Source organism: Somniosus microcephalus, chromosome 17 (genome assembly GCF_052327205.1).
Source record: "Somniosus microcephalus isolate GS21.2 chromosome 17, FLI_Smic_1.0, whole genome shotgun sequence".
NCBI lineage: Eukaryota > Metazoa > Chordata > Chondrichthyes > Squaliformes > Somniosidae > Somniosus > Somniosus microcephalus.
Window position 1 is genome coordinate 5573984 of NC_141003.1, and position 144179 is coordinate 5718162.

The following is a 144179-nucleotide window of genomic DNA, read 5'->3' on the forward strand; positions in this document are numbered from 1 at the left end:
CAGGGAAGAAAGGAAAGCGCGGGAAGCGCCATTTTTTTTCAGGATGCCTAAGGCTGGCAATATTAAAGCTTTCGATAACGATATAGAGGATTGGACCACATATGTGGAAAGAGTGGAGGTATATTGCACAGCAAATGAAATAGAAGATGATAAAACGGCATCAGTACTTCTAAATCTAATGGGCGCAAGGACATACGGGCCGTTACGAAACGTAATCACTCCAGTCAAACCAAAGGACAAGAATTTTAAGGAGATTGTTGATACCCTACAGGAGCACTTAAACCCAACACCGCTGCTGATAGCGGAACGATTCAAATTCTTCAAGAGGAATCAGCACAAGAATGAAAGTAACGCTGATTACCTCACCGAATTAAGGAAGCTATCAAAGCACTGCCAATTCGGGGCAGGACTGGCAGATTCTCTTCGAGACAAATTCGTCTGCGGTCTCTTAAATGAAGGAACACAGAAAAGGCTACTTTCTGAGAAAGATTTGACATTGGACAAGGCTTTCAGTATGGCTGTATCATACGAAGCAGCCGCAAGAGGAGCTGCAGAGATACAGCAAAAGCCACAGGACTTCGGCACCCATGAAATGACACAGGGTTTCGAGAGATGTTATCGCTGCGGCAGATCCACCCATGACCAGAGGGACTGCTGGTTCAAGGACAAAGCACGCAGGCAATGCGGAAAGATTGGACACATTGCACGTGTATGCCGATCTGGACACAAAAAATCCACGGACAGGAAAAAATCAATAAGGAAAAGTACAGAAAGGTACAAATGATGACGGACAGTAGCTCCGAAGACCAGAAGAGCAATAGCAACTCCAGAAACAAGAGACTAAGCTGTCTCAAATTACATAATGTAATTGCCAAAGAAGATTACCAGACCATTTGGGTTACCCTCACGATAGCGGGGTCCCCAGTTAAAATGGAGCTAGACACAGGATCAGCTCTGACCGTCATAAGTCGACGGGATTACGAACGGCTATTTCCGCATATACCTTTGAAAGACACATCCATTATCTTGAAAACATATACGGGGCAGAAAGTATACCCCAAAGGGAAAATAAGGGTGCCTGTTGTATACAACGGCAAGGAAATACAGAAGTTGTATTTATACGTTCTGCAAGATGGTGGTCCACCGCTGTTGGGACGTGAATGGATCAGGAAGATACGTTTAGACTGGCACTCCATTCAAGCACTGACGGTGACCAGTAAGGAAAAAAATGATGACATCATACCTGAACAATTAAAAGACATTTTGGCCAACGCCAAGGAAGTGTTTCAACAGAAACTAGGAACCTTGAAAGGCATCACCGCCTCAATAAAAGTGGAAGATGCAGCAATTCCCAAGTTTTTTAAGGCAAAGCCGGTGCCATACGCAATTCGTCCAGCAGTCGAGGCAGAGCTGGAGAATTTGGAAAAGGCAGGCGTATTATCCAAGATAGATTGGAGCGAGTGGGCAACACCCATTGTCCCGGTCATGAAGAAAACATTGAATAATGATAAATCTGAAGAACAGAGAAAAATTCGCATCTGTGGGGACTTCAAGGTGACTGTAAACCCGGTCCTTCACACGGTACAGTATCCTCTTCCGAGGATAGAAGATATTTTCGTCTCACTATCCGGAGGGAAACGTTTCACCAAAATTGACTTGGCACAGGCATATCTACAGATGGAGGTTGAAGAGGCCTCTAAAAAGTATCTCACGATAAATACACACAAAGGCCTGTACCAGTACAATCGACTGGTTTTCGGAGTAGCATCAGCTCCAGCTATCTGGCAAAGAGCTATGGAGCAAGTCCTCCAAGGGATTCCGGGGACTCAATGCTACCTAGATGACATCCTTATAACAGGAGAAAACGACAACGAGCACCATGCCAATTTGGAGCAGGTGCTCACTAGGCTGAGAGAACGGGGCCTACGAGCAAATCACCCCAAGTGCGAATTTTTCCAGAAACAAATATCATATTGTGGCCACATAATTAACGAGGAAGGGTTGCATAAGTCACCTGAAAAAATTGAAGCGGTCATAAAAGCCCCAGCACCTGAAAATGTCTCACAATTAAGGTCGTTCCTGGGATTGATAAATTACTATCATAAATTTTTACCGAACTTGTCAACTCTTCTGCACCCTCTTAACGAACTGCTACAAACGGGAGTAATTTGGAAATGGAGCGAAGACTGTAAACGTGCCTTCCATAAATGTAAAGGCTTGATCACATCCAAAGAAGTTTTGGCTCATTACAACCCATCATGCCAATCAGACTGGCGTGCGATGCATCCCCTTACGGCGTAGGAGCGGTATTATTGCATAGATTCCCTGATGGCTCGGAGCGGCCGATAGCTTTTGCGTCACGCTCATTGAACTCAGCTGAGCGTAACTATGCCCAGATCGACAGGGAAGCACTCAGCCTGGTATGGGGAGTGAAGAAATTCAACCATTACCTACACGGACAAAAATTTACCTTGTTGACTGACCATCAACCCCTCGTCTCCATATTCAACCCTAAAAAGGGTGTTCCCATTATGACAGCGCAAAGGCTACAGAGGTGGTCCCTTTTCCTAGGGGCACACCAATATGACATAGAATACAAAGGATCAAAACAGCATGGGAATGCTGACGGTTTATCGCGCCTACCGTTGCCAACGGTAGAAGAGGCACCTACAGTAGACCCAGTGGAGATGTTCCACTCAACCATAGTGGAATGTCTACCAGTAACAAATTCTGCCATTGAAAAGGAAACGAGAAATGACCCGACTCTCTCACGAGTCTACGATTTAACGGTGAAGGGATGGCCAGCACATGGCGAACCACTGTTGCCAGCATTCTCGCAAAGAAGAGAACAGCTGTCAGTGTGCCGAGGAACCTTGATCTGTGGATCCAGAGTGGTGATTCCACCCAAACTCCAGGATAAAGTGCTAAAGGAGCTTCACGAGGGGCATCTGGGTGGAGTGAAAATGAAGAACCTAGCCAGAGCGTTTGTGTGGTGGCCAGGTATCGATGGAGACATCGAAGAAATGACCAAGAGCTGCCTAGGATGCCAGAAGGTCCAAAACGCCCCACCACAAGCCCCTCTACATCCATGGGAGTGGCCCTCATCTCCATGGCAAAGGATACACATCGACTTTGCTGGTCCATTTATGGACTCAATGTTCTTAATCGCGGTTGATGCACACTCCAAGTGGCCGGAGCTAATAAAGATGTCCTCCACCACCACGGAAAAAACCATCACAGTATTAAGGACCATATTTGCCAGGAATGGGCTGCCTGAACAGATCTGTTCTGATAATGGACCGCAATTTGTGTCCGAAGAATTCAGGAAGTTCTTAAAAAACAATGGGGTTAAGCACTACATGTCCGCCCCATACCATCCCGCCACCAATGGATTGGCTGAAAGGTTTGTCCAGACCTTCAAGAAGGCCATAAAGGCCATGGGTAATGAAGACATAAAACTTCAGCATAAGGTAGATAACTTCTTGTTTGCATACAGGAATGCAACACATGTGGTTACAAACCAAACTCCCGCCATGATGTTCTTCAATAGAAGCCTAAGGTGCCGGCTGGATTTGATCAAGCCAAACATCAGAACGGACGTGGAAAACCGGCAATTTCAAGGCATGAATGAAAGGCCAACTAGAACCTTCCAGATAGGTCAACAAGTTTTGGCCCGGGACTACCGTACCGAGAAATGGCAGCCTGGAACTATTTGCACACGACTAGGACCGCTGATGTATACCGTGGACATTGGAGAAAGCATAATAAGGCGCCATGCTGACCAGATCATAGAGTCATCTGAAAAGGGACAACGTACACCACAACTCTATACACCTAATGATGAAGTAGAGATACCCATAGTATCTACCTCCGATCCAGTGATACTGGAACCAGATGAACCCGACACTGGCATTCAAGCCGAATCAGCCTTGCCAAAAGAACCTACTACACCACCAGAAACTACTACACCACCGAGGCGTTATCCGGACCAAGTCAGGAAGCCTCCAGAGAGACTGACTTATAATTGAGTAACTACAGCAAATGTGTAGATTATTGTTCTTGTAACATGTTAATTAATGATTACTTAAAATATTATGTACTGGTTGTCTAAAAGGGGAGGAATTGTGGTGTATGTGCCTTTAAGAGCCCCCTGTGTACTGTAATGCCGGTAATGCCCACTCGGGCTATATAAGCCTGTATATTGTCTTGTATCTGTTAGTTCACCTCCAGACTTTGTTCAGTAAACACCTGTGAAACCAACTCCTGCATTCCGTGTCTCCATTAACACACGGATACAACACAATGTTTCAGCTCGAAACCCTTCTTCAGAACTGAGAAAAAAAGGCAGGAAATGAAATAGATGAAAAAGTAAGTTGGGGGCTGGGAAATGGGGGAGGGGATGAACGAACAAAAGGGAAGGTCAGTGAGAGGTAAAGAGACATTAAGAGATATTCAAGGCGAGACGAGATGGTAATAGGACAGATTAAGAAACAAAAGATATAGAAACTATTTCCTTTGGTGGGGGAGTTCAGAACAAGGGGGCATAACCTTAAAATTAGAGCTAGGTTGTTCAGGGATGATGTCACACAAAGGGTAGTGGAAATCTGGAACTCTCTCCCCCAAAAAGCTGTTGAGGCTGGTGATCAACTGAAAATTTCAAAACTGATCGATTCTAAGGAATCTGGAACTAAGGTGGGTAAATGGAGTTAAGATACAGATCAGGCATGGTGTACTGAATGGCAGAACAGGCTCCTGTTCCCCGATGTCCTGATATTGACCTTTGTCATTAACGAATACAGTAGCAAAATACTGCGGATGCTGGAAGTTGTCCTTTGATCCCAATTTGCTATTAGCAGAAAGTATATTGATGCTCTATCTGTAGTGTGCTAAAAACTGGGAGTTTTCCATGTTCAGCTGTTCATTAGTTCTGGAATTTAGTCAGATGGAGGATCTGTAAAGTGTGGTATGTATTAACCATATATTTCAATTCTGACCAACACTGATGTAGAAGTTCATGAAACCTATTGAATTTACCCAATTCACTTTACTGGTTATGGGTCTTTTAAAAAAATATAGGCTTGCATTTTGTTAAGCTATTAAAAGGAGTAATTAATCAATCAGTTTGATAATTTACTTATTAGTATTTCCCCAATTCTCATGTTTCATTTCAATTTAATAAATACAGTAGCTGCTTTGGTTGTACGTAATGTTTGTCCTTTAAAAGAGAGTATATAGTGTAGAGTGAGACTACATTTAGTCCAGTGAACAGATGTTTGTAAGTGGGGAATAAAAACAGAAAATGCTGGAGAAACTCAGCAGGTCCGGCAGCATCTGTGAAGAGAGAAACAGAGTTAACGTTTCAGGTCGATGACCTTTCGTCAGAACTGGAAAAAAGCAGGAAATGGAACAGATTTTTAAGCAAGTGAAGAGGCTGGGGAATGGGGGAGGGGATGAAAGAACAAAAGGGAAGGTCTGTGATAGGCTGGAAGGCGGAAGAGGTTAAGAGACATTAAGATATATTCAAGGCAAAAGGAGATGGTAATGGAACAGGTTAAGGAACAAAGGATGGCTCTAGATGAAGTGTAAATTGCGCTGGCAGAATGAAAGACAGCTGCCCTGTGGGGGAAAAGAAAAAAGACAAAGAGCATGGATAAAAAATATATATATACTAGCTGGAGTGCTCGGCGGTGCCGAGGCTTTTTCGAGGGCATGTTGTTGTTGGAAGAGAGAGAGAGAGCGACTGGGGGGAAGAGAGAGAGCGACCGGGGGGTGAAGAGAGAGTGCGACTGGGGGGGGAAGAGAGAGTGCGACTGGGGGGGGAAGAGAGAGAGCGACTGGGGGGGGAAGAGAGAGAGCGACTGGGGGGGGAAGAGAGAGTGCGACTGGGGGGGGAAGAGAGAGTGCGACTGGGGGGGGAAGAGAGAGAGCGACTGGGGGGGGAAGAGAGAGAGCGACTGGGGGGGGAAGAGAGAGAGCGACTGGGGGGGGAAGAGAGAGAGCGACTGGGGGGGGAAGAGAGAGAGCGACTGGGGGGGGAAGAGAGAGAGCGACTGGGGGGGGAAGAGAGAGAGCGACTGGGGGGGGAAGAGAGAGCGACTGGGGGGGGAAGAGAGAGAGCGACGGGGGGGAAGAGAGAGAGCGACGGGGGGGAAGAGAGAGAGCGACTGGGGGGGAAGAGAGCGACTGGGGGGGAAGAGAGAGAGCGACTGGGGGGGGAAGAGAGAGAGCGATGGGGGGGAAGAGAGAGAGCGACGGGGGGGAAGAGAGAGAGCGACGGGGGGGAAGAGAGAGAGCGACGGGGGGGAAGAGAGAGAGCGACTGGGGGGGGGAAGAGAGCGACTGGGGGGGGAAGAGAGAGAGCGACTGCGGGGGGAAGAGAGAGAGCGACTGGGGGGGGAAGAGAGAGAGCGACTGGGGGGGGAAGAGAGAGAGCGACTGGGGGGGGAAAAGAGAGAGCGACTGGGGGGGAAGAGAGAGAGCGACTGGGGGGGAAGAGAGAGAGCGACTGGGGGGGAGAGAGAGAGCGACTGGGGGGGGAAGAGAGAGAGCGACTGGGGGGGAAGAGAGAGAGCGACTGGGGGGGAAGAGAGAGCGACTGGGGGGGAAGAGAGAGAGCGACTGGGGGGGAAGAGAGAGCGCGACGGGGGGGAAGAGAGAGAGCGACGGGGGGGAAGGTGGCCCGATGGACCCCTGCGAAGGAAGAAGGTAAGCTCTCCCTCCCTGTCCCACCCCCTCACTCTTTCCCTCCCTGTCCCACCCCTTCACTCTTTCCCTCCCTCACCCTCTCTCCCTCCCCCGTCTCTCCCTGCTTTACTCTCCCTCCCCCTCTCCTCACGCTCTCCCTCCCTCACCCTCTCTCTCTCCCTCCCGTCTCTCCCCCCACCCTCTCTCGCTCCCCTCCCCACCCTCTCTCTCCCCTCCCCCCACCCTCTCAATTTCAAATTCAAATTCAAATCGCTTTATTGGCATGATAAGGTACATCTTATGTTGCCAAAGCATCATAACACATTTATGGTTGAACACATAAACGCAGTTCTATTCATACAGTGTATAAACAGGTATATCCCTGAGTGTATAAATATACAATCGCATTATTTATATATACTCTTTTCTTAGTTTACTGGTTGTCCCTCTGTTCATGGCAAGCTGTAACATAGTGTGCCGCCAGTGTTACACAGCTTCTCTCCTCCCCCAGTAGGTATGGGAGTTTTTGGTTGTCATTCAGATTTCTGAATTCAGGGCATATTTGTGAGAATTTTTGGTAGAAATTCTCCCTGATGCCCTGATATTTTCCACAGGCTGTGAGGAAGTGCATCTCTGTCTCCACTACTCCCTGACTGCAGTGAGAGCATATCCTGTCTTCTCTTGGCAGCCTGTGTCTGCCTTTTTTCGATCGCCAGGCTATGTTCGCTAAGTCTGTACCTTGTCAAGGTTCTTCTCAGTTTGTTATCCTTTACCATGGTCAGGTAATCAGCTATGTTGTATTGTCTGTTTAGGGCCAAGTAGCAATTGAGTTTGCTTTGGGTTTTTGTTGTTTCTGCCCAATATGTCAGATATTTTTCCTTTTGCTTAGCGACGATTGTGTTGGGTCGAATTCTTTGTGTTACCCTGTCACTGTCATGGGGCTGGTTATTTATGTATTGTTAGTAGTTACTTCACTGAGTCCCAGGACTAGTTGACTGAGGGTATTCTTCTTTATGGTCAGCTCTTGGCATTTCAGGGCGTCGTAGTGATAGCATTGGGGGTTGCTCATTTGTAGGCGATTCCAAAATTTGGTGGCTCTTTTTTGGATAGTGATTATTAATGGATATTGGCCTAGTTCCGCCCTGCATGCATTGTTTACTGTTTTCCTTTGAGTCCGGAGGATACTTTTACAGAATTCTGCATGTAGGATCTCAGTTGGGTGTTTGTCCCATTTTGCAAATTCTTGTTGTGTTAGCGGTCCCCATACCTCACTGCCATAGAGTGCAATTGGTTCAATTACTGATTTGAAAATTTTGAGCCAAATGCTAATTGGGATTTCTATTTGGATTGATTTTTTGATGGCATAGAAAGCCCTTCTTGCTTTCTCTTTCAGTTCATTCACAGCCCGTTTGAAGTTTCCCGTAGAACTGATTTTTAAGCCCAAGTATGTGTAGTTAGTGGTTTGTTCAATTTTGGTTGTTCCTAGTGTGAAATTTATTTTGGGTCCCTGATGTTTGGATCTTTGCTGGAACACAAGGACTTTGGTTTTTTGTGGATTTATTGTCAGGGCCCAAGTCTGGCAGTACGACTCCAGCAGGTCCAGGTTCTGCTGTAGACCCTCCTTAGTTGGTGACAGCAGAACCAGGTCGTCTGCATAGAGGAGGAATTTAACCTTGGATTCATATAGGGTGAGGCCGGGTGCTGTGGATTGTTCAAGTAGTTTTGCCAATTTATTTATGTAAATATTAAAGAGTGTCGGTGAGATTGGCGAGCCCTGCGTCACCCCCCGCCTCTGTGGGAAGTATTTTGTTTGTTTGTCTCCAATCTTAACTGCACATTTGTTGTTTGTATACATTGATTTAATTACATCATATATTACATCATATGTTTTTCCTCCTACCCCGCTTTCGATAAGTTTCAGGAATAAACCGTCATGCCAGATGGAGTCGAAAGCCTTCTGGAAATCTATAAAGCATGCGTAGATTTTGCTTTTGTTATGGTGAACGTGTTTGTCAATTAGGGTCTGTAGGGTGAAGATATGATCTGATGTTCTATAGTTTGGCAGGAATCCAATTTGGCTTTTACTCAAGACATTGTGCTCCTCAAGGAAGTTTATAAGTCTTTTGTTTATGATGCTACAGAATACCTTCCCCAGATTACTGTTTACACAGATGCCTCGATAGTTGTTTGGGTCGATTTTGTCCCCACTTTTGTATATGGGCGTTATGAGTCCTTTGTTCCAGATATCAGGGAAATAACCGACACTCAGAACCAAGTTGAAGAGTTTTAGGATAGCCAGTTTCATTTTGTCGTCTGTGTGTTTAATCATCTCGTTTAGTATGCCGTCTGTCCCGCAAGCTTTTCCTGGTCGCAGGTCCTTGAGTTTTTCAAAAAGTTCTTTTTCTGTTATTATGGAGTCTAGCGGGTTTTGGTTATCTTTTATGGCCATTTCTAGCTTTTCCAGTTTTTTGCATATTTGGTGTTGCTCTGGCCTTAGTGTGTTTTTCTGGTATAATTTTTCAAAGTGGTTTACCCATGTGTCCCCATTTTGAATGGCCAATGCGTCGTGTTGTTTTTTGTGTAGTGTATTCAAGTTGTCCCAGAAACAATTGGAATCAATGGATTCCTCCATGGAGCTGAGTGTATTCTTAATATATTGCTCTTTTTTGGTTCTGAGTGTGTTTCTGTATTGTGTTAGTGTCTGACAATAAGTAAGGCGTAATTCCTCGTTTTCTGGATGTCTGTGTTTTTGGTTTGATATTTTTCTAAGTTTTTTCCTCATGTTATGGCAATCTGGGTCAAACCATTTTTCATAGTTTTTTGTTTTGGGTTTGTTCTTGCGAGCTTTCAAGTTTGCACTTGTTGCCAAATTATCAAAAATATTGTTTAGGTTAATAACTGCCCGGTTTACTCCTTCTTTATTGTGAGTGTATATGTTATCCAGAAAGGTGTCCAAGAGAGCTTGAGTTGATGCATTGCTAATTGTTTTCTGGTATTTTTCCGTGTCGTTTTTGGCCCATCTGTACGATTTTTTGGTGTTGTACAGTTTACTGGGTTGTGTTTCTATGTTGTTTGTTTCTGTCTTTTTGAGATACATAGTAATTTGACTGTGATCTGACAGTGTTGTTTGTGGTTTGACTGTGAATGCTCTGAAAGAGGATGGGTCCAAATCTGTAATCATGTAGTCTACTGTGCTGCAGCCAAGAGGTGAGCAATAGGTCGATCTTCCTAGGAGGTCTCCTATGAACCTACCATTGACAATGTACAGACCCAGGTTTCGACAGAGCTGTAGTAGCTGTTTTCCGTTGGTATTTGTCTGCTTGTTGCAGTTATGCCTGTATGGAAGGGAAGGGATGTCAAAGTGGTTATTCCCGAATACGTAATTGTTTCCCTGATTATTGGTGAAGTCTGGTTCTTCGCCCGTTCTTGAATTGAGGTCCCCACGGATCAACACGTTCCCCTGGGCCTGGTATTGGATAATTTCCCCCTCTATGTTGGAGAAGGTGTCCTCTTTAAAGTACGGGGAATCAATTGGAGGAATATAAAGTCTCTCTCCCCTCCCCCCACCCTCTCTCTCTCTCCCCCTCCCCCCACCCTCTCTCTCTCTCCCCTCCCCCCACCCTCTCCCCTCCCTCCACCCTCCACCCTCTCTCCCCTCCCCCCACCCTCTCTCCCCTCCCCCCACCCTCTCTCTCTCCCCTCCCCCCACCCTCTCTCTCTCCCCTCCCCCACCCTCTCTCTCTCCCCTTCCCCCACCCTCTCTCTCTCTCCCCTCCCTCTCTCCCCCCACCCTCTCTCTCTCTCCCCCCTCCCCCCACCCTCTCTCCCCTCCCCCCACCCCTCTCTCCCCTCCCCCTCTCTCTCTCCCCTCCCCCACCCTCTCTCTCTCCCCTCCCCTCACCCTCTCCCCCACCCTCTCTCTCTCCCTCCCCCACCCTCTCTCTCCCCTCCCTCTCCCCCCCCCCACCCTCTCTCCCCCACCCTCTTCCCCTCCCCCCACCCCCTCTCTCTCTCTCCCCTCCCCCCACCCCCTCTCTCTCTCTCCCCTCCCCCACCCTCTCTCTCTCCCCTCCCCCCACCCTCTCTCCCCCCACCCTCTCTCTCTCCCCTCCCCCCACCCTCTCTCCCCCCACCCTCTCTCTCTCCCCTCCCCCCACCCTCTCTCCCCCCACCCTCTCTCCCCTCTCTCTCTCCCCTCCCCCCACCCTCTCTCTCTCCCCTCCCCCCACCCTCTCTCTCCCCTCCCCCCACCCTCTCTCTCTCCCCTCCCCCCACCCTCTCTCTCCCCCACCCTCTCTCTCTCCTCCCCCACCTCTCTCTCCCCTCCCCCCACCCTCTCTCTCTCCTCCCCCACCTTCTCTCTCTCCCCTCCCCCCACCCTCTCTCTCTCCCCTCCCCCCACCTTCTCTCTCTCCCCTCCCTCCACCCTCTCTCTCTCCTCCCCCCACCCTCTCTCTCTCCTCCCCCACCTTCTCTCCTCCCCCACCCTCTCTCTCTCTCCCCTCCCCCCACCCTCTCCCCTCCCCCCACCCTCTCTCCCCTCCCTCTCTCTCCCCTCCCCCCACCCTCTCTCTCCCCTCCCCCCACCCTCTCTCTCTCTCCCCCCACCCTCTCTCTCTCTCCCCCCACCCTCTCTCTCTCCCCTCCCCCCACCCTCTCTCCCCTCCCTCTCTCCCCTCCCCCCACCCTCTCTCTCTCCCCTCCCCCCACCCCCTCTCTCCCCTCCCCCACCCTCTCTCCCCTCCCCCACCCTCTCTCTCTCCCCTCACCCTCTCTCTCTCTCCCCCCACCCTCTCTCTCCCCTCCCCCTCTCTCCCCTCCCCTCCCCCTCTCTCCCCTCCCCTCTCTCCCCCCACCCTCTCTCTCTCCCCTCCCCCACCTTCTCTCTCTCCCCTCCCCCTCTCTCTCTCCCCTCCCCCCACCCTCTCTCTCTCCTCCCCCACCTTCTCTCTCTCCCCTCCCCCACCCTCTCTCTCCTCCCCCACCTTCTCTCTCTCTCCTCCCCCCACCCTCTCTCTCCTCCCCCACCTTCTCTCTCTCTCCTCCCCCACCCTCTCTCCTCCCCCACCTCTCTCTGCCCTCCCCCCACCCTCTCTCTCCCCTCCCCCACCCTCCCCTCCTCCCTCTCCCCTCCCCCACCCTCCCCTCCCCCACCCTCCCCTCCTCCCTCACACCACCTCCCTACCCCCCCTCCTCCCTCTCACCACCTCCCTACCCCCTTCCTCCCTCTCCTCCTCCTTACCCCCTTCCTCCCTCTCCTCCTCCCCCCCCCCCCCTGCCCGAGCCCTCATCCCCCGCTCCAATCCCTCATCCCCCGCTCCAATCCCTCTTTGCGCCCCGGGGCCCGGGCCTCGGCACCTGGATGAACGCGTTCCCTCGGCCGTCACCCTGATGCCGTTGGCCGAGGCGAACACCCGCAAAGAAATGGCCCAGCCGAGTCCAGCGCCCCGGTCAGCTCGAGGTCCGCAGCCGCTGTTCGGCCGCAGGCCACAAAGCACCCGAGCCCAGCGCCGGCGATGGCTCCACAGAGCTCCGTGCCACCCCACGCACTGACATGGCCCCGCCCTCCCGAGCTGGCTTGAAGAGCGCCGATTGCAGCTGTGAGAGACGGCCGGCGGGCCCGGTTGCCGGGGTAACCCTTCCCGCTCTCCAAGCCCCGCCCGAGATCAGCACTCCCGAGAGCCCCGCCCGAGCCGAGCGGTGAAGAGAGACGCCGCGTCTCAGTTGCTCCTGCTGCGCGCGCACCCTTTACTAAGGTAGCGGCGCTCGGCTGAGGCCCGCCCCTCCAGCCTTCACAAAGATGGCGACGATCGGGGGCCGCTTGCTGACTGGGGCCGGGAGGTGCCTAGCTGGGAGGTGGGTGCGGAGGAGAGGCAGAGGCTTCGGCTTCGAGGCCTACCTGGAAAAATGGGGAAAGGTAGGAAAATTAATGAGATTAGATAAAAGATTTAGAAAGTAATTAACTTTTTTAAAAAACAATGTGTTTTAAAAGCAACGTTTTTTTGAAAGACGCAGAAAGCGGGAAAAAGAAAGGAAAAGTTTGGAATCAAGATGGCGGCGACTCACCTCGGTTCAGAACGATAAGGCCCACCCACACACGCACCGATTGGTCGACCGTCAGGTCACCAAAGTGTAGGATTGGTCAATCGTCCCGTCACTCGGCCGTAGGAGGGCCCGGCCGCACGCGCCAGGAAGCCGCCGTACGATTGGTCGACTTCGACGTCACTCGATGCTAATGAGCGGATAATGAGCGGAATGTTGAACGTTTTTTGGATATCGCGGGCGCAATTTTTGTCCAGCCGAAACGTAAATACGCTTAGGACGGTTCTGGAATCGTCAGCTTTCTTTCGACGTAACACACGTGTAGGTACGCTCTATAACTTTCAAGTTAATTCAATACAGACAGACGGCATGACAGACAGACAGAAGAACCGCTTTATATATATAGATAGATAGATGATAGGGGCCGAGGTTACGATCTGAAATTGTTGAACTCTATGTTGAGTCCAGAAGGCTGTAAAGTGCCTAATTGAAAGATGAGGTGCTGTTCCTCGAGCTTCCGCGGAACAATGCAAGAGGCCGAGGATGGCGAGGTCTGAGTGGGAGTGGAGCAGTGAATTAAAGTGACAGGCGACCAGAAGCTTGGGGTCCCCCTTACGGACTGAACGGAGGTGCTCCGCAAAGCGGTCACCCAATCTGCGTTTGGTTTCCCTAATGTAGAGGAGACCACATCGTGAGCAGCGAATACACTATACTAAATTGCGAGAAATACAAATAAATCGCTGTTTCACCTGGAAGGGGTGTTTGGGGCCCTGGACAGTGGGAAGGGGGGAGGTATAGGGACAGGTGTTGCATCTCCTGCGCTTGCACGGGAAGGTGCCGGGCGAAGGGGAAGGGGTGTTGGGGGTGAGAGAGGAGTGGACAAGGGTGTCGCGGTGGGAGCGGTCCCTACGGAATGCTGAAAGGAGGTGAGGGGAAGGGATCACACTGGAGGTGGCAGAAATGGCGGAGGATGATCCGTTGAATGTGGAGGCTGGTGGGGTGAAAGGTGAGGACAAGCGGATCTCTGTCATGGTTCCGAGAGGGAGGAGCAGGGGTGAGGGCAGAAGTGCAGGAGACAGAACAGACACGTTTCACTACATTATATGTACACGACTCACATTTTATAGAAAGTAAGTGCTTCCTTCGGTGATGGTTTCTCTCCCCATTCCTGTTTCTCCTGTGCTAATGCACTAACAGTTTCCAATGAGTCGTCCCTATTCCCGCAATTGGACTGAAGCTAGATCTAATGTTGTGGGTGGACATACCACCCCAACTTGCCTGGTGAGATTATGCTGGCTCCTTTTGACCACGTCCTGTCAGTGCACTTCCAGCTGACTATTACACCGCTTGTTTTTCTCCTCTTGTATACACTGCAATCCTCCATCGTCTCCTTTGTGTTGGAGCTGTGTTTTCTACTACCAGTTCCAATTTGTGTACTTCCAGTTGGAAGACGCTTTCATATCTCGTACATACATCAGCTTTGTCTGCACTATTCTCACATTGTATTGCGTTTTTGTTTAGATTGGTTCAAGTTAATAGTTAACGGTCTGCCTAGTCTCCAAGTATATCTCACTGCACTTCCCGCAATTATTACAATTTGGGGTATTTTCTGAACGTGCTCAACTTTTACAGCATTTCCATTAAACAGGTGAAAGTTGTATCTTTACAATAACCTGCCCTTGCAAAGTTGTACAACCCAGAGGGTGAACAATTCCCCACTTACAAACTTCAGTTCACTGGACTAAATGTAGTCTCACTCTACACTATATACTCTCTTTTAAAGGACAACCAAAGCAGCTACTGTATTTATTAAATTGAAATGAAACATGAGAATTGGGGAAATACTAATAAGTAAAATATCAAACTGATTGATTAATTACTCCTTTTAATAGCTTAACAAAATGCAAGCCTATATTTTTTAAAAAGACCCATAACCAGTAAAGTGAATTGGGTAAATTCAATAGGTTTCATGAACTTCTACATCAGTGTTGATCAGAATTGAAATGTGTGGTTAATACATACCACACTTTACAGATCCTCCATCTGACTAAATTCCAGAACTAATGAACAGCTGAACTTGGAAAACGCCCAGTTTTTAAGCACACGATAGAGCATCAATATACTTTCTGCTAATAGCAAATTGGGATCAAAGGACAACTTATTTTTAGCATTTGAACTGGAGTCACCTGAACTAAGCAGATACAATCCTGACAATGTTCCCGCTAAGCTGCACGGCCACGCAGCGGTTTGGAGGTCCCGCGCAGGCCACGCAGCGGTTTGGAGGTCCCGCGCAGGCCACGCAGCGGTTTGGAGGTCCCGCGCAGGCCACGCAGCGGTTTGGAGGTCCCGCGCAGGCCACGCAGCGGTTTGGAGGTCCCGCGCAGGCCACGCAGCGGTTTGGAGGTCCCGCGCAGGCCACGCAGCGGTTTGGAGGTCCCGCGCAGGCCACGCAGCGGTTTGGAGGTCCCGCGCAGGCCACTCAGCGGTTTGGAGGTCCCGCGCAGGCCACGCAGCGGTTTGGAGGTCCCGCGCAGGCCACGCAGCGGTTTGGAGGTCCCGCGCAGGCCACGCAGCGGTTTGGAGGTCCCGCGCAGGCCACGCAGCGGTTTGGAGGTCCCGCGCAGGCCACGCAGCGGTTTGGAGGTCCCGCGCAGGCCACGCAGCGGTTTGGAGGTCCCGCGCAGGCCACTCAGCGGTTTGGAGGTCCCGTGCAGGCCACTCAGCGGTTTGGAGGTCCCGTGCAGGCCACTCAGCGGTTTGGAGGTCCCGCGCAGGCTGCTCAGCGGCTTTTCAATGCAAGAAACCGCACTTGCGTGAAAATAATGTAGCCGGTTAAAGGGACCGCACACCAAAAAAAATTACTGGGAACACTGAATCCTGATATTTATAGTAACTGGATCAACGGTCCTCAACTCATCTTTAAGCCCCATAGGTGCCGGATATGTTCCTCCATTCTGTCTCGTGTCTCTTTCAGTGTTAGGTGATCTCTCAAATTCCCATGCACTTCTCTTAATTCTTTCCCAGTTCGGAACTTTCGAGTCCGTTTTACCTTTGAACCCTTAGTGAGTGAACGCCCCTAAACCAAAATGTAAAAATACTATCAAGTGTTGAAAGTTCATCGACCCAAAACATTAACTTTGTTTCTCTCTCCATAGTTGCTGCCTGACCTGCTGAGTGTTTCCAGCATTTTGTTTCTATATCAAAAATGAAATGTTGCATCTGTTTTTGCAATTTTACCCATGGTGACGGACTCCTTAGTTTGTCTAGTTTTGATGAGTTTAATAATGTGGACTTTATGTAATTCAGATTGCTGTTCACTTTCATATTTGAGATACAGAAAAGGCAAACTTATTCCAGTTTTTGTTACTTATACTTTAACAGCACCTCCCTCCCCTGCGACCTCCACCACCGAGAAGGACAAGAGCAGCAATGTCATGTGAACACCATCACCTCTAACTCACGGACCTTTATCAATGTTCTTTCATTGTTGTTGGATCAATATCATGGAACTCCCTAGCCACCACCACTGTGGGAGCACCGTCAGTTCAAAGCAAAGACCCACCACCACCTTCTCAGGCAACAAATGTAGCTTCAGTAGTGTTGGCAGTATCCCGATAACAAATTAACACACACACACACACACACTTCCTGCTATCCTTTTATTTTTTTTAAAAAAAAAGAAACCTTTGTTGTTCTTTAAATGTTTCCAAATCCTAGTCCAATTCAAGTTCAAGAACAAACAAACTTGCATTTATATAGCGCCTTTCATGACCTCAGGTCGCCCCAAAGCGATTTACAGCCAATGAAGTACTTTGAGGTGTGGTCAGTGTTGTAATCTAGGGAAATGCAGCAGCCAGTGTGTACAGCAAGCTCCCACAAACAGCAATGTGATAATGACCAGATATTAAGTAGTGTTGTTTCCATTTACCATCTGAAGCAGGAGCATCTTGAAGCTGCTCCCTTGCACAGAAAAAGGTCATTTATTTTTTCATGTACCACGATTTCATAAACTATATTACTTGATTTCTGAAGATGATGTGCTAAATACTTTACAGCCCATCTCTACAAGTTCCTCAAATGTTTTTTTTCTTAAATCTCAAATCTCAAAGATCCTACTCTTTAATCAAATCACCCAATTGGTGAAAAGTTTAAAAAGTAATTCCTCGTGACGTGTCACCAATATATTTTAACATTGTGCGCAGTTTCGAATGCAGGGCAGTCACTGTTTCACATTTTATTTAAATTTAATTTAATTTCTAGTTAAGGTTCCAGCTTTCCCCATAATGCAGACCACATCCCTAAGATAGAAGTTGCATTCCCTCTTTCCAGACCTACATCTTGTGCCCCCTCTAACCAGCTCGTAGGAGGTGCAAGTGTGTGGATCAGCAAGGACTTTACATTCATGTTACAAATTGGGAACTCCCCAATAGGAAGGGGTTCAGAAAGGGCCGAGAGCAAAAGCCCATTTGCTCGTCACTCTGAGGTACAGAGAGTTAGAAGACCAACACGCTACAGCCATGTTGATTCTTCTGCATACAAGCACAGATTTCAACAACTTTGTTTCAGAGATCTTCAGTTTGTTATGTAATTACTGAAACGTTAAAATAATAGATCATGTACCTGGCAAGCTCTTCATCGAAGGAGCACAGCTTCGCTGGATAGATTGTGTGTAAACCATACGCAGAACAGAAGTGGCAAGGTACAGCATGAAGATTCTACAAGGAGACAGCTGGGGAACTGATGGAATGACTTAACCACCCCCAGGGCTTCACCCCCTGCAAAAACAACAAACTGGCACAATGACCCAGGTGCTGGTGCTTTAGATAGTGATAGAACAGAAGACAATATGCAGTATATACCTCGTGTGCATGCTCAGCACTCCAGAACCTGAGAGTGTGCAGAGGACGTGAAGTTTAGAAGAGTCTCAAAATAATCCCACCCCGCCTCCTTTGGAAACTTCTCTATTGCAGCGGTTCTCCTGCATCGCCTTCACACCACTAGATATGTGGCTGAATTTTCAGTAGGTCCTCAAACCATTGGACCACTTGTATAATCCATTATTATTTTGAAGTAGAATGTAGTTTAGGAATGAAGACATGAGTACTTGCATTGCTAACCATTTATTCTCCTATATCACAATATAATGCTCATCACTATTTTGTGACAATTGTACGTGTACGAAAACTGGCCAAATTTATTGCAACAAAAAGGTAGGTTCCAATGTAAGAATGTATATCACCGTTAACACATTACAAATAGGTTAAAGTTAAACTATAAAAAGAGACTAACACCGGGTACTGCCAAATAGTTGGTTAAGCCAAAGCACACTGCTCAAAACATGGCGGCACGGTGGCATAGTGGTTAGCACTGTTGCCTCAGCGCCAGAGACCCGGGTTCGAATCCAGCCTCGGGCGACTGTCTGTGTGGAGTTTGCACATTCTCCCCGTGTTTGCGTGGGTTTTCTCCGGGTGCTCCGGTTTCCTCCCACAGTCCAAAGATGTGCGGGTTAGGTTGATTGGCTATGATAAATTGACCCTTAGTGTTAGGGGGATTAAATACGTGGGGTTACAGGGATAGGGTGGGATATGTGTTGGTGTAGGGGTTACGGGGATCGGGTGGGATATGTGTTGGTGTAGGGGTTACGGGGATCGGGTGGGATGTGTGTCGGTGCAGGCTCGATGGGCCGAAATGGCCTCTATCTGCACTGTGGGGTTTCTGTGATTTCTGTGAAAACAGACAGTCGACGGGAATTTCCGCGGGGTTCTCCCGATCTGCCGCCGTAACCTCGGCAGAAACCAGAGTATCCGTATAAACAGGGTTCCGGCGATCAAGCGGGAGAATCCCCAAGGAGTGCATTGGAATGCTGACTGCTGTGGCAGGCGATGCCTTGCTCGTCAATAGTTGGCAGCAAAGAAAAATGCTGTCAGCAAGACGTATACGAGCTCCATAGTCATCACTATTTTAGTCATTTTATTTCAATATGAACATTTAGTATTGCTAATAAATAGATCTTCTAAAAAGACATGGTTCTAGGCAATTAAAATACACCAGCCTACGTTAGGACTGTAAATCCTCCTGTAAATGACTATGATCTAACACTAAACAAGGAAAACATCACAGTAAAGATAGCAATTAACAGTGAAGAGTATTGATGCTACAGGACAGTATAATAGTATGTGCCAAGGCTCATGATGCAATTTGTACTTCTATCCAATTACATTTTTTACTGAAAGATGCAATGTTTTTCAAACAAATCCTGCTGTAGATGTACTTCCTGCTATAAGCAGTAATGCAGAAAACCTTTATTCTATTTTAATCCTCATTTTACCAGACCAACACAATTCAAAGTAACATTATCTGGATCACAGCGTTACTTTTAGAACACTGATCTTGACCCCATGCCTAAAGAATAGTCTAACCATGCCTCAACGGTAGAAAAGATTCAACATTACTACGCACTTCATATACAATCCTTATTGATCACTACACAAACATATCGTAGCATCACACTGTACCTGTGTTACCCTCATTGTGCCAATTGTGGCATGATCCATTTTTAAAAAGGTGAAGAAAGTCTCAATTTAGAAAAATAGTTTACAAAAAAGTTTGAGATTGCAAATTTTAAATGAGTTGATCCTTGTATGGTATGGCACAGAGACCTGATATAGTCCATTCCTAAAGCAGAAGTCAGATGTCCATTTTCCTTTTCTGCCGTATTAAAAAACGGTTCCACATGATCACTTTCCTCCCGCCAACCCCCCACCCCCAGACTCTGTTCCGATGCAAAAACAGAACAGCTTGTTCAGACCTGTACGAGGATGTACCCATGGTTAAGCTTGCTGCACCATCCGGCTCACTGGTGACCGTCAGCTGCCGACTTAGTGGAACCTTCAGGGATCATGGGGAACGGATTCCCTTTGTTTGTTTCCATGGCTTGATAAACCAAGAACAAGAAGAATGCCACGATGAGGAACACCACAATCTGCATCCAGATGGGCACAGAGCGCCGGCTTTTACTCTTCTCTGGTTTGATCTGCGTCACTGGCTGGAATTTGGGAAAAGGCCTCCTTGGAAGGGCATCCTTGAACGTGAACTCAATCGGTCTCCCAGCAGCCCCTCTGATTGGTCTACGGCAAGTGGCACTATGAAGAGTCAGGTAGAATGGAGTGAATAAAGCAACATTAGGATATTTTAAACTAACAACAGATAGAATCATAGAAAGTTACAGCACTGAAGGAGGCCATTTCGGCCCATCGTGTCCGCGCCATCCAACAAAGAGCTATCCAGCCTAATCCCACTTCCCAGCTCTTGGTCCGTAGCCCTGAAGGTTACAGCATCCCAAGTACTTTTTAAATGTGGTTAGGGTTCCTGCCTCTACCACCCTTTCAGGCAGTGAGTTCCAGACCCCCACAATCCTCTGGGTGAAGAAATTTCCCCTCAAATCCCCTCTAAACCTTCCACCAATTACTTTAAATCTGTGCCCCCTGGTTTTTGACCCCTTTGCTAGGGAAATATGTCCTTTCTATCGACTTTATCTCGGCCCCTCAATTTCATACACCTCAAGGTCTCCCCTCAGCCTCCTCTGTTCAAGGAAAACAGACCCAGCCTATCCAGTCTTTCCTCATAGCTAAGATTCTCTACTCCTGGCAACATCCTTGTAAATCTCCTCTGTACCCTGTCTAGTGCAATCACATCTTTCCTGTAATGTGGTGACCAGAACTGCACGCAGTACTCTAGCTGAGGCCTAACTAGTGTTTTATACAGTTGAAGCATAACCCCCCTGCTCTTGTATTCTATGCCACGGCTAATAAAGGCAAGCATTCCGTATGCCTTCTTAACCACCTTATCTACCTGGCCTGCTAGCTTCAGGGATCTGTGGATATGCACTCCAAGGTCCCTTTGTTCCTCTACACGACTCAGTGTCCTACCATTTAATGTGTATTCCCTTTCCTTGTTAGCCCTCCCCAAATGCATTACCTCACACTTCTCCAGATTGAATTCCATTTGCCACTGTTCTGCCCACCTGACCAATTTATTGATAGCTTCCTGCAGTCTACAGCTTCCTTCTTCAGTATCAACCACACAGCCGATTTTAGTATCATCTGCAAACTTCTTAATCATGCCCCCTATATTCAAGTCTAGATCATTGATATATATATAGTCTCCACTTGAAGAGGCAGGGATTAATCAGGGATAGTCAGCATGGCTTTGTCAGGGGAGATCATGTCTGACCAATTTGATTGAATTTTGAGAGGGGGTGACTAGGTGTGTGGATGAGGGTAGTGCAGTTGATGTAGTCTACATGGACTTCAGTAAGGCTTTTGACAAAGTCCCACATGGGAGACTGGTCAAGAACCCATGGGATCCAGGGCAATTTGACACATTGGATCCAAAATTGGCTTAGTGGTAGGAGGCAGAGGGTGATGGTCGAAGGTTGCTTTTGTGACTGGAAGCCTGTGTCCAGTGGTGTACCGCAGGGATCGGTGCTGGGTCCTTTGCTGTTTGTAGTGTACATTAATGATTTAGATATGAATGTAGGAGGTATGATCAGTAAGTTCGCAGATGACACAAAAATTGGTGGAGTGGTAAATAGCGAGGAGGGAAGCCTCAGGCTACAGGATATAGACAGGATGGTTAGATGGACAGAACAGTGTCAAATGGAATTTAACCCCGAAAAGTGTGAGGTGATGCATTTTGGGAAGACTAACAAGGCAAGGGAATACACAATGAATGGCAGGATCCTAGGAAGGACAGAGGATCAGAGGGACCTTGGTGCATATGTACATAGATCCCTGAAGGCAGCAGGACAGGTAGATAAGGTGGTTAAAAAGGCATATGGGATAGTTATATTCTATGCCTCGGCTAATGAAGGCAAGAGCAGGGAGGTTATGATGGAGCTGTACAAAACGCTAGTTAGGCCACAGCTGGAATACTGTGTGCAGTTCTGGTCACCACACTATAGGAGGGATGTGATTGCATTGGAGAGGGTGCAGAGGAGATTCACCAGGATGTTACCTGGGCTGGAGCGTTTCAGCTATGAAGAGAGACTGGACAGGCTGGGGTTGTTATCCTTAGAGCAGAGAAGGCTGAGGGGGGACCTGATTGAGGTGTACAAAATTATGAGGGGCATAGATAGGGTAGATAGAAAGGAACTTTTCCCCTTAGTAGAGGGGTCAATAACCAGGGGGCCTAGTTTCAAGTTAAGGGGCAGGAGGTTTAGAGGGGATTTGAGGAAAAACTTTTTCACCCAGAGGGTGGTTGAAATCTGGAACTCACTGCCTGAAAGGGTGGTAGAGGCAGGAACCCTCACAACATTCAAGCAGCATTTAGATGAGCACTTGAAACGCCATAGCATACAAGGCATAAAATAAATTGACCCTCAGTGTTAGGGGATTAAATACGTGGGGTTACAGGGATAGGGTGGGATATGTGTCGGTGCAGGCTCGATGGGCCGAAATGGCCTCTATCTGCACTGTAGATTCTGTGATTCTGTGAAGGCTACGGACCAAATGCTGGAAAATGGGATTAGAATAGACAGGGCTTGATGGCCGGCGCGGACACGATGGGCCTCTTTCTGTGCTGTATAACTCTATACCACAAAAAGCAAGGGACCTAGTACTGAGCCCTGCAGAACCCCACTGGAAACAGCCTTCCAGTCACAAACACACCCATCAACCATTACCTTCTGCTTCCTGTCTCCGAGCCAATTTTGAATCCAACTTGACACTTTGCCTTGGATCCCATGGGCTTTTAACTTAGTGACCAATCTGCCATGTGGAACTTTATCAAAAGCCTTGCTAAAGTCCATATACAGGAAACTTTGATATCCGGCACTGACGGGACCGAGCTGGTGCCGTACCATCAAAAGTGCCGGACATACCAGCGTTAATGTTGAAATATACGGAACTGAAAAGCTCCGTGTGAATCAACAAACCCTGTTGCTTAGCAACAGCTTCAAAACAGTCGGCTGCAGCTGCAAGCGTCTCTAGCTGAAGCTGTTGCTATAGCTACAGACCTTGCAGTGCCTGACTGGGGAAAAAAAAGCAACGAGAACTAAAAAAACTTATAGAAAACGGCTCCTGATTTTTGCCGTTAGATCGAGTATTCCGGACATATAACCTCCGGATAAACCAGTTTCCTGTAAACTACATCAAATGCACTACCCTCATCTACCCTCTTTGTAACCTCCTCAAAGAATTCAATCAAGTTTGTCAGACATGACCTTCCCTTAACAAATCTGTGCTGACTATCCTTAATTAATCCGTGTCTTTCTAAATGAAGATTTATCCTGTCCTTCAGAATTCTTTCCAATAATTTCCCACCTGACTGGCCTGTAATTACTCAGTCTATCCTTGTCTCCCTTTTTAAACAAGGGTACCACATTAGCAGTCCTCTGGCACCACACCTGAAGCCAGAGGATTGGAAAATGATGGTCAGAGCCTCTGTTATTTCCTCTTTTGCTTCGCTTAACAGCCTGGGATACATTTCGTCCAGGCCTGGGGATTTATCCACTTTTAAAGTGGCTAACCCCCTCAATACTTCCCCTCTCACTATGTTTATTTCATCTACTATTTCACACTCCTGCTCCCTGATAGCAATGTCTGCTTCGCCCCTCTCCTTTGTGAAAACAGACGCAAAGTATTCATTAATAGCTTTCGGTTATCCTTGATTTTACTTGCCAAGAATTTTTCATCCTCTCTCTTTGCTTTCCTAATATCCTTTTTAATTGCACCCCTGCACTTTCTGTACTCCTCTAAAGATTCTGCAGTATTTAGCCCTCGGTATCTGTCATACGCCTCCCTTTTTTTTCTTTATCCTACCCTGTATGTCTCTAGACATCCAGGGGCTCTAGATTTGTTAGTCCCACCTTTTTTCTTTAAGGACACGTTTGGTCTGAACCCTCCAGATCTCCTCCTTGAATGCCTCCCACTGCTCTGACACCAATTTACCTTCAGGTAGCTGTTTCCAGTCCACTATGGCTAAATCCCCTCTGAGCTTAGCAAAATTTGCTTTTCCCCAATTTAGAATTTTTATTCCTGGTCTATCCTTTTCCATAACTACCTTAAATATAACTGAATTATGGTCACTAGCACCAAAATGCTCCCTCACTGATACACCTTCTACCTGCCCAGCTTCATTGCCTGAAACTAAGTCCAGAACCGCCCCCTCCCTTGTTGGGCTTGCTACATACTGTACTGGCTAAAAAAGTTCTCCTGGATGCATTTTAGAAATTCCGCACCTTAACACTTTCAGCTGCACTTTGGGTAGAAGGTTTTTAAGAAGAGCACCGTCCCTCTTTTCTGTGAAAACAGACGCAAAGTATTCATTAAGAACCATACCCATGTCTTCCACTTCCTTAAAGGTAACCTGTGTGTGGACGTGGAAGACATGGGTATGGTTCTTAATGAATACTTTTTGTCTGTTTTCACAAAAGAGAGGGACGATGCAGACATTGCAATCAGGGAGGAAGAGTGTGAAATATTAGATGAAATAAACATAGTGAGAGAGGAAGTATTAAGGGGTTTAGCATCTTTGAAAGTGGATAAATCCCCGCCCAGATGAAATGTATCCCAGACTGTTGAGAAGTAAGAGAGGAAATAGCAGAGGCTCTGACCATCATTTTCCAATCCTCTCTGGCTTCAGGTGTGGTGCCAGAGGACTGGAGGACTGCTAACATGGTACCGTTGTTTAAAAAGGGAGAAAGGGATAGCCCGAGTAATTACTGGCCAGTCAGCCTAACCTCGGTGGTGGGAAAATTATTGGAAAAAATTCTGTGGGACAGGATAAATCTTCATTTAGAAAGACATGGATTAATCAGTGACAGTCAGCATGGATTTGTTAAGGGAATGTCGTCTGACTAACTTGACTAAATTTTTTTGGCGGTAACAAGGAGGGTCGATGAGGGTAGTGCGTTTGATGTAGTCTATATGGATTGTAGCAAGGCTTTTGACAAGGTCCCGCAAGGCAGACTGGTCACGAAAGTAAAAGCCCATGGGATCCAAGGCAGTGTCATGTTGGATCCAAAATTGGCTCCGAGGCAGGAAACAAAGGGTAATGGTCGACGGGTGTTTTTGTGACTGAAGGCTGTTTCCATGTGGGGTTCCGCAGGGCTCAGTACTGGGTCCTTTGCTTTTTATCAATGATTTGGACTTGAATGTAGGAAGTATGATTAAGAAGTTAGCAGATGATACAAAAATTGGCCGTGTGGTTGATAATGAAGAAGAAACCTGCAGACTGTAGGAAGATATCAATGGACTGGTCAGGTGGACAGAACAGTGGCAAATGGAATTCAATCCGGAGCATATGCATTACCTGTGAGGTAATGCATTTGGGGAGGGCTAACAAGGCAAGGGAATACACTATAAATGGTAGGACACCGAGAAGTGCAGAAGATCAGAGGGACCTTGGAGTACATGTCCACAGATCCCTAAAGGTAGCAGGACAGGTAGATAAGGTGGTTAAGGCATACGGGATACTTGCCTTTATTAGCCGAGGTATAGAATACATGAGCAGGGAGATTATGTTTGAACTGTATAAAACACTATTTAGGCCGCAGCTATAATACTGCGTGCAGTTCTGGTCACCACATTACAGGAAGGATGTGATTGCACTAGAGAGGGTGCAGAGGAGATTTACGAGGATGTTGCCTGGGCTGGGGAATTTTAGCTATGAGGGAAGATTGGATCGGCTGGGGTTGTTTTCTTTGGAACAGAGGAGGCTGAGGGGGGCCCTAATTGAGGTGTAAAAAATTATGAGGGGCCCTAGATAGAGTGGATAGGAAGGACCTATTTCCCTTAGCAGAGAGGTCAATAACCAGGGGACATAGATTGAAAGTAATTGGTAGAAGGTTTAGAGGGGATTTGAGGAGAAATTTTTTCACCCAGAGGGTGGTGGGGGTCTGGAACTCACTGCCTGAAAGGGTGGTAGAGGCAGAAACCCTCATCACATTTAAAAAGTACTTGGATATGTACTTGAAGTGCCGTAATCTACAGGGCTACAGACCAAGAGCTGGAGAAAGTAGGATTAAGGTGGAGAGCTCTTTGTCAGCCGGCACGGTCACGATGGGCCGAATGGCCTCCTCCTGTGCTGTAAATTTCTATGATTCTAAAAGGCACATGAACAGAAACCCCTCTATATATTTGCTTGATCCCCGATGGGTCAGTGTTCCCAGTGAGTAGCTGTCTAGCCCAGGATGGCCCCAGGTTCAAGCCCTAGCCTGGGCAAGGGAATCAGTACCAACATTGGCTAGCACACCCCCAGTGCAGCATCGGCAGCGGGTGGAGGCGGAGCAGCGCGATTACAAGAGGCCCCAGGGGCTCAGGTAGGCCTCAGTGCGGCATCGGGTGGAGGCGGAGCAGCGTGACAAGAGGCCCCAGAGGCTCAGGTAGGCCTCAGTGCGGCATCGGCAGCGGGTGGAGGCAGAGCAGCGCGACTACAAGAGGCCCCAGAGGCTCAGGTAGGCCTCAGTGCGGCATCAGCAGCGGGTGGAGGCGGAGCAGCGCGGCAGAGCGACTACAAGAGGCCCCAGAGGCTCAGGTAGGCCTCACCAATCTCCAATCTCAGGCAAGGAGAGGAGGTAAAAAGTATTCAAGGTGTGACGTCACCACAAAACAGGTAGGTGATTGGTTGGAGTATTTCTCTCGTTTTAAAACTTTAAGTCTGTGGTTTATAGTTTTTAAGGTTGCTGTGGTGTACCAAGGCCTTTCTGGTGCAGAGTGACTGTTGGTAAACCATTTAACTGGTGTAACTAGAGGGATTGATTTAATTTAAATCCAATCAATTAAAGGGGGATACTAGCATCTAAAATCGGGCAGAGGGTGTCCATAACTAACAATAAAAATTTTAATTAATTACATAGAATGGAGCAGGTGATGTGTTACTGTTGCGAGATGTGGGAGCCGGTGAACCCCATTGAGGCTCACAGTGATTACGTCTGTGACAAGTGTCTGCTGCTACAGGAACTCCAGCTCCGTGTTGATGAGCTGGAGTCTGAGCTTCAGACACTGCGACACATCAGGGAGGGGGAGAAGTACCTGGACTCTGTATCAGGAGGTGGTCACACCTATGAAGTTAATTAATTCAGATGTAGCCCATGGTCAGGGACAGGACGGTGTGACTACGAGCGAGGCAGGTACGGGGATCCAGGAGGTAGAGCTGGAGGAGCCGCAGCCCTTGCTCTTGACCAACAGGTTCGAGGTTCTTACTCCCTGCGGGGACGGGAGCAGGGAGGATGAGCAACCTGGCCACAGCACCGTGGAACGGGGGGCCATTCAAGAGGGGGGAGTAAATAGAAATGTTGTAGTGGTAGGGGATAGTATTATTAGGGGGATAGATAGAGTTCTCTGCAGCCGAGAGCGAGAGTCCCGAAGGCTGTGTTGCCTACCCGGTGCCAGGGTTAAGGACATCTCCTCTGGGCTGGAAAGAAACTTGCAGTGGGAGGGGGTGGATCCAGTTGTCATGGTCCATGTTGGTACAAACGACGTAGATAGGACTAGGAAGCCAGTTCTGTTAAAGGAGTATGAGCAGCTAGGGGTCAAATTAAAAAACAGAACCTCAAGGGTAATAATCTCTGGATTATTACCTGAGCCACGAGCGAATTTGGCTAGGACAAATAAAATTAGAGTTAAATGCGTGGCTCAAAGACTGGTGTGGGAGAAATGGGTTTTGCTTCCTGGGACACTGGCACCAGTACTGGGGCAGGAGGGAGCTGTTCCATTGGGACAGGCTTCACTTGGCCAGTGCTGGGACTAGAGTCCTGGCGGATCATATAACTAGGGCTGTAGAGAGGGCTTTAAACTAACTAGTGGGGGGGGGGGGGGAGGTTCCTAGAGAGCAAATAATAAGTGACAACAGAGAAGGTCATAGACTTAGGTAGCAGTGGGGAAATTAAAATCCAGAGCGTGTCAGGAAGGGGCAGAAGGTATGGAGTAAAAGGTAAAGTAATAAAAAGGGCAAAAGGAGGAACTAAGTGTCACAAAACATATTTGAAAGTTCTCTATCTGAATGCACGTAGCATTCGTAACAAAATAGACGAGTTAATGGCACAAATAACTACATATGGGTATGATCTTGTGGCCATTACAGAAACATGGCTGCAGGGTGACAATGCCTGGGAATTAAACATACCAGGTTATTTAACGATCAGGAAGGGAGGTGGGGTGGCTATGTTAATAAAGGAAGGAATCACTGATACAGAGAAATGATATTGGGTCAAAAGATCAGGATAATGAAACAGTTTGGGTGGAGGTAAGGAATAATAAGGGGGAAAAAACACTAGTGGGCGTAGTCTATAGGCCTCCGAACAGTTGCAACTCTGTTGGACAGAGTATCAATCAGGAAATAGTTGAGGCTTGTAATAAGGGAACATCTATAATTATGGGGGATTTTAACTATCATATTAATTGGACAAATCAAATTGGGCAGGGCTGCCTTGAGGATGAGTTCATTGAGTGTATTAGGGATGGGTTTCTTGAGCAGTATGTAACTGAACCGACCAGGGGGCAAGCAACCTTAGATCTGGTCCTGTGTAACGAGACAGGATTAATTAAAAATGTACTAGTAAAGGATCCCCTTGGAATGAGTGACCATAACATGGTTGAATTCCATATTCAATTAGAGGGTGAGAAGGTTGGATCTCAAACAAGCATGCTAAGCTTGAATAAAGGAGACTATGAAGGTATGAGAGCAGGATTGAGTAGAGTGGATTGGGGAAATAGATTAAAGGGTAAGACGATACATGATCAGTGGTGTACATTTAAAGGAGTTATTTTACAACTTCCAAAAAATATATATTCCACTGAGAAGGGTGTAAAAGAAAAGACAGCCATCCGTGGCTAAGTAAAGACATTAAGGATAGTATTGGACTAAAAACAAGGGCATATAAGGTAGCCAAATCTAGTGGGAGGATAGAGGATTGGGAAAACTTTAAAAGACAGCAAAAAATAACAAAAAGATTGATTAAGAAAGGGAAGATAGATTATGAAAGTAAATTAGCAAAAAATATAAAAACAGATAGTAAGAGTTTTTATAGTTATACAAAAAGAAAAAGGGTAGCTAAAGTAAATGTTGGTCCCTTAGAGGATGAGACCGGGAAATTAATGGTGGGAAATATGGAGATGGCAAAAACACTGAATGAATATTTTGTATCAGTCTTTACAGTAGAGGACACTAAGAATATCCCAACACTGGACAAGCAGGGGGATATGGGGGGGGGGGGGGAAGGAGATAAACACGATCAAAATCACTAAGGAAGTGGTGTGGTGTATGTGCCTTTAAGAGCCCCAGGTGTGCGTAATGCCGGTAATTGCCATTTGGGCTATATAAGCCTGTGTATTGTGTATATCCTTTAGAACCCCCCCCAGACTTTGCTTAGTAAATACCTATGAACCAACTCCTGTCTTCAGTGTCTTTATCTACACACGGACACTACAGTGGCGACGAAGTGGAAACGGACTTACCTGCAATTCGGCAGCACCTCGATTCCTCGGGCGTCCAGAAGACTCAAGGAAGTGAGAGAAACTGTGGTTTCACCAGCTGGCCAAGCTGGTGGCAGGTACTGCGCTAATCCTTCCTGGGCGTCAGGCTGGGGCTCCAGCGGCTGGCTCTACAGCTGAGACAGGCAGAAATCGGAGGCAAGCAATAACGATGGGCCGAAATGGCCTCTATCTGCACTGTGGGGTTTCTGTGAATAACGGACTGGGAGGGAGCACTCGGGAGACGGCCGGCACAGCAAGCAGGTCAGCGTTCAGACCTCCGGCGGGAACGAGTCTCCAACAGTGAATAAACGGAAACCGCAGTAAAACAGCGTCGTTATCGGCAGCAGCGGCGAGAAAGCGCAGGAAGCGCCATATCTTTGCTACAGAAGGGAAAAAAAAAAGCGCGGGAAGCACCATATCTTTTCTGAAATGCCTAAATCTGGTAATATTGATGCTTTTGATAGCGAAATAGAGGATTGGACCACATACGTGGAAAGAGTAGAGGTATATTGCACTGCAAATGGAATAGAAGATGCAAAAAAAGCTTCAGTACTTCTGAACTTAATGGGCGCAAAGACATGCGGGCTGTTACGAAACTTAATCACTCCAGCCAAACCAAAGGACAAGAATTTTAAAGAAATTGTTGATACCCTGCAGGAGCACTTAAACCCAACACCGCTGCTGATAGCGGAACGATTCAAGTTCTTCAAGAGAAATCAACACAAGAATGAAAGTAACGCTGATTACCTAACCGAATTAAGAAAGCTATCAAAGTACTGCCAATTCGGGGCAGGACTATCAGATTATCTTCGAGACAAATTCATTTGCGGTCTCTTAAGTGAAGGAACACAAAAAAGACTGCTTTCTGAAAAAGATTTAACATTGGACAAAGCTTTCAGTATGGCTGTATCATACGAAGCAGCAGCAAAAGGAGCTGCAGAGATACAACAAAAGACACAGGAATTCAGCACCCATGAAATGACACAGGGGTTCGGAAGATGTTATCGCTGCGGCAGATCCACCCATAACCAGAGGGACTGCTGGTTCAAGGACAAAGCATGCAGGCAATGCGGGAAGATTGGACACATTGCACGGGTATGCCAATCTGGACAAAATAAATCCACTGACAGAAAACAAAAAATCAATAAAGAAAAGTACAGGAAGGTACAAATGATGACGGACAGTAGCTCCGAAGACCAGAAGAGCGATAGCGACTTCAAAAACAAGAGACTAAGCTGTCTCAAATTACATAATGTACTTGCCAAAGAGGATTACCAAACCATTTGGGTTACCCTCACAATAGCAGGGTCCCCAGTTAAAATGGAGCTAGATACAGGATCAGCTCTAACCGTAATAAATCGACGAGATTACGAGAGGCTATTTTCGCATATACCTCTAAAAGACACATCCATTATCTTAAAAACATATATGGGCAGAAAGTATACCCCAAAGGAAAAATAAGGGTGCCTGTTGTATACAACGGCAAAGAAATACAAAAGTTGTATTTATACATTCTACAAGATGGTGGTCCACCATTGTTGGGACATGAATGGATCAGGAAGATATGTTTAGACTGGCACTCCATTCAGGCACTGACGGTGACCAGTAAGGAAAAAAACAATGATGACATCATACCTGAACGATTAAAAGACATCTTGGCCAACGCCAAAGAAGTGTTTCAAGAGAAACTAGGAACCTTGAAAGGCATCACCGCCTCAATAAAAGTGGAAGATGCAGCAATTCCCAAATTTTTTAAGGCAAGACCGGTGCCATACGCAATACATCCAGCAGTCGAGGCAGAGCTGGAGAATTTGGAAAAAGCAGGCGTATTATCCAAAATAGATTGGAGCGAATGGGCAACACCCATCGTTCCAGTCATGAAAAAAGCATTGAAAAATAACTCTGAAGAACAGAGAAAAAGTCGCATCTGTGGTGACTTCAAGGTGACTGTAAACCCGGTCCTTCACACAGTACAGTATCCTCTTCCGAGGATTGAAGATATTTTCGCCTCACTATCCGGGGGGAAACGTTTCACCAAAATTGATTTGGCACAGGCATATCTACAGATGGAGGTTGAGGACGCCTCTAAAAAGTATCTCACAATAAACACACACAAAGGCCTGTACCAGTACAATCGACTGGTTTTTGGAGTAGCATCAGCTTCAGCTATCTGGCAAAGAGCTATGGAGCAAGTCCTGCAAGGGATTCCGGGGACTCAATGCTACCTAGACGACATCCTTATAACAGGAGAAAACGACAACGAGCACCTTGCCAATTTGGAGCAGGTGCTCACTAGGCTGAAAGAACGGGGCCTACGAGCAAATCGCCCCAAGTGTGAATTTTTCAAAAATCATATCATATTGTGGCCACATAATTAATAATGAAGGGTTGCATAAGTCACCTGAAAAAATTGAAGCAGTTATAAAAGCCCCAGCACCTGAAAATGTTTCACAATTAAGGTCATTCCTGGGATTAATAAATTACTATCATAAATTTTTACCGAACTTATCAACTCTTCTACACCCTCTTAATGAACTTCGACAGACAGGAGTGATTTGGAAATGGAACGAAGACTGTAAACGTGCCTTCCATAAATGCAAAGACTTAATCACATCCGAAGAAGTTTTGGCTCATTACAACCCATCACTACCAATCAGACTGGCGTGCGATGCATCCCCTTACGGCATAGGAGCAGTATTATCCCATAAATTCCCTGATGGCTCAGAACGGCCGATAGCTTTTGTGTCACGCTCATTAAACTCAGCTGAGCGTAACTATGCCCAAATAGACAGGGAAGAACTCAGCCTGGTATGGGGAGTGAAGAAATTCAACGATTACCTACACAGACAAAAATTTACCTTGTTGACTGACCATCAACCCCTCATCTCCATATTCAACCCTAAAAAAGGTGTTCCCATTATGACAGCACAAAGGCTACAGAGGTGGTCCCTTTTTCTAGGGGCACACCAATACAACATAGAATACAAAGGGTCAAAACAGCATGGGAATGCTGACGGTTCATCGCGCCTACCGTTGCCAACGATGGAAGAGGCACCTACAGCAGACCCAGTAGAGATATTCCACTCTACCATAGTGGAATGTCTACCAGTGACAAATTCTGCCATTGAAAGGGAGACAAGAAATGACCCGACTCTCTCACGGGTGTACGATTTAACAGTGAAGGGATGGCCAGCACATGGTGAACCACTGTTGCCAACATTCTCGCAAAGAGGAGAACAGCTGTCAGTGTGCCGAGGAACCTTGATGTGTGGATCCAGAGTGGTGATTCCACCCAAACTCCAGGATAAAGTGCTAAAGGAGCTTCACGAGGGGCATCTGGGTGGAGTGAAAATGAAGAACCTAGCTAGGGCGTTTGTATGGTGGCCAGGTATCGATGGAGACATCGAAGACATGACCAAGAGCTGCCTAGGATGCCAGAAGGTCCAAAACGCTCCACCACAGGCCCCTTTACATCCATGGGAGTGGCCCTCATCTCCCTGGCAAAGGGTGCACATCGACTTTGCTGGTCCATTTATGGACTCAATGTTCTTAATCGCGGTTGATGCACACTCCAAGTGGCCGGAGGTAATAAAGATGTCCTCCACCACCACGGAAAAAACCATCACAGTATTAAGGACCATATTTGCCAGGAATGGGCTGCCGGAACAGATATGTTCTGATAATGGACCGCAATTTGTGTCCGAAGAATTCAGAAAGTTCTTAAAAAAACAATGGGGTAAAGCACTACACGTACGCCCCATACCATCCCGCCACCAATGGATTGGCTGAAAGGTTTGTCCAGACCTTCAAGAAGGCCATAAAGGCCATGGGTAATGAAGACATAAAACTTCAGCACAAGGTGGATAACTTCTTAGTCGCATACAGGAATGCAACACATATGGTTACCAACCGAACTCCCGCCATGATGTTCTTCAATAGAAACCTAAGATGCCGGCTGGATTTGGTCAAGCCCAACATCAGAAGGGACGTGGAGAACCGGCAGTTTCAAGGCATGAATGAAAGGCCAACTAGGGCCTTCCAGATAGGCCAACAGGTTTTGGCCCGGAACTACCGTACCGAGAAATGGCAGCCTGGAACCATCTGCACACGACTAGGACCACTGATGTATACCGTGGACATCGGAGAAAGCATAATAAGGCGCCATGCTGACCAAATCATAAAGTCATCCGAAAAGGGACAACCTACACCACCACTCTATACATCTAACGATGAAGTACAGATACCCATATCTACCTCCGATCCAGTGATACTGGAACCCGATGAACCCGACACTGGCATTCAAGCCGAATCAGCCTTGCCAGAAGAACCTACTACACCACCAGAAACTACTACACCCCCGAGGCGTTATCCGGACCAAGTCAGGAAGCCTCCTGAGAGACTAACTTATAATTAATTAATTACAGCAATGTATATTATTTTGCATATAACATGTAATTAATAATTACTTAAAATATGATGTACTGGTTAGCTAAAAGGGGAGGAATTGTGGTGTATGTGCCTTTAAGAGCCCCAGGTGTGCATAATGCCGGTAATTGCCACTTGGGCTATATAAGCCTGTGTATTGTGTATATCCTTCAGAACCCCCCCCCAGACTTTGCTTAGTAAATACCTATGAACCAACTCCTGTCTTCAGTGTCTTTATCTACACACGGACACTACAAGTGGTACTCGGTAAAATAATGGGACTCAAGGCGGATAAATCACCTGGACCTGATGGCTTACATCCTAGGGTCTTGAGGGAAGTGGCAGTAGGGATTGTGGATGCATTGGTAATAATTTTCCAAAACTCCCTGGACTCAGCAAAGGTCCCGGCAGACTGGAAAACTGCTAATGCAACGCCCTTATTTAAAAAGGGCAGTAGACAGAAGGCTGGAAACTATAAACCGGTTAGCCTAACATCTGTGGTAGGTAAAATATTGGAGTCCATTATTAAGGAGACAGTAACAGGACATTTGGATAATCATAATTTAATAGGACAAAGTCAGCATGGTTTTATGAAGGGGAAGTCATGTTTGACAAATTTGCTGGAGTTCTTTGAGGAAGTAACATATAGGGTGGATAAAGGGGAACCAGTGGACGTAGTGTATTTAGACTTCCAAAAGGCATTTGACAAGGTGCCACACAAAAGATTATTGCTTAAGATAAAAAATCACGGGATTGGGGGTAATATTCTGGCATGGATAGAGGATTGGCTATCTAACAGAAGGCAGAGAGTTGGGATAAATGGTTCATTCTCGGACTGGCAATCAGTAACTAGTGGTGTTCCACAGGGGTCAGTGCTGGGTCCCCAACTCTTTACAATCTATATTAACGATTTGGAGGAGGGGACCGAGTGTAACATATCAAAGTTTGCAGATGATACTAAGATGGGAGGGACATAAAAATCCTGCAAGGGGACATAGACAGGCTAAGTAAGTGGGCAGAGATTTGGCAGATGGAATACAATACTGGAAAGTGTGAGGTTATGCACTTTGGCAGGAAAAATCGTAGAGCTAGTTATTATCTTAATGGCAAGAAACTGGAAAGTACTGAAGTACAAAGGGATCTGGGGGTCCTGGTGCACGAAACTCAAAAGGTTAGTATGCAGGTGCAGCAAGTGATTAAGAAGGCCAATGGAATATTGGCTTTCATTGCTAGGGGGATAGAATATAAAAATAGGGAGGTATTGCTTCAGTTGTACAAGGTATTGGTGAGACCGCACCTGGAATACTGCATACAGTTTTGGTGTCCATACTTAAGAAAAGACATACTTGCTCTCGAGTCAGTACAAAGGTTCACTCGGTTAATCCCGGGGATGAGGGGATGGACATATGAGGAGAGGTTGAGTAGATTGGGACTCTACTCATTGGAGTTCAGAAGAATGAGAGGCGATCTTATTGAAACATATAAGATTGTGAAGGGGTTGGATCGGGTGGATGCGGGGAGGATGTTCCCGATGATGGGTGAAACTAGAACTAGGGGGCATAGTCTTAGAATAAGGGGCTGCTCTTTCAAAACTGAGATGAGGAGGAGCTACTTCACTCAGAGGGTGGTAGGTCCATGGAATATGCTGCCCCAAAAAGCTGTAGAAGCTACATCATTACATAAATTTAAAACAGAAATAGACAGTTTCCTAGAAGTAAAGGGAATTAAGGGTTACGGGGAGCAGGCAGGAATTTGGACATGAGTCTAGGTTCGGATCGGTCATGGCCCTGTGGGTAGCGGAGCGGGCCCAGGGGCCGTGTAGCCTGATCCTGCTCCTATTTCGTGTGTCTAATTCTGTTAGGTTCAGGAGATGGTTCTGTGATAGTAGATTGGCGGTTAGGATCAGATCCGCCATGATCTTATTGAATGGCGGAGAAGGCTCGAGGGGCCGATTGGCCTACTCCTGCTCCTATTTCTTATGTTCTGGAGAGGAGCAGTCAAAGCTCCAGTTCTCGATCCCCATCCAATGTCTTCTGCTGCAAATGTGCGAGTGTGGATTTTGGGCAAGGACAGAGTTGGGCTTGGCTAGGATGGCCCCTACGAGAAGTAGTCCACCACTGCCAAGCACCAAGGATAACAGCCAATTCCGCAAGACAGCAGAGGATGACGGGCGCCTGTGGAACTGTAGCCTGGGGGTGGGGGAAGGAAAAATCAGCAGACACTGGTTTTATGCAATTATTTCAATGTTAAAGTTAATTTTATTTTTAAATAGAGAAAGGTTCCAGGAATCTTTTGGAAAATGGAATTGGATAAAAGTTACCATCCTAATCAATGAAGGCGACATGAGGGAACTTTTTTTTTTTTTTTTATAAACACAGCAAGTTGTTGTGATCTGGAATGTGTTGCCTGAAAGGGCGGTGGAAGCAGATTCAATAATAACATTCAAAAGGGAATTAGATAAATACTTGAAGGGAATCAATTTACAGGGCTATGGGGAAGAGCAGGGGGAGTGGGACTAATTGGAGAGCTCCACCAAAGAGCGGGCACAGGCACAGGCACGATGGGCCGAATGTGCTATATTATTCTATGAATGAATGTCATTATTCTGCAGAAAAACACATCCATAATCACAGGAGGGATTTGAAGGTAGTAAATCCACACAATTATCAGTTCTACAGCAAGACATTTAGTTGAATCATAATAAATGAAGAGGAATGGAGGGAGAAGAAGGAAAGGAAAGGGGATGTGGGAGCGAAGAGGGGGGAGGGGGGAATCACAGAAAAGGTGCTGTACAAGTGATAGTCTTTCAAATGAAGTTCTATTGCCACAGGCCGATGCCAGTTGGTCGAGTTGCTTGGGTTTCGTTTGGCAATCAATGTGCAGGCGAGGGGAAAGCAGAAGAGGTGGATCCAGAAGGGAAAGGCAAGAAACCCAATTTGACTTAAATTGTAAAGTTGCAAGAACAGGGCAGGGGCTGAGAGAATGTATGAAAGAAAGACTTGCATTTATATAGCACCTTTCACAACCACCGGACGTCCCAAAGCGCTTTACAGTCAATGAAGTACTTTTTGAAGTGTAGTCACTGTTGTAATGTAGGAAACACAGCAGCCAATTTGCACACAGCAAGCTCCCACAAACAGCAATCTGATAATGATCAGATAATCTGTTTTTGTTATGTTGGTTGAGGGATAAATGTTGTCCAGAACACCGGGGAGAACTCCCCTGCTCTTCAAAATAGGGCCATGGGATCTTTTACGACCACCCGAGAGAGCAGATGGGGCTTCAGTTTAACGTCTCATCTGAAAGACAGCACCTTTGACAGTGCAGCACTCCCTCAGTACTGCACTGGGAGTGTCAGCCTAGATTTGTGCTCAAAGCTCTGGAGTGGGACTTGAACCCACGACCTTCTGACTCCGAGGTGAGTGTGCTACCCACTGAGCCACGGGCAGCATGACAAAACCCAATTAAAATTAACTTGTTAATAAAACCCAAAGTTTGCACTAAAACATGAATGAAAAACTTAACCGTTGGAAAAAAACAAGATGGGGCCCAAGGCTCTGGACTTTTCCAGAGGGACTGTGAATCTATTCACAGCCTGGGCAGAACATCAAGAGGCCAGACTGTGTAATTACAGCATGACAAGTTTACATAGGCAAAAGCCAGAATAAACATGGACACAAAGTGTGACAACAGGAGCTGTGCATAGACATAAGATTTTTAATGTATTAGCAATATAGTTGCAACTAATTTAAAATATATGCAGTTACAAATGTGTGTATCAGCGAACCATGACGTGAGGATGTGGTGCAGTCTGTACTCAAATACATGTTTTAAAAAGTTAAACACTGAACAGTAGGAGCAGGAGTCGGCTATTCGAGCCTGCTCCACCATTCAATAAGATCATGGCTGATCTTCTACCTCATCTCCACTTTCCTGCACTATCCCCATATCCCTTGATTTCCTTAATATTCAAAAACCTATCGATCTCTGACTTGACTCTTAATGACTGAGCCTCCACAGCCCTCTGGGACAGAGAATTCCAAAGATTCACCACCCTCTGAGTGAAGGAATTTCTCATCTCAGTCCTAAATGGCCAACCCCTTATTCTGAGACTGTGACTCCTGGTTCTAGACTCCCCAGCCAGGGGAAACATCCTCCCTGCATCTACCCTGTAAGAATTTTGTATGTTTCAATGAGATCACCTCTTATTCTTCTAAACTCTAGAATATAGGCCTAGTCTACTCAATCTCTCCGGATAGGACAACCACCCCCATCCCAGGAACCAGTCTAGTGAACCTTCGTTGCACTCCCTCTATGGCAAGTATATCCTTCCTTAGGTAAGGAGGCTAAAACTGTACACAATACTCCAGGTGTGGTCTCACCAGGGCCCTATATAATAGCAGTAAGACGTCTTTACTCTTATACCCAAATCCACTTGTAATAAAGGCCAACATACCATTTGCTTTCCTAATGGCTTGCTGTACCTGCATGCTTGGATAGAGAACTGGTTGGCAGACAGAAATCAAAGAGTTGGAATAAACGGGTCTTTTTCCGAGTGGCAGGCAGTGACTAGTGGGGTACCGCAGGGATCGGTCCTTGGATCCCAGCTATTCACAATATATATTAATGATCTAGACAAGGGAACTAGATGTAATATTTCCAAATTTGCAGACGACACAAAGCTGGGTGGGCGTGTGTGCTGTGAGGAGGATGCCGAGAAACTCCAGGATGATTTGGACAGGTTGGGTGATTGGGCAGAAGCATGGCAGATGCAATATAACGTGGATAAATGTGAGGTTATCCACTTTGGTGGCAAAAACAGGAAGGCAGATTATTATCTGAATGGCAATAGATTGGGAGAAGGGGAAGTGCAACGAAACCTGGGCGTCCTTGTGCACCAGTCGTTGAAGGTAAGCATGCAGGTGCAGCAGGCAGTTAAGAAGGCAAATGGTATGTTGGCCTTCGTAGCGAGAGGGTTTGAGTACAGGAACAAGGATGTCTTGCTGCAGTTGTACAGGGCCTTGGTGAGACCACACCTTGAGTATTGTGTGCAGTTTTGGTCGCCTTATCTGAGGAAGGATGTTCTTGCCATGGAAGGAGTTCAGCGAAGATTCACCAGGCTGATACCTGGGATGGCAGGAATGACGTGAGGAGAGATTGGGTCGATTGGGCTTGTACTCGCTGGAGTTTAGAAGAATGAGAGGGGATCTCATTGAAACTTATAAAATTCTGACAGGACTGGACAGGCTAGATGCAGGAAGGATGTTCCTGATGGTCGGGGAGTCCAGAACCAGGGGTCACAGTCTAAGGATAAGGGTAGGCCATTTAGGACAGAAATGAGGAGGAATTTCTTCACCCAGAGAGTGGTGAACCTGTGGAATTCTCTACCACAGAAGGCAGTAGAGGCCAATTCAAGAAGGAGTTGGATATATTTCTTAAGGCTAAAGGGATCAAGGGGTATGGGGAGAAAGCAGGGATCGGATACTGAATTTGGATGATCAGCCATGATCGCATTGAATGGCGGAGCAGGCTCGAGGGGCCGAATGGCCTACTCCTGCTCCTATCTTCTATGTTTCTATGTTAACTTTCAGTGATTCGTATACAGGGACACCCAGGGCCCTCTGAACACCAACATTTCCCAATCTCTCACCACTTAAAAATACTCTGCTTTTCTATTTTTCCCTACCAAAGTGGGTATTTTCACATTACTCCACATTATATTCCATTTGCCATGTTGTTGCCCACTCACTTTGCTTATCTATATCCCCTTGAAGCCTCTTTGCATCCTCCTCACAACTTACATTGTCACTTTGTATCATCAGCAAACTTGGATATATTACATTTGGTCCCCTCATCCAAATCATTGATGTAGATTGTGAATACCTGAGGCCTAAGCACTGATCCTTGTGGTACCCCACTAGGTACAGCCTGCCAACCTGAAAATGACCCGTTTATTCCTATTCTCTGTTTTCTGTCCGTTAACCAATCCATTCTAGTATATTACCCCCAATCCCATGAGTCCTAATTTTGTTTAATAAAACACTCGTGTGGCACCTTATCAAAAGCCTTCTGAAAATCCAAATGCACCACATCCACTGGTTCCCCATTATCTATTCTACTAGTTACAACCTCAAATGTCCAACAGATTCGTCAAACACTATTTCCCTTTCATAAATCCACGTCGACTCTGCCCAATCCTATTATTATTTTCTAAGTGCCCTGTTACCACGTCCTTAATAATTGATTCTAGCATTTTCCCTACGACTGATGTCCATTTGAATCACAGAACGTTACAGCACAGGAGGCCATTCGGCCCGTCGTGTCTGTGCTGGCACTTTGAAAGAGCTGTCGTGCTCAGTCCCACCCCCCGCTTTTTCTCTGCAAACCTACAAGTTGCTCATCCTCAAGTACCTGTCCCACTCCCTTTTAAAATTAGTGATGGAATCAGCTTTTCAGGTTGAGCGTTCCAGATCCCGACAACTCTCCTCTCCGTCTAGATCTTTTCCCAATGATTTTGAACCTATGGCCTTGAGTTATTGACCCACTTGCCAGATGGTGCTAGAACCATCTGGTATATTCTTTCCACTTAGAACTGTAAAATCATCATTAATCAATGCTGCCACCTCCCCCCACCCCCTCCCATCTCTTTTTCCTTCTCGATCATTCCTGAATATGTGGTAACCAGGAATATTAAGAACCCATTCCTGGCCTGGTGAGGCTCCAGTGTCGGGGAGAGGAAGTCATTTAAAGTATTACATTAAACTGTAAGGTTTAATTAAAAATGGTTAACCAATAGTTATGTTGAGGTTAGTGGGTACAGGAAGAATAGAAAATGCTGGAAACACTCAGCAGGCCAGGCAGCATCCGTGGAGAGAGAAACAGAGTTAACGTTCCAGGTCTGGGACCCTTCATCAGAACTGGAAAAAGCTTGAGATGTAACAGATATTAAGCAGGTGCAGAGACAGTGGTGGGGGGGGGGGGGGGGGCGCGTTTAGGAGGGGAGGAAGGAATTGAAAGAACATACTGTGCTTATGTAAGAGGCGGGAAAGATAAAATGTTGCAAATGGGAACAGCAAAAATCATACAGCATGAAAAATGGGGGCAGGGGTTATTATCTGAAATTGTTGAACTCAATGTTGAGTCCGGCAGGCTGTAAAGTGCCTAATCGAAAGATGAGGTGCTGTTCCTCGAGCTTACGTTGAGCTTCATTGGAACAATGTAATAGGCCGAGGACGGTGAGGTCAGAGTGGGAGTGAAGCGGTGAATTAAAGTGACAGGTGACCGGAAGCTCAGGGTTACCCTAATGGACTGAACGGAGGTGTTCCGCAAAGCGGTCGCCCAATCTGCGTTTGGTCTCCCCAATGCAGGAGACCGCATCGTGAGCAGCGAATACAGTATACTAGATTGCAAGTACAGGAAACTCTCGATTTACTGGCACCTAAATCATCGGAAATCTTCATTAACCGGCAAAATTCAGGAGTAGGTTCAGTAAGTTTTACTTCATATTAGTGGCTGTTCCTGGATTTGTGGCTGTGTAACCGGGGTTCCAACGCCTGGATCTGTGGCTCTCGTACCTTTTATTATACCTCTCTGTAACCCGGACTTTTTGATAAACCAGCACCACGCCGGTCCCGGATAAAAAAAAAGTGTTTCCTGTAGTACAAATAAATCACTGTTTCACCTGGAAGGGGTGTTTGGGGCCCTGGACAGTGGGAAGGGGGAGGTATAAGGGCATGTGTTGCATCTCCTGCGCTTGCACAGGAAGGTGCCAGGCGAAGGGGAAGGGCTGATTGAGGAGTGGATCAGGGTGTCACGGAGGGAGCGGTCCCTTCGGAATGTCCAGAGGCCCAAACACCCCTTCCAGGTGAAACAGCGATTTACTTGTACTTCTTGCAATCTAGTATACTGCATTCGCTGCTCACGATGCGGTCTCCTCTACACTGGGGAGACCAAACGCAGATTGGGCGACCGCTTTGCGGAACACCTCCGTTCAGTCCATTAGGGTAACCCTGAGCTTCCGGTCGCCTGTCACTTTAATTCTCCGCTTCACTCCCACTCTGATCTCTCTGTCCTCGGCCCATTACATTGTTCCAATGAAACTCAATGTAAGCTCGAGGAACAGCACCTCATCTTTCGATTAGGCACTTTACAGCCCTCTGGATTCAACATCGAGTTCAACAATTTCAGACCATAACCCCTGCCCCCAGTTTCCATGCTGTATGATTTTGCCATTCCTATTTGCAACATTTTATCTTTCCCGCCTCTACACAAGTACAGGATGTCCCTCCCTCCCACCCCCTCGGCACCGGCTTAATATCCGTTACATCTCCAGCTTTTTCCAGTTCTGTTGAAGGGTCCCAGACCTGAAACGTTAACTCTGTTTCTCTCGCCACGGATGTTGCCTGGCCTGCTGTGGTTTTCCAGTGTTTTCTGTTGTTATTTCAGATTTCCAGCATCCGCAGTATTTTGCTATTGTACATGAAGAATATCTGGTTTGGTTTTTTAAAAAAGGTTTAGTACAGGTACAACCCCGGTAATCCGGCACCCTCGGGACCAGACCACTGAAAATTCCGAACCACTGAAGGTGTCAAAAGTCACCACAAACACCGCCACCACCTGCTCCTCCTCTTCCTGCTGCTGCCCTCCCTGTGACGCCGCCGACCCCACCGCCCACGGGCTGCTCGGGCTCCATCGCTCTGCCGAACCGTCTGTGATGCTGCGCAGTCCAGGCGCTGATCCTGACCCGGTGGCGGTCCCGGGACCCGAGCTGGACCCATCCCAGGGAGGGAATGTGACAGCAGGACCTTCCTCGTGCCGGACCACTGGGTGCCGGATTACCGGTGTTGTATCTGTAGTTGATTTTAAATGTTGAAAACTACAAGTAAAATCCCAGTTAATCACAGACCAGAGGTCCATCCCTCGGTGTGACTGTAATCACTCACATCTACTAAATACTGGAAACGTCACAGCACAGCACAGAGCTTAGTGCAATTCGGAGGCTGGAATGATGGCAATGCCAGTTGACAGCTCCACAATAATATTCGGTAAAGTCCCCGTGGTACTCGCCCACTGAGGCGAGAAAACCCAAACACAAAATTCATTTGCACAACACATTCTTTAATGCACAAAACTGTCTGTGGCAGCAGCCACTTGGCATTTTCTTGCTGTTGTGTCCACCTGTTTGAGACCACAAGCCTGCACTCAATTAGGGTAGTGACAGTATGACCACATTTCCAAGTTCAATGCAAGGTACATTTCGTTGCATAGAATCCAGAAAGTAACCCATTGACCGGCATTTGTACAGTGAATCGCACCTTCCGAGCGAATATTTGGATAGGGAATTCAATTCAATTTTTATTTGCCATATGTAACCGGTACAAGTACAATTACAATGGAATGCTTACTCCCCGTAGGGACACGTCAGCTATACATACAGCGCTGCGTTCAGAGTCAATACAATGGCTTCCCGTGGCAGTGGGAGCACGATGTCCCTCAGCCGCTCCGTCCTCCTCGTCAGCGCGGCCTCCTCCTCACTGTTGCCGGCTCCAAGTGGTGGCCTGCTTTCCCGCTCACGATCCGACCTCTGCCCGCCATGCCCGGCTCCCCTCCTCCCAGTTGGACTGCGAGCTTCCCGCCATGGAGCTGCCGGCCGACGTGCTGCAGCGGGTCGTCGTGGCTGCTGCTGCTGGTTGCGCTGCGCTGCCTCCGCCCGACTCGCCGAACACATCGTCGGGGTGTGAATGCCCCGGTCGCCGTGGCCTCCTCCTCACCGTCGCCGGCTCCACGGTCCGAGGCCTGCTTCTCCCTCTCACGGTTCGGCCTCTGGCCGCCATGCTCGGCTCCCCTCCTCCCAGTCGGAATTCCTTCCCGCCGAGGAGCTGCCGGCCGACGTGCTCCAGCGGGTCAACGTGGCCGCTGCCGCGCTGCCTCTGCCCGACTCGCTGAACACTTCGCTCCGGTTGCGGGAGCGAGCGGCGAGAGCTGGCCGCCCGAAGCAGGGAGAGCGCGCTCAGCACCGGACCGTCTCGGCCGCCATCTTGACTTTGAATTGGTTCGGAGGTAGGAGACAGAGTGTCGGGATAATAGGCATGTACTCCAGTTGGCAGGATGTGAATAGCGGTGCTCCCCAGGGATCTGTATTGGGGCCTCAGTTTTTCACTATATTTATCAATGACTCAGATGAAGCAGGTGTATATCTAAGTTTGCCGACGACACTAAGTTAGGTGGCACAGTAAATAATAGACAGCAGTTGAAAGTTGCAAAGGGACATTGATAGATGAAGTGAGTGGGCAAAACTGTGGCTGATGGAGTTCAATGTGGGAAAGTGCGAGGTCATCCGCTTTGGACCCAAGAAAGATCGATCAAACCTGCAACATCTACCATCTAGAATGACAAGGGCAGCAGGCGCATGGGAACACCAACTCAAAGTTCCCCTCCAAGTCACACACCAGCCTGACTTGGAAATATATCGCCGATCCTTCATCGTCACTGGGTCAAAATCCTAGAACCCCCTCCCTAACAGCACTGCGGGAGTACCTTCACCACACAGACTGCAGCGGTTCAAGAAGACAGCTCGTCACCACCTTCTCAAGGGCATTTAGGGATGGGCAATAAATGCTGGACTTGCCAGTGACGCCCACATCCCATGAATGAATAAAAGAAAGTATTTTCTAAATGGCGAGAATGTAGGAACTATGGATGAGCAGAGAGATCTAGGCCCCCCACCCCCCAAAAAAAGCTGCTGAGGCTGGGGGCCAGTTGAAAATGTTAAAACTGAGATTGATCATTTTTGTTAGGCATGGGTATTAAGGGTTACAGAGCCAAGGTGGGTAAATGGAGTTAAGATACAGATCAGCCATGATCTAATTGAATGGCGAAACAGGCTCGAGGAGCTGAATGGCCTCCTCCTGTTCCTATTCTTACCAGCCAACTGTGCTGCAGAATGGTTTAGTCATTTATAGAATCAAAAAATGGTTACAGCACAGTAGGAGTCCATTTGGCCCATCGAGCCCATGCTGGCTCTCTGCAAGAGCACCTCAGCTAGTCCCACTCCCCCACCCTTTCCCTGTAGCCCTGCAAATATTTTTCCTTCAGGTACTTATTCAATTCCCTTTTGAAAGCCACGATTGAGTCTGTTTCCACCACCCTTTCAGGCAGTGCATTCCAGATCCTAACCACTCGCTGCGTAAAAGTTTTTCCTCATGTCACCTTTGGTTCTTCTGCCAATCACCTTAAATCTGTGTCCTCTGGTTCTCAACCCTTCCGCCAATGGGAACAGTTTCTCTCTGTCTACTCTGTCCAGACCCCTCATGATTTTGAACACTTCCATCAAATCTCCTCTCAATCTTCTCTGCTCCAAGGAGAACAACCCCAGCTTCTCCAGTCTATCCACATAACTGAAGTCCCTCATCCCTGGAACCATTCTTGTAAATCTTTTCTGCACCCTCTCCAAGGCCTTCACATCCTTTCTAAAGTGTGGTGCCCAGAATTGGACACAATACCCCAGTTGAGGCTAAACCAGTGTTTTATAAAGGTTCATCATAACTTCCTTGCTTTTGTATTCAATGCCTCCATTTATGAAGCCCAGTATCCCGTATGCTTTTTTAACTGCTTTCTCAACCTGCCCTGCCACCTTCAACGATTTGTGCACATATACCCCAAGGTGTCTCTGTTCGTGCACCCCCTTTAGAATTGTACCCTTTAGTTTATATTGCCTCTCCTCATTCTTTCTACCAAAATGCATCACGATGCACTTTTCTGCATTACATTTCATCTGCCACGTGTCTGCCCATTCCACCAGCCTGTCTATGTCCTCTTGAAGTGTATCACTCTCCTCCTCACTGTTCACTATACTTCCAAGTTTTGTGTCATCTGAAAACTTTGAAATTGTGCCCTGTATTTCCAAGTCCAAGTCATTAATATATATCATAGTGGTCCTAGAATCAACCCTTGGGGAACACCACCTTCCTCCAGTCTGAAAAACAACCGTTCACGACTACTTTGTTTCCTGTCACTCAGCCAATTTTGTATCCTTGCTGCCACTGTCCCTTTTATTCCAAGGGTTTCAACTTTGCTGGCAAGTCTGAATGTGAACGCTGTGATTATCCACATGACCATTTTTGTGGCCTTGTGCGCATACGTGTTAAATGTCCTGCCTCACTCCCTGCTTTGTTACTCCTGACCCTTCTCCTCCTTGGCACCTGAATAACGCAGGCCATTTTAAAATCAAAAATAAATATAAACAATGTCACAGGCGGTATAAGCAGTACACTTTTGAAAGAAATCTCTCCTCCCCTCTCTTCCTCCTCCTCCCCCCAGCCACCAACGGATCCAGTTCTCCCAGGGAGCTGAAGAAAATGTAGCCACGCTGCAAGGCCGCAACAGTATCCCCCAGCTGCGCACGTGCATTACCCAACAGTTGCGGCCTTGCAGCGTGGCTACATTTTCTTCAGCTCCCTGGGAGAACTGGATCCGTTGGTGGCTGGGGGGAGGAGGAGGAGGAGGGGGGGAGGAGAGATTTCTTTCAAAAGTGTACTGCTTATACCGCCTGTGACATTGTTTATATTTATTTTTGATTTTAAAATGGCCTGCGTTATTCGGGTGCCAAGGAGGAGAAGGGTCAGGAGTAACAAAGCAGGGAGTGAGGCAGGACATTTAACAGCTAGCAATGTCCAGGGACCATGGGTTCTATCTGCTTACATTCATCAACCAGCCTGTCTCTACACGATTACTGATTCATTTACATTACCTTTCGTTTGCTGACAAATTTTAAAGCAAATACTAAATTCCCTGATCGTAACTAAATGCAGATTCAAATAGCCACTGGCACCATTTCAAAGAAAACTAGTTGACAGCAAATGTATCTACATGAAAGCAGTCACGTTTGACCAGGTAATTTATCTAACTGAACTCACTAGCCATATTAAAACAGCCACAGGCATCACATCAAAGAAAACTGGTTGACAGCATGTTTGACAAGGTACGTTATCTGACTGCACCCTCGACACCACACATACAATATGAATGAAGCAGAAAAATACTCAAGACAATCTTTTGCGCTAAAATGAATATTCACACTAGAATACCGTAATGATAATTCAGTACTTGGATATGAAGGATTGCTGTAAAGAACATAACATAAGAAATAGGAGCAGGAGTCGGCCATCCGGTCCCTCGAGCCTGCTCCGCCAATCAATAAGATCATGGCTGATCTTCTGCCTCAGCTCCACCTACCCGCACTATCCCCATATCCCTTGATTCCCTTAATATCCAAAAATATTGATCACTTTCTTGAATATACGTAACAATTCAGCATCCAGAGCCTTCTGGGGTAGAGAATTCCAAAAATTCACAACAGTGAGTGAAGAAATTTCTCATCTAAATCCTAAATGGCCAACTCCTTATCCTGAAACGATGACCCCCTCGTTCTGTACTCTCCAGCCAGGGGAAACAGCCTCTCGGCATCTACCCGGGCAAGCCCTCGAAGAATTTTATACATTTCAATGAAATCACCTCTCATTCTTCTAAACTCCAGAGAGTGTAGGCCCAATCTGCTCGATCTCTCCTCATAGGACAACCCTCTCATCCCAGGAATCAATCTCGTGAACCTTCGTTGCATCTTCTCTAAGGCAAGTATATCTTTCCTTAGGTAAGATCATCAAAACTGTGCTCCGTACTCCAGGTGTGGGCTCACCAAAGCCCGATATAATTGCAGCAAGACTTCCTTACTCTAAGGCAGCAACCCCCTTTCAATAAAGGTCAACACACCATCTGCCTTCCTAATTGCTTGCTGTACCTTTCTGTGATTTGTGTACAAGGACACCCAAATCCTTCTGAATACCAACATTAGTCTCTTACCTAAAAAAAAAAAAAAAAATTCTGCTTTTCCATTCTTTCTACCAAAGTGGATAATTTCACACATTATGCTCCATTTGCCACCTTCTTGTCCAACCACTTAACCGGTTATATCCCATTACAGGCTCTTTGCATCCTCCTCACATCTTATTTTCCCACCTAGCTTTGTATCGTCAACAAACTTGGATATATTATCATTCAAGTCATTGATACAGATTGTAAATAGCTGAGGTCCAAGTACTGATCCTTGCGGCACTTCACCAGTTACACCCTGCCATCCCAAAAAAAAACATTTATTCCTACTCTGTTTTCTGTCCGTTAACCAATCCTCATCCATGCTAATATATTACCCATGAGGCCTAATCTTGTAACAACCTATTGTGTGGCACCTTATCAAATGCCTTCTGAAAATCCATATATACTACATCCACAGATTCCTCCTTATCTACCCTGCTAGTTACATCCTCAATAAACTCTTAACAGATTTGTCATACATGATTTCTCTTTCATAAAACCATGTTGACTCTGCCTAATCATAGTGATTTTCTAAGTGCCCTGTTACCACTTCCTCAACAACAGATTCTAGCATTTTCCCTACTATTGATGTCAGGCCAACTGGCCTTTGGTTCTCGGTTTTCTCTCTCCCTCCTTTCTTGAATAGCTGAGTTACATTTGCTATCTTCCAATCCACGGGGACCGTTCTAGAATCTAGGGAATTCTGGAAGATCAAACCAATGCATCCACCTTGTTTAAAACCCTAGGATGTAGGCCATCAGGTCCAGCCACGGTTGTACCACTTTTCCAGTGCAGTTTTCATTCTTCAAGGGAATGCATATTCATTAAGAATTAGGAATTTAAAAAAAAATGTTGCCATTGCTCATCTACAGTCACATCTTTTAAACTAATTTCTCAATCTTCCTCAGCCATCTCGCCTGTAGTTTGCTTTGTTTAAACTTAAGACCCTAGTTTCAGACTTAACCACATCACTCTCAAACTTAATATAAAATTCTATCATATGATCAGTCTTCCCCAGAGGATCCTTTACTAGATTACTACTACTTAACTTTGTCTCATTACACAATACTAGATCTAAAAATAGCCTGTTCTAGATGTTCCTCAACATATTGTTCTAGAAAACCGTCTTGAATACATTGCATGAACTCGTCCTCCAAGCTACTTTTGCAACTTTGGTTTGCCCAGTCTATATGAAGATTAAAGTTCCCCAGGGTTATTGCATTACCCTTGTTAAATGCTCCTCTAATTTCCTGATTTATATTCTGTCCAACACTATGATTATTACTATGGGGCCGAAAACTACTCCCACCATTGCTTTCTGCCCTTTGTTATTTCTTAGCTCCACCCATACTGATTCTACATCCTGATTTTCTGGTCCAAGATCCTTTCCCACAACTGCATTTATTTCATCATCATCATCAGGTCTACCCCACCAATGTTTCCTCTAAGTTTTTTTGACCCGCGTGGCCCCTTCAGAATTCCGCTCATGCACGTTATTTTTTCCTATTTAAAAGCCGTCTTACCGGCTGCGCAGGACCTGCAGAGTGCGGTACCATCGCGCAGTTTAAAGGGAACGGTGCACCCCACTTCCTTTTCCATTTTGCCTATCTTTTCTAAAAGTCAAGTACCCTGGAATAATTAGTTCCCAACCTTGGTCACCCTACAACCGCATCTCAGTAATGGCTACTAGATCAAACCCATTTACCTCTATTTGCGCCATTAATTCATCTATCTTGTTACGAATGCTTCGTGCATTCATATATAGCAGCTCTAATTTTTACTTTTTACTATTTTTCCTGATGTGGCCTTAGTCGCTAATGTCCTATTACCACTGTTAAACTCTCGGTCCCTTCCTGACACAATTTGCTTGATTTTACCCAAATCACTCTACTCTACGGACTTTTTTCTTCAGACTTAGATTTACCCTTATCTGAACCCTCCCTCCCCCTTATTAGTTTAAAGCTGCATCTACCACCCTAGTTATTCGATTCGCCAGGACACTGGCCCCAGCCCAGTTTAAGTGGAGTCTGTCCCAATGGAACAACCCCCTCTTTCACAAGTACTGGTGCCAATGGCCCACGAATTGAAACTTGTGAAGATATTACATTTTAAGTACAGTTGACTTTGAACTTTTTGTGGTATAACTGAGTGGAGACCACAACAACCAGATCCCAATGGATTACTGAAGAATATAAAAACAGCGGCCCCTGTCCTACCTGATCCCTGTAGGTGTCGGTGCCTCATTGGGGAACATTTCTTCCAGCAAACTGTTCTTTACCACTTCTTTTTGTTCCACCTATAAAATGAAAAATCATCAATATAAAGCTTTCACTCCAAGTTTGGTTGTAGCGAGTGACTTTGAAACAATAGAAACAAAAGACCCACAACTCCAGAGGGAGGTGCAATTAAAGAAAGAGTCCACTCTGTGCGGTACAGGAGGTGGCAACTTCCCTGTTTTTTGCTCGGCATTCTCATTTGCTGGGACGGCTGGTTATGCGGTGTACAGCAGTTCCTCTGCTCTTTGGTTTATCCTGCATAAAACATTTATTCAGATTTGCAGAAGTTACACCCCATACCACTCAAGAATGTTGGTGCAAGGAAGACAACAAAAATCAAACCACGTTACCTCTAACAAGGCGGTGTTCAACAGCTGCCTGTCTACAGAACTAGCATTAGTCATGGCAGCTGCAACTGCGAGAATGATTGGAACTCTTCCATTTTACTGCAGCAAAATATATATACAGACACATTTTAAAAAGCTCTGTGCAGATATGTTACTGAAACTTCGGAACGATACAAGCACTTCACGTAGAACCTTTAGTTAAGTGATCACCAATGGGTTGCTAAAGACCCCACTGCTTTCCCTGAACTCCAACGCACCACACCAGCATTCTACGCTCATAGGGTCTCAGTTTATTTTTCACCTCAGTTCCAGCGTCCTCTATGTAATTAACTTCAATCCCAGCAAAAACTAAACAAATTTATATAAAAGAATGTATTCAAAACAAAAGGCAAACACAAATGCACACATATCCTAGCAAGGTTAGAGAAATTAAAATAAGACAATGGCACAAAAAATAAAACAATCCAAGGTTAAAGGGATGGATGGTGAAAGATAAAGGAAACAATGATTGCATGCAGTTAATTTAACACCCAATTAGAACAAAAAATTCAAGGGGTACTTACTAGCAATGGTTTCAAGGTTACTAAGTGATGCGGAAACTGGAATCATTGACAGGTTTCCCTACTTGCTTTTAAGTGGTTACCTGTCAATCACAGTTAAGCATTTAAGTCCCTAAAAATTGACAGTTTACTGAAAACCCTCGAGCATCACAGCCTCCCATTCAAGTACAGCGAAAATAAAGTGTGGAGCTTTGCAGTGCCGAAACCAGCAACAAATAATAAATGGTACAGGGTGGAAACAAACACCACTACCATCTTACACTTGGCAAAACAAGGAGACAAGAGGGAAGAGAAAGGAAGGAAACAAACCTATAAACAACTTACTCAAATAGTAATGATCTAATTTTCAAAAATATAAACTTGTTACTTGCAGGATTGGTAGATGTAACAATTTAAGTCAGGACTAAATATCAAATTTATACTTGGGAGTTCCAGTGAGACACTGGGAAGAATGGTATTTAAATGATCCAAGTACAGGAAACTTTGGTTTATCCGGAGGTTAACTGTCCGGAATGCTCCAGCCACCGGCAAAATTCAGGAGTCGGTTCAGTAAGTTTTTTTTCTTTTCGTTGCTTTTTTTTCCCACTAGTCAGGCTCTGCAAGGTCTAGCTAAAGCTGTTGCTTAGCTACAGAGACGCTTGCAAGCTACGGCCGACTGTTTAGAAGCTGCAACAGGGTTTGTTGCTAGATACGGAGCTCAAAAGCTTCCGTATGTTTTAACATTAGCGCTGGTTTGTCCGGCAGTTTTGATGGGACGGCAACAGCTCGGTCCCGTCGGTGCCGGATAGCACAAAGTTTCCTGTATCTGGTGCAGTTCAGGGGTAGTTACTCACATGGGTGGGATTCAATCCATCCTCAATCGGATTCACATCTCCCAACCACTATTTGGCATAAGATAAAAGGATTCAGCTTAATTTATACAGAGCAGAGAAAATGATTGGTATCAGTTTCTGAATTTTGCCACTATTTTCAATAGAAACACTGAGAATGAATGCAAAGTTTTCAAACAAACATATACTGATTTTTTTTTTAAATTACAAGAATGAAATGAGGCATAACCGATTTTCAACTCTAATGATCACAAGAAGCCAGGACAAGAATTTGCTTTTTACTGGTCTAATTAGATTGGAAGTGGTTACTACTACACATCAGATACAGTTGGTAATATGGAATCAGAAAGTATTACAGTGCAAAACAGTTTCATGAAAAATGATGTTGCCAAGTAATTTTATTCCCATAACCATTCTATTCTTTTATGCGTTTTAACTTCTATCAAATTTGGCAAGAAATTTGATTGAAATTATAGTCCTGTAGTATGGATAATTTAGAAGCTTGAGCATTAGCACCTCAGGAGATGGTTTTTCTACCGAAACAAAAGCACATTAATTGTCAGTGTTTGGGCCCTAGCACCAAGGAGGTTAAAAAAACTCAAACATCACTGATACAAAAGCAAAATACTGCGGAGACTGGAAATCTGAAATAAAAACAGAAAATGCTGGAAATACTTAGGTCAGGTAGCATCTGTGGTGAGAGAGAGTTAGTTAGTATTTCAGCTTGATGACCTTTGATCAGAACTGAAAAAGTGTTAAATATAACAGGTTTTAAGCAAGTTCAGGGGCAGGAAAAGGGGGGAGGGGTGGAAAGAACAAAAGGGAAGGTCTGTGATCGGGTGGAAGGCGGGAGAGATTAAATGGCAAAAGGGATGATGGTGCGAGGCAAAAGGAGGGCGGTAATGGGACCAGTGGTCAGGCCATCGACCTGAAACGTTAACTGTTTCGCTCTCCACAGATGCTGCCTGACTGGCAGAGGATTCCCAGCACTTTGTTTTTATTTCAAACATCACTGAATTGGTTCGTGGACTATTTTCACACCCAGACAAAAAGGCTTGTTAAAAGAGCTCAACATCTTGATTGACAAGTGCTCAACACAGCCAATACAACACTTAAATCAATAAATCCAGACTCCTGCAATTCATTTAAACAGGGACAGCGATCGTTAGAAAAGGGATTGGAGCATGGATATTTTATTCTATTAAATGTTTTATTCTTTTATCAGTTATTCATTTAAGTGGGCTTGACTGTAGTAAAAAGAAAAAAAATTGTAAATGCTGTAAATGTACAGATTAGTCGACACTTATTAAGAGAAGTTAGTGAGTTTAACCTTTGGAAAAGTATACATCCGAAGCAATAACCGGCCTCCCTGCTTCACAGATGCAGATCGACTTGCTGTGCATTTCGAACATTTTCTGTTTTATTTCAGAGAGTACGAGTAATCTTTTTAACAGGTTACAGACCAAGTAATTGTTCTAGCCAATATTTATCACTCAACCAACACCCTAAAAAACCACAAGGTGATCTGGTCATTTATTTCATTGCTGTATGTGGGAGCTTGCTGTTCCCAAACTGGCTGCCACGTTTGCTACATTACAACAGTGACAACACTTCTAAAGTACTTGATTGGTTGTAAAATGCTTTGGGACATCTGGAGGTTGTAAAAGGCGAGATTTACACACACACTCACTTTACTGGTAGAAATCTGCCCTCTCCTGTTGTTTTGGGGGGGGGGGTCGCCTGTGTAACATGATTACCCTCCTCGTGCAACATACCCACTAGTGGATTACCCTCCTCGTGTAACACACCCACTAGTGGATTACCCTCCTCGTGTAACATCCTCGTGTAACACACCCACTAGTGGATTACCCTCGTGTAACATACCCACTAGTGGATTACCCTCCTCGTGTAACATACCCACTAGTGGATTACCCTCCTCGTGTAACATACCCACTAGTGGATTACCCTCCTCGTGTAACATACCCACTAGTGGATTACCCTCCTCATGCAACATACCCACCAGTGGATTACCCTCCTCGTGTAACATACCCACTAGTGGATTACCCTCCTCGTGTAACACACCCACTAGTGGATTACCCTCCTCGTGTAACATACCCACTAGTGGATTACCCTCCTCGTGTAACATACCCACTAGTGGATTACCCTCCTCGTGTAACATACCCACTAGTGGATTACCCTCCTCGTGTAACATACCCACTAGTGGATTACCCTCCTCATGCAACATACCCACTAGTGGATTACCCTCCTCGTGTAACATACCCACTAGTGGATTACCCTCCTCGTGTAACATACCCACTAGTGGATTACCCTCCTCGTGTAACATACCCACTAGTGGATTACCCTCCTCGTGTAACATACCCACTAGTGGATTACCCTCCTCGTGTAACATACCCACTAGTGGATTACCCTCCTCGTGTAACATACCCACTAGTGGATTACCCTCCTCGTGTAACATACCCACTAGTGGATTACCCTCCTCATGCAACATACCCACTAGTGGATTACCCTCCTCGTGTAACATACCCACTAGTGGATTACCCTCCTCGTGTAACATACCCACCAGTGGATTACCCTCCTCGTGTAACATACCCACTAGTGGATTACCCTCCTCGTGTAACATACCCACTAGTGGATTACCCTCCTCGTGTAACATACCCACTAGTGGATTACCCTCCTCATGCAACATACCCACTAGTGGATTACCCTCCTCGTGTAACATACCCACTAGTGGATTACCCTCCTCATGCAACATACCCACTAGTGGATTACCCTCCTCGTGTAACATACCCACTAGTGGATTACCCTCCTCGTGTAACATACCCACTAGTGGATTACCCTCCTCATGCAACATACCCACTAGTGGATTAGCCTCCACATGTAATTAATCTACCAGTCACTGTGTGATGTGCTGTATATGTTTACAGCATAGCTGCATTTAAGGGGAAGCTAGATAAGTACACGAGGGAAAAAGGAACAGAAGGACACGCTGATAGGGCGAGATCAAGTAGGGTGGGAGGAGGCTCAGGTGGAGCATAAACACTGGCAGAGACCAGATGGGCCGAATGGTCTGTTTCTGTTCAGTACACTCTATGTAAAGTGCCCAGGTTACCAGATGAATGCTCAATTGCACTCTAATGACAGTCCTTGCTGCTATTTTAGCAGAAGCCGATTCAATTAAAACAAGTGGGTGAACACCTGTTAAAATAGAAGACGAATGTCACACAAACGCATTCACTGTTCGTCTGCTAAGATCACCAAGAGTAATTTCTAGGCTCTTAAGCCCTATTACATCAGGAAGTCTTTATAAAATTATACGCTTTAGCAGCCAAATCCCAAGTGTTTAAAAACTGCTCAGTTCTATGAAAGCATCCGGATATAATTTCCGAACTATACCCAAGAGAATCTTCTACTTCTGATTTGCTCCATCAAACAGTTCAATTACAACTGCAAAGAATTTAATGTCACATTAAGACTTCAGTAAAACAATCTGGATTCATTTTAATAGACAACCGCTTTTTTTTTTACAAGATAGTTAAATGAGAGTTTATTTCACACTTTCATTCACGGATAGAACAGGATGTGAAACTTGGGACTGCACAAAATCTTTGAAAATGCCACTATACAAATCTGAATATAATCCTCTCAATTCAAATGATCTGAAAGGTCAATTCTTTCAGCGCTAAATTCCCATTCTGTTATTTATGTTGCTCAATTCAAATTAGATAATCAATTTTTATGCCTATAAACAACAGAATTATCAGGAATAGATAGTATAGAATTTTGTTTAAAATTGTATTTGGATTTTTGACATTGAAAGGATCAAGACTGAAAATGTTATGGAATAATCTATCTAAATCACTTACCCAACTGTACTCGGTTTTTCTTTGCCTGGTTATTACAGGAGTCTTGGTCTTGCTTGTAAGCAGCTCCTTCTTTTCAATTATGATCTCTGAACATTCAAAAGGCAAGTACGAAGGGATGTTACTAAGTTCAAGAGCTGCTCTCCGATCACAAAAACAGTCCAATGTACAGTGCGCTGGGGCTCCAACACACGGTGCCACTAATTCCTAATCCTGACCCCACTCAGACGGAGGGGGAAAACAAGCAGGATCTTAAGAGACCGGTTATACAGCATAGAATCAGAATTACCCGGGACCTGGGTAACTAACAGGGAGAATTAAAAAACATTTAATTGTCTTTTAACACAAAATTGGTAGTGCTAATGTAAACTGGGCAATGGGAAAGCTTGTAGTAATACACTAATACATACAATTAAAACTCCGTTTGTTTTACAGCATCTGCTTACCAAAATTTTTTTTATTAAAAGGCACCATAAAATACAGGTAGTAAAAATGGAAATTACTGAGCATCAGTCCCCCAAAACAACATTTTTAGCTTGATTCTGTGTTATGCAAGCCAAGAGTATTAGTATTTGTGGCAAACCTAGCTACACAGAGCGAGGTGGGTTATTGTGGGTTGTGTCACCCTCTCGCTCTAAATTGGTCCAAGATGTCGTTTTGCCTCTCCCAGGAGATTGAGGCTACTGGCAAGGGGGTGGGGGGGGGGGGGGGGGAAGACGATGTGCAGGGGTTACACCATGCTAGGATGGGACTGGCTCGATGGACCAGCTGGTCTTCTCCTGTCCTTCTTTATTGAATGTTCTTAAGTGGATCTACTTTTAATAAACAAATGTTCCATGGTGTAAACCTGTTAAAATTACATCAAAATAAATCACTCTTCACATCGTTACCCTCTACATACCAGGCTTCAGTCATCACTGAGGGATACCTGCACCTTTGCCTCCCCATTCCAACCCTCTATGGGTCACCTATGCTTGGGTAAGCTCCCAGAGGTCATAATACAGAATAAAACTATACAATCACCTGGACACGGGATAATTAAGAACTGCCAGCATCAACTTATAAAAAGGCAATTCATGTCTGAAAAATTTAAGAGTTATTTGAGGAAATAATAGTGTACGGATAGAGGAAATGCACTGGATGTTGTGTATATGGATTTTCAAAAGGCATTGGATAAGATGTCACACAAGAGGCTGGTTGATAAAATTAAGGCACATGGTATTAAAGGAGATATGGTAGCAGGGATAGCAAGTTGGTTAAAGGACAGAAAAAAAAGTAGTTGTTAATGGATGCTTTCCGTCTATGTATATAAAAAATCTGGACTTGGGTATATGGGGCACAAAAATAGTGGGCATGGTTAACTGTGAAGAGGACTGCAAGCGATTTCAGAACACAGGCAGGTTAGTATATCGGGCAGATAGATATCAGATGACATTTAATGCAGAGAATGCATTTTGCAAAGAATGAGAGGGAATATGCACCAAATGGTGAAAATTTAAAAAAGGAGCAGAGAGCCTTTGAGGGTTCAGACACAGAAGTGGGAGGACAAGTTGCTTCAGCTTTTAAAAACAAAACAACACGTGGTATCCTAGGTTTTATAAATGGGGCATGGAGCACAAAAGCAAAGAGGTAATGCTAAACATGTACAAATCATTGGTTAGGCTGCAGTTAGAATACTGTGCCCAGTTATTGGCACCTTACTTTAGGAAGAATGTCATGGGGAAGGTGCAGGAGAGATTCACCAAGACAATACCAGGGATGAGAGGTTTTAGTTTTAAGAGACTTTGGGAAAATGACACTCTTTTCATCACAGCAGGAAGTGCACGAACCCATCTCTGCCCGCAACACAATCGCTGCATCATTCAATATTGGGGTAGTTAAAGTCTCCCATTATCACTACTCTATATTCATGCACCTCAGTAATTTCCCTGCAAATCTGCTCCTCCATCGCCTGCATAAATTGAAGATCTTCAAAAGAGTCGAATGGTTAGGAGAATGTTTTTATGCAGAGGTTTGTTAACACATGGAACACACCATCAGAAACAGTGGTGGCAGAATAGCAAGGAACAGCTTTTAAAATGGAATTGAATAAACATTTGAGAGTTATATGTAAAAAGGATATGGGGAAAGGGCAGGGAAATAGGACCAAATGGAAGGTTGAGTCAGAGTCAGCACATTACAATGATTCTATGGAGTTCAGATTAATGGGTAATTCACACTTGAACCACCAGTTTAACTGAACAGCAGCTTGCTGTTCCACTGCCAATCCATTAATTGCTGGCTAGCGTCAGCTGAGCGCCATTATAAATAACTTCGTTAAAATTAAACTTCAGAAATATTCTACCAACTTTTGTTTGAACAGAAAGGCAAGATTGCAACAGAAAAGCTCTTGCCCTGCCCATTAGGATCAGCTGTCCCAGTGTGTCATACTACAGCCGAGTGTCAGACTGCACTACAACTGACCTGGGCCCTGCTGGTTTCCTGACAAACTGAAGCTCCAGCTCCCTTTGGTCTGATCCAGATAATTACAAACTCGATTAACAGGAGGACGGAGAATCAGAGAGAAGGGATTGAAGAATATGTTTGTGGGGGGGGGGGGGCAGGTTTTTCGTGGTGGAGATCAATCAGAAGCGGTTGGACCCAATGGCTTTTTTGTTCACCATCTGGAGTTCACATTTCAAATACAGAACGCAAGAACTAAAACTAATGCTAATCGTTTTCATTTTGAATGAAGATCCATCAATCAGACTTAAATTCAGTATTAGTTGTATTGTAACAATGCAATACAGCACCTCTTGTTTTCTTCCTATAAGCTGGAAAGAATCTCCAGTAAGCTGGGCTTACTCACCTTCTTCCGTGTCACTGTACTGATCAGAATCCGTGCTTCCGTTCGGCTGGTTTTCCTCAGTTACTGACCCCTGGTCCATCAGCTGCTCCAGCTTCTTCTCGTAGACCTTCCTGGTGGTGGCTGCACGACGGTGTGGGAGAGAGTTAGGACACATTACTCGTCTCACCTACAACTTATCCTTTAAAGTATTGAGATTGATAAGAAAATGTGAAGAGAGACATGAGAAGGCCTATAACAAAAGGGTATCAACTTGTACACTGATCAGCATATATAGAAGAGTACAACACAAAAGTACAAAGTGACTGGGAAGAGTGACTGCACAGCAATCAGGAATGGGAACACTGCTGATTTTTCTCTTTACTCAGCCCGAGTTAATAGACTCTAGTATCTCCACAAATTAGGTAGGTTTTTTTCACCCAGTGAGCCATTTGTAATTCTCTGTGATTGCTTCTTAAAAAAAAACGTACCCTGGTTTGTCGGCACTAATCCCATATTCAGAGGCTGTTGTTGGCGGGCAGCACATTACTTCATCACGCTGTACATTGGCGCTCCAAAGCAGAGTTCCCAATCTCAACCACACAACACAAGGCGACAGTGACTGGAGACCGGGCATCTCCAACAAAGGGCACAGGCCCTTTCCATCAGGCTGCTCTTAATCAGCTCTTGGCAACTCGCTCGTGGAGATGTGGGCTGGGGTCTTGCTTTGTGGGATAATGAAACAATTCGCTTATACCCTAACAAAAATCCATTTTCAGCTTTCCCGATTACAAATTAAATCCCAGCATTCAAATTCAGCACCATCCCAGGATTGTGATGTGTGTTCCTAACAGCAAGACCACCCCATTGTTACTTGCTCCCTCAGACTGACTATGACACAGTGTGTTGAAGTATTAACATGCAGTGCCACAGAGATGAGATGAGCTGTGCGCTGGGTTCAGCACTTTGCTGTTTCCCCCACCAAACTTTGTAAAAGTCCGGATACCAAACACAAACATCGAACAGCAAAACAGATCTACCGAAGGTACTAGAGGGAAGATTTTCCACCAGATAGGAATCTTTACACCGACTTACTGCCGTCTGGAAAATGGGACTCCAGACTTCAAGTCTCATTTGGATCCAGTTACACAAGTTCACATTTCCCTGGCAGGTTCTGTTCTACTGGTGGATTTTGTTTTGGGGAGGGGAGGGAAGTGGGGAAGAACAGGTCCCCATTGCATTACATAATGCACACATGGAGGTATGAATCACACTGGAGAGTGGGACTGAATTGGGTGCACAGGGAGTTACCAAACAATTGGTTTGCTGCCACAGTGATGACCGCCGTCTGAAAAGGACCAGGACAGAGCGGTGGCATGGACACACAAGGGAAGGAAGAAAAGCAGAAGACCCTGGCTGAGGGAGAAATAATACAGGCATTGCATATCCTAACAGGAGTGGTGCACAGAGATCGAGACTACCCAGGGAGCTACTTCAAGGGCTGTATAATGAATTAAAGTAGATGATTTAAAAGTAACCTCTGACTGAGTGCGGTTTAAACAGAGTGCTGCGAGTTGGGTGAGTCAGGGAGTTGGGTGAGGAGTGGAAGGAGGAGCTCCCTTGCTTCGCCTTTGTTTTTCCTAACTTTTCACCCTGTAGGAATTGGTTCTTACTGTACACCAAGGAAAGAGTCCAAGAGGGGGAGCAGTCAAACAACAACTGCAAAACCGCTAAAGTGACGTCACAACCAGGGAAGGAGCTGATTGGCAAGTAGGACCTGGTGAGTACTTCTACAGTCCAGTCGTTAAAGTCAAAGTAAGGTCTCTAGTTTAGAGTAAGTAGTGTTTAAAGGGAAGTAGGTCCCTAGTGCATTTAATAGTCTTTAATTTAAAGGAAGTAAATTAAGGGTAGGACATGACAGGGCAGCTCGGCAGCGTGGCGTGCTCCTCCTGTGCTATGTGGCAAGTCAGGGACAAATTTCGGTGTCCAGGGTGAACACATGTGCAGGAAGTGTCTCCAGCTGCAGCTACTCGAAATCCAGGTTTCGGAGCTGGAGCTGCAGTCAAGTGGAGCATCTGCGAAGCTGAAATCTTCGTGGGTAGCACGTTTAACGAGGTGGTCACACCGCCGGTAAAGAGTGCACAGGCAGACAGGAAATGGGTGACCGCCAGACAGAGTAAAAGAACTAGAAAGGTAGTGCAGGAGTCCCCTGGGTCCATCTCCCTCTCTGACAGATTTTCCGTTTTGGACACTGCTGGGGGAGATGGTTTCTCAGGGGAATGCAGCAAGAGCCAAGTCCGTAGCACCACGAGTGGCTCAGCTGCACAGGAGGGGAGGAAAAAAAGTGGGAGAGCAATAGTGATAGGGGATTCTATTGTAAGGGGAACAGATAGACATTTCTGTGGCCACAGACGTGACTCCAGGATGGTATGTTGGCTCCCCGGTGCCAGGGTCAAGGATGTCACTGAATGGCTGCAGGGCCTTCTGAAGGGGGAGGGCGAACAGTCAGAGGTCGTGGTTCACATTGGTACCAACGACATGGGTAGAAAAAGAGGTCCTGCAACAAGAATTTAGGGAGCTAGGTAGCAGATTAAAAAGCAGGACCTCAAAGGTTGTAATCTCTGGATTACTCCTGGTGCCACACGCTAGTGAGTATAGGAATAGGAGGGTAGAGCAGATGAATGCGTGGCTAAAGAGTTGGTGCAGGAGGGAGGGCTTTAGTTTCCTGGATCACTGGGTCTGCTTCTAGGGAAGGTGGGACCTGTACAAGTCGGACGGGTTGCACCTGAACCGGAACGGGACCAACATCCTTGTGGGGAGGTTTGCTGGTACTGTTGGGGGGGGGGGGGGGGGGGGGGGGGTTAAAACTAGTTTGGCAGGGGGATGGGATACAGAGTGGAGCTATAGTAGGGGGTGATGCACAGCCAAATATAGAGGAAAAATGTCAGCCTGGAAGGCAGAGCAAATATGTAATGGCACAAGGGAGTATGGCACGGTTGGATGGCATTTACTTTAATGCAAGGAGTCTTGAGTAGAAAAGGAGTATGAGAAGAAAGAAAATGGGGAAGAAAGGGCGAAGTACCAACTCCACCCGTGTGGCGGAGTCCAAATTCTGATTGTAATGATACCCAGGAGAGAGGGAAATAAGTTACACAGCAAAGTAAAGACTGGCCTGGGAAATGATGAGCAAGATATAGATGCCGGATGGGATGCGATCCAACAGTGGTTACAAGTGTTTAGCCCTGCAAAAACGGATTGGGGAAAGATCATAGCCTGTCAACAGAAAGGGACGGAGGAAGTGTTAGAGTACGACGGGAGATTTAAAACTAACTGGTTGGAACACTCGGGGCTGAACACAGGAGAGATAAAGAAGGAAAAAGATCTCATTTGCAGGCTAACCAATCTGAAGATTCAGCAAAGGAAGGAAAAAAAACAGGGATTTGGAAAGCCAAGAAATGCTGAGACGCCGATGGAAAAAGAGGAAAAAAAAGAGAAACTTAAAGTTTTACTGACATGGAAGTTATTAACATCTGTGCTGAGACAAATAAAACACAAAATTTGCTGAGTGAAAGGAACCTTGAAAAATGACTATGAATGTTCAAGAAGTTACAGTATTTCTTTTGTCTGATTAGATGTTCTTTAAAAGATTCTGTTGTTATGTGTGTTTTAGCTCCACCCACTTCTCTGTGTTAAAAGCGTTTAAATCTTTTGTCTTGTCTTGGATTTTGGAAGTTTTAAGAATGTGCGAATAAGATTGTGCCCCAAGAATTGAAAAAAAAAAACCTTTGAAATAATTTAAGTTAAGCTGGTGTGTAAAAACTGAGAAGAGCAACAAAAAGTTTGTTTAACAAAAGATAGATTTTTGTACTTGGTGCAAACTGTACAATGTTACATTAAGTTTCAGTCTAAGATTTAACCTTGGAGTCACGGTTGCTATGGTGAAATCTTCTAAAGCAGTTTGATTTGATTTGTTTAAATGTGAAAAACTAATTTTTCTCCAGTTATGTTTTTACAGTATTTTGGAAAGACATCTGAAGAAAGGACAATAAGAAATATGACGTTATTTACTGTTTTCTGCAAGAATGTGCTATTTTGTTTTGTTTTATCTGTTCTGTTCGTGTTTAGTTAAAGTGTGAAAACACAACTGTCGTTTTAATTTACGTGAAGTGACGCAATTACGTCTGATAATGTTTCGCTCCACCTTCTTAAAAACCTGCAAAGGAGTTAACCCTTTCCACTGACAGCTGTTTAAGTTCACCAAGCAACAACTTTAGTATGAAATTTAAAGATATGGGACATTATTAAATTTAAGTTTCTTACTTTTAAGTTAATATTTCCCCACAGTGCTAGAAGGAAAATTATGATTTGATAAATGGAAGTTATCTTGTAAACTAATTGTATGATAATGTGCAACATGGACTTGTACTGGTAGTGCTAGATTTAACTGATACGGCTTTACCTACATGGTGTTCTAAGAAAACTCAACAATTATACCAACACCTCCTAACTCAAGTGTTAAAACAAGGCGCGACATGGAATGGAGGTGGGCACCGTAAAAAACACAAACAGATATGGAGATGTAAAAGGTCTGTGATAAATGACGCAACAACTGCCTTTAATATGGGTACCTCAGTTGTTAATACTATTGATTTGGCGACACTGGATCAAAAGGTTAGAAACCTAGGGTCTCGCATTAAAGATGTATTACAAAAGATTGAAACTGGAGAATTACACTACTGAATGGGCTCCTAGGGTTGGTATTGGTAATACCGGTAATGGCACCCCAAGCCCAAGGCACTACTGAATGGGCTCCTAGGGCTGGTATTGGTAATACCGTAATGGCACCCCAGGCCCAAGGCACTACTGAATGGGCTCCTAGGGCTGGTATTGGTAATACCGTAATGGCACCCCAAGCCCAAGGCACTACTGAATGGGCTCCTAGGGCTGGTATTGGTAATACCGTAATGGCACCCCAAGCCCAAGGCACTACTGAATGGGCTCCTAGGGCTGGTATTGGTAATACCGTAATGGCACCCCAAGCCCAAGGCACTACTGAATGGGCTCCTAGGGCTGGTATTGGTAATACCGTAATGGCACCCCAAGCCCAAGGCACTACTGAATGGGCTCCTAGGGCTGGTATTGGTAATACCGTAATGGCACCCCAAGCCTAAGGCACTACTGAATGGGCTCCTAGGGCTGGTATTGGTAATACCGTAATGGCACCCCAAGCCCAAGGCACTACTGAATGGGCTCCTAGGGTTGGTATTGGTAATACCGTAATGGCACCCCAAGCCCAAGACACTACTGAATGGGCTCCTAGGGTTGGTATTGGTAATACCGTAATGGCACCCCAAGCCCAAGGCACTACTGAATGGGCTCCTAGGGCTGGTATTGGTAATACCGTAATGGCACCCCAAGCCCAAGGCACTACTGAATGGGCTCCTAGGGCTGGTATTGGTAATACCGTAATGGCACCCCAAGCCCAAGACACTACTGAATGGGCTCCTAGGGTTGGTATTGGTAATACCGTAATGGCACCCCAAGCCCAAGGACGAGAGGTGTACCGAATACAGAACATTGGGGTAGTGAAGGACGGAATGCACATATCCCACATGTAATTAAAGGAAAGTGATTGAGAGTGTAAGATTGAAACAGGAGAATTGCACTACTGAATGAGAACTTGCAAAATGCTCTCAGGCAGTTTAAAAGAGCAGAAACAAAACTGAAAAAAAATCAGTCTGAACTCGATGATCTGAAACAAGAAGAAAATAATTTGAACGACCGCTTACTAAATCTCCAGGTAGATTGCCAGACCAAGGAAGAACTGGTTTCAGACTTGGAGAATAAGTTAATGAAGTCAAAGCAGAATGAAAATTCTCTTGCCTCCCTTCTAGCTGAGAAGGAAGATGCTTTACTTGAAAAAGTTGACAGGTTAAAGCAGTTTTCGGAAAACATTGAGAAAAGTCAGGCAACAATAGAGACCGTGGAAAAAGAAAAGTTGAATCTTGAGAATAACTTAAAGCAACAGATTATGCTTTTAGAGAGCCTAATAGCTGAGAAAACCACATTAGTGAAAGCACAACTACAGGAAAGAGCACTTCAGGAGAAAGAAATGGAAGAGATTAATGTAGAGCTAGTTACTGCTAAAAATCAGCTTGAAATCAAGCAGGCTGAAGTGGCCAGATTACAGGCAGAGGGCCAAGAGCTCAGGTCAAAGCTTAAATAGCAGCAAGCAAGACCTTGAAGAAGTATTCAGCCATTAGACGACTACAATCTTTCGATAAGATACCTGAAAGCCCGAGAAAGGCTTATATCGGACGGCATGGGTGGCATGATAGTGAGATACCGGTATGTGTGTGTAACTGTGACTTGTTACGTATGAAGTAATTACCATCCGGGAATGTATGGTGAATTTACACTGAAGAACGGTCTCAGACATGCTCAGTTACTTGACAACAGCAAGACATGAAATGGTTAATGTGGCTCAGGAGAGCGAGACAACTTTTAAAGTATTGACACATACTCCATCGAGAAACTATCTAATTGATGAAACAATCAGAATAGAGTTAAACACACTGGTTGGTACCTGTTAGAGGGATTGAAATTAAAGTTGAAGTGGAGAGTTACATGGAATCTAGATTGGTACAATTGAGGTCCAAGGAGAAATCATGTTTAGTAAAGAATTATCCACAAGATGGATACAAGTAAAAGAGATCTGGAGGATCTTTTAAATCCATGATTTGTTGATTAGATGTTAAACTGTAATGTATTTGATATGATTGTAAAACTGAATTTAACTGACTGTAATAATTGTGTTTTGTAGGTAACAGAGCGTGGGAAAAACCAGTACGAATCCAGTATGAGGGGATTTTGGTGGTGCCTCCTGTGTCACTACTACTGCAATTACCATGCTTTACGGGTCTAACAGGACCTGTCCCATCAACCAACACGTTTTTAAGTATGAGCTACACAATTATGTGGCACAATTCGGATACGACATTCCCCTGTTGTTTGTGGGTTTCAGTGAGCTCATATCACAGAATCACAGAAACCCCACAGTGCAGATAGAGGCCATTTCGGCCCATCGAGCCTGCACCAACACATATCCCACCCGATCCCCGTAACCCCTACACCAACACATATCCCACCCTATCCCTGTGACCCCACGTATTTAATCCCCCTAACACTAAGGGTCAATTTATCATAGCCAATCAACCTAACCCGCACATCTTTGGACTGTGGGAGGAAACCAGAGCACCCGGAGAAAACCCACGCAAACACGGGGAGAATGTGCAAACTCCACACACACAGTCGCCCGAGGCCGGATTCGAACCCGGGTCTCTGGCGCTGTGAGGCAACAGTGCTAACCACTATGCCACCGTGCTCATGATGCGACTGAACTCCTCCCTAAAGCATTTTTACGTTTTGGAGCAAGACAACTCGAGAATATTGAAATTGACAGCATAGGGGACAACTCACATTGATGGGATATTGGGCTTAATACATCAGCACACCCTTAGGTTCGTATTATTTCACATGCTCTGGTAGCTATCCAACTTGTAATGATAGTGTATTTGATATATGTAACGTGTGTAGTAAGACTTTGATACATAAGCCAATTGGGTACTCATGCCCATGACTGACAAGCAATAACAAATTAATTGAGCACACCGAAAGAGAAGATCCGAAGTAATGTAGAGGGGACCCCAGGCGGGGTAACATCAGGAAAGATAGAAGAAACAGAGGATACCCCAGGTGAGGCAGAATTGGAACACCGGAACAGTGAATTGAATTTGAGTAAGGGGTCAGAGGTTGCTCCTCCCCCTCAAAGGAAAGGAGAAATCTTCAAGACTCCCTACTAACTAACGCCCAAGTTGAGAGAGCAAGAAGAGCTAGCTAGATTAGTCAAGAGCCAATTGTGAGAAGTCAATAAGGATATTTCCTTCTCAAAGAAGGGAATTGTAAGGAATAGCTGTTAGATTCAAAGATGGGTTTTAATTCTTAGACCAGGGACTGACAACAGGCAAGCGGAAAAAGATAGCATAAATGCCAGCAAGGTCGAATATCAAGCATCAAAAGACAAATCGAAATGATATGGGAATGGTAAAATGCAAGGAAACAGGGAGGATAGCACCTGCTAGATAACAAGGAGCCACGAAGCCATAAAATGCCCTTGAAGAATCTTGACAAAACATTCCTCAGAAAGATAAGAGGGAGGCCTTGTATAATAGGATGGGGATCAAATTGTGTGTTTCTGTTGATTAAATGTGCTTGCCACCAGGCGGCTGCTGCCCCGTGGGCAAAACGCCTTGCAGGTCCCAGCAGACCGTTTTTACATCTTAAAAGGGGCATGTTATATTTAGCTGCTAGATTGTTTTGTACCTTTTTCTACTTTTTATAATTTTTCTACTTTTTTTTACTTTTTAATTTTTTACCTGAATGTATTTTTCAAAGTCAAAGCCATAAGCTGAGGGGAGCTCCTCCCACTTTTTTAAGATGCACTAATTAATTTAAGATCATGAAATCAATTAACTTATTAAAACCAGGCTTTTACTGTGGCCACGTAAAATCCTGGTTGATGTAAATTTGTGCAGAGCCACTGATCCGGACAGTGGCAAAACACAGCAGTAATTGATTATATTTTTAATCTCTATTTTTATGATTCAATTTTTGAAAGAATCAAAGGGGGGGCGTGTTAGGGAATATATATATAATATATATTTTAATAACATAGATTTTAATATGATCTAAGCTTAACACTGAAAGTGCCGATTTAGCTTAAACTGTGAACAATGAAAGTGCTGATCTAAGCTTAATACTGAAAGTGCTGATTTAGCTTAAACAGAGAACAAAGGAATGATTGATGTACCAGAGATCCAATCAGTGTGATGTAGTTGAACCAACCATGGCTCTGCATGCATGCTGCTGAGCCAATGGTAATAAAGGGGGCGGGTACATCTGCTGCTGTATAAGAACCAGCCATTTTGAACATGCTGTTAGTCGGATGAAGGAAGCCAAACAGTGTAAATCAAGTGATGCAATAAATCGACTATTTAAAACTTACCACCGGACTCGCAATCTTTTATTTTAGTGTGTTGACCTCAGATTAGTGTGGTCCACTGAAATTAAGTGATCTAACAGACGGGTTGCACCTGAACCGGAACGGGACCAACATCCTTGCGGGGAGGTTTGCTAGTACTGTTGGGGGGGGGGGGGGGGGTTAAACTAACTTGGCAGGGGGGTGGGATACAGAGTGGAGCTATAGTACGGGGTGATGCACAGCCAAATAGAGGAAAAAAGTCAGCCTGGAAGGCAGAGCAAATATGTAATGGCACAAGGGAGTATGGCAAGGTTGGATGGCATTTACTTTAATGCAAGGAGTCTTGCGAGTAAGGCAGATGAATTGAAGGTGTTGACGAACACATGGGAGTATGATATTGTTGCTATCACAGAGACATGGTTGAGGGAGGGGCAGGACTGGCAGCTCAATATTCCAGGGTATAGAATCTTCAGGCGAGACAGAGGGGGTGTCGCAATATTAATCAAGGAGTCAATTACTGCGGTAAGGAGGGATGATATCTTAGCAGGTTCCTCTAATGAGGCCATATGGGTAGAACTTAAAAACAAAAAGGGGGCAAGCACTTTGCTGGGACTGTACTATAGGCCCCCAAACAGTCAGGGGTGATAGAGGAACAGATATGTAGGCAAATCTCAGAGAAGTGTATAAATAATAGGTTAATAATAGTAGGGGATTTTAACTTCCCCAATATTAACTGGGACAGTCAGAGTGTGAAAGGCTTAGAGGGTGCGGAATTCTTAAAGTGCATCCAGGAGAGCTTTTTGAGCCAGCATGTAGAAAGTCCTACAAGAGAGGGGGTGGTACTGGACCTAATTCTAGGGAATGTAGCCGGGCAAGTGGTAGAAGTGTCAGTAGGAGAGCATTTTGGTGACAGTGACCATAATTCGGTGAGATTTAAGGTAGTCGTGGAAAAGGACAAAGATGGACCGGAAATAAAGGTTCTAAATTGGGGGAAGGCCGATTTTAATATGATACGGCAGGATCTGGCCAAAGTGGACTGGGATCAGCTACTTGTAGGAAAATCCACATCAGAGCAGTGGGAGTCTTTCAGAAAGGAAATAGAGAGAGTACAACGCCAACATGTTCCCGTAAAGGTCAAGGGTGGGACCAACAAGCCCAGGGAACCCTGGATGTCAAGAGATATACAAGAATGGATTAGGAAAAAAAGGGAGGCTTTCAGCAGATACAAAGGACCAAAAACAGTGGAAGCCCGAGAGGAGTATAGAAAGTGCAGGGGGGTACTTAAAGAAATTAGGAGAGCGAAGAGGGGGCATGAAAAAACACTGGCAGGCAAAATAAAGGAAAATCCCAAGGTGTTTTATAAGTATATTAAGGGCAAGAGGATAACCAGGGAAAGAGTAGGGCCCATTAGGGACCAAAGTAGCAACCTGTGTGTAGGGCCGGGAGATGTAGGTGAGGTTGTAAATGAATATTTTGCATCTGTGTTCACTATGGAGAAGGACAATGTAGGCATAGAAATCAGGCAGGGGGATTGTGATATACTTGAACAAATTAGTATCGAGAGGGAGGAGGTACTAGCGGTTTTAGCGGGCTTAAAAGTGGATAAATCACCAGGCCCAGAGGAGATGTATCCCAGGCTGCTGTGTGAGGCAAGGGAGGAGATTGCAGGGGCTCGGACACAAATTTTCAGAACCTCTCTGGCCACAGGGGAGGTGCCAGAGGACAGCTAACATAGTACCATTATTCAAGAAGGGTAGTAGGGATAAACCAGGGAATTACAGGCCAGTGAGCCTATCAGTGGTAGGGAAATTATTGAAAAAAATTCTGAGGAACAGAATTATTCTCCACTTGGAGAGGCAAGGATTAATCAAGGATAGTCAGCATGGCTTTGTCAGGGGGAGATCATGTCTGACCAATTTGATTGAATTTTAAGGGTGTGTGGATGAGGGTAGTGCAGTTGATGTAGTCTACATGGACTTCAGTACGGTTTTTGACAAAGTCCCACATGGGAGACTGGTCAAGAACCCATGGGATCCAGGGCAATTTGGTACATTGGATCCAAAATTAGCTTAGTGGCAGGAGGCAGAGGGTGATGGTCGAAGGTTGTTTTTGTGACTGGAAGCCTGTGTCCAGTGGTGTACTGCAGGGTCCTTTGCTGTTTGTAGTGTACATTAATGATTTAGATATGAATGTGGGAGGTATGATCAGTAAGTTCGCAGATGACACAAAAATTGGTGGAGTGGTAAATAGCGAGGAGGGAAGCCCAGGCTACAGGATGATATAAACGGGTTGGTTAGATGGGCAGAACAGTGGCAAATGGAATTTAACCTTGAAAAGTGCGAGGTGATGCATTTTGGGAGGACTAACATGGCAAAGGAATACACAATGAATGGTAGGATCCTAGGAAGGACAGAGGATCAGAGGGACCTTGGTGTGCATGTACATAGATCCCTGAAGGCAGCAGGACAGGTAGATAAGGTGGTTAAAAAGGCATATGGGATACTTGCCTTCATTAGCCAAGGCATAGAATATAAGAGCAGGGAGGTTATGATGAAGCTGTACAAAATGCTAGTTAGGCCACAGCTGGAATACTGTGTGCAGTTCTGGTCACCACACTATAGGAAGGATGTGATTGCATTGGCGAGGGTGCAGAGCAGATTCACCAGGATGTTACCTGGGCTGGAGCGCTTCAGCTATGAAGAGAGACTGGACAGGCTGGGGTTGTTTTCCTTAGAGCAGAGAAGGCTGAGGGGGGACCTGATTGAGGTGTACAAAATTATGAGGGGCATAGATAGGGTAGATAGAAAGGAACTTTTCCCCTTAGTAGAGGGGTCAATAACAAGGGGGCATAGTTTCAAGGTAAGGGGCAGGAGGTTTCGAGGGGATTTGAGGAAAATCCTTTTCACCCAGAGGGTGGTTGGAATCTGGAACTCACTGCCTGAAAGGGTGGTGGAGGCAGGAACCCTCACAACATTCAAGAAGCATTTAGATGAGCACTTGAAACGCCATAGCATACAAGGCTACGGACCAAGTGCTGGAAAATGGGATTAGAATAGACAGGGCTTGGTGGCCGGCGCGGACACGATGGGCCTCTTTCTGTGCTGTATGACTCTGACTATAACTGCTGTACCTGGTGGCATATATGGAAAGTCATATTAAAGGGCCACCTACTGGAATCTCAGGGAAATGTTGACATTTGAACATGCAATTCCCCATAGGAAATGTTTACATAGCATTTTTCAGTGGAACGCACAACTCATGTACGGATTATTGATGTGTTCACCAAGTGGAGAGTAATAGTGTCAGGAGTGTGAGTTAGAAGGAAAGGCTGGGAAACACTGGGCTTTTCATGCTGGAAGGGAGGTGCCCGAGAGGTGATCTTATAGAGGGATACAAGATAGTCAAGGGAGTGGAAAGGAAAATCCGGAGTATTATTTTAAATTAAATTGAGAGAGTAGGACGGAGCGGTCACAGATTCAAACTAGTAAAAGGTAAATTTAGGTCTTAGATCATGAAACAGCTCCTGGATATAGTGGAGGTGAAAGCTCTGGATAATTTAAAATGCAATTGGATAGGATGACTTTCAACGTCTTTCTGGGTGGATGAACTGAGTTTAGTTGAATAGTTTTCCTCACCCATAATTAGTGAATCAAAGGTATTTGCTGCCAACTCTGTGTGTCAAGGTCCTCGACGTTTGGCAGTGAGAAAGTCGGCCTTTTCGTGCCGTGCGTGATTTGGTAGCGATACTCACCCACAATAGGACCCGCAGAAAACCCGTATTTTATAAGCTGCTCTTTTAAATCTTCATCTGTCAACTCAGTCACATCTATGAAATCTTTTTCTTCCACGCGAGTTTTATCCGTCTTCCTTGTGGCTTTCTGTGCAAGAAAGGCAATATTAAAGCCAAGAAGCTGATACAAGTGGGAAATTTAAAGTCATATATTCTTTAAATGACCAACTGTGGTCGAGGCGCACAGCCGTGGTGTATTGCACGACCCCAAGCCGAGATTCATTCCCCACATACCAAGCCTCCATTGCTGGGTTACTTGCTGCTCCCTCCACTTCACCATCTGTGGCCGCTGTTATACCCACTAATCTACAGCTTTCCTGAACACTCTCCCCAAACCCCTCCTCACTCGGTCATCTCCATCCTCACATCAGAGCTGCCCAAAACCCTCCTCGTTGACGATGCTTTTCCTGTTCCATTATCCCCTTTCCCCTCTTGTTTGGTTTCCAATGTTTTTCATCCACCCAAGGGTCTCGTTTGTGAGGAAGGCTATAGAAATTAAACCTGTTGAAGTCAATGGTAGAGATTTAAATTGCACCAGCTGGGGACCCAAGACAGAGGGTAACAGCACCAATCTGCTTACTGGTCAACACGCTCTCCCCATTACACTGGGTATCGGTTTATAGGATTTATACTGGTTCTGACAGTGCGCTCTCCCCATTACACTGGGTATCGCTTTATAGGATTTATGCTGGTTCTGACAGTGCACTCTCCCCATTACACTGGGTATCGCTTTATAGGATTTATACTGGTTCTGACAGTGCGCTCTCCCCGTTACACTGGGTATCGGTTTATAGGATTTATACTGGTTCTGACAGTGCGCTCTCCCCATTACACTGGGTATCGGTTTATAGGATTTATACTGGTTCTGACAGTGCGCTCTCCCCATTACACTGGTTTCTAGGATTTACTGGTTTTCGGACAATGCAATCTTCCTATTTCTGTATTTTTTGGACAAATAAAGATTTAGCTTAACTTCCTTGCTATCGCACTCGATGTCACTATTTATAAAGCCATGGATCTCTTTTTAAAAAAAAAAAACAGCACTCAACTTGCCCTGCCACCTTCAAATATTTGTGTGGTCGCTCTGTTCCCGCGCCCCCGTTAAAATCGTACCATTTTGTTCATATTGCATCTCCACATTTGCTTTGAGGACTGCCAACCTTTTCAATTTCTATCCTATCCAATATCACTACAGCCTCCTCCTTTACTGCTACATTGGCAGCAACCTCTTCTCTAGTGAAGACAGATACAAAGTCCTCATTTAGTTCCTCAACCATGCCCTCTACCTCAATAAGATCACCTTTTTGGTCTCTAATTGGTCCCACCCTTCGACTACCCTTTTATGTATTTATAAAAGATTTTTTGGGCTCCCTTTTATGTTAGCTGCTAATCTATTCTCATACTCTCTTTGCCCCCATCCAGTGTCATCTTGCCTCAGAGTCAGAAGGTTGTGGGTTCAAGGCCCACTCTAGGGACTCTAGCACAAAAATCTAGTCCGACACTCCAGTGCCGTGCTGAGGGAGCGCTGCACTGTCGGAGGTGCCGTCTTTCGGATGAGACGTTAAACCGAGGCCCCGTCTGCTCTCAGGTGGATGTAAAAGATCCCATGACACTATTTCGAAGAGGTGTCCTGGCCAATATTTATCCCTCAATCAACATCACTAAAACAGATTATCTGGTCATTATCACATTGCTGTTTGTGGGAGCTTGCTGTGTGCAAATTGGCTGCTGTGTTTCCTGCATTATAACAGTGACTACACTTCAAAAGTACTTCATTGGCTGTAAAGCGCTTTGGGACGTCCGGTGGTTGTGAAAGGCGCTATAGAAATGCAAGTCTGTCTTTCTTGGTTCCATTTTTAGATCTCTTCTGTACTTTCACTTGTACAAGACTGTCTCCTGCCAGTTTCCCTGTGCAAGTGACAACATAAATGCAACTAGTGTCATATCCACTCCTGGACCATTAAAAACCCACAGCAGCAGTACAGGCACTTCATACAGGAGTCTCAGCATCAAGTGCACAGCCCAGACACCACACCTGTGCAAGCAACAAGTATAAATGGGCAGTTCCCACTCATACAGCTGGCCAATATTGCTAACACAGTACTAGCACCATCAACGCAACGAGGGGTATACAAGAGCTGAACCAGATTCAGTCGAAACTCCAGGTGCTTCCGCTGTGTGGATGGCAATTCAGCTCTTAGCTCGGAAACTCCTCCAAACTATTGCCCACAATCTCACCTTCAGCACACTAACAAAAATAAAACTGATGTTAAAAATGATTCCAATTCTTTATTGCTGGATGATTTGATAGAGAGTCTTCCTCTTTTAAAAGTACAGCCTTTGACAAGAATTTTGCTGCCTATCGTTACTATTTGAGTCAGTCAATCACTCGTCCATTACCTTCCAAGGGTAACTGAATAATAGCTGGATGGGGTAGAGGGAATGCAGGAGATGGTACAAGGGTGGGTAGCTGTTTGGGGCTGAGGACAATCATTTAATAATTTAAAACCCTTCAATGCTTTGCCACCCTTAGGCTAGGACAGTTACAGATGTTTCTTGCTTAACTATCGGGGAAAGAATAGGAAATTACCGTCAAGACATTTGGCAAGGAATCCGCACAATTTCCTGACTACAAACAGCAGAGTTTGCGCGTTGGCTTTCACTGGCAATTTATAATTTTTATTCAAAATAACTTTTAGGCTAAGCCATCCTTGTGATCAATTTGTTAGTCATATTTATCGATGCGGTTTAAAGGATGTGCACATCTGTTAAGCAACAACTGTCAAAATTCCTGCAATAATTTACAGCAAAACTTCAAACTATGAAATGTGAGAAACAGGAGTGTGCACTGATTGGAGTACAAAACCAGCGGCGTTATTACAACATCTGGCCTTGGGCAACATTCCACCACGTGCAGGTTTTACCAGAGACACATTGGAGGACATCCTGCAATAGCCACTCCCCTGGAAAGAGTTGACTCATTGCTTTGCAATCACCACCCCAAATCAGTGTTCACACACGTGTGTACTCCAGGCTGGCTATCAATCAGTGTTCACGCACATGTGTACTCCAGGCTGGCTATCAATCAGTGTTCACACACATGTACGCCAGGCTGGCTATCAATCAGTATTCACACACGTGTGTACTCCAGACTGGCCATCAATCAGTGTTCACACACGTGTGTACTCCAGGCTGGCTATCAATCAGTCTTCTTGCACGTGTGTACGCCAGGCTGGCTATCAATCAGTGTTCACACACGTGTGTACGCCAGGCTGGCTATCAATCAGTGTTCACACACGTGTGTACGCCAGGCTGGCTATCAATCAGTATTCACACACGTGTGTACTCCAGGCTGGCTATCAATCAGTCTTCTTGCATGTGTGTACGCCAGGCTGGCTATCAATCAGTGTTCACACACGTGTGTACTCTAGGCTGGCTATCAATCAGTGTTCACACACATGTACGCCAGGCTGGCTATCAATCAGTAGCCACACACGTGTGTACTCCAGGCTGGCTATCAGTGTTCACACACGTGTGTACGCCAGGCTGGCTATCAATCAGTCTTCTTGCACGTGTGTACGCCAGGCTGGCTATCAATCAGTGTTCACACACGTGTGTACGCCAGGCTGGCTATCAATCAGTGTTCACACACGTGTGTACTCTAGGCTGGCTATCAATCAGTGTTCACACACGTGTGTACCCCAGGCTGGCTATTAGTGTTCACACACGTGTGTACTCCAGACTGGCTATCAGTGTTCATACACATGTACTCCAGGCTGGCTATCAGTGTTCTTGCACGTGTGTACTCCAGACTGGCTATCAGTGTTCACGGACGTGTGTACTCCAGGCTGGCTATCAATCAGTGTTCACGCACGTGTGTACTCCAGGCTGGCTATCAATCAGTGTTCACGCACGTGTGTACGCCAGGCTGGCTATCAATCAGTGTTCACACACGTGTACGCCAGGCTGGCTATCAATCAGTATCCACACACGTGTGTACTCCAGACTGGCTATCAATCAGTGTTCACACACGTGTGTACTCCAGGCTGGCTATCAGTATTCACACACGTGTGTACTCCAGGCTGGCTATCAATCAGTCTTCTTGCACGTGTGTACGCCAGGCTGGCTATCAATCAGTGTTCACACACGTGTGTACGCCAGGCTGGCTATCAATCAGTGTTCACACACGTGTGTACTCCAGACTGGCTATCAGTGTTCACACACGTGTGTACTCCAGACTGGCTATCAGTGTTCACACACGTGTGTACTCCAGACTGGCTATCAGTGTTCACACACGTGTGTACTCCAGACTGGTTATCAGTGTTCACACACGTGTGTACTCCAGGCTGGCTATCAATCAGTCTTCTTGCACGTGTGTACGCCAGGCTGGCTATCAATCAGTGTTCACACATGTGTGTACGCCAGGCTGGCTATCAATCAGTGTTCACACACGTGTGTACTCCAGACTGGCTATCAGTGTTCACACACGTGTGTACTCCAGACTGGCTATCAATCAGTGTTCACACACGTGTGTACTCCAGACTGGTTATCAATCAGTGTTCACACACATGTGCACTCTAGGCTGGCTATCAATCAGTGTTCACACACGTGTGTACCCCAGGCTGGCTATCAGTGTTCATACACGTGTGTACTCCAGACTGGCTATCAGTGTTCATACACATGTACTCCAGGCTGGCTATCAGTGTTCTTGCACGTGTGTACTCCAGACTGGCTATCAGTGTTCACGCACGTGTGTACTCCAGGCTGGCTATCAGTGTTCATACACGTGTGTACTCCAGGCTGGCTATCAATCAGTGTTCACACACGTGTGCACTCCAGGCTGGCTATCAGTGTTCTTGCACGTGTGTACTCCAGGCTGGCTATCCATCAGTGTTCACACACGCGTGTACTCCAGGCTGGCTATCAATCAGTGTTCACACACGTGTACTCTCCAGACTGGCTATCAATCAGGATTAGGAGCCCTGTCTGTCTTTCCCCTTCCTAACTGGGGCACTGAGGCCAATTGTAGTGCCAAGTGGGGCGGAGCTAAGGCCAGAGTTCAGAATTGGGGAAATGGCACAGCACAGTCCCGACAACACCATCCAGCGCTCTGATAGCCACCGTGTCAGACTCAAAACAGCAACACGATCAGGAATTTAAAAGTTAAGTGAGCAAGTGCTGAAAAGCCACCTGAACACACATTAGCAACCCGCCAGCACTGGGTTTGGGGTTCAGTGACACTGCTTTTGGGCTTGGAGTGTCCATATTTCTAAATGTAATCCAGATAATGGAAGTCTCAAAGCTGCAACGTAATATTCATCAGCTTTGTAAGTTGGTACAAGCGACAAAATTTAACGTCAGCTGATCTTTTGGATGAGCCGTTAAACTGAGGCAGTCTGCCCTCTCAGGTGGATGTAAAAGGTCCCATGGCACTAGTCAAGGAGGAACAGGGGAGTTAACCCTGGTGTCCTCACCAATATATTTATCCCACAATCAATATCACTGAAACAGATTAGCTGGTCAGAATCACATTGCTGTTTGTGGGAGCTTGCTGTGCATAAATTGGCTGCCGCATTTCCTACATTACAACAGTTACTACACTTCAAAAGTACCTCATTGGCTGTAAAGCGCTCTGGGATGTCCTGAGGTCGTGAAATGCGCTAATTAAATGCAAGTCTTTCTTTACCATTAAAATATTTTGTAACCCCAGAGTTTTGATCAGTTTTAATATTTTCTGCTTTGGATAAATCTCATGTTCAATTAAAACCAAAACATTATAAACTGGGGGCAGGCATGAGAGATGAACAGCGAACTTGGGATTGCAGATACATCACAACACTGAGCAGGAGTTGGCTTTAAACCAGTGTTGTTCAATAGAAATTAGTGATGACATACAGGTGTGGCTATGGCCACAGTTTTAGCCACAGGCACTAATTTTGGTAGAAAACGTCTTACATACAATACAGTAAATGTACTTCACACATGTGTATTTACTGATAAAATATCCACCACCATTCAGTAACCAAGTAAAGCACTCAAACAAAACACTCGCACACTCTAGTTTGTCCTACCATTTTACCAACAAACACACAAAAAGGTTAAAGTTCACGTACATACACCGTGCCAATAGGAGTATTGAGATCACAGGCCCAACGACTGTATCCATTGCTCATTTTTATTTACTAATCAGAAATGCAAGTAGCCACATCTGGATTCCTAATTAGCCACATGTGGCTAGTGTATTGAACAACACGGATTTAAACTCAGTTACCCATGCACCATTACAATTGCAAAATACTGCAGATGTTGGAAAACTGAAACACCACAAAACTCTGGAAAAACTCAGCAGGCCAGGCAGCATCCGTGGAGAGAGAAACAGTTAACGTTTCAGGTCTGGGACCCTTCATCAGAATTTGGGTCCCAGACCGGAAACGTTAACTCTGTTTCTCTCTCCACGGATGCTGCCTGGCCTGCTGAGTTTTTCCAGCGTTTTCTGTTGTTATTACCCATGCACCATGTTAATTTCCAACAACTTGCGTACATGTGGAAACGGACGCTGTGTTTTCAGATGATGTCACCGAGGGGTAGCATGTAGATGAGAAGTAGGAAGGGGGCCAAGGATAGATCATTGGGGACACCTGAGGTAACGGTGCGGGAAGAGAAGCCATGGCAGGTGATGGCTGTGGCTGGATAGAAAGAGATGGAACCAGGCAAGGACAGTCTCACCCATCTGGACAACGGAGGAAAGGTGTTGGAGGAGGATGGTGTGGTCAACTGTGTCAAAGGCTGCAGACATGTCGAGAAGGATGAGGGTGGATAGTTTACCACAGTCATACAGGGTGTCATTTGTGACTTTGATAAGGGCTGTTTCAGTGCTGTGGGAGGGGCGGAAACCTGATTGGAGGGATTCAAACATGGAGCTGTGGGAAAGATGGGCACGGATTTGGGAGGCGACAACACATTTGAGGATTTGAGGAAAGGGAAGTTGGAATGGAGCGGTAGTTTGCAAAGATTGTGGGATTAAGGGTGGGTTTTTTGAGGAGGGAAGTGATGACGGCAAATTTGAAAGGGAGGGAGACAGTACCCGAGGAGAAAGAACCGTTATTATCAGCCAACATGGGGGCCGGGGCGAATGGAAGTTGGGTGGTCAGCAGTTTGGGGGAATAGGGTCGAGGGAGCAGGTGGTGGGTCTGCTGGACAAGGCCAGCAGATATAGGAACGTTATGTTTCTCTCTCCCCGGATGCTGCCTAGCCTGCTGAGTGTTTCCAGCATTTTGTTTTTGTTCCGGATTCCAGCATCCACATTATTTTGCTATTGTACAGTTCAAATTATAGATCATATACATTATAGATATTGCAGAAAATGTTCAAAAAGTTAACAGAACAGGGCAGATTTTAAATCAAAACTTTTGAGATCGCTAAATGTAAATAGTCAACATCAGGAAAATGTGAGGCGAGATTCAACGCTCAGACAGAAAACGCAAATTAATTTTAGCAATAAAAAGGCTGGAGCTGCTTTTTTAAATGGGCGTCACTTCAAATAATTGACAGCCAGTTATTCGCGGGAGGAACTTTACAAAAATTTTGCACATCGCTAATGGATATATTTCACCGGCGATGCAAAATGCAGAAGCGCCAATGGGACAAGGGGGATTGCAGACCCTGGCAGAGCTGTAGTTAAAGCAGCGGATCAGCAATCCCACAGCGCCCAGCCCGCCTGTACATGGCCGGCACGGCGGAAGCGGCACTTTCAGCGGGAAAGCGGCAAATGTTCCAATGTGGCACCGACCGAATGGAGCCCGGGGGCCCGTCCCAACCCAGAGCCCAGTCCGGGGGCCCGTCCCAGCCCAGAGCCCAGCCCGGGGGCCCCGTCCCAGCCCAGAGCCTAGCCCGGGGGCCCGTCCCAACCAGGCCCGGAGCCCAGTCCCAGCCCGGGGGCCCGTCCCAAACAGGCCCGGGGGCCCGTCCCAACCCAGAGCCCGTCCCAACCAGGCCAGGGGGCCCGTCCCAGCCCAGAGCCCAGCCCGGGGGCCCCGTCCCAGCCCAGAGCCTAGCCCGGGGGCCCGTCCCAACCAGGCCCGGAGCCCAGTCCCAGCCCGGGGGCCCGTCCCAAACAGGCCCGGGGGCCCGTCCCAACCCAGAGCCCGTCCCAACCAGGCCAGGGGGCCCGTCCCAGCCCAGAGCCCGTCCCAACCAGGCCAGGGGGCCCGTCCCAGCCCAGAGCCCAACCCGGGGGCCTGTCCCAGCCCAGAGCCCAACCCGGGGGCCCGTGCCAGCCCGGGAGCCCAGCCAGCCCGCCTCACCTTGCCCGAGCGGCCCCGGCCCGCGCCCTCCTCCTCATCGCTGGAGAACTCGGCGCTGCGGCTGCTGTTGCGGGCCGTCAAGTGCTGGCGGTACAGCTGCACATACACGTCCTTGCGGTGCTCGCCCAGCGGCAGGCTGACGCTGTGGGCCACCAGCTCGCTCTTCAGCCGCTCCTTGGTCAGCACCGACGGGTCCTCCAGGTACTCGGGCATGGCTGTGGCGCTCGGTGTGTCGGCTCGGGGCGGGCAGGGTACGGGAGATCGGCGCCGGGCGGACAGTCAGACACTAGGCCGCAGGGGCTCCCGCTCAAACACTCCGCAGCGCCGCCATTGGCTCCTGCGGCCCAGCAAAACACACCGCCATTGGCGAGTTTATAAAGTGGGCGGCGCCGTTACCAAGGGCGACCAGCGGGCAGTAGGCCCGGCCACTGATGATTAATATATAAAGAGAGGGAAATCTGGAGACACTCAGCAGGTCAGGCAGCATCCTTGGAGCGAGAAACAGAGTTAACGCTTCAGGTCGATGACCTTTCCTCAAAACTGGAAAAGCCTAAAAATAGATGTTTAAGTCGGGCCTGCCGCCTCTGCGGCCTGGAGCAGCCCGGGTTTCAGGTTTATATTGAGTGTGAGAGGCTGCAGCCCCTCTTCCACTGTTTGAAGCGGCTGCTCCTCGATTTCTGGCTGCCCTTCAGTCCCACGCCCCTGATCTTTGGTCACCCGGAGCGAGGGGAGCGGGCAGGCCGGCCGGGGGGTGGGGGTCTGCTCCTGGGCCTGGCCAAAGGGGCAGTAACTGGTCCGAGCAGCGGGCGGACGAGGGGGTCGTTCGACCCGACTGCCCGCCTCTCTTCCGCGGCCACGTTGGCCCTGGAGACGGAGCACGCGGTGTCCGCCAGCACGATCGAGGCCTCCCACCACCAGTGGGCACCACAGCGACTTACATAGAAGATAGGAGCAGGAGTAGGCCATTCGGCCCTTCGAGACTGCTCCACCATTCCATGAGATCATGGCTGATCATCCAAATTCAGTACCCTGTCCCTGCCTTCTCCCCATATCCCTTGATCCCTTTAGCCTTAAGAAATATATCCAACTCCTTGAATATATTTAATGAATTGGCCTCTACTGCCTTCTGTGGTAGAGAATTCCACAGGTTCACCACTCTCTGGGTGAAGAAATTCCTCCTCATTTCTGTCCTAAATGGCCTACCCCTTATCCTTAGACTGTGAGCCCTGGTTCTGGACTCCCCGACCATCGGGAACATCCTTCCTGCATCTAGTCTGTCCAGTCCTGTCAGAATTTTATAAGTTCCAATGAGATCCCCTCTCATTCTTCTATACTCCAGCGAGTATAAGCCCAATCGACCCAATCTCTCCTCATACGTCATTCCTGGCATCCCAGGTATCAGCCTGGTGAATCTTCGCTGAACTCCTTCCATGGCAAGAACATCCTTCCTCAGATAAGGCGACCAAAATTGCACACAATACTCAAGATGTGGTCTCACCAAGGTCCTGTACAACTGCAGCAAGACATCCTTGTTCCTGTACTCAAACCCTCTCGCTACGAAGGCCAACATACCATTTGCCTTCTTAACCGCCTGCTGCACCTGCATGCTTACCTTCAGCGACTGGTGCACAAGGACACCCAGGTCTCGTTGCACTTCCCCTTCTCCCAATCTATTGCCATTCAGATAATAATCTGCCTTTCTGTTTTTGCCACCAAAGTGGATAACCTCACATTTATCCACGTTATATTGCATCTGCCATGCTCTGCCCAATCACCCAACCTGTCCAAATCATCCTGGAGTTTCTCGGCATCCTCCTCACAGCACACACGCCCACCCAGCTTTGTGTTGTCTGCAAATTTGGAGATATTACATCTAGTTCCCTTGTCCAGATCATTAATATATATTGTGAATAGCTGGGGTCCAAGGACTGATCCCTGCGGTACCCCACTAGTCACTGCCTGCCACTCCCCACTAGTCACTGCCTGCCACTCAGAAAAAGACCCATTTATTCCAACTCTTTGCTTTCTGTCTGCCAACCAGTTTTCTATCCAAGTCAATACCTTGCCCCCAATCCCATGTGCCTTAACTTTACATGCTAATCTCTTATGCGGGACCTTATTGAAAGCCTTCTGAAAGTCCAAATACACCACATCCACTGGTTCTCCCTTATCTATTTTACCAGCTACATCCTCAAAAAATTCCAGTAGATTAGTTAAGCACGATTTACCTTTGTAAATCCATGTTGACTTTGTCCGATCCTGTCACTGTTTTCCAAGTGCTCAGCTATTACATCTTTTATAATGGACTAGCATTTTCCCCACTACCGATGTCAGGCTTACCGGTCTGTAATTCCCCGTTTTCTCCCTACCACCTTTTTTGAATAGTGGGGTAACATTAGCTACCCTCCAATCCATGGGTACTGTTCCAGATTCCATCGAATGTTGGAAGATGATCAGCAATGCATCTACTATTTCTAGGGCCACTTCCTTAAGTGCCCTAGGATGTAGATTATCAGGCCCTGGGGATTTATCGGCCTTCAGAATCATCAATTTCCTTAACACCATTTCCTTACAAATACTGATTTCTTTCAGTTCCTCCCTTTCATCAGACCCTATGTTTCCCGACATCTCTGGGAGGTTATTTCTGTCCTCCTTTGTGAAGACAGAACCAAAATATGTATTTAATTGGTCTGCCATTTCTTTGTTCCCCATTATAAATTCCCCTGATTCTGACTGCAAGGGACCTACGCTTGACTTTACCAATCTTTTTCTCTTCACATATCTATAAAAGCTTTTACAGTCAGTTTTTATGTTCCGTGCAAGCTTACTTGTTGTATCCGTGTGTTAGTGAAGACACGGAAAGCAGGAGTTGATTTAACAAGTGTTTGCTGAACAAAGTCTGGAGGTGAACTAACTATACAAGACGCTATACAGGCTTATATACCCGAGTGGTCACTACCGGTACTACAGTACACAGGGGCTTCAAAAAAACATAGTTCCTCTTAAAGGTACATACACCACATTACTCTCATATTCTATTTTCCCCTTCTTAATTAATCCATTTGTCCTCCTTTGTTGAATCCTAAACTGCTCCCAATCCGCGCTTTCCCTTCTTCCCTGCCGAGTCAAGATGGCGCCTCCCGCGCTTTCCCACCGCTGCCGCTGCTGCCAACGCTGTTCTCCGCGGTTTTTATTTATATATATATTTTTAAACAGTTTCTCCGTCACTTGGAGAATCGTTCCCGTCGGACTCTCTGGGACTTTCCCCTCCCTTGCTTTGCAGCGCCGGCTGTGTCCTGAGTGCTCCACCCTCTGTCTCTGTTTGCTTCTGCCTTCAGACTTGCTGCCCGGCCCCGCTGCAGAGCTACCCGATCGAGCCCCAGCCCGCCGCCCAGGAAGGATCAGTGCACTACCTGCCACCAGCCTGTTTAGCTGGTGAAACCACAGTTTTTTGTTTTTTTTTACCTTCGTCTAAGGAATCGAACTCCTTGAGGTGCTGCCGACTTGCAGGTAAGTTCGTTTCCAACTCGTCGCCACTGTTGTATCCGTGTGTTAATGAAGACACGGAAAGCAGGAGTTGATTTAACAAGTGTTTACTGAACAAAGTCTGGAGGTGAACTAACTATACAAGACGCTATACAGGCTTATATACCCGAGTGGTCACTACCGGTACTACAGTACACAGGGGCTTCAAAAAAACATAGTTCCTCTTAAAGGTACATACACCACAATTCCTCCCCTTTTAGATAAATAGTACATAATATTTTAAGTAATCATTAATTAACATTTTTACAAGAACAATAATCTACACATTTGCTGAAGTTAATCAATTACAAATTCAGTCTCTCTGGAGGCTTCCTGACTCGGTCCGGATAACGCCTCGGTGGTGTGGTAGGTTTCGGTGGTATAGTAGGTTCTTTCGGCAAGGTCGATTCGGCTTGAATGCCAGTGTCGGGTTCATCTGGTTCCAGTATCACCGGATCGGAGGTAGATACTATGGGTATCTCTGCTTCATCATTAGGCGTATAGAGTTGTGGTGTAGGTTGTCCCTTTTCGGATGACTCTATGATCTGGTCAGCATGGCGCCTTATTATGCTTTCTCCAATGTCCACGGTATACATCAGCGGTCCTAGTCGTGTGCAAATAGTTCCAGGCTGCCATTTCTCGGTACGGTAGTCCCGGGCCAAAACTTGTTGACCTATCTGGAAGGTTCTAGTTGGCCTTTCATTCATGCCTTGAAATTGCCGGTTCTCTACGTCCCTTCTGATGTTTGGCTTGATCAAATCCAGCCGGCATCTTAGTCTTCTATTGAAAAACATCATGGCGGGGGTTTGGTTTGTAACCATATGTGTTGCATTCCTGTACGCAAACAAGAAGTTATCTACCTTATGTTGTAGATTTATGTCTTCATTTCCCATGGCCTTTATGGCCTTCTTGAAGGTCTGGACAAACCTTTCAGCTAATCCATTGGTGGCGGGATGGTATGGGGCGGAAGTGTAGTGCTTAACCCCATTGTTTTTTAAGAACTTCCTGAATTCTTCGGATACAAATTGCGGTCCATTATCAGAACAGATCTGTTCAGACAGCCCATTCCTGGCGAATATGGTCCTTAATACTGTGATGGTTTTTTCCGCGGTGGTGGAAGACATCTTTATTACCTCCGGCCACTTGGAGTGTGCATCAACCGCGATTAAGAACATTGAGTCCATAAATGGACCAGCAAAGTCGATATGTACCCTTTGCCAGGGAGATGAGGGCCACTCCCATGGATGTAGAGGGGCTTGTGGTGGGGCGTTTTGGACCTTCTGGCATCCTAGACAGCTCTTGGTCATTTCTTCGATGTCTCCATCGATACCTGGCCACCACACAAACGCTCTGGCTAAATTCTTCATTTTCACTCCACCCAGATGCCCCTCGTGAAGCTCCTTTAGCACTTTATCCTGGAGTTTGGGTGGAATCACCACTCTGGATCCACACATCAAGGTTCCTCGGCACACTGACAGCTGTTCTCTTCTTTGCGAGAATGCTGGCAACTGTGGTTCGCCATGTGCTGGCCATCCCTTCACTGTTAAATCGTAGACTCGTGAGAGAGTCGGGTCATTTCTCGTTTCCTTTTCAATGGTAGAATTTGTCACTGGTAGACATTGCACTATGGTCAAGTGGAACATCTCCACTGGGTCCACTGTAGGTGCCTCTTCTACTGTTGGCAATGGTAGGCGCGATAAACCGTCAGCATTCCCATGCTGTTTTGTTCCTTTGTATTCTATGTCATATTGGTGTGCCCCTAGGAAAAGGGACCACCTCTGTAGCCTTTGCGCTGTCATAATGGGAACGCCCATTTTAGGGTTGAATATGGAGACGAGGGGTTGATGGTCAGTCAACAAGGTAAATTTTTGTCCGTGTAGGTAATGGTTGAATTTCTTCACCCCCCACACCAGGCTGAGTGCCTCCCTGTCGACCTGGGCATAGTTACGCTCAGCTGAGTTCAATGAGCGTGACGCAAAAGCTATCGGCCGCTCCGAGCCATCAGGGAACTTATGCGATAATACCGCTCCCACGCCGTAAGGGGATGCATCGCACGCCAGTCTGATTGGCAGTGACGGGTTGTAATGAGCCAACACTTCCTTGGATGTGATCAAGCCTTTGCATTTATGGAAGGCACGTTTACAGTCTTCGCTCCATTTCCAAATTACTCCAGTTTGTAGCAGTGCGTTAAGAGGGTGCAGAACCGTTGACAAGTTCGGTAAAAATTTATGATAGTAATTTATTAATCCCAGGAACGACCTTAATTGTGAGACATTTTCAGGCGCTGGGGCTTTTACGACCGCTTCAATTTTTTCAGGTGATTTATGCAACCCTTCTTCGTTAATGACATGGCCACAATATGATATTTGTTTCTGGAAAAATTCGCACTTGGGGCGATTTGCTCATAGGCCCCGTTCTCTCAGCCTCGTGAGCACCCGCTCCAAATTGGCAAGGTGCTCGTTGTCATTTTCTCCTGTTACAAGGATGTCGTCTAGGTAGCATTGAGTCCCCGGAATCCCTTGCAGTACTTGCTCCACAGCTCTTTGCCAGATAGCTGGAGCTGATGCTACTCCGAAAACTAGCCGATTGTACTGGTACAGGCCTTTGTGTGTGTTTATCGTGAGATACTTTTTAGAGGTCTCCTCAACCTCCATCTGTAGATATGCCTGTGCCAAGTCAATTTTGGTGAAACATTTCCCTCCGGATAGTGAGGCGAAAATATCTTCTATCCTCGGGATACTGTACCGTATGAAGAACCGGGTTTACAGTCACCTTGAAGTCCCCACAGATGCGAATTTTTCTCTGTTCTTCAGATTTATCATTATTCAACGTTTTCTTCATGACCGGGACGATGGGTGTTGCCCACTCGCTCCAATCTACCTTGGATAACACGCCTGCTTTTTCCAAATTCTCCAGCTTTGCCTCGACTGCTGGACGAATTGCGTATGGCACCGGCTTTGCCTTAAAAAACTTGTGAATTGCCGCATCTTCCACTTTTATTGAGGCGGTGGCACCTTTCAGGGTTCCTAGTTCCTGTTGAAACACTTCTTTGGCGTTAGCCAAGATTTCTTTTAATCGTCCAGGTATGACGTCATCATCATTTTTTTTCTTACTGGTCACCGTCAGTGCCTGAATGGAGTGCCAGTCCAAACGTATCTTTCTGATCCATTCACGTCCCAACAATGGTGGACCACCATCTTGCAGAACGTATAAATACAACTTCTGTATTTCCTTGCCGTTGTATACAACAGGCACCCTTATTTTCCCTCTGGGGTATACTTTCTGCCCCGTATATGTCTTCAAGATAATGGATGTGTCTTTCAAAGGTATATGCGGAAATAGCCGCTCGTAATCCCGTCGACTTATGAGGGTCAGAGCTGATCCTGTATCTAGCTCCATTTTAACTGGGGACCCCGCTATTGTGAGGGTAACCCAAATGGTCTGGTAATCTTCTTTGGCAATTACATTATGTAATTTGAGACAGCTTAGTCTCTTGTTTCTGGAGTCGCTATCGCTCTTCTGGTCTTCGGAGCTACTGTCCGTCATCATTTGTACCTTCCTGTACTTTTCCTTATTGACCTTTTTACTGTCAGCGGATTTTTTTCCAGATCGGCATACACGTGCAATGTGTCCCATCTTTCCGCATTGCCTGCATGCTTTGTCCTTGAACCAGCAGTCCCTCTGGTCATGGGTGGATCTGCCGCAGCGATAACATCTCTCGAGACCCCGTGTCATTTCATGGGTGCCGAAGTCCTGTGGCTTTTGCTGTATCTCTGCAGCTCCTCTTGCTGCTGCTTCGTATGATACAGCCACACTGAAAGCCTTGTCCAGTGTCAAATCTTTCTCAGAAAGTAGTCTTTTCTGTGTTCCTTCGCTTAGGAGACCACAGACGAATTTGTCTCGTGGAGAATCTGCCAGTCCTGCCCCGAATTGGCAGTGCTTTGACAGCTTTCGTAATTCGGTGAGGTAATCAGCGTTACTTTCATTCTTGTGCTGATTCCTCTTGAAGAATTTGAATCGTTCCGCTATCAGCAGCGGTGTTGGGTTTAAGTGCTCCTGTAGGGTATCAACAATCTCCTTAAAATTCTTGTCCATCAGTTTGGCTGGAGTGATCAAGTTTCGTAACAGCCCGTATGTCCTTGCGCCCATCAGATTTAGAAGTACCGATGCCTTTTTATCATCCGCTACTTCATTTGCCTTGCAATATACCTCCACTCTTTCCACATATGTGGTCCAATCCTCTATATCACTATCGAAAGCAGTAATATTGCCAATCTTAGGCATCCTGAAAATCAAAAATGGCGCCTCCCGTGCTTTCCCTTCTTCCCTGCCGAGTCAAGATGGCGCCTCCCGCGCTTTCCCACCGCTGCCGCTGCTGCCAACGCTGTTCTCCGCGGTTTTTATTTATATATATATTTTTAAACAGTTTCTCCGTCACTTGGAGAATCGTTCCCGTCGGACTCTCTGGGACTTTCCCCTCCCTTGCTTTGCAGCGCCGGCCGTGTCCTGAGTGCTCCACCCTCTGTCTCTGTTTGCTTCTGCCTTCAGACTTGCTGCCCGGCCCCGCTGCAGAGCTACCCGATTGAGCCCCAGCCCGCCGCCCAGGAAGGATCAGTGCACTACCTGCCACCAGCCTGTTTAGCTGGTGAAACCACAGTTTTTTGTTTTTTTTTACCTTCGTCTAAGGAATCGAACTCCTTGAGGTGCTGCCGACTTGCAGGTAAGTTCGTTTCCAACTCGTCGCCACTGTTGTATCCGTGTGTTAATGAAGACACGGAAAGCAGGAGTTGATTTAACAAGTGTTTACTGAACAAAGTCTGGAGGTGAACTAACTATACAAGACGCTATACAGGCTTATATACCCGAGTGGTCACTACCGGTACTACAGTACACAGGGGCTTCAAAAAAACATAGTTCCTCTTAAAGGCACATACACCACATTATTCTCATATTCTATTTTCCCCTTCTTAATTAATCCATTTGTCCTCCTTTGTTGAATCCTAAACTGCTCCCAATCCTCAGGTTTACTGCTTTTTCTGGCCAATTTATATGTCCTCTCCTTGGATCTTATGCTATCCCTAATTTCCCTTGTTAGCCACGGTTGAGTCACCTTTTTTGTTTTATTTTTATGCCAAACTGGGATGAACAAATTCTGTAGTTCATCCATGCGATCTTTGAATGTTTGCCATTGCCTATCCACCGTCAACCTTTTGAGTGACTTTCCCCAATCAATCCTACCCAACTCGCGCCTCAGACCATCATAGTTTCCTTTATTTAAATTCAGGACCCTAGTCTCTGAGTTATTCTCCATCTTATTGAAGAATTCTATCATATTATGATGCAGTGCTTCATCACCACCGGCAACTTAATTTCTTAAGTTTCATTTGTTGTATTTTTTGTTAAGTTACAGTTTTAGTTGATCGCACCAAAACAGCATCCCAGCTGCGAGGGAACAGATACAGACACTGGCGGGGGGGGGGCGGAAATAGAGGAGATAGCCCACACTGGGGGAAATAGAGGAGACAGCTCACACTGGGGAATAGAGGAGACAGCCTATACTGGGGGGAATAGAGGAGACAGCCCACACTGGGGAATAGAGGAGACAGCCCACACTGGGGAATAGAGGAGACAGCCCACACTGGGGAATAGAGGAGACAGCCCACACTGGGGAATAAAGGAGACAGCCCACACTGGGGGGAATAGAGGGAACAGCCCACACTGGGGAATAGAGGAGACAGCCCACACTGGGGAATAGAGGAGACAGCCCACACTGGGGAATAGAGGAGACAGCCCACACTGAGGAATAGAGGAGACAGCCCACACTGGGGGGAATAGAGAGAACAGCCCACACTGGGGAATAGAGGAGACAGCCCACACTGGGGAATAGAGGGGACAGCCCACACTGGGGAATAGAGGAGACAGCCCACACTGGGGAATAGAGGAGACAGCCCACACTGGGGAATAGAGGAGACAGCCCACACTGGGGAATAGAGGAGACAGCCCACACTGGTGAATAGAGGAGACAGCCCACACTGAGGAATAGAGGAGACAGCCCACACTGGGGGGAATAGAGGAGACAGCCCACACTGGGGAATAGAGGAGACGGCCCACACTGGGGAATAGAGGAGACAGCCCACACTGGGGAATAGAGGAGACAGCCCACACTGGGGAATAGAGGAGACAGCCCACACTGGGGGGAATAGAGGGGACAGCCCACACTGGGTAATAGAGGAGACAGCCCACACTGGGGAACAGAGGAGACAGCCCACACTGGGGGGAATAGAGGGGACAGCCCACACTGGGGAATAGAGGAGACAACCCACACTGGGGAATAGAGGAGACAGCCCACACTGGTGGGAATAGAGGAGACAGCCCACACTGGGGAATAGAGGAGACAGCCCACACTGGGGAATAGAGGAGACAGCCCACACTGGGGAATAGAGGAGACAGCCCACACTGGGGAATAGAGGAGACAGCCCACACTGGGGAATTGAGGAGACAGCCCACACTGGGGGGAATAGAGGGGACAGCCCACACTGGGGAATAGAGGGGACAGCCCACACTGGGGAATAGAGGAGACAGCCCACACTGGGGAATAGAGGAGACAGCTCACACTGGGGAATAGAGGGGACAGCCCACACTGGGGAATAGAGGAGACAGCCCACACTGGGGAATAGAGGAGACAGCCCACACTGGGGAATAGAGGAGACAGCCCACACTGGGGAATAGAGGAGACAGCCCACACTGGGGAATAGAGGAGACAGCCCACACTGGGGAATAGAGGGGACAGCCCACACTGGGGAATAGAGGGGACAGCCCACACTGGGGAATAGAGGAGACAGCCCACACTGGGGGGAATAGAGGAGACAGCCCACACTGGGGAATGGAGGAGACAGCCCACACTGGGGAACGGAGGGGACAGCCCACACTGGGGGAATAGAGGGGACAGCCCACACTGGGGAATAGAGGAGACAGCCCACACTGGGGAATAGAGGAGACAGCCCACACTGGGGAATAGAGGGGACAGCCCACACTGGGGAATAGAGGAGACAGCCCACACTGGGGAATAGAGGAGACAGCCCACACTGGGGAATAGAGGAGACAGCCCACACTGGGGAATAGAGGAGACAGCCCACACTGGGGAATAGAGGAGACAGCCCACACTGGGGGGAATAGAGGGGACAGCCCACACTGGGGGAATAGAGGGGACAGCCCACACTGGGGAATAGAGGGGACAGCCCACACTGGGGAATAGAGGGGACAGCTCACACTGGGGAATAGAGGAGACAGCCCACACTGGGGGGAATAGAGGAGACAGCCCACACTGGGGAATAGAGGGGACAGCCCACACTGGGGAATAGAGGAGACAGCCCACACTGGGGAATAGAGGAGACAGCCCACACTGGGGAATAGAGGGGACAGCCCACACTGGGGAATAGAGGAGACAGCCCCCACTGGGGAATAGAGGAGACAGCCCACACTGGGGAGAATAGAGGGGACAGCCCACACTGGGGAATAGAGGAGACAGCCCACACTGGGGGAATAGAGGGGACAGCCCACACTGGGGAATAGAGGGGACAGCTCACACTGGGGAATAGAGGAGACAGCCCACACTGGGGAACAGAGGGGACAGCCCACACTGGGGGAATAGAGGGGACAGCTCACACTGGGGAATAGAGGAGACAGCCCACACAGGGGGAATAGAGGGGACAGCTCACACTGGGGAATAGAGGAGACAGCCCACACTGGGGAATAGAGGGGACAGCCCACACTGAGGAATAGAGGAGACAGCCCACACTGGGGAATAGAGGAGACAGCCCACACTGGGGAGAATAGAGGGGACAGCCCACACTGGGGGCAATAGAGGAGACAGCCCACACTGGGGGGAATAGAGGAGACAGCCCACACTGGGGGGAATAGAGGAGACAGCCCACACTGGGGGGAATAGAGGAGACAGCCCACACTGGGGAATAGAGGAGACAGCCCACACTGGGGAATAAAGGAGACAGCCCACACTGGGGGGAATAGAGGGGACAGCCCACACTGGGGAATAGAGGAGACAGCCCACACTGGGGAATAGAGGAGACAGCCCACACTGGGGAATAGAGGAGACAGCCCACACTGGGGAATAGAGGGGACAGCCCACACTGGGGAATAGAGGGGACAGCCCACACTGGGGAATAGAGGAGACAGCCCACACTGGGGAATAGAGGGGACAGCCCACACTGGGGAATAGAGGAGACAGCCCACACTGGGGAATAGAGGAGACAGCCCACACTGGGGAATAGAGGGGACAGCCCACACTGGGGAATAGAGGGGACAGCCCACACTGGGGAATAGAGGAGGCAGCCCACACTGGGGAATAGAGGAGACAGCCCACACTGGGGGGAATAGAGGAGACAGCCCACACTGGGGAATAGAGGGGACAGCCCACACTGGGGAATAGAGGGGACAGCCCACACTGGGGAATAGAGGGGACAGCCCACACTGGGGGAATAGAGGGGACAGCCCACACTGGGGAATAGAGGGGACAGCTCACACTGGGGAATAGAGGAGACAGCCCACACTGGGGAACAGAGGAGACAGCCCACACTGGGGAATAGAGGGGACAGCCCACACTGGTTAATAGAGGAGACAGCCCACACTGGGGAACAGAGGAGACAGCCCACACTGGGGGGAATAGAGGGGACAGCCCACACTGGGGAATAGAGGAGACAACCCACATTGGGGAATAGAGGAGACAGCCCACACTGGTGGGAATAGAGGAGACAGCCCACACTGGGGAATAGAGGAGACAGCCCACACTGGGGAATAGAGGAGACAGCCCACACTGGGGAATAGAGGAGACAGCCCACACTGGGGAATAGAGGAGACAGCCCACACTGGGGAATAGAGGGGACAGCCCACACTGGGGAATAGAGGAGACAGCCCACACTGGGGAATAGAGGAGACAGCCCACACTGGGGAATAGAGGAGACAGCCCACACTGGGGAATAGAGGGGACAGCCCACACTGGGGAATAGAGGAGACAGCCCACACTGGGGAATAGAGGAGACAGCCCACACTGGGGAGAATAGAGGGGACAGCCCACACTGGGGGGAATAGAGGAGACAGCCCACACTGGGGGGAATAGAGGAGACAGCCCACACTGGGGGGAATAGAGGAGACAGCCCACACTGGGGGGAATAGAGGGGACAGCCCACACTGGGGAATAGAGGAGACAGCCCACACTGGGGAATAGAGGAGACAGCCCACACTGGGGAATAGAGGAGACAGCCCACACTGGGGAATAGAGGGGACAGCCCACACTGGGGAATAGAGGGGACAGCCCACACTGGGGAATAGAGGGGACAGCCCACACTGGGGAATAGAGGGGACAGCCCACACTGGGGGAATAGAGGGGCAGCCCACACTGGGGAATAGAGGGGACAGCCCACACTGGGGAATAGAGGGGACAGCTCACACTGGGGAATAGAGGAGACAGCCCACACTGGGGGGAATAGAGGAGACAGCCCACACTGGGGAATAGAGGGGACAGCCCACACTGGGGAATAGAGGAGACAGCCCACACTGGGGAATAGAGGAGACAGCCCACACTGGGGAATAGAGGGGACAGCCCACACTGGGGAATAGAGGAGACAGCCCCCACTGGGGAATAGAGGAGACAGCCCACACTGGGGAGAATAGAGGGGACAGCCCACACTGGGGGAATAGAGGGGACAGCCCACACTGGGGAATAGAGGGGACAGCTCACACTGGGGAATAGAGGAGACAGCCCACACTGGGGAACAGAGGGGACAGCCCACACTGGGGGAATAGAGGGGACAGCTCACACTGGGGAATAGAGGAGACAGCCCACACTGGGGGAATAGAGGGGACAGCTCACACTGGGGAATAGAGGAGACAGCCCACACTGGGGAATAGAGGGGACAGCCCACACTGAGGAATAGAGGAGACAGCCCACACTGGGGAATAGAGGAGACAGCCCACACTGGGGAGAATAGAGGGGACAGCCCACACTGGGGGGAATAGAGGAGACAGCCCACACTGGGGGGAATAGAGGAGACAGCCCACACTGGGGGGAATAGAGGAGACAGCCCACACTGGGGGGAATAGAGGAGACAGCCCACACTGGGGAATAGAGGAGACAGCCCACACTGGGGAATAGAGGAGACAGCCCACACTGGGGGGAATAGAGGGGACAGCCCACACTGGGGAATAGAGGAGACAGCCCACACTGGGGAATTGAGGAGACAGCCCACACTGGGGAATAGAGGAGACAGCCCACACTGGGGAATAGAGGGGACAGCCCACACTGGGGAATAGAGGGGACAGCCCACACTGGGGAATAGAGGGGACAGCCCACACTGGGGAATAGAGGAGACAGCCCACACTGGGGGGGATAGAGGAGACAGCCCACACTGGGGAATGGAGGAGACAGCCCACACTGGGGAACGGAGGGGACAGCCCACACTGGGGGAATAGAGGGGACAGCCCACACTGGGGAATAGAGGAGACAGCCCACACTGGGGAATAGAGGAGACAGCCCACACTGGGGAATAGAGGGGACAGCCCACACTGGGGAATAGAGGAGACAGCCCACACTGGGGAATAGAGGAGACAGCCCACACTGGGGAATAGAGGAGACAGCCCACACTGGGGAATAGAGGAGACAGCCCACACTGGGGGGAATAGAGGAGACAGCCCACACTGGGGAATAGAGGGGACAGCCCACACTGGGGAATAGAGGGGACAGCCCACACTGGGGAATAGAGGAGACAGCCCACACTGGGGAATAGAGGAGACAGACCACACTGGGGAATAGAGGGGACAGCCCACACTGGGGAATAGAGGGGACAGCCCACACTGGGGAATAGAGGAGACAGCCCACACTGGGGGGAATAGAGGAGACAGCCCACACTGGGGAATAGAGGAGACAGCCCACACTGGGGAATAGAGGGGACAGCCCACACTGGGGAATAGAGGAGACAGCCCACACTGGGGAATAGAGGGGACAGCCCACACTGGGGAATGGAGGAGACAGCCCACACTGGGGAATAGAGGAGACAGCCCACACTGGGGAATAGAGGGGACAGCCCACACTGGGGAATAGAGGAGACAGCCCACACTGGGGGGAATAGAGGAGACAGCCCACACTGGGGAATAGAGGAGACAGCCCACACTGGGGAATAGAGGGGACAGCCCACACTATGGAATAGAGGAGACAGCCCACACTGGGGAATAGAGGGGACAGCCCACACTGGGGAATAGAGGAGACAGCCCACACTGGGGAATAGAGGGGACAGCCCACACTGGGGAATAGAGGAGACAGCCCACACTGGGGAATAGAGGGGACAGCCCACACTGGGGAATAGAGGGGACAGCCCACACTGGGGAATAGAGGAGACAGCCCACACTGGGGAATAGAGGGGACAGCCCACACTGGGGAATAGAGGAGACAGCCCACACTGGGGAATAGAGGAGACAGCCCACACTGGGGAATAGAGGAGACAGCCCACACTGGGGAATAGAGGGGACTGCCCACACTGGGGAATAGAGGGGACAGCCCACACTGGGGAATAGAGGGGACAGCCCACACTGGGGAATAGAGGAGACAGCCCACACTGGGGAATAGAGGAGACAGCCCACACTGGGGAATAGAGGAGACAGCCCACACTGGGGAATAGAGGGGACAGCCCACACTGGGGAATAGAGGAGACAGCCCACACTGGGGAATAGAGGGGACAGCCCACACTGGGGAATAGAGGAGACAGCCCACACTGGGGAATAGAGGAGACAGCCCACACTGGGGGGAATAGAGGGGACAGCCCACACTGGGGAATAGAGGAGACAGCCCACACTGGGGAATAGAGGGGACAGCCCATACTGGGTATTCTTTCTGCGGGTTTTCACACTCTGGGTAGAATTTAAGTTGGACTCCATGTGGAATAAGTCGGAGCTGGAGACAGTGGCTGAGGAGAGGTGGCTGTGGAAGCGGGTGTGTGATCCGAGCTGGTGAAGCACCTGTCGAGACAGTTGCGGCTCCAAGCCTCTGGTGCGGAGCTCCATGCTCCCTCCTCAGTGCCGCTGCCCGGTCTGCGGACCACTGCCGTTCTCTCATTGTCTAACCCGCACAGCCTCCCAGTTTGCCCGGACCGTGCAGTGGGACAGTGCAGAGTTGTCATCGAGTCATAGCGGCACAGAAGAAGGCCATTCGGCCCATCGAGTCCATGCCATGTGTGTTGGGGCTGTTGCCAGGGCGCAGCCTTTGCCAGGGGGGCCGTGAGCCTGCAGCCTGCCGGCAAAGCAGGACCTGGGCATTGCAATAAGCACATCAAATATCATATAGAGCAAATAATAGCTGTCATTAGTCAAAATGGGGATTTCAATAGTCATAAAATATAAGCAATATATAGTAAATAAAATCTAATATATAATAAATAATATAATGAAAGAGTTTGTAATAATATATGGAACATGAATAGTAATAATAATAAATAAATAAGGCTCAATATTTGCAGCTGTTGTGTAAAAGATGTGACCCCGACGTGATTCGAACACGCAGCCTTCTGATCTGGAGTCAGACGCGCTACCGTTGCGCCACGAGGTCTGGGAGAGAAATCTCGGGAAAAGTGTTTAAAGCTGCGACTCGGGCTTCCACCACTGCCGTCTCAGCCTCTCGCTCTCCTTCATATTTCCGGCGTTACGGCCCGACCCGTGCCCGCTCCCCGGCCTCTCCTCCCGGCCCCCCACTCCAGCCGCTCCCCGGCCTCTCCCCCCACCCCGGCCCCCCACTCCAGCCGCCCCGGGCCCACTCTCTCTCCCTCCCCAGTGCCGGGAACGGAGCAGCGGCGTCACCTGCTGGCGAAGCGCGGGAAATACAGCGCCGCCAGCAGCCGGCAGAGGGCGCGCCAGAGGCAGGGGTGCGGAGCCTGAAAGCCACCAGGGGCTCTGAGTCTGGGCTGGACAGGGTGGAGGGTGTCTACCCCTTCATATCACCTGCAGGCTGTAGACAGCTGGTGCCACCGAGAAAAGCATGGCCACGTTTCTTATACATGATTCCATCATTTTCTCTTTGTTGTCAAGTGACACTGATAAGGCCGGCATTTATTGCCCTCGAGAAGGTGGTGGTGAGCCGCCTTCTTGAACCGCTGCAGTCCGTGTGGTGAAGGTGCTCCCACAGTGCTGTTAGGGAGGGAGTTCCAGGACTTTGACCCAGCGACGATGAAGGATCGGCCGATATATTTCCAAGTCAGGATGGTGTGTGACTTGGAGGTAATGGCGTTCCCGTGATATTGTTGTTCTTCTCAATGGTGGAGGTTGCAGGGCAGGGAGGAGCTGTCAAAGTAACACCCTGTAGATTGCACATACCACAGACATGGTGCGCCGGTGGTGGACGAGTGGATGTTGAGTCCAGTGGAGGGGCACGATCATGTGAACACCTATATCTTGGATGCTGTCGAGATCCGTCAGTGTCGAGTCTGTACCCATCCAGGTGAGTGGTGAGTATTCCGTCACACTCCTGGCCTGAGCCTTGTTGATGGTGGAGAGACTTTGAGGGTCAGGAGCAATGTTCCCTGTAAGCTGGGCGGCCGCACTCAAGTGAACCTGCACAGCCGTCTCTTCAATACAAAAACCGTGCATAGCCCCTTAAAAGGGTCGTGGGCGCCAAAAAAAATAAGAAGGAAGATTGGTCAGGAGGCACCCATGACCCTTTTAAGGGGCTGTGACCACTCCGCCATCACCCCCAACACCCTTCCCCTTCTCCCGGAACCTTCCCATGCAAGCGCAGGAGATGCAACACATGCCCTTTTACCTCCCCCCTTCCCACTGTCCAGGGCCCCAAACACCCCTTCCAGGTGAAACAGCGATTTACTTGTACTTCTTGCAATCTAGTATACTGTATTCGCTGCTCACGATGTGGCCTCCTCTACATTGGGGAGACCAAACGCAGATTGGGTGACCGCTTTGCGGAACACCTCCGTTCAGTCCGTAAGGGCGACCCCGAGCTTCCGGTCACCTGTCACTTTAATTCACCGCTCCATTCCCACTCGGACCTCACCATCCTCGGCCTCTTGCATTGTTCCACGGAAGCTCAGCGTAAGCTCGAGGAACAGCACCTCATCTTTCGATTAGGCACTTTACAGCCCTCTGGACTCAACATAGAGTTCAACAATTTCAGATCATAACCTCGGCCCCTATCATCATATTGATATACCTATCAATTCGTCCAATAAAAAGCGACGAGTTAGGAACGTAACTAAAGGTTTTTATTGACTAAATAACAGAGCCCACCCTCGTGGGTGATCGGGTCCAACAAGGAGGAATACCAGCCAGTCGACTACCTTTATACCTGGGCAGGTAGGTGGAGCCATGGGCGGAGTCGGAGGTGGTCAGCCCAGGTATAACAGCGCGACAAGAGGCGACCTCGTATAGTGATACAACAGTGAGAACGGTGATAACAATACAACAGTGATAACTATAGTGTAACGATAGTGAACGATAAAAGTGGTTTACCACATTCACCCCTTGTTTAGATTTGAGTCCGGCGGGGTGAAGTGTACTACCAGTTCTGGTATGTCAGTCTGTCCGGAGGCCTCGTAAGCCTCTCCGATCGTCGCAGCGGCGGTGCTGCATTATCCGGTGTTAGTGCTGGTGTCTGCGTGGTCGGCGAAGGCTCGTGGGGTTCCGGCATGCCGTCTACCTGGGCTGGAATTGGGGGGGTGGTGGGTGGGGGTAAAGGTGGTGTCTCCGGAGTGCCCGAGGGTGCGAGGTCTCGTAAGGAGACAGTGTCCTCCCGCCCGTCTGGGTAAGCCACGTAGGCGTACTGGGGGTTGGCGTGCAGGAGGTTCACCCTCTCGACCAGGGGGTCTGTTTTATGGGCCCTCACGTGCTTTCGCAGCAAGACGGGCCCCGGAGAGGTCAGCCAGGTTGGTAGAGTGGTTCCCGTAGTCGACTTCCTGGGGAAAACAAACATTCGTTCATGGGGGGTGGCGTTAACGGCAGTGCAAAGTAGTGACCGGACGGAGTGCAGCGCTGTCGGGAGGACTTCCTGCCAGCGGGAGGTTGGGAGGCCCTTAGACTTTAAGGCTAAGAGGACGGCCTTCCATACCGTCGCGTTCTCTCTTTCCACCTGGCCGTTCCCTCGGGGGTTGTAGCTGGTGGTCCTACTTGCTGCAATACCTCTCGCTAGTAGGAACTGACGGAGTTCCTCACTCATGAAGGAGGAGCCCCGGTCACTATGTATATAGTTCGGGAACCCGAACAAGGCGAAGAGGTCGCTCAGGCACTTGATGACCGTGGTACTGGTCATGTCTGGGCAGGGGAAGGCAAAAGGGAAACGGGAGTACTCATCAACGATGTTGAGGAAGTACACATTGCGGTCAGATGACGGTAGAGGCCCCTTAAAGTCGATGCTCAGGCGCTCGAAGGGGCGGGTGGCCTTGATCAGGCTTGCTCTGTCCGGCCTATAGAAGTGCGGTTTGCACTCGGCGCAGGTCTGGCAGTCCCTGGTCATGGTCCTGACCTCCTCGATGGAGTAGGTCAGGTTGCGGGCCTTAATGAAATGGTAAAGTCTGGTGACCCCGGGGTGGCAGAGGTCGTTGTGGAGGGTCTGAAGTCTATCAATATGCGCGCTGGCGCATGTAATTCGTGAAAGAGCATCAGGGGGTTCGTTCAGCTTACCTGGCCGGTACAAGATATCATAATCGTAGGTGGATAGCTTGATTCTCCACCTCAAGATCTTGTCATTCTTGATTTTGCCCCTCAGCTTGTTATTAAACATGAAAGCAACCGAACGTTGGTCGGTGAGGAGGGTAAATCGTTTGCCTGCCAGGTAATGCCTCCAGCGCCGTACCGCCTCCACAATTGCCTGGGCTTCCTTCTCGACCGACGAGTGTCGGATCTCGGGGCCCTGTAGGGTCCTCGAGAAGAAGGCCACCGGCCTCCCCTCCTGGTTAAGGGTAGCGGCTAGGGCGAAGTCGGATGCATCGCTCTCCACTTGGAAGGGGATGGACTCATCCACTGCGTGCATTGTGGCCTTGGCAATGTCTCCCTTAATGAGGGAGAAGGCTGCGCACGCTTCCTCCGTGAGGGGGAAGGATGTGGACTTCATGAGGGGTCTGGCTTTGTCCGCATAATTGGGCACCCATTGGGCATAGTAGGCGAAGAGCCCCAGGGTTCTCTTAAGTGCCTTAGGGCAGTGGGGGAGGGGTAGCTCCATGAGGGGACGCATTCTTTCGGGGTCGGGGCCGATGAGTCCGTTCTCTACTACACAGCCAAGGATGGCAAGGCGCGAGGTGTTAAACACACATTTCTCCTTATTGTAGGTGAGGTTCAGCCGTTGGGCTGTACGGAGGAATTTCTCCAGATTCACGTCGTGGTCGCGACCGCAGATGGTGACGTTATCTAGATAGGGGAATGTGGCCTGCAGTCCGTTCTGGTCAACCATCCGGTCCATCTCCCTTTGGAAGACCGAGACCCCGTTGGTGACACCGAAGGGGACCCTAAGGAAGTGGTATAGGCGCCCATTCGCCTCGAAGGCGGTGTACTGGCGGTCCCGGGGTGGATAGGGAGTTGGTGGTAGGCCGACTTAAGGTCGATGGTCGAGAATACGCGTTATTGTGCAATCTGATTGACCATGTCAGATATGCGGGGAAGGGGGTATGCGTCCAGCTGGGTGTATCTGTTTATGGTCTGGCTGTAGTCGATGACCAGGCGATTTTTATCTCCGGTCTTAACGACCACGACCTGGGCACGCCAGGGGCTGTTGCTCCCCTCGATGATGCCCTCCTTCAGGAGACGCTGCACCTCAGAGCTAATGAAAGCTCTGTCCCCAGCGCTGTACCGCCTGCTCTTGGTAGCGACGGGTTTACAGTCGGGGGTGAGGTTAGCGAACAGGGAAGGTGGCGGCACCTTGAGGGTGGATAGGCTGCAGGTGTTACGCGGTGGGCGGTTTAACATTCGCTGGTTGTCGACTGTGAGAGGGGGGAGGGGTCCACCGTATGCTAGGGTTACACTTTGGAGGTGGGATTGGAAGTCCAGCCCTAGTAGGACGGCAGCGCAGAGCTGGGGGAGGACGAGGAGTTTAAAATTTTTATACTCTGTGCCCTTAACCGACAAGGTCACAGCACAGTAGCCGCTAATGTCCGTGGCGTGGGACCTCGATGCCATCGAGATTCGGTTGCGCGTTGGCAGGACAGGGAGGGAGTAGTGGCTCACCGTGTCTGGGTGGATGAAGCTCTCCGTGCTTCCGCTGTCGAACAGGCAGGTCGTGGCGTGGCCGTTTACTTTGATGTCCATCATCGACTTGGACAGGTGGTGTGGGCGGGCTTGATCCAGAGTGACGGAGGCTAGTGTGTAGGTAAGCGAGTCGTTGTCGTCTGCGGGCGAGGCGGTCGTCAGGTCCGGGGGCTCGGTGGCAGTCGGGCGTGGTGGGTAAAATGGCGTCTCCCACGAGGTAGGACAAAATGGCGGAGAAGATGGCTGCCCCCATAACTCACATGAGGCACTATTGGGGTCGGTTGCCTTGATCAAAGATGGCCACCCCCATGACTCACGAGGATGCTGGCCTCAGTTGCCGTGAAAGAAGATGGCCGCCCCCACAGTTCGCATGAGGCACTGCTGGCCTCTGAAGATCCGCTCCTGCAGGCCTTAGAGAAGTGGCCTTTCTTCCTGCAGGTTGAGCAGGTAGAGTTCCTGGCTGGGCAGCGCGACCTCGGGTGCTTCTCCTGGCCGCAAAAGAAGCATCCGGCGGCCCGATCGCGGGTGCCCGATGTCGGAGCCGGTACCGGGGGTGGCGGGCCCGGTCGGGTCCGGGACGCCGACGCTGAGGTAGGTCCCGGGGGCGGCGCTGCGAAGGGTATTGCGGTAGGGGTCGGGCCCGAGTCCCAGGGTCGCGAGCAGTACCTGGAAAACGCCTCCTGGTCCTGATGGGCCACCTCTAGGGAGAGAGCGAGGGCTTCAGCTTTGTCCAGGTCGAGGTCTTTAGCTTCAAGCAGTCTTTGCCGTGAGTAGTCGGACCGTAGGCCTTTCACAAAGGCATCGCGGATATTATCTTCCGTATTTTCAACAGCCGTCACCGCTTTAAAGTCACAGTTCCTGCCGAGTGCTCTTAGCGCCCGTAAAAATTCAGCTACAGACTCTCCTGGCTGCTGCGGGCGGGATCTTAGGAGGTGCCTGGTGTACATGTAATTTACCGGGCTCCGGTACTGCTGTTTCAGTAGGTTGATAGCGGCCTCGTATGTAGTCGTGTCCTGGATGAGTGCGTATACTCTCGGGCTCGCTTGGGCGTTCAGAAGTCTTAGTTTGGATCTCTGCGGGACGCCGGATTCTTCCAGGTAGGATTCGAAGCAGTCCAGCCAGTGTTTGAAGTTGAGGGCTGAGTTTGCTGCCTGTGGGTTTAGATCCAGGTACGGTGGTTTGAGGGCTTGCAGCCAAGCCGGCTGGCGTGGCTGGTGTAGCCCGGTGTCTGAAGGCTGCTGTGGCTGTGCTTCTGGGAGGGCTTCTGGCTGGTCAGTAGCAAACATCTTTAAAATTTAGTCAATAAAATTGATATACCTATCAATTCGTCCAATAAAAAGCGACGAGTTAGGAACGTAACTAAAGGTTTTTATTGACTAAATAACAGAGCCCACCCTCGTGGGTGATCGGGTCCAACAAGGAGGAATACCAGCCAGTCGACTACCTTTATACCTGGGCAGGTAGGTGGAGCCATGGGCGGAGTCGGAGGTGGTCAGCCCAGGTATAACAGCGCGACAAGAGGCGACCTCGTATAGTGATACAACAGTGAGAACGGTGATAACAATACAACAGTGATAACTATAGTGTAACGATAGTGAACGATAAAAGTGGTTTACCACACATATATATATATATTTTTTATCCACGCTCTTTGTCTTTTTTTCTTCTCCCCCACAGGACAGCTGTCTTTCATTCTGCCAGCGCAATTCACACCCCATCTAGAGCCATCCTTTGTTCCTTAACCTGTCCCATTACCATCTCCTCTTGCCTTGAATATCTCTTAATGTCTCTTAACCTCTTCCGCCTTCCAGCCTATCACAAATCTTCCCTTTTGTTCTTTCATCCCCTCCCCCCTTTCCCAGCCCCTACACTTGCTTAAAATCTGTTCCATTTCCTGCTTTTTTCCAGTTCTGACGAAGGGTCATCAACCTGAAATGTTAACTCTGTTTCTCTCTCCACAGACGCTGCCTGACCTGCTGAGTTTCTCCAGCATTTTCTGTTTTTATTTCAGATTTCCAGCATCTGCAGTATTTTCTTTTTGTATTAGGTGGACCACCTGTTGCAGAGTGCTCAGGTTCTGAGCTGCTCTAGTAGCTATGGTGTTAATATGGTGGGTCCGGGTCAGCTTCCAGTGGGAGAGTCCAGAACAAGAGGCCATAGCCTTAAAATTAGAGCTAGGCTCTTCAGGGGTGATGTCAGAAAGTGCTTCTTTACACAAAGGGGAGTGGAAATCTGGAACTCTTCCCCAAAAACCTGTTGATGCTGGGGGTCAATTGAAAATGACAAAACTGAGATCATTGAATCATCCAAACTTACAGCTCAGAAGGAGGCCATTCGGCCCGTCGTGCCTGTGCTGCCTCTTTGAAAGAGCCGTCGTGCTCAGTCCCACCCCCCGCTTTTTGTCCGTAACCCTGTCAGTTCCTCATCCTCCAGTCCCTGTCCAACTCCCTTTTAAAATTATTGATGGAATCAGCTTCCACCACCTCTTTGGGTCGAGCGATTCAGATCCCGACAACTCTGAGCGAAAAAAATTCTCCTCATCTCCCCTCTAGATCTTTTACCAATGATTTTAAATCTGTGACCTCTGGTTATTGACCCCTTGCCAGAGGGAATAGTTTTTCTCGATCTACTCTATCAAAACCGCTCATCATCTTGTAAACCTCTATGAGGTCACCTCTGAACCTTCTCCGTTCCAAGGAGAACAGTCCGAACTTTTCCAACCTCTCCTCATAACTGAAGCCCCTCATCCCTGGTAACATCCTGGTAAACCTCCTCTGTCCCCTGTCTAAGGCCTTTACATCGTTCCTGAAGTGTGGGGCCCAGAATTATCCACAATACTCCAGCTGAGGCCTAACCAGTGATTTATAAAGTTCTAGAACGATCTGTTTGTTTTTATATTCTATCCCTCTGTTTATACACCCAAGTAATCCAGATGCTTTATTAACCACTGTATCGACTCGCCCCACCACCTTTAAGGGTTTGTGTATCTGGACACCAAGGTCTCTCTGCTCATCTACACTTTTCAAAATCGTGCCGTTTATAGTAAACTCTCTTTCCATGTTAGTCCTCCCAATAAGCATCACTTCAGACTTCTCCGCATTGAACTCCATCTGCCGTGCTTCTTCCAATTTCACCATCTTGTCTATGTCATTCTGAGGTCTGCAACTATCCTCAACTCTATCTACTACATTACAAAGGCGGGTAAATCGAGTTAAGGTACAGATCAGTCTCATCTAATTAAATGACAGAATGTGCTTGAGGGGCTGAATGGCCTCCACCTGTTGCTGTAAATGTATACAACTAATTAACATCATTGGTCAGAGGCAAACAATCCCGTCACTGCCCACCGCCTGCGCACCCTGTTCTCTGGGTCGTAACCATGTGGAAACCTGTTATTGCATTCGAGCGCATCAAGTCATTGTAACCTACATGCAGTCCAAGGGTTTACCAAACATTGTTTCATCAAGGTGAGGCCCCTTTAACTGGACTAGCCAAAGCGTGACATCACAGGGCAAGCCTCACCCTCACACTGCGCATCACAGTGAGATCAGACATCACAATAGGTTTGTAAATTTGAGGCAGGAGGCTGTACAACCAGTTTTAGTGAAGACAAGGGAGTTGCAGATTCGACAGAAGGTTGTGGACATTGAAAGGTTTGTCTCAACCTGTTTATCTTATATCATAATTTGTAAAAGTCATAATGAGCAATATGAGCAGTTTAACAGACCCAGTAATATTGATGCACAGTCGGGTGGAATAGTTCTATTTAATGTCATTAATAGATCTTCCATGACCTTCATATGGGTAGTCTGGGGCCTGGAGCCTGGTTACTGATGGTTACTGGGTCCCACTCTCAACTCCCTCACTGTTGTCCCTCACCCAGCCCTTGAGTTTAGTGCTCACTCCCTGTTCTTAAATGTATAAAAATACTTAACGTCATTGGTAGATCTCACATGGAATTGCTCATTGTGTGTCAAAGAGATCTAGTATGGGTTTGAGAAGGGTAGGTCATGCCTGACTAATTAGTAAACGTTTGACGAGGTCACTAACACGGTGGACAGGGAGTGTCTATGGATGTTGTCTATATGGACTTCCAGAAGGCATTTGATAAGGATCCACACAGAAGATTGATGGTAAAAATGAGAGCACATGGAATTGGAGGTAACCTTGTGAGATTGTTTGGTAATTGTTTGGGAGATAGGAGAGAGAGTAGGGATAAAGGGAATGTTCTCCAGTTTGCAGGATGTGCCAAATGGTGTTCCCGAGGGATCTGTACTGGTGCCTCAGCTTTTCACTATATTTATCAGTGACTTAAATGAAGCAATAGAGGGTTATAAATCCAAGTTTGCTGGTGACACGGAGTTAGGTGACACAGGAAGTAGTGTAGATGGGAGCAGAAAGTTGCAAAGGGATATTGACAGATTCAGTGAGTGAGCAAACCTGCGGCAAATGGAGTTTAATGTGGGGGAAGGGCAAAGTCATCCACTTTGGACCTAAGGGAGTTAGATCAGAATATTTTCTAAATGGTGAGAGACTAGAAACTGGTGGACATGTTCAAAAAATAATTTAATAGGGTAATGAAATCTTAGCCTTCATTTCATGGGGGCTGGTAAACAAATGGGTGGAGGTTATGCTGCAGTTGTATAAAGCTCTGGTTAGACTACATCGGGAAAACTGCGTTCACTTCTGGGCACCGCACCCCAGGGAGGATATATTGGTCTTGGAGAGGGTGCAGCTCAAATTTACAGAATGGTACCCGGGCAGTTTGGGCGGACTTGATAAGCACCCGCCGGTTATGACCAAGGTAGACAGTGTCCATAGTGCCTCCTCCACACTGCTTCACACCTTTCAGCTCACTGACCCAGCTGGTGAACTTCAGTCGTGAAAGCATCAGAAGGAAGATTACCGCCCAGGAAACGAGTCCTGTTCCACCCACCAGAATCCAAATGGTGGGACATGCAGGTCTGGCGGAACCTCCTGCAGGGTTGGTGCAAGGGCAGCACGGTGGCATAGTGGTTAGCACTGTTGCCTCACAGCGCCAGGGCCCCAGGTTCAAATCCGGCCTCGGGTGACTGTGTGGAGTTTGCACATTCTCCCCGTGTTTGCGTGGGTTTCCTCCAGGTGCTCCGGTTTCCTCCCACAGTCCAAAGATGTGCGGGTTAGGTTGATTGGCTATGATAAATTGACCCTTAGTGTTAGGGGGATTAAAATATGTGGGGTTACGGAGATAGGGTGGGATATGTGTTGGTGTAGGGGTTACGGGGATCGGGTGGGATATGTGTCGGTGCAGGCTCGATGGGCCGAAATGGCCTCTATCTGCACTGTGGGGTTTCTGTGATTCTGTGATATCCATAGTCCCTGCTACCAAACCCACTGAAACTGGCTTTACTTCTCAACAGGCTAATGCCTCGCAGGTGAGTTGAGGGAGGAATCTCTGCCACAGAGTGAGGACCACCTTCAGGCAGCACCAGTGCAGCAGCAGGCTGTGTGGGTGCCCTCAATGTAGGAGCAGGGTCGATCGTCCAGTGGATCTTGCATCATCACTCAGCTGGGCTGCGCACCTTGAGGATCCGTCAGGAACTGCAGCAGCAGCGACTGTAGATGTCCTTTGATTCTGAGGGCTTTGGTGAGCAAGTGCAGGAGCTGCTGCAGGGCTTCAAGCATTTCCAGCAGAACCTTCAGCCATTCCGGATTGGCACCAGAGAGGACACTGTCTCACTTTGTAGTTTAGCCCACCCCATCTATAGGCCCCTTCAGGGACAGCAGCCCTTTGAAGGCTTTAGCTGGACTGCAATGTCCTTGTACAGTACCATGCCAGCCCATCATTCCAGATTAGGACCTGGAATACAGGCAGTTGGCAACAAGTAACCTCCGAGACCCTGTCCAGCTCTACCTTGCCAAGCAGTGATTCCTGCTGGATGTGTGGGACATTTTCAGTACTTTCCTGTGGAAGTGGATCACTCTGGACACTTGGGTCCAGGAGACCAGAAATAGTGAGTATCCTCTGCATCAGCAGCTTGAGCCTCCATGTTTTCACAATGTGGTTTGGTTTGACCATCAGAGGAACCATCAACTAGTGGGCACACTGGCAGGTGAGATCGTGGTCATCTACCATCCACACTGAGAGTGAGCGAGTGATTGTCACAGTCAGCTTCATCATCAGGAGGCTCAACTGTTGGGGATATTTCTCCAGTTGAGCCTTGCTCCGCCAGTAATGTTTCCGCAGTTCTCGTTTGTCACAGCTTCTGAACTAGAGCTGGTGGTCCTGTGAGCACAGTGTTCTCCAGGGGTTGGTGCTTCTGCCTTCAGTTCTTCAGCTAATGCTTCGACATATGGAAGGGGGACACATTCAGGATGAATAGGCTTCTAGGCCAGCAGCCATGGATGCGATCACTTGGCATTCCAGCAGGCTCGATGTGTGAATGGTCCAATAGGACATTAGCCACGGGTCCTTCTGTCAAGATGACATGTTACTCCCCAATGGTGCGTGAATCACGGGGTGACATTCTTGGTGCCACATTTGACTGGGTGGACAACACCACAGTCCGCACACTCAGCTGCTCTGTAGTCCACCCTGGCCAGTGGATGATCCACACTGAGGTAAGCCAGAATATCTTCAGGACTTGGGAGTTTACCAAATCAATCAATTTGCTCGCATCTCTGGACAATCACCAATCTACTCAAGGATCTCAGGCAGTCAGGGTGAAGGCTGGGCTGTCTTTCGTTCTTTTGTTTCTAGGTGCTGTTGCTCAGGTTTACCTGATCTCCGGGATGCTACAGGACATTGCAGCAGAAGGTGGTTATCAGATTAGGGTTTATCAGCAGTGTGATACCGACCATGGTGGAGACACTACTTGTGCCCCCAAAACACCTGCAATGTGGAGTCACCCTCATATCCCCACCAGACATCACTGTTATGACTGGCATTCATGGGTAATGCTCACTTTATCAAGTCTGTCCTGGTCACCTAAGTCTCCAGTGCCATACAAGACCCTCCATCCTCGCTGTCCTCAGTACTACTTGGATAGTCACCGGCAGTGTGTGCAGAATGCCTGAATGAAGACCAACTCCTTTGTAAGCTGCTCTCTTCTAAGCTGCTCCCTTGTAAGCACCTCTTAAGTAACATGCTTTATCTACCCACCTGGTTGTCTCTTGGGCCTTGTGGGGAGTGTTTGGTAAATATCTTTTCCTCGTTCTGGGTTGCCTTTGTGTGTCAACAGTCTGAGTTCTGCCGTGTGCTAAGAGCTGGGGGAAAACATGAGGCCCTAGGGCTGGAAATGCATGGCCTGAGCGCAGTATAACGCCGGCTGACACTCTTTCGCCAGCTGAAGGCGTGTTCCGCAGCGGCTGCCGTTTTGGTCCTTAGCTTTCTGCTTTCGGTAACTGGCAGCACCATGCTGGACAAAATGGCAGCGCTGTGACATCAATCGACGTGCAACACCGACTTAATGTCACAAATACGAACTTCGATCCTAGCGCTGAATTCAGCGCTGGGTCCTAAGCACACCAGGTTATCCCAGCAAGCGACAGTGGTGATGTCTTTCATCTTTCAGGTAAGTTTCTGTTTAAGCTTTTGGATGGGGTTTTTAAAATTTTATTGAAGTGGTGGCTTGCTACAATAGATGTAAAAAGTTTTTTTTAAGTGTGTAGGGAGTGCTGCTGGATGCTTGCAAGGGTGTGGATGGTAAAGGAAGGCCTCTGAGAAGATAGAAAATGCTACAAATACTCAGCAGGTCAGGCAACATCCGTGGAGAGAAAAACAGAGTTCACATATCAGGTTGAGATGCTGCCTGACCTGCTGAGTATTTCCAGCATTTTATGGTGGCATTTCAGATTTATAGCATCCGCTCGCAGAGGGAAGAGGAAGACACAGAAGAGGAGGAAGTAGATGGAAGGATACATCCCAGACAACCCCTTTGTGGCCGGGATATCCGGGATGGAATCATCCACCTGCAGTCCCAGTTACTACAACCCCAATTTCCCTTTCAACATTAGACCCGCACCTTACCTTCCCTCTGTTACTGACCATCACAGCGTCCTCTTGGCCACAATGATGAAATAAAAGCTACCACGAAGCAAACTTTCCAATCCAACAATATACATCTATCCATCCAATGTGACATCAAGAAATACTTAAGAAAGGACATACTTGCTCTCGAGTTAGTACAAAGAAGGTTCACTCGGTTAATCCCGGGGATGAGGGGATGGACATATGAGGAGAGGTTGAGTAGATTGGGACTCTACTCATTGGAGTTCAGAAGAATGAGAGGCGATCTTATTGAAACATATAAGATTGTGAAGGGGTTGGATCGGGTGGATGCGGGGAAGATGTTCCTGATGATGGGTGAAACTAGAACTAGGGGGCATAGTCTTAGAATAAGGGGCTGCTCTTTCAAAACTGAGATGAGGAGGAACTACTTCACTCAGAGGGTGGTAGGTCCATGGAATATGCTGCCCCAAAAAGCTGTAGAAGCTACATCATTACATAAATTTAAAACAGAAATAGACAGTTTCCTAGAAGTAAAGGGAATTAAGGATTACGGGGAGCGGGCAGGAATTTGGACATGAGTCTAGGTTCGGATCGGTCATGGCCCTGTGGGTAGCGGAGCGGGCCCAGGGGCCATGTAGCCTGATCCTGCTCCTATTTCGTGTGTCTAATTCTGTTAGATTCAGGAGATGGTTCTGTGATAGTGGATTGGCGGTTAGGATCAGATCAGCCATGATCTTATTGAATGGCGGAGCAGGCTCGAGGGGCCGATTGGCCTACTCCTGCTCCTATTTCTTATGTTCTTATGTTCTTATGTTCTTAAATCAACTCAACACCCGTATGGATTCTCTTAGTGACTGTCTTTTGTGTGCCGTTGCCTATCCTACTGATGTCACGCCGTGCTACCCCAGTGGCTGCAGCAGTGGGGGACACTGCAAATGCTGGTTGACCTTGAGGAGCTGGTGGCTGGGAGTGTGAAATCAATCTTCTTCTTCTTGTTCTTCTTTGCTCTCCTCTCCCTCTTCTTGGTCACCCACTGGCTGGGCAGGCTGCATTTCTTCGGAGTGTGAAATGAGGAAGGCACAAGGGTGGAGTTGTGGTGATGGGGGCGGGGGGTTGGAGGATGGTGGGAAAGCGTGAGGTGCATGGCAGAAGGAGGATACCTGCATCTTGTATCCATTCAGCCGCGCCGCTGGCGAAGGGCTCAGCCATGCCCCTGCCAAGAATGGCCTGCACCGTCTCCTCCAAGGGGGTGAGGTGAGGCTATAAATGGGAGATGTGCCATGTGATTGGTGCAGATTGTTGGTAGGTTAGTGATTGGGGGCCGTGCATTGATCGGTGTGTGAGGCTAGTGGTGCTGTTATTAGGAGACGGCTTTTGAAGATGCATTCACTGACCTTGACTACTGGTCTGAGGGCATGACGCTTCTTTGGGTACTGGAGCCAGGTGGTGGGGGCAACACTGCTGGCAGTGTTGGGTTCGGTGATGTGGTCCCACATCCTTCTTTCTGGAGGGCCTCCTGGCCCCTCTGGGTAGAGGGCCTGTCTTGCAGCGTTGACCCCCTGCACAAAGCTGGAGTGCTGCGTGTGAGACCCTGGGTGCCCCTCCCCTGGCTTGCTGAGCCATTTGTGATAGTGCTGAAGCACTTTTCTCATTTTTTAAGGTTAGGAAGGGAATTCAGCTTTAAGAGCTGAATATTCACTTTTAGGTCTTTTAAATGGTAAATTATTTTGAAAGGCAGCAAGAGCTGGAAACTTCATTTTCTCACTGGATATTAATCTGTATTACTTGTGAGTGCATATTCCCTTTAATTCACAGGCCTCTTCATTACCCACAGTTCCCTGCGAGCTCCACAGCCTCGCTCAAATGCCATATCCCACCACCTGCACCACATGCCTGACACACTGCTCAATGCACCACACCCCCATCACTCACCTACCAACAATCTCTAGCTATCACCACTCATATCTCACAATCAGAGCTTCCCTCACACACTTACCACAGCTGCAAGATTCACACCCACATCTGACACCTTTCAGACACTGCCAGCTAATCAACCATGGCAGGCACAACACCCAAACACATTGCACCAAACTCACTGACACACTTCCCTTTCTCTTGCAGGCAAAGGTGACTCACAACTTCCAGGAGTACTAGCAGATGGGTGGATGGGAAGCCAGACTTCAGAATCTAATGGAGCTGGAGAGGCAGTTCTCGACATAATTGGAGGGGCAGTCACAGAATCCGTGGCGAGCGGGGGAGTTGAAAGCATTGCTGATGATGACCGTTTGCTCATACCTAATCCTTCTCCTCACATCCCACTTCCTCCTCATCCTACAATCCCTTCTCTTACAAGCTGCTGATGTGTAAACACGGGTATCTTGCTACCACCCCCTCCACTCCCCTCACCACAACCCGACCCTTGTGCCCTTCTCCTTCCAGATACCGAAGAACTCTAGCCAGCCAGTCCCCGAAGTGATGGAGGAGGAGGGTGATAGAGGAGAAGAAAGTACACCATCACTGCATCTGACACTCCCAGACACAAGCTCAGAAATTGGCACTGCGCTTACTTTAGAGGGTGGTACAGAGGCGGGAGCTGCACGTGGTGAGTCAATGGGCATGTGTAGGCTGCAGCCAGGCCAGGGGGAAAAGGGCAGCTCGTGTGCCGGCTCCCCAGAGGGCAAGGTCGCGCACGAGTTCTGCTGTGCAGGACTCAGATGATGACCTCGAAGGGGCGGCCTTCAGAAGAAAGATGATGGGCATGCACACAGAAATGCTAGGTGCAATGGCAAGCCTGCCAGAGAGCCTCTTGTCAGTATCAAGGAGCATGGAGAAGTCCGGCTCCAACATTGCACCGGGCTTTGCGCGGAGCTTGGAGCCTGTGATTTCCAACATGGAAATGATGGACAACTCCATGAAAGACCTTGTGGACCCAGTCATGATGCTGCGTGTGATGGGCCATCTCGCAGCTTCCATTGCAGCACAAGGCGGGAGCACCCAACGTCTCAGTGCTGCAGTGGAAGCTCAGACTGCTGCCATCATCACTGGGTTTATGAGTGCGGAAAGCGGCTTGCAGGGTCTCGCAGCACTTCAGCAATCTGTCCCCCAACAGCTGGCTGGGAATGCTGAGGTGCCTGTCCGGGGGAGTGGCAGTGGCTCTGTGGAGAAGGAACCTGCTGTCCTCTCTCAGGCTTACTCCTGCTCCTATTTCTTATGTTCGTACTCCCACCTCTGCCACTCCGCCAGTGCCCTTGCTGCTGCCCATCATCCAGCCAGCCCAGACTGCTGCAGCCCATGCCGAGGTGGTGCAGTCTATGGCCGTGCCTTCTAGGCCCAGAGCTGCTCGAGGCCGTCCTGCATGGCCATCTGCAGTCTCCCCCACGGAAAGTCAGCAGCCTTCCACCAGCCATGCTTCAGCCACTGGAGTAACACTGCGTAGGAGCACTAGAGTAGGAAAAGGTACACGAAAAACAGACACTAAGGGAATGCACAAGGGTGATTAGTTAATGTTGTTGTTTTGATTTGCATTTGATAAATTTATAAATTATGTTTGGAATGTTTGTTTTGTGGTGGCTCTCTTTTCAGCTTTGTGCCCAGGAGGAAGCTGTGATGTTCCGTGACAGGGGAATGGTAAGGTGGGGAAGTGGTAAGCAACGGGGATCTGGGGTGTAAGGGTAAACCAGGAGAGCTTCTCCCCGAGATGGACCCTCTGATATAAAGGGTCGACGTCCGCCTTATTCCCAATCAATCACTCGGAGTCCGGAGGTTCATTCAGTAAAGCAACTTTATTTACAAGTTGACAGGGGAGTCACTCATCCTGGGACGAATGCTCCCCGATCGCTGAAATTCTCCTACCTTATATACAGGTTTTGTTCTGAGTCGTGGCTGCTGTTTGCAATTAGGTGCATTACACATATACATTTCTTTCATCATACAGTTGGCTTCGGGTGCAAATTCTTGTGACCTGTGTGCACTGGTCTTGTGACCCCATACGTTATCTCTCAATACATTCCTCAGTTAGTGATTCATGGTTTGTGCACTTTGGCCACGTTACACCAGACATCCCCTCTGTTCACAACCATTCCTTATATGGTTGGAGATATGCTCTGTTCCTTACTCCCCTCATCTTAGCCCTTTTTAACCCTTTCAGTCCCCCCTTTTGGTCCTGATTAATCCCTTTTAATCATTGACCAACCCGATTATTTTTTTTCTATTATGGGATCCTGCCGGGGTGGTGATCAAATCCAACCCATTGGGTCACCTTATTTATATAATCATATTGTCCTGATTTCTGTGCCCCCTACATCCTTTCCATCGATATATTATCCACCCAAATACATAGGTTATAAGCATTAATGTTATTAGTACTATACATCTGTCAAGCAGTTCTTTCTCCCAAGCCTTCGCTCGTTCGTCGTAATAGTCCGTCTGCTCGATGGGAATCTGCCCAGGAGGTTTCTGTAACAAATACCACCGAACAACATACATCACTACTTTATCAAGGTCATGTACATTTCTTCCATTTCCTTCTTTCTTTTTTGTTTTCTACGTTTTTTACAGACACATGCTGCTATTCCCATTCCTATCACCAAAACCAATTGTATTATAACTAGTATGTGAGAAGTAATGCGGATCCATGGGTGGATGTTGACATTCATCCCCCAATCCCACAGCTTCTCATACCATGGGACTTCCTGTCATTCTACTTCTATGTCCCTTTCTAGTTCCCCAAGGTTCCTTTGCAACATTACATATTGTTTCACCATTTTACTTAAGCCCTCTTTTATCTCTTGCCGATCCTCTTGCAGGCGGGGTATCGGAGCCCCCACCGGATCTTCAGAATTGACCAATTCGTCCCTTAAACTATCTGGCACATTTAGTTTCATTTCCTCCCTTGAGCGTACATACACCAATCTGGTGTGTCCAATTGTCACAGGGATCTTTGGTGTGAAGCAGAAGTTAGGCATTGTGATTACACATACAAGGTTACTATATTGGTACTCAGTCTCTGTGGTGGCTATACAATACACCCCTCTGCCTCTATATCTCGAGCGGGTGTGATGGTGATCGACATGTGATAATTCCAACATGCACCCCTCTGTCTTATAGCCGCACTCATCCTTAGGGCCTTCTCCTACCGGATGTGGGCATATTGTAAGCGTGCCTTTCCCGTGGCATCCGTTTAGGGAGACTCCTCTCATAGTACCATTCTTCCTGATGGCATAGGTATCAATTGAATAGTATTGGAGGTATGTCTCACCCCTCACTATGCCTATGTTTGTTACCTGGTACTGTGGGTATGGAGTCGTGTCTAGTCCCACCACTGGCATCAGGAGTACCATGCCTATCATTGCCGTCACTTCTGCTTTGCATTTTTGTATCACTGGATATACTCTGGTCATCCCCTTGAGGGTACGAGCACTCAGAGGGCCTGGATTCTGGCTCAGGCCATAGAGCTGTGTGCTGTTAATCCAGTCTGGTACCTCACCTCGTTGTATCTGTGCCAGATTGTGTTTTAACTGTCTGGTGGTCCATTGGCCATAGGCATGGCACAAGCCTCTCCCTACCCCATCTTTTGCCTGATCCTCATCTCTATGGTTTAGTTTGTTGATAGTGCTAGCATGGTCTTCACAGAAATCACAGAAACCCCACAGTGCAGATAGAGGCCATTTCGGCCCATCGAGCCTGCACCGACACATATCCCACCCGATCCCCGTAACCCCTGCACCAACATATATCCCACCCTATCCCTATAACTTTGATTCCCTCGAGTAATTTCCTTATCGTATGTTCTCCCAGCTCTGATTCTTGTTGCACCAAACCAGTTTCTTTCTCTAAAATCTGTTGTATTACCCTTTGTAATTGTTCCACACGACTCTGGACTCCTTGGGGGAGAAATTCAGTTGGTTGCGCCACCCGTTAGCTCCTTAAGAGGGCGCTAAGTGGGTCGCAAGCCAACTCGCTCCCGGGCGCGGCACTGCCCACGCCTCCCGCTAAATTCCGCGGGACGTTAGTGGTGGCGCTAACCGTTAGCGCTGTGCCGCTGCCGATGATGTCATCGGTGTGCGCAGCGCCCCGCTGACGCCCCGGCCGCGATATTTGGCAGCGCCCCCTGATATACCGCCGGACGCTTTGTACGACGGGTTCAGGGGGGCCTACCTGCGGCCGGGGAGGCGCAAATTAAAGGAGAGGTGCGGGGCGGCCATTTTTGTTGTTGATCACCTGCCAGCACCTGCCTGCGCTCCCGTCCCTGGCCTCCTGAACCCCCCCCCCCGCGGAGTGCCGGCTGCGTTCCAAGAGCCCGGCACTTCTCTTCGGTGCCGGGCTCTTTTGCCAGCACTCCCGATCCTCGGGGGCCCAGCTGGGCCCCAGATCGCGCTGCACAAGGCCCCTCCCCTTTAAGAAGGGGAGGAAGGCCTGCAATACCGCAGCACGATGTCGCACTGCGGCACGTTGTGCCACGATATTCACTCGCAGCGCCCCAAGAGGGATGCGGGGCACCTCCAGTAGCGCCGCGCTTCCCTTTGGGGCGCAACAACTCAATTTCCGGTGGGCGGGCGCGAATGTTTCCGGGGCGCTACTTTTAGCGCCCTGGCGAGGCTGGTGCCCCAAACGGGGCTATACTCAATTTCTCCCCCCTTGTATATCTAGAGCATTAATGAATGACGTCCCCGTATTTATTCCCGTGAGTACATCGTTTCCTAAGCCTCTCTTACTTCTTTGGTGGAATGCAGCATGTCCCCTGAAACTAGTGGCCCCTGTTGCATCAGCAGCTTGACTAATTACATTCCTTATCATATATGCATACAACTCTAGTTTTAGTAAATCTTTCACAATATCCTGGCCATTATAGCATGGTTAAGTTCATTAGTACTGGTACAATTTTGTGTCTCACATGATCATACAATTGTTCTCCCTCGGTAAATAACACCAGTCCATTTTCGGGCCCAGGCGTCAATTTCAGACACCTTCGTTCTTCAGGTGTTGTGATTGGGGCTGTTGTTGGTTCTAGGGTTACTCCTTGTGGTGTGATCCCTGTTGTTGTTGGTTGCAGTGTTGTAACGGCGTGCACAATAGTCCATCTTATGATATCGTCCATGCAGCTCAGGACATATCCTCCCCCTACTTGACCCAACACCTGCCAGTGTCTATTACATCTTACCATATTGCTGGTATCTGTCATTCTACAGGGTCTGCATGGTCGTTGATCCAAGTTCACCCAGGTACCGTCACACCTGTAACATCCTTTTCCTTGTTTTTCATACTGGTAACTGTGTGATACAATGAAGTTCCTCGTGGAGTCTCCACTAGGGGGATCTTAACTTGCAGTTCATTTCTTCCAGCCCGTTATTTGGACTTATAAGTGTTGTCATCAGAGTAGTTATAATAATCCATCTCACTGGATCCATGTTTATCTGTAATTTAAACACAGGTCTGGTCGTCTTCCGAGCTCTTTCCCCTAGAGGAGAGGGTGGAATGGGGATCTTTAGTGTTAAATGGTTTCACCTGGGCCCAGTGCTTCCATTGCATACCCGTCGGTTCCTGTAGACAAACACACGTATCACTTGTCATTAATGCAGTACATGGCCCCATCCAACGGGGTTCCATTCCCTTTCTTCCGATAACTTGCATCATTACTTGTTGACCTATTTCGGGCAGCTCATTTGGTTTAAGTCCAGCATTTTGTCTTTCTAGATCGTTAATCTGTTGCTGGTTCCTCACTTCTTTATTTAGTGCTTGTACCTCCTGATTTAGTTGTACTAAGTGTCGCCTTAATCTATCTTGCACTGGTCCTGGTTCTCCCACCCCTCCAGCCAAATCCTCTGGTAGTCTCATAGCTCGTCCTGTCATTAATTCATAGGGGGTCAGTCTGGTCGTTCATCCTGGGGTGGCTCGCAGCCTCATTAGTATGCTGGGTAATAATTCCGACCATCCCTTCCCTGTCTCTTGGATGGCATTTGTCAGCGCATTTTTCAGTATCCTATTCATTCTTTCTACCATCCCCGAGCTCTGGGGGTGATATGGTATGTGGTATTTTTGTGTTACGTTTAACAGCTTACAACATTCCTTCGTTATTTTACTGGTAAAGTGGGTGCCGTTGTCTGAGTCAATTTGCAGAGGCACTCCCCCAACGGGGTATAACCTCGGTAGCCAATATTAGTGCAACTGTTTATGCAGAGCAATCTTGGGTGGCAAAGGCTTCCACCCACCTGGTGAATTGGTCAATTATTACCAGGCAATATTTCCTCCCCCGGTCCTGCGCTAAGGGGCCGGTAAAGTCAATTTGTAAGTTTTCCCAGGGTCCTTGGGGCCTGGGTTGGTTTGTTACTCTAACTCTACATTTCTGTCCTACATTATTCTTAGTGCATATTATACAGCGGTGGCAATATTTCGCTACTTCCCGACCCATCTTTGGCCACCACCAGTACTGTGTCAGTAGGTGCAACATGTTAGGTGGGTGGGCGTGTGTGCTGTGAGGAGGATGCAGAGAAACTCCAGTATGATTTGGACAGGTTGGGTGATTGGGCAGAAGCATGGCAGATGCAGTATAATGTGGATAAATGCGAGGTTATCCACTTTGGTGGCAAAAACAGGAAGGCAGATTATTATCTGAACGGCAATAGATTGGGAGAAGGGGAAGTGCAACGAGACCTGGGTGTCCTTGTGCACCAGTCGCTGAAGGTAAGCATGCAGGTGCAGCAGGCGGTTAAGAAGGCAAATGGTATGTTGGCCTTCGTAGCGAGAGGGTTTGAGTACAGGAACAAGGATGTCTTGCTGCAGTTGTACAGGGCCTTGGTGAGTCCACACCTTGAGTATTGTGTGCAGTTTTGGTCGCCTTATCTGAGGAAGGATGTTCTTGCCATGGAGGGAGTGCAGCGAAGATTCACCAGACTAATACCTGGGATGGCAGGAATGACGTATGAGGAGAGATTGGGTCGATTGGGCTTATACTCGCTGGAGTTTAGAAGAATGAGAGGGGATCTCATTGAAACTTATAAAATTCTAACAGGATTAGACAGACTAGATGCAGGAAGGATGTTCCTGATGGCCGGGGAGTCCAGAACCAGGGGTCACAGTCTAAGGATAAGGGGTAAGTCATTTAGGAGAGAGATGAGGAGGAATTTCTTCACCCAGAGAGTGGTGAACCTGTGGAATTCTCTACCACAGAAGGCAGTGGAGGCCAATTCATTAAATATATTCAAGAAGGAGTTAGATATATTTCTTAAGGCTAAAGTGATCAAGGGATATGGGGAGAAGACAGGGACAGGGTACTGAATTTGGATGATCATCCATGATCTCATTGAATGGCGGAGCAGGCTCGAGGGGCCGAATGGCCTACTCCTGCTCCTATCTTCTATGTTTCTATGTTTCTATGTTACTTCTGCCAGTGTGTGTTACACCATGGTATAGCGCCATCAGTTGTTGTCTGCAACATTCCGGTGCCACCACCTGGTTACGGGGGCCCCATTTCCAAATTCCATCCTGTAGTCGAGCGCCTGCTTGTCTCCATCTCTCCTTTTCCTCTTAATAGTATTTTCTTGTACCTCCATTATATTCACTTCCTGTACCCCACTGACTGTCATGACCATATTTATTTCGTTTTTGAACGCGTCCTCTGGTTGCATTTCTTCCGCAGCTAGTTTGGCGGCTAGATCTGCATACCTATTCCCTATAGGGGCCTGGTCCTGGGGTTCCTGTGAGTCCATATCCTCTATCTTTGTGTGGGCTTTTATTTTAATTACCGCTGCCTCGAAAGGTGCCTGTGCAGCCTTAACTAACCTTTCTATTAGTTTTCCATGTTTTACTACCTCTCCCGTAGAGGTCATGTACCCCTTCGGGCCTATAGTGTCATATAATTATGCACCATTCCAAAAGCATATCGCTGTCGGTATAAACATTTATCCGTTTGTTTTTTGCTATTTCCAACGCTTTTATTAAAGCCACTAGTTCCGCTACCTGTGCTGACTTATCCCCATAAAGGGCTCCTTTTAGCAGGGTCTTTCCTTCTTGATTTACTACTGCCCACCCTGTTCTGGGTTCTCCGTTGATATACTTTCGGGATCCATCTATGTATAATACTTCATTCGGGTTCTCGAGGGGGTTCTCTTTTACCCCACTACTTACTTCTTCCTCTATTTTTACTTGGCAACTATGCTCATCCCCTTCTGTTAATATTGCAGATGCTGGGTTTATTCCAGTATGTTTCTGTATTAATACTGATCCATCTCTTGGTAGGAGGATTGCTTCCCACTTTGCTTTCCGGCTATCTGATGTAGTTCTCAGTTTTCCAGTGTTGAGTAGTTCCACTAATGTATGTTGAGTCTGCAAAATGACCTTTCCCATCATCACTATTGGTTTGCTTACTCGCACCGCCCAGGTGGCGCAATCTATTGCAGCCACACATCGTGGCATCGCCTTTGCTACTGGGTCTTTTTTTTTGCATTGTAATACGCAATGGGTCTCTGTTTCCCTCCGTGATCTTGCATTACCACGGCTGAATAACTCTCATGATCTAACTCACAATATAGGTGGAAGGGTCGAGTGGGATCTGATAATCCTAGGGCAGGGGCTGTTATTAACTAACCGTTGAATCGGCTCTGCTTTCCCTGCAAAGTCTGATATAAAATTCCTGCAGTAATTAAACAGTCCCAACACTTTCCTCACTCCCCGGACGGTCACAGGCCTTGGCATGTCTTTTATGGCTGCCTTTCGTTCCTCCGGGAGTGTCTTATACCCCTGGCTAATCTCGTGCCCTGGACACTCCACTTTGGACAGTCCAACCTGTGCCTTTTGGGGTTCAATTTAAAGCCAGCTTTCTTAAGTGTCTGGGGTGTGGCTAGTAATGCTCCCATGTGTCCTTTGGCATCCTCTGATGCAATCATTATGTCATCGACATATTGGGGTAGGGCGCTCTGGTACTTTGATAGGTCTAACTTGTATAAGGCTTGACTCAGTACACGGTGGAATATATTTGGACTATTGTGGAACCCCTGTGGGACCCTGGTCCATGTATATTGTCTATCCCCAACAGTAAAGGCGAATTTCCCTTGTGATTCCTCTGCCAATGGTATGGACCAGAACCCGTTCTGTATCCAAGACTGTAAATATTTTAAAGTCTGGTTCCAGACCATTAAATATCTTATTCAATATGGTCTACACAAATTTACACCAACCAGAACTTCACCGTGGCCACAATAAAAGTCTGGTTTTAATAGGCTAATTAACTTCATAATTCCAATCCAATCCAGATTAATTTTTTTTTTTAGCTAACCATTATCACTTGGAAAAGAAAGAAACGGTAGCCACATTAACAAAGAAACAATTCCCCATGCCTTGTAACCATTCAAATTCATTTTCTTCCAGGCACATTGGCAACTGTGACTTCAAGGCTGAAGCTTATCTTTTGTAAAACAATTAACAAACTTAAAACAACACACGCTTGTCTATCCTTCAAGACAAGTCCTCAAAGGGTTAAACCGCTTTTAGCTCTCTGTACATAAGAGTGGGTGGAGCTAAAACACACAACAGACATTTTTTTTTTAAGAACAGACTTTCAGACAAAAGGAATACTGTAACTTCTTAAACATCCATAGTCAGGAAAACTTTCACACTTTAACACACACTTTCGCACAAACTGAGATCCCAGCATTTTTTAAGGTTCCTTTTGTGATGAAATATATGCCTTCATCAGCCCCTGTGTTTTACCTGCATTGTATTGTGTGTACCACCCCCTTTTTCCTATTGTGTGTATTGGCTCCGCCCCTGTCTTTTGTCATATAAAGGTCTCAAGAGCTGTATGAGTCATTTCTGCCAGACGAATCCGATGTGGAAAGACATGCAATGTTCTTAGCGATTAAAAGCCTTCAGTTGAATCCTTTAATTCCTTGTCTTTGAGTTATTGATGGCACATCAATTTTAATCACTAAAACACCAAGATGGATCGACTCCTGAAACCAGAGCGCTTGGATCTGGACCCCCATGCCTCAGACGCAGCCACACAGTTCGGACACTGGTTCCAATGTTTCGAATTTTTCATCGAAAGCTCAGCCACCGCCATCGCAGCCGCGACCGCCACCGGAGACGTGAAACTGGGAATCCTGCGAAACTGGGTGAGTCATCAGGTCTCCCCTCTCATCCGAGATGCCACCAGCTACGGGGATGCCTGCACCATTCTGAAGGCCCACTACGTGCGGCCAATAAACGAGGTGTACGCCAGGCATCTTCTGACTACTCGCACGCAGCGGCATGGTGAGTCACTAGAGGACTTCATGCTAAGCCTAAAAGTACTGGGCAGAGACTGTAACTGTAAGGCCGTGTCTGCCATTGTGTACACGGAGGAGCTGATCCGCGACTCCTTTATTGCGGGCCTCAGTTCAAATTACATTCGGCAGAAACTGTTTGAAAAGGAGGGACTGGACTTAAAACAGGCTATGGGCATAGCGCGATCGCTGGATATGGCCCAGAGGAACTCTGAATCCTGTTCCTCAGGCCATGCAGCCCACTCCGCCTCGTGGGGGCCGCCATCTTGGAAGCCATCTTCACCTCCCAGGTCTCAGGCCAGCCCAGCACCATCGGAGCCCCAGCCTCCACCCAGGAGCCCCACTACTGCCGCGATGCATCGGGGCCTGAAATGCTACTTCTGCGGCCAGGACAAACACTCCAGGCATCTGTGCCCAGCGAAGGGCACCACCTGTTTTAAATGCGGGAAGAAAGGACATTTCAGCAAAGTCTGCAGAGGGAACCCCGCCTCCAACTCCGCCGCGTGCGCGCCGTGGGGGCGGCCATCTTGGACGCCATCTTGTCCACCCTCATGGAGTCCACCATCTTGTCCCGACTACACGGACCTCCAGGACCCACTGGTGGCCTCGATCACGGTGGATCAATCCAGGCCGCATCCGTTGTCTAGATCGATGATGGACATAGAGGTAAACGGGAACAAGGTTAAATGCTTGATTGACTGCGGGAGCACCGAAAGCTTTATTCATCCTAGCCTGGTAAAACGACTTTCACTAACGATAGTCCCTACACAGGGCAAAATCGCCATGGCTGATAAGACCCATACCTCAAAAATTACAGGTTTCTGCGCGGTTATGTTGTCGGTAAAAGGCACTGATTACAGAGATTTTAAACTATTGATAATGCCAGATCTCTGTGAGCGTGATCTTGGGTCTGGACTTCCAGTGCCACCACCAAAGTATCACGCTCACCTACGGTGGGTCCCAGCTGCCCCTCACAGTGTGCAGTCTGGCTACCCTGAAGGTCAAGCCGCCCTCTCTGTTCGCCAACCTCGCACCCAACTGTCGACCCATAGCGACCAAGAGTAGGCGGTACAGCTGGGAGGACAGATGGTTCATTGCGTCGGAAGTAGAAAGACTCAAGCGGGAGGGTATCATTGAATGCAGTACCAGCCCGTGGCGCGCCCAGGTAGTAGTAGTTAAGGGTAGCGAAAAGAAGCGGATGGTGATAGATTATAGCCAGACGGTTAATCTATACACCCAGCTAGACGCCTACCCTCTGCCCCGCATAGCGGATATGGTTAACCAAATCGCACAATACCGGGTGTTTTCCACCATCGACCTAAAGTCGGCATACCACCAGCTCCCCATTAGGCCGGAGGACCATCCATACACCGCCTTCGAGGCGAACGGACGCCTCTACCACTTCCTCAGAGTCCCCTTTGGGGTAACGAATGGGGTCTCGGTCTTCCAGCGGGAGATGGACCGCGTGGTCGATGAGAACCAGTTAACAGCCACCTATCCATACCTAGACAACGTCACCATCTGCAGCCACGACCAGCAAGACCACGACTCGAACCTCGCGAGATTTCTGAAAACCACCCTCAGACTCAATCTCACCTACAACGAGGATAAGTGTGTCTTTAGCACCACGCGCCTCTGTATCCTGGGCTGCGTGGTGGAAAACGGGGAAATCGGTCTGGACCCCGACCGATTGTGCCCACTACGGGAGCTACCCCTACCAAACACTCCCAAGGCCCTGAAAAGGTGCCTGGGGTTTTTCTCCTATTACGCCCAATGGGTCCCCAATTATTCTGACAAGGCCCATCCCCTCCTGAAATCAACGTCCTTCCCGCTCACGGCCGAGGCCCACGCCACCTTCAACAGCATTAAACACGACATTGAGAAGGCCGCGCTGCAGGCAGTGGACGAAAACATCCCTTTCCAGGTCGAAAGCGATGCGTCCGACTTCGCTTTAGCAGCCACCCTCAACCAGGATGGGCGGCCCGTAGCCTTTTTCTCAAGAACCCTCCAAGGGCCCGAGATCAGGCACTCCTCAGTAGAGAAGGAGGCCCAGGCCATAGTGGAGGCAATGCGGCACTGGAGGCACTACATAGCCGGCAAACGCTTCACCCTGCTTACCGACCAGCGGTCGGTAGCCTTCATGTTTAACAACAGAGGGGGAAGATCAAGAACGACAAAATTCTCAGGTGGCGGATCGAACTCTCCACGTTTGAGTACGACATGATATATAGGCCGGGGGCCCTCAACGAATCCCCCGACGCCCTATCATGAGGGATGTGTGCCAGCATCCAGGGGGACAGGCTACAGGGCCTCCACAATGGCCTCTGCCACCCGGGGGTCACCCGGCTATTCCACTTTATAAAATCCCGTAACCTGCCCTATTCCATCGAGGAGGTCAGGTCTATGACCAAGGACTGCCGCACCTGTGCGGAATGCAAGCCCCATTTTTTCAGGCCCGACCGAGCCCACCTGATCAAAGCTACACGGCCATTCGAGCGCCTGAGCTTAGATTTCAAGGGACCACTCCCCTCCACCGACCGCAATGTGTACTTTCTCAACATTGTGGACGAGTACTCCCGCTTCCCATTCGCCTACCCCGACATGACCAGTGCCACGGTCATCAAGTGCCTTGGCAGCCTGTTTTGCACGTTCGGCATGCCTAACTACATCCACACTGACAGGGGGGCGTCATTCATGAGCGACGAACTGCGCCAATACCTGCTGTCGAAGGGGATAACCACGAGTCGGACCACTAGTTATAACCCCCGGGGTAATGGGCAAGTGGAGAGGGAGAACGCGACGGTGTGGAAGGCGGTCACCTTAGCACTAAGGTCTAAAGGCCTCCCTACCTCCCGCTGGCAAGAGGTCCTCCCAGACGTACTCCACTCAATAAGGTCGCTACTGTGTACTGCTACTAACGCCACTCCTCACGAGAAGATGTTTGTTTTTCCCCGCAAATCAACCTCAGGAGTGTCCCTACCTTCGTGGCTCTCCACCCCAGGGACAGTCCTATTACGGAAGAATGTGAGGGGCCACAAAACAGATCCCCTCGTGGAGGCAGTACACCTACTCCACGCAAACCCACAGTACGCGTACGTCAAGCGCGCCGACGGGCGTGAGGACACCGTGTCCATAAAGGACCTCGCCTCGGCAGGAAGCGATGACGACCCATCCTCACCACCCCCAGAAGAACCTCCACCATCCCCAGAGGTATTCTCACCACCCCCAGAAGTACCTGCAACACCCCCAGCACAGGGGTATGCCCAGGAGGGCATCACAGACTCCCGGTCGGAACCCGAGGTACTGTTGCGACGTTCAGGAAGGACTATCACACCCCCGGACAGACTAAATCTGTAGAAGGGGTGAATGTGATGAAATATATGCCTTCATCAGCCCCTGTGTTTCACCTGCATTGTATTGTGTGTACTGCCCCCTTTTTCCTATTGTGTGTATTGGCTCCGCCCCTGTCTTTTGTCATATAAAGGTCTCAAGAGCTGTATGAGTCATTTCTGCCAGACGAATCCGATGTGGAAAGACATGCAATGTTCTTAGCGATTAAAAGCCTTCAGTTGAATCCTTTAATTCCTTGTCTTTGAGTTATTGATGGCACATCACCTTTCACTCAGCAATCTTGTGTTTTATTTGTTTCAGCACAGACGTTAATAACTTCCGTGTCGGTAAAACTTTAGGTTTCTCTTTCTAAACCATCCCAATCAACCTCCTCACTATCATTCCTTCCACTATGCACTGACCTTGTTTTCATTACAGCGGCACACTTGGCACCTACATTTTTTAACTGTTCCACTAACTCCTCTTTTTCCCTCTCCCGTGTGGCCCCAATCTTACACATTTTTCATGTGGCCCTGACAAAGAACCCCTACAGTTTTCTCCTCCTTATTCTTGCACTGACAATCTGTCTTCTAAGTTGTGTCTTTACTCAAGACTCAATTAGAAAGCCTTCCTGACCAGAAAGCAGAATGCTGCAGCTTTTGACAGTTCAGCGGCCATTCTGCTTTCTGTGCCGGTGAGCTGAGGGACTCCTGAGACCTGAAGGGAGGAAGCCTGCAGGAAGAAGTAAAGGTAAGCAAAACTTATTAAAACATTTACACACACCTCACACACTTACCTCTGCACACATGCACCCATTACTCATCTGCACACTGGACATCTCGGCCCCTCCGACCCCCGCAGACTGATGGCCTGCCTTGCTGACCCTGGCGAGGTTCGGAGCCATTGGGAAGCCCACACTTCAAGGCTCAAAATAGGGGTGAGCCAAGAAACTGCCTGTTAACTACCTGTTAACGGGCAGTTAATTGGCATGAATCCCCTTCCCACCTCGAGGAGGCGGGACCCGGCGCGGGTCAGCTACCCGCCTCCTGGCAAGATGGCATGGGGGCGGGTTGGGCACCCGCCCCCAGATTCTGCCATTTTCCCAGCAGTTCCGCCTCCAAACACGCCTCCGCAGGGCTGGCAAAATCCAGCCCATTGCGTCAGTTTTAAAAGCACAAGTAAAAGAGTTCTTTTTATTTGGCAGAAGTTTTTTTAAGTTTACTTGCAAGCTTTGAGAAGCTGTGTGACACAAGCTGACATTGATTGGTGATGTCTGGATTTGTCTTTTTGAAATGCAAAAAAAGGAAGTTAACTCTTCCCACAAGCTGCTCTGTTTTTTGCTTTCGAGTATCAAATTAACTCGGTTTCTAATTTACTAAGCAACAATTTTTGCATTGCTGAATATAAATACATTTTGGGCATTATTAAATGTTGAAGTTTTTTAATTTGAGTGGATATTTCCCCAGTGACAGAAGGGAATCAGAAATTGACAAATCAACCCATTGAGTTCATAAGAACATAAGACGTCGGAGCAGGAGTCGGCCATTCGGCCCCTCGAGCCTGCTCCGCCATTCGATAAGATCATGGCTGTTCTGATCTTGGCCTCAATGCCACTTCCCCGCCCACTCCCCATAACCCTCGACTCACCTGTAGTTCAAACATCTGTCTATCTCCGCCTTGAATACATTCAGTGACCCAGCCTCCACAGCTCTCTGGGGAAGAGAATTCCAAAGATTTATGACCCTCTGAGAGAAGAAATTCCTCCTCATCCCCATTTTAAATGGGCGATCCCTTATTCTGAAACTATGCCCCCGAGTTCTAGATTCCCCCACGAGGGGAAACATCCTCTCTGCATCTACCCTGTCGAGCCCCCTCAGAATCTTGTACGTTTCAATAAGATCACCTCTCATTTTTCTAAACTCCAGTGAGTATAGGCCCAACCTGCTCAACCTTTCTTCATAAGACAACCCCCTCATCTCAGGAATCAACCTCGTGAACCTTCTCTGAACTGTCTCCATTGCAAGTATATCCCCCCTTAAATAAGGAGACCAAAACTGTACGCAGTACTCCAGGTGTGGTCTCACCAATGCCCTGTACAGTTGTAGTAAAACTTCCTTACTTTTATACCCCCCTTGCAATAAAGGTCAACATTCCATTTGCCTTCCTAATTACTTGCTGTACCTGCATGCTAACTTTTTGTGTTTCATGTATAAGGATCCCCGATCCCTCTGTACCGCAGCACTTTGTAGTCTCCCTCCATTTAAATAATAATTTGCTTTTTTATTTTTCCTACCAAAGTGGATAACCTCATATTTTCCCACATTATACTCCATCTGTCAAATTTTTGCCCACTCACTTAACCTATCTATATCACTTTGCAGATTGTGTCTTCTTCATAAGTTGCTTTCCCACCTATCTTTGTATCATCAGCAAATTTGGCTACAGTACACTCGGTCCCTTCATCCAAGTCATTAATATAGATTGTAAACAGCTGAGGCCCCAGCACCCCACTAGTTACAGTTTGCCAACCTGAAAATGACCCATTTATCCCGACTCTCTGTTTTCTGTTAGTTAGCCAAACCTCTATCCATGCTAATATATTACCCCCAACCCCGTGAGCTCTTATCTTGTGCAGTAACCTTTTATGTGGCACCTTATTGAATGCCTTCTGGAAATCCAAATACACTACATCTACTGGTTCCCCTTTATCCACCCTGCTCGTTACATCCTCAAAGAACTCTAGCAAATTTGTCAAACATGATTTCCCTTTCATAAAACCATGCTGACTCTGTTTGACTATTATGATTTTCTAAATGTCCTGCTATTACTTCCTTAATAATGGACTCCAGCATTTTCCCAATGACGGATGTTAGGCTAACCGATCTATAGTTTCCTGCTTTCTGTTTCCCTCCTTTCTTGAATATGGGTGTTACATTTGCTGTTTTCCAATTCGCTTGGACCTCTCCAGAATCCAGGGAATTTTGGTAGATTACAACCAATGCATCCACTATCTCTGCAGCCACTTCTTTTAGTCCCATAAGTTTGCCTAGTACTTTTCCTCTAGTAATAGTGATTGCTTTAAGTTCCTCCCTCCCTATAGCCCCTTGATTATCTATTATTACTGAGATGCTTTCAGTGTCTTCTACTGTGAAGACTGATACAAAATATTTGTTCAAAGTCTCTGCCATTTCCCTGTTTCCCATTATTAATTCCTCAGTCTCATCCTCTAAGGGACCAATGTTTACTTTAGTTACTCTCTTCCTTTTTATATACCTGTAGAAGCTCTTACTGTCTGTTTTTATATTTCTTGCTAGCTTACTCTCAATCTATCTTCTCTATATTTATTATATTTTTAGTCGTCCTTTGCTGGTTTCTAAAAATGTCCTAATGGTCTGGCCTACCACTAATCTTCGCATCATTGTATGCCTTTGTTTTCAATTTGATACCATCCTTAACTTCCTTAGTTAGCCAGGGATGGTTCATTCTTCTCTTAGGGGGCGATTTTCTGACATCCAAGTTGTCCAGGGTTTGGAGACGGGAAAATCAGAAATGATGAGTGCAGGTTCGGAACCCGCCTCTAATCCGCCTCTGCGGGATTTTGCCGGTGACGGTTTTGCAGGGTGGGAAACGGTCCTGCCTCCAGCTGCCCAGAGAGCTTGTTAAGAGGCTTAAATGCTCGTTAAGGGCCTCTCTAAGCCTATTTTGAGAGGCCCTTGTGATTTTTCAACCATTTCGGCGTGTTCCACAACCCTCCTAAACCACGCCAGCAGGTCTAACAATACATTGTTTATTTCATGAGGGATTAGTTGCAGGTGGCTGAACTTTGCTTTAAAAGGTCTTTGAGCACTTTTAGAAGGCCTTCCGAAGTCAGAGGTGCTGCAGCTTGAATCTATCAACTGTGGGACTTCCTTGGAAGACCCTCTCCCCGCTTACAATGAGCGCTTCCCCAACGGAGGTATCTGCAAGCAGCATGGGAACCATTCATTTCCTTTCACCATGGACCTCAGACTCAGATGAGGAGCATCCAAGGCAGCAGCAGAACCAGGCAGCTCAGCAGCAACAGCAGCAGGAGCCCCAACCTCCTGCTCAGCCACCCAATGCTGCACAGGGCAGAAGGCACCAGCGCATCGAGGCACCTCACCACAGGAGATACCCCCGACAGAGGGTTTACAGACAGAGGATGAGCTACCTCAACATGACTGAGCAGCAGTGCCAAAGGAGGCTGAGACTTTCGCGAGAGGTTGTCCGAGAGATCTGTGGAGTGCTGCACCAACACCAGTGGCTATCAAAGTCACCACCACACTCAACTTTTTTGCCTCAGGCTCCTTCCAGGGATCATCAGCAGACATCAGCGGCATCTCCCAGTTGGCCGCCCACAGTTGCATCACGCAGGTTACCAATGCCCTTTTTGCTAAGGCCCACAATTACATCCAGTTCTCAATGGATCAAGCAAGTATAACCGCCCATTCGGTTGGCTTTGCAAATATGGCAGGCATGCCAATGGTGCACATGTGGCCCTTAGGGCGCCCCATCACAACCCAGCTATCTTTGTCAACCGAAAGGGCTTCCACTCCCTCAACGTTCAGCTGCTGTGTAACCACAAGAAGGAGTTCTTGCGTGTTTGCGCCAAGTTCTGTGGTAGTTGCCAGGACTCTGTCATCCTGCAGCACTCTAGTGTTCCTCCGCTTTTCAATCCACCAAACCAACTTAACGGATGGCTCCTTGGTGACAAAGGCTGCCCCCTGAAGTGGCTAATGACGCCGATCAGGAGGCCAGCTAATGAGGCTGAAGAGCGCTACAACGCCAGCCACACTTTGACCAGGTCCATCATAGAGCAAACCATTGGGTTGTTGAAGATGCACTTCCATTGCCTTGACCGATCAAGTGGAGCCCTGCAGTATTCACCATTCAGGGTCTCCAGAATGGTCGTGGTCTGCTGTGCACTGCACAACATGGCACAGCATCGTGGCTTGCAGCCTGATGAGCAAATGGCTCAGTTCCAGCCCTCCTCAGATGAGAATGAGGAGGAGAAGGAGGCTGAGGAGGAGGAGGATCTGGAGGAGGAGGGGGAGCAGGGGGAGGAGGAGGAGCAGGAGGACGTCAGAGCACCGTTGTATCGACCAGCAGCAGCACGCGAGCATAGGCAAGGGATGAACTTATCCTGGCCAGATTTGCATAGGTTGCCCAAGTTGGCACATGTCCTTGGCTCCATCCTAAGACATCATTGACAATGGACATGACTCTCTGGCCTCCTTTCACTCAGGCCACCAACCTGACAATGCAAGTGTGGCATTGCCCACAATGTGGAGCTGCCTAAGGCGAAAGAACAGATGGCATAACACCAACATTTTGGCATCAAATCATTTTAATGCTTTCCAACAGGGATGGCATTTCATCAATACACAGAAACATTCTCCCAATCTGCACATATCTGGAGGTTATATCCCTTGCTAGCTGGACCCACACAGCCTTGGTTTCTTTGGGAGGCCTCTTCCTCCCAGATGAGTGGAAGAGCGCCTCCCTGCTAGCTGTCACCCCCTCAAACAACATTTGCAGCACCTCATCCGAGAGCCTTGGGGAGGCCCTTGCCTTGGAATTGGACATAGTGGTTTCTCAGAATATGTTGCAGGTGGTGCAGCACAGGCAGAAATCCTGTGGAATGATCCAAGGGAGCAAGAAGCCATAAAATCAGGCTGGAAAAGTGATGGCAGCAGAGATGAGTTTCAGGCCCAAAACACTAATTGAACAAGGGCATCCCACACCTCTGAAATCAACTGGCCAATCAGGGGAAAATCACAATTTTTTGAAAACTATAAGTGGAGGCGGGTTACAAACCCACCCAAACCGAAGCCCACCTCCATCTTGCCTCCAGTGGGAAAATCGCCCCCTAAGAGTCTTTCTTTCTCATTGGAATATATCTTTGCTGAGAGTTATGAAATATCTCCTTAAATGTCTGCTACTGTTTATCTACCGTCTTACCCTTTAATCTATTTTCCAGTCCGCTTTAGCCAACTCTGTCTTCATACCTTTGTAATTGCCTTTATTTAAGTTTAGGACATTAGTTTGAGACCCAAGTTTCTCACCCTCAAACTGAATTTGAAATTCTACCATGCTATGATCACTCCTCCCTAGAGGATCCTTTACTATGAGATCATTAATTAATCCTGTCTGATTACACATTACCAGATCTAAAATAGCCTGCTCCCTGGTTGGTTCCACAATGTATTGTTCTAAGAAACTGTCCTGAATACACTCTATGAACTCGTCCTCAAGGCTACCTTTGCCAATTTGATTTGTCCAATCTATATGAAGATTAAAATCGCTCATGATTATTGCAGTACCTTTCTTACAAGCCCCCATTATTTCTTGATTTATACTCTGTCCTACAGTGTAGCTATTGTTAGGGGGCATATAGACTATTCCCACCAGTGACTTCTTTCCCTTATTATTTCTTATCTCCACCCAAACTGATTCTACATCTTGATCTTCCGAGCCAAGATCATTTCTCACTACTGCACTGATCACAGCCTTTATTAACAGAGCTACTCCACCTCCTTTTCCTTTCTGCCTATCCTTCCGAAATGTCAAATACCACTGAATATTCAGTTCCCAGCCTTGGTCACCTTGCAACCACGTCTCTGTACTGTCTATCAGATCATACCCATTTATTTCTATTTGTGCTGTCAACTCATCTATCTTATTACGAATGCCGTGTGCATTCAGATAAAGCGCTTTTAATTTTGTCTTTTAACCATTTTTCCCTACTCTGACTCTACTTTCTGGTGCACTCTTATATTTATATATACTTTATCCCTTCCTGTCACACTCTGGTTATCATTACCCCTATCGCTACCCTGCACTATTGCCTTATCCTTCCTATCTGACTTCTTAAATTTCCCCTTCACCTGAACCCTCTCCCCCACTATTTAGTTTAAAGCCCTCTCTACAGCCCTAGTTATTTGATTTGCCAGGACACTGGTCCCAGCATGGTTCAAGTGAAGCCCATCCCAACGGAACAGCTCCCTCTTTCCCAGTACTGGTGCCAGTGCCCCATGAATCGAAATCTATTTCTCCCACACCAATCCTTGAGCCATGCATTCAACTCTCTGATCTTATTTACCCTATGCCAATTTGCTCGTGGCTCAGGTAGTAATCCAGAGATTATTACCTTTGTGGTTCTGCTTTGTTAATTTAGCCCCTAGCTGCTCATACTCCCTCAGCAGAACCTCTTTCTTAGTCCTACCTATGTCGTTGGTACCTATGTGAACCATGACAACTGGATCTTTCCCCTCCCACTCCAAGTTCCTCTCCAGCCCAGAGAAGATGTCCTTAACCCTGGCAGGCAACACACAGCTTCGGGACTCACGCTCTCGGCTGCAGAGAAATGTATTGATCCCCCTAGCTATACTGTCCCCTACCACTACTTCATTTCTTTTTACTTCCCCAATTTGAATGGCCCCCTGTACCATGGTGCTATGGTCAGTTTGCTCATCCTCCCTGCAGTCCGTGGCCTCATCCACACAGGGAGCAAGAATCTTGTACCTGTTGGACAAGTGCAAGGGCTAAGGCTCCTCCAATGCTACCTTCTGAATCCCCATACCTGCCTCACTCATAGTCACACCCACCTGTCCCTGACCACAGACCAATTCTGAAGTATTTAACCTAAGGGGTGTGACTGCCTCCTGGAGCACAGTGTCCAGGTAACTCTCCCCCTCCCTGATGTATCGCAATGTCTGCAGCTCGGACTCCAGCTCATCAACTCTGAGCCAAAGTTCCTCAAGCTGCAGACACTTACTGCAGATGGGGTCGCTGTGGATCAGACTGGGGTCCACCAGCTCCCACATGCTACAGCTGCAACACATCACTTGCCCTGCCATCTCTATTGTATTTAATTTAATTAATTACGTCAATATCAATCAATTGTCTATTTATAGTTTTTAATCTAGTTAAACTATAAACCTTGTTTAATTTATTAAATTTTTTAAAGTAAGTTTAGTCAGTTATAAATTTCATTATATGCTTAGCCCTCAGTCCTAAGAGAAAAGAAATACTCACCATCAATCACCTACCTGCTTACCTGTGACGTCACACTTTGATTTTTTTTGATATTGAATTGGAGCCTCGCTGCTCCTTCCCCGCTGGCTCTGCTCTCGGGCTCCTCTCGCCGCGCTCTTTATTCTCCTCCCACTGCTGCTCCGGTTCTGCCCATGTCCGCTGGCTCTGCTCACAAGAATAGCCACAATGGATTTTCAGTTTTTTCTTTTAAGCAGAGGACCATATAAGTGTTGATGGTGCACAATAACCAAGAGTGGTTCTTAGACATAAAATTACTTCAAAGAGTTACAGAGCAAAGTTGCTGGAAAAGTGCGGTAGGAGCTCCAGCAGTGTGCAGAATTCAAGGCCTTACCTGGAGACATGGGTGGATCTCGAATGTCGCAGCGTGGTGACGAAAATGGGACTGAAGACTTTGCCTTTCACTTTGCCTTTCACTTTGCCCGCGGGAGGCCTGCGATCGGAAAATACGGGCCATAATTGTATTCCATATACAATATCCCCTGTCCTCCCATCCCACTTTGTTTAAGAAATGCTCAAAACAACTCTTCCAAAAACTTGTACTTGACCTCTGAAGAAATCTCTTCACCCATTTGATTCTAAAGGATTTTTTCTTCAAATCAATATCTGGGAAATTGAGTGCTCCCTGATTTCTCCCTCCAATGATGGTATTGTAAGCCACCAAGGCTGGTTTCCCTTCCCATAAAAGCCCCTCGGGTGGACTTTTCCGCCCACTCAGGAATATCCTCCACCGTCAATAAGTACCATAGCTTAGATAGCAGGAGAGCGGACACCACTGTCGCTCTTCCTTGCACTTTCAACCACCTTCTTTCCCATCTTCCCAAAATCTTTTTAATTTTCATAACCTTCGGTTCCCATTTTAATTGATCCACTTCCTTCCTGTCCTTCTTTCATCCATATGCACCCCCAGAACTTCCAAAACCTCCACCACCTTAAAGGGACTTTCCTCCAACCATTCTCCCCTACCCCTCCCTGCAACCAGGCATTGGGACTTACTGTAATTCACTCTGGCTCCTGAAGCTCTACAATATTCCTCCACTACCTCCATCGCTTTCCTCACTGACTCCCCATTTCTCAATGTTAAGGTTGTGTCATCTGCATATTGGTGTATCACCGACACCATCCTGGAACTGGGAACCGCAATCCCAACTACGCCTTGTTGGCCACGCTACCACGTCAGATCTAAAACTAATCACTGGTGATTGACATGTAGCTTTGCTTTAAGAAGGAAGGAAATAAAGGAATTTAAAGTAGTAGGTGGCAAACTCTCATCTGATATTGCAACACAGTAAGTCAGAGGAACATAAGTGTCCACAGGGAACACTAATAATTAGATGTATGTTGGGACAGACCAATTGTACATTCAACTCAGGAGTAAATGATCTTAGGCGAAGGTTCTGGCTGCTGCTTCTCTAGTGAAGACAGATGCAAAGTACTCACTTAGTACCTCAGCCATGCCCTCAGCCTCCACAAGAAGATCTCCTTTTTGGTCTGTAACCGACCCCAACTTTCCTTTGACTACCCTTTTACTATTTATATGTTTATTAAAGACTTTTGAATTCCCTTTTATGTTAGCCACTAATCTATTCCCATAGTTTTGCTTTGCCCCTCATTCCCTGTTTTAGATCTGCTCTGTACTTTCTATATTTAGCTTCATTCTCTACTGTATTATTTACCTTACAATTGTCATAAACCTCCTATGTCTGTCTCATTTTAATCTCTCTATATTTAGTCACCTAGGGAGCTCAAGCTTTGGATGCTCTTCCTCTCCTCATGGGAGAGATGGGAGGCCTGAGATCGAACACAGAAAAGGGGAAATATCATAAATCAACTAAAGGCCCCAGGCTCTCCTGTTTACTAGACAGGCACTTTAACCAACGAAGCCACAGAGGCAGACCACAGTAAAGAGGGCCACCTCTCCTCACTGATAACTGTCAGTGAGCCGGAATAATACCTCAAGCTGCTGATGCCCATCCTTCAATTCGCAAAATGCCCGCACCAAATCATTGTAGTTCCTGTAAAAGCTGCAATTCAACACTGGGCTGTCAGGCATCATTTCAAGCCACTGGCACACACAAGATTCTGCCAGTGTCACGTGGCATCTACTTTTGCTTCTTTTCCTGCAGCTTCCTCTGCTCCCCAGCTGCAGGTCAATGAGATGGGTGATGCAAAAATAGAGAACTCATGAAACCGAGGCTTACCTGGAAAGTAGGGAAAGGGTAAGAAAGATGCTCTGCTCAATAACAACGATCAGACTATTCATGCTTCAGACCCTTTTATCCTTCTCCATTTCGCCTGTTACTTCCCCGTGCTTCCGGATGCTGACTATATCTGTGGCAGAGGTCAACGGGCGGATCTTACCTGACAGATTGTGGCTTCAAACCACACCCAGAGCAGACAATCTCTCATGAGGAGTTCGACCAAAGTTGAAGGTACAACTGATGAGTACAACACCGAGAATTCATGAAACCAAGCCTTACCTGGAAAACAGGGAGAGGCAAAGTAAGATGTGGACATTGAGAAGCAATGGATTTAGCAGATGCCAGGATAATTAGACACAAAGATCTAATCTCCCTGTGTTGAGATACCGCGGCAAACGTGGGAGTCGAGACCAGAGTTGGTGAAACACAACTGCTTTAATCTACATCATGGCAAAGAGAGAGCTTGAAAAGCCCGCGCAACCACTTAAATACTCCCCAGACAGGAAGTGCTCCCGGCAGCCTGTCCCTGTGGGAAACAAGTTGCCGGAGGAAAGGGCCCCCGGCTGGAGGCGGCTGCTGCCGGCAGTGCGCCTGCGTAAACTGTCCGTGCCGCCGTGAGCGGTTTATGTCCAATGGTGGCGTGTCGCCACAGAGCTCTCCCCAGAATCCGCTTAGGAGGAGTGGACGAGTCGTGACGGTGGTCTAATGGTTCTGCCGGAGTGGCTCTGAGTGGTCGCTGGTCTAGTTGGTGGGGCCGGGCGGTTCGCCACCGGCTGTGCTGGCTTGCTGGTGGGACGGCCTCTAGTTGGAGGTCGGGCCACGGGGACCTGTTCCCCTGGTTCTGTGTGTGCTGGTTTGAGCCGGTCGATGGAGACTGTTTCGACCCTGTTGCCGAGTCGCAGCTTGAAGACCTTGTCCCCGGTTTGTAGTACCTCGTACGGTCCGTCGTACGGGGGTCGCAGGGGTCCGCGGTGCGCGTCGTGTCGCACGAAGACGAAGCGTGCCTGCTGTAAGTTTGGCGGGACGTGAGGTGCGAGTTCGCCGTGTCGGTAGACCGGAAGTGGGGCGAACTGTTGAGCGGAAGAGAAAGAGTTGAGCCGCTGCTGTTCGGCCGACCAAAGCGTGGTAGCCTCCGGGAGGAATTCGCCTGGTACGCGCAGCGGTTGTCCGTAGACTAACTCCGCTGCTGAGGACTGGAGGTCTTCCTTGACCGCGGTGCGTAGGCCTAGTAGCACCCACGGTAGGCGGTCAGTCCAGGTACTGTCCTGCAGGCCGGCGCGGAGTGAGGCCTTGAGTGACCTGTGGAAGCGTTCACAAAGCCCGTTGGCCTGCGGGTGGTACGCCGTGGTTCGGTGGAGCGTCACCCCGAGGTTGCGTGCTGTGGCCGTCCAGAGTTCAGAGGTGAACTGGGCGCCTCTGTCGGAGGTTATGTCGGCCGGTACACCGAACCTCGCGACCCAGGTGTTGACGAACGCCCTGGCGATGTCGGCTGTGGTGGTGGAGGTCAGCGGCACTGCCTCAGGCCAGCGTGTGTAGCGGTCGACCATCGTGAGGAGATAAGTTTGGCCTTGCGATGGCGGCAGAGGACTGACGATGTCGACGTGTACGTGGTCGAAGCGGCAGCTGGGTACCTCGAAGTCTCCCAGGGGTGCTTTTGTGTCCAGCTGTACCTTAGCCCGTTGGCAGGCGAGGCAGGAGGTGGCCCAAGTCCGAACATCTTTGCTGAGGCCGCGCCAGACGAAGCGCTGGGAGAGGAGTTTGACGGATGCACGGGAACCCGGATGGGAGAGCCCGTGGAGCGCGTCGAAGATGCGGCGGCGCCAGGTTGCAGGGACGACCGGCCTGGGTTGGCCAAGTGAGACGTCGCAAGTGACTGCCGTGGCTTCGGGCCCATGCGCGACCTTGGCTAGGCGTAGCCCTGGCAGGCTGGTAGCTGCCGAGAGGAGGTCTGGGTCCGTGAGCTGGGCCGCTGCTAGTTGCGCGTAGTCGACCACGAGGTGATTCGCACAGATGGCGGGACGGGAAAGGCAGTCGGCGACAACGTTGTCTCTACCGGAGACGTGCTGGATGTCCGTGGTAAACTCGGACACGGCCGCAAGCTGGCGTTGCTGCCTAGCGGATCAGGGTTCGGTGTGCTTGGCCATCGCGTATGTGAGCGGCTTGTGGTCCACGTACGCGGTAAAGGGATGGCCCTCCAGGAGGAACCTGAAATGGCGCACCGACAGGTGGAGCGCGAGGAGCTCGCGGTCGAAAGTAGAGTATTTGACCTCCGGGGGGCGCAGTTGGCGGCTGTAGAAGGCAAGTGGCTGCCACGCGCCATTGACCCACTGCTCGAACACGGCTCTGACCGCGTGGTCGGAGGCGTCAGTGGTGAGCGCGACCCGGGCATCGGCCCTCAGGTACGCGAGCAGGGTGGCGTCGGCGAGCGCGTTTTTGGTGGCGTCGAAGGCGGCTGACGTGTCAGCGGTCCAGACTACGGCCATCTTGCCGGATTTACCTTGGAGGGAGTCGTATAGGGGCTTCATGAGGGCTGCAGCTCTGGGGATGAACCTGTTGTAGAAGTTCACCATCCCGAGGAACTCCTGGAGGCCCTTGATGGTTTTGGGGCGGGGGAATTGCTGGACGGCCTGCACCTTGTTGGGTAGGGGGACGGCCCCAGCAGGGGTGATGTGGTGGCCGAGAAAATCGCTCTCGGCTAGGCCGAATTGGCACTTCGCCGGGCTGAGGATGAGCCCGTGTTGGGCTAGGCGCCCGAACAGGATGCAAAGGTGTTTGAGGTGTTCCTGTTGGGAGGAGCTGGCCACGAGAATGTCGTCTAGATAGACGAATAGGAAGTTCAGGTCCCGGAGGACTGAGTCCATAAGGCACTGGAAAGCCTGGGCTGCATTCTTGAGGCCGAAGGGCATTCTCAGGAACTCAAACAGGCCGAATGGGGTGATGACGGCCGTTTTGGGGATGTCCGCGGGGTGTACGGGGACTTGGTGGTAACCGCGCACCAGGTCGACCTTGGAAAAGACGGTTCGTCCGGCCAGTTGGGCCGAGAAGCCCTGGATGTGCGGCACCGGGTATCGGTTGGGGGTGGTGGCATCGTTGAGGCGGCGGTAGTCCCCGCAGGGGCGCCAGCCTCCGCCGGGCTTGGGGGCGATGTGGAGGGGCGAGGCCCAAGGGCTGCTGGAGCGGCGGATGATGCCGAGTTGCTCCATGGTGGTGAACTCGGCCCGCGCGATTTCCAGCTTGGCCGGGTTGAGTCTGCGGGCGTGAGCAGAGACCGGGGGGCCGGTGGTGGGGATATAGTGCTCCACACCGTGTTTGGCGGCTTTGGCCAAAAAGGTCGGGTTAGTGAGGGCGGGAAACTCGGCTAGAAGTGCCGAGTAGTCGTCCGTGGCTCTGGCGAGGCAGTAGGTCGTCAGGCCGGCCGAACGGGCCAGGGTGAATGCGCCAGGGATGGGGGCCATAGTGTTGATGTCGACGAGGCGGTGTCTCGGAATGTCGACAAGGAGGCCGTGGGCGCGTAGGAAGTCGGCGCCGAGGAGTGGGCAGAGGACCTTGGCTGTGAGGAACTCCCAGCGGTAGCGGTGGCCTGCGAGGTCGAGCGTGACCATGCGGGTGCCGTATGTGCGGATGTCAGAGCCATTGGCTGTGGCCAGCGTGATACCCCGTGCGCCGCGTTGGATTTCGAGGGCGGAGGCGGGGGTGATGCTGTGCTGGGCTCCTGTGTCGCACAGAAATCGGCGGTTGGTGCTGTCATCGGTGACGTACAGTAGGGGCTCCTTCTGCCCCGCGGCCATCGTGGGGGCCGGTGCGGGGGGGGGTTTGAAAGTGCACGGTGGCGTGCAGCATTGGGCCCTAGTGCCAAAACGGGTGTGGTAGTAGCCGTGACCCGGAGTGGAAGGGTGGTCGGGCCTAGTGGGCCGGGGAGACCGCGTGGTCGTTGCCGTGAGGTCGGGCGCGACGTCGCGGGCAGTCTGCGCGGAGAGCAGCCGGTCGGCCTTTTCGGCTATCTCATTCAGGTCCGTGGAGCCAGACTCCACAATGAGCGGGCGGATGCTGGCGGGGAGCTGCCGAACGAAAAGCGTGCGAAAGAGGGCGCCGGGGTTTTTGTCGTCCGAGAGGGACAGCATGTGGGAAAGCAGGTCCGACGGTGAAGCATCACCAAGGCCGGGGAGGTCGAGGAGTTGGCAGTTGCGCTGGTAAGAGGGCGCCTGAAATTTTTTAAGAAGCGCGGCCTTCAGATGTTCGTACTTGCCTTCCACTGGTGGATTCTGCAGCGCTGCCCAAACCTTGGGGACTGTGGCGTAGGTGAGAGAGGCGACGAGGTAGTCGTACTTCGTGGCGTCGACTGTAATGCTTCTCAGCCGGAATCTGGACTCGGCTTGAACGAACCAGGCCTCGGCCAGGTTCTCCCAAAAGTCTGGTAGTTTAACCGTGACTGCGTTTGTATCCGCCATGCTAGCTTAGGATTCGTCCTGAGCATCGGGGTCACCAGTGTTGAGATACCGCGGCAAACGTGGGAGTCGAGACCAGAGTTGGTGAAACACAACTGCTTTAATCTACATCGTGGCAAAGAGAGCTTGAAAAGCCCGCGCAACCACTTAAATACTCCCCAGACAGGAAGTGCTCCCGGCAGCCTGTCCCTGTGGGAAACAAGTTGCCGGAGGAAAGGGCCCCCGGCTGGAGGCGGCTGCTGCCGGCAGTGCGCCTGCGTAAACTGTCCGTGCCGCCGTGAGCGGATTATGTCCAATGGTGGCGTGTCGCCACACCTGCTTCTTTCAGATACTGAATATCTTAATGCTCAAGAGATGTTCTCACTGCCCCCAACCCATTATCACCAGTCGCACTCTCCTTTTGAAATCGTGCAGCTTTTCAGACTGAGATTCACTCTGAAGGAAGCGGTGCTTTGATTAACTAGAGTTGTTAAGGAGATGCAGTGCAAAAAGATACAAAAATAATAATGATAACTGTGACTATCCTGACACTGTGAGCTGCATGCTATCACTACGACGCCCTGAAATGCCAAGAACTGACCATAAAGAAGAATACCCTCAGTCAACTAGTCCTGGGACTCAGTGAAGTAACTACTAACAATACTAACAATAACCAGCCCCAGGACAGTGACAGGGTAACACAAAGAATTCGACCCAACACAATCGTCGCTAAGCAAAAGGAAAAATATCTGACATGTTGGGCAGAAACAACAAAAACCCAAAGCAAACTCAATTGCTACTTGGCCCTAAACAGACAATACAACATAGCTGATTACCTGACCATGGTAAAGGATAACAAACTGAGAAGAACCTTGACAAGGTACAGACTTAGCGAACATAGCCTAGCGATCGAAAAAGGCAGACACAGGCAGACCAGGCTACCAAGAGAAGACAGGATATGCTCTCACTGCAGTCAGGGAGTAGTGGAGACAGAGATGCACTTCCTCACAGCCTGCGGAAAATATCAGGGCATCAGGGAGAATTTCTACCAAAAATTCTCACAAATATGCCCTGATTTCAGAAATCTGAATGACAACCAAAAACTCCCATTCCTACTGGGAGAGGAGAGAAGCTGTATAACACTGGCGGCACACTATGTTACAGCTTGCCATGAACAGAGGGACAACCAGTAAACTAAGAAAAGAATATATATAAACAATGCGAATGTATATTTATACACTCAGGGATATACCTGTTTATACACTGTATGAATAGAACTGCGTTTATGTGCTAAACCATAAATGTATTTTGATGCTTTGGCAACATAAGATGTAACTTATCATGCCAATAAAGCGATTTGAATTGAGAATAAAGGTTGGCAACATTTAAAGTGCCATGCAGCAGGACTGGTTCCAAATCATGACCGAAATGGCAAGAAAACTTCATGCTGACTGTGCTCAGCATCATGACTTAAAAAAACAAGCATGTTACACAAGGTATGAAAGTGCATTGTGTGTGGCTCTAATGGGTTAGAAGTTTAAAGAATGGTGTAAAGGCAGCAGTATGGTGTTGAAAAGATTGAGGTTGTTCAGGAGCAAAATTTTGTTGGTTCCAGTTTGAACAGCACCAAGAAAATGATGTTCCCAACATCGAGTTGCAGCAGTGAGAATGCTGAATCCTAATCACTAGACCACCAGGGCACCTGCTGCAATTCCTCTGCCAGCAAGCAGACCAATGTGGCCTTTCCTACTTGCCCAATTGCAATTCAGGTCACTTTTGCCCCAGACAAGCTGATCGCACAAAATGTTGTTTTCTGTTAGAACACCAAAGACTTGTTTAAGCAATGACAGCACCATGTGCGGATAGACATTCACATGGAATGGTCAGTGAGCTGAAATAATACCACAAGCTGTTGATGTACCTGTTCCCATTTCTTAAATGCACACGCCTAATCAGTGCTGACTCGAAGGGCTGATTTGCTTACTCCTGTTCCTATATTCCTAGCTGTGTTAGTAATTAATATACCTGTGTTAAGCTCTGTGTTATTTCTGAATGTATTTCTGTGTATCTCTGTGTTATGATTGTATTTGCACTTATCTGAGTATCATGTACAAATTGGGGGAGCGAAAGTCAACATTACCTGAATACCTCAAATGTTTTTTCTGGGCGCTCTGTGGGATCTGCTCACAATGAGATAAAACAGCTTTCTGCTGAGCATGTGTTGTAAATTGTGTAAACAGGCCTAAAAACAAGGATATCTTCACAGAAAAGTAGGATTGTAGAATGTGTAAGAGTCATTCAGCCATATTGTGGCGAAGCCACTAAAGGACTCAGACCATTTGTATATAATTCCCTTTCACAACATGTTAGCTACAGCCTGAGTCTGTATCTTTATACTGTTTACTTGTATAGAGCATGATTACTTTAACAGCGCGGGTAAACGCGATGACATCACGCCGTACATCACGTGATCCCCCACTGGCGGGAAGAACGTGATGACGTCATGACGTCAACCACGGAACCAGCCAGCAGTCCTCGTGGAGCCTCCGAACTGAATAGACCTACACTCAATGTTCTCCTGCAGTTACTTGTTTAAACCTGTTAGTTTCCATTAAACTTCATTTTGTTTAAGCGCCTGAGTGGACCTCAGTCTTTGGATAGGAACTAAACATTCCTACATTGGTGACCCCGACTTTTGCGAACGGTTTTTGCAGAAGATAATCAACATGGAAATGAACGCCGTTACCTTGAAGCTGCCGCAGTTCTGGGAGCAACAACCAGCCGCGAGGTTCATCCAGGCTGAAGCCCAGTTTGCCATCAGGGACATCGTTGCGGATCAGACCCGTTATTATTACGTGGTCTCCGCCCTCGACAGTGCCACAGCCTCGCGGATCGTCAGCCTACTCGGTAGTCCGTCTACTGATTGCAAGTATGACACCTTAAAGGCGCGGTTGCTGCAGGTTTTCGGGCTCATGAAGTCGGAGCGCGCTCGCTGGCTGCGCGCTATGCCCGGCCTCGAGGACTCCAAGCCGTCCGAGCTCATGAGCCAGATGCTCACGCTCCTCAGGTCCAAGCTGGAATGCTTCCTCTTCAGGGAACTATTCCTCAGCCTACTCCCGGAGCAAGTTCAGGCTGCCCTAGCCAGGTCTGAAGTCACAGACTGCGCGGAGCTTGCTGCCGAAGCGGACAAGATCTTCGCGGTGACACAACAGCACTGTGCGGCCACGAGGCGCCCCTCCCCCACAGACACTGCTCCAGCTCCTCAATCAGCGGGGTTGTGCTTTTACCACGCCCATTTTGGCGTGAAAGCAAGATGCTGCCGCTCTCCCTGCAGTTTTTCACACGAAAAAATATCTACAGACACCCTGGCGAAAGAGGACCGGGTCTAACGAGCGCCCCGTGGCCGCGATGGCCATCGGAGACTCAGGGAAGCTTCTCTTCATCACCGACTCCCTTTCTGGTCGACGTTTCCTTTGCAACACCGGGGCGCAGTGTAGCATCCTACCTGCGTCCAATCTCGATATACTAGCTGGGGGCCTATGGCCCCGCTCTTGCGGCGGTTAATGGCGCGGCCGTTCGGACCTTCGGAAGGCGGCGGGTCCAGGTGTGTTTCGGCAGCCAGCGTTTCCACTGGGAATTCATCACGGCCAAAGTCACGCAGGCCATCCTTGGGGCGGATCTTTTGTGCGCCAACGGCCTCCTGGTCGATGTCAGGCACCGCCAGTTGATCAATGCGGCCACGTTCCACTCCATCCCATGCCACCGCGGTAACGCCGTGCCGCGCACTGTCTTCTGTGCGGTCCCACCTCCAGACGACTTCACTCGGCTCCTCGGAGAGTTCCCGGATCTGACCAGGCCCACTTTCTCCTCCTCGGCTACTAAACACGGTGTGGAACATCACATCACCACCACCGGCCCCCCGGTTTATGCATGGGCCCGACGACTCGAACCCGGCAAGCTCGCAGCTGCGAAAGCGGAGTTTTACATGATGGAGCGGCTGGGGATTATTCGCCGGTCGAATAGTCCCTGGTCTTCGCCTCTCCACATTGTTCCGAAACCCGGCGGCGGATGGCGGCCATGCGGCGACTACCGACACCTGAATGACGCCACTATTCCTGATCGGTACCCGATCCCGCATACCCAAGATTTCTCGGCCCATTTGGCGGGAAATACCTTTTTTTCGAAAGTCGACCTCGTCCGCGGTTACCACCAGGTCCCCGTGCACCCGCAAGACGTCCCGAAAACCGTAGTCATCACTCCATTCGGCCTGTTCGAGTTTCTGTGGATGCCATTTGGCTTAAAGAACGCTGCACAGGCTTTCCAGCGCTTAATGGACTCCGTGCTTCGGGACCTAAAATTCCTCTTTGTCTACCTCGACGACATCCTCATCGCCAGCCCTAGCAAAGAGGAGCACTTCTGCCATTTGCGTACCCTCTTCACACGTCTCAGTCAACACGGTTTGATTATCAACCTGGCCAAGTGCCAGTTCGGCCTGCAGCGGATTGATTTCGTGGGCCACCGCTGTATTGTTATCTTAGTAACGTAATTATGAGTCTCACAAGCAGTTGTTGAGGAGAACCATTTTATTCAGTCCTGCTTCTGTGTCTCCCAGTACAGTCTGAAAGCATGGCCAAGATGGCGTCGGATCACGCCCCCGGATATGACATCAGCCATCAACCAGCTGTCAATCAAACCCCCGCTGTCCTTACAACAGCTACGGTTATCCTTACATCTTCCCCCTTCAATGAAGACATAACACAGTAACAACATAACATAACACATAGAACTTGTTAACATCATATAGAACCAGTCAGTGTAACTAATTGCAGGTAGGTATAAACCTTACCCACATCCATGAGTCCATTAACTGTTTACAGTCTTATTAATCCCTGTCTACAGGTCAAGTTTAACTACAGGCTTTCTGGTGCGCTGTGACCTGCGTGGCTAGACGGGTGTTTGCTGAACCACCCCAGTTGTATCCACATTATCACTATTGTGTCCTTCGTCTCTTTGTGGCATTTCCCTCATCTCGTCTCTTTGTGGCATTTCCCTCATCTCGTCTCTTTGTGGCATTTCCCTCATCTCGTCATCCTCTCCGTCCTCCTGAGGCTGAAAGGTCTCTGTGGTTTTCAATAGGTGCCTCCTGTTTCTGTGAAGCACATTGCCGTTCTCTGTCATGACACTGTATGACCTGGGGGCGACCTGTTGTAGAACTGTGGCTCTTGTAGGCCATGACTCAGGCCCTTCAATGCGGACTATATCCTTCTCCTGTAGCGGCACTAGTGTAGTGGCTGTGCGGTCATGAAGTGTTTTTTGTTTCTGTTGTAGCTTACGAGCCTTGTCTGCCCACACCTCATCTCTGTGGTCAGGTGTGACATAACTGGGAAGTCATGTACGGATTTTCCGACCCAGTAAGAGCTCAGCTGGAGACTTGCCACTTGCTAGCGGGCCCGCCCTGTACGACATCAGGGCCAGATATGGGTCAGTGTTGCTGTGTGCTGCTTTCTTTAATAGTCTTTTCACAATCTGTACCCCCTTCTCCGCCTTTCCATTAGCCTGAGGATAGAGCAGGCTGGAGGTTACATGATTAAACTCATACTCTGAAGCAAATAACTGAAACTCATGACTGGCATAGGGAGGGCCATTATCAGAGACCAGGGTTAGAGGGATGCCCTGCCTGGCAAAGATTGACTTCAGGTGAGTTATCACAGCTCTTGATGTAGTACTGGACAAGAGAGCAATCTCAGGATAATTGGAATAATAATCAATAACTAACAAATAGTCTTTTCCTT

At 48.2% G+C, this 144179-nt stretch overlaps 2 protein-coding genes and 1 non-coding gene across 4 annotated transcripts; all 3 read right to left on the reverse strand.

Moving 5' to 3' along the window:
- Nucleotides 1-17830: 17830 nt before the first annotated feature.
- LOC147105464 (lamina-associated polypeptide 2, isoforms beta/delta/epsilon/gamma-like) lies at nucleotides 17831-79668 on the reverse strand. 2 transcript variants are annotated; one of them, XM_086009835.1, is made up of 7 exons: nucleotides 79347-79668; nucleotides 71005-71131; nucleotides 58238-58357; nucleotides 55393-55478; nucleotides 51512-51559; nucleotides 49712-49791; nucleotides 17831-19868 (listed from the first exon to the last, which is right to left on the reverse strand). In XM_086009835.1, exons 1-7 carry the CDS (start codon nucleotides 79557-79559, stop codon nucleotides 19580-19582), a joined length of 963 nt encoding a protein of 320 aa, XP_085865961.1. In that variant the 5' UTR covers nucleotides 79560-79668; the 3' UTR covers nucleotides 17831-19579. The 2 variants fall into 2 exon arrangements, with proteins under 2 accessions (XP_085865961.1, XP_085865963.1); XM_086009837.1 differs by lacking the exon at nucleotides 51512-51559.
- A 15741-nt stretch (nucleotides 79669-95409) lies between these two features.
- On the reverse strand, nucleotides 95410-95481 carry trnaw-cca (transfer RNA tryptophan (anticodon CCA)). Its single transcript has one exon. It is a non-coding gene; the product is annotated as a tRNA-Trp (tRNA).
- A 16006-nt stretch (nucleotides 95482-111487) lies between these two features.
- LOC147105466 (uncharacterized) lies at nucleotides 111488-131533 on the reverse strand. Its single transcript, XM_086010907.1, has 4 exons — nucleotides 131485-131533; nucleotides 112929-113725; nucleotides 112473-112557; nucleotides 111488-111543 (listed from the first exon to the last, which is right to left on the reverse strand). The coding sequence occupies exons 1-4, from the start codon at nucleotides 131531-131533 to the stop codon at nucleotides 111488-111490; spliced, it is 987 nt and encodes a 328-aa protein (XP_085867033.1).
- Nucleotides 131534-144179: the final 12646 nt, after the last annotated feature.

Coding starts and splice junctions, on each gene's coding strand:
- LOC147105464 (XM_086009835.1), bottom strand. CDS start 79,559: ATGCCCGAGTACCTGGAGGACCCGTCGGTGCTGACCAAGGAGCGGCTG. Junction 49,792..51,511: donor ATGGATTGAATCCCACCCAT/GTGAGTAACTAC, acceptor TTCATTTTATAG/GTGGAACAAAAAGAAGTGGT. Junction 19,869..49,711: donor CCGACACCTACAGGGATCAG/GTAGGACAGGGG, acceptor GACTCTTCATAG/TGCCACTTGCCGTAGACCAA.
- LOC147105466 (XM_086010907.1), bottom strand. CDS start 131,533: ATGTGGGAGCTGGTGGACCCCAGTCTGATCCACAGCGACCCCATCTGC. Junction 113,726..131,484: donor CCACAGCGACCCCATCTGCA/GTAAGTGTCTGC, acceptor ATTTCTGTGAAG/ACCATGCTAGCACTATCAAC. Junction 112,558..112,928: donor TGGTCAATTCTGAAGATCCG/GTGGGGGCTCCG, acceptor TATTTGTTACAG/AAACCTCCTGGGCAGATTCC.